Here is a 127,990-nt window from a genome sequence, read left to right on the forward strand (position 1 = left end):
GGAGCTGGCACAGCCACCCCAGGAGTGGTTGTCCCACTCAGAGGGTCCCGCTGACAGAGGTCACTGTCTCCTTGCAGTCTCTCTGGACACACTGGGTAGCTGCAGGGGCAAATCCCAGCGTGCCCTGTCCCATGGGATCCCATGTTGGAGCAGGGCTGAACCTGCGTTGTCCTGCAGAGCCTCATCCATGGCTATTCCTTGGTTAGCCCCAGTGATAGTTAAAGGGTTTTTAAATCTTAGGGATTTAGGTTTAACAGGAAAAATAAGCTTAGTAGGCCCTGGAAAATTAAATACCCTATGCACCAGAAGATCTTGTACTCACTAGAACTGCACCTGTGTATCTCGTACATGATAAATGATAGAATAGTTAGATGTGACGATTGTTTAGTAATTAAATATAATTACTCTTTAATCATTAGAATAATAATGAGAAACTGTGGTCAGGGACCTAAGAAAGATCACAAGAAACTCATGTCAATGTATATAATAGAACAATATAATTTTAATAATAAATATGTGAGTTATGTAACGATAGAATATAAAATACTTTCAGCTCGAAAGCCATGTTGGAGTCAGATTTGGGTCTGTACCCCTGACTCCCAGCGCTCTTAGTAAATCACCTGCATATAATCATATCCCGTGATTATGTGTGTTCCAGAACGCTAACACCCAGGCCAGCCAGGGTGCACTGGGCTGTGGGCAACCCCTGTTCCTGGGCATCCTGAGGGGCTGGAGCAGCCTGGAGGCAGCCTCAGCACAGGGGCCTTGGTCCTACATGGACCGAGATTTCCTTTGGTGCCACGTCCCCGCCCCAGACCACTGTCCTCAGCCTCAGCTAGCTCTCCTGCAGGGTGAGTAGGGCGAGTGGAAGCACCCTCTGCTGTACCCGGCTGGCCTTTGGAGAGTGCTTTGTGGGTCCTGAGGTCGCTGCTGATTCCAACGGCGAGGAAATGAGTAGAGACACTCGTTGGGGGCAAAAATCCCTCATCCAAGCCCTGGCACTCAGAGCAGCTGAGGAATGGAGTCACATCCAGGGGTGTCCCCAGGGCTCAGGACTGGGGCCAGGTCAGTGAAATCTCTTTATTGCTGATCTGGACGAGGCCATCGAGGGCACCCTCAGGCAGTTCCAGGTGAGCCCAGGCTGGGTGGGAGTGTGGCTGTGCTGGAGGGCAGGAAGCTCTGCAGAGGGATCTGGACAGGCTGGAGCCATGGGCCCAGGACAATGGGATGAGGTTCACCAAGGCCAAGGGCAAGGTCCTGTCCTGGGCTCACCACCACCCCAAATCCCTGGCCGTACCCTGCCCCTGATCCCCACAGCCTGTCCTGTTCCCTTCATCCCTGCATTGCCAGGGACTTTCTGGGACAAGGGTGCTCTGCTCTGGGGATGGAGGGAGGGCCAAGTGCCACCACTGGAGTGGGAACCACAACTCATCAGGTTTGTGTCCTTTCCGGTCAGGAACTGGTGAGACTCAGAGGCACAGAAAGTTTCTCTTCATGGCCAACAGACCATGGTTGAACAGGACACAATTTAATAAGAATCACGCTCTTCCGCGAGCTATGTGCAATGTCCCAGAAGAGTCTGATGAGTCCACCATCCACAAGTGATTTTCATGCTAGAATGAATTTCCGACAAACGTGGTTCTGTGATAGATATAAACACAGTTAGGTTCTTGTATCAGGATGCTCATCCTGAAGTGGGGGAAAAACAGCTCAAACAATTCCTGATTTGCAAAGCTGTCAGTGGTGGATGGAGAAGGGAGGTCAGGCTGCTTTTGGTGCTGAGGAAATGCTGAAATCAGCCTGACTCATTTCATCTCCTCCTGGCCTGGCTGATCTCCCCTCTTTCCCCTTACACCCATTGGCTTTTGTCTCCCACCAGGCCCCCGGTGAAGAGCCTGGCTCTGTGTTCTCCATCCCCTCCTTGCTGGCACTGCCAGGCTGGGATGAGGAGCCCCTCAGCCTTCCCTGCTCCGGGCTGGACAAGCCCAGCTCCCTCAGCCTCTGCTCACAGCCCAAGGGCTCCAGCCCCACCTTGGAGGCTCTTCCCTAAGCCTGCTCCAGCTGCCAGACATCTTTCCTGCCCTGGGGAACCCAACCCAGGCCACAGGGACCTGGATAATCCACATCCTTGATGTCCTGATCACTCAGCCCTGGCCCCTTGTCCCCATGTCAGGCTCTGGGGTGGATCCTGTGGAACATCCTTTGGTGGAGGCTGTGGCTCCAGGGGGACCGGGGGGATACCAGGGGACAGGGACCCCACTGGGCATGAACAGCATTGGACTTGTTGGGAGAAACTGTGAGGGGGAGCTGGGGTGGAATGACCAACCCAGTGACCTCACAGAGCCCACCTGGGACGTCACACAGCCCCTCTGGGATGTCACAGAGCCCCTCTGGGATGTCACACAGCCTCTCTGAGATGTCACAGCCCATTCTGTAATGTCACACAGCTGGTCTCTGATGTCACAGCCAACTCTGTGATGTCACAGTCTGCTCTGCAATTTCAAAGCTCTGTCCTGTGATGTCAAAGCCTGCTCTGCAATGTCACAGAGATGGCCTATGATGTCATAACTTCTTGATGGTCTCACATAAACCACTCTATGATGTCATGGACCATTCTGTCATAGATTACTCATGAGATGTCATAGCCCACTCTTTGACCTCATGTAACCAGATGATAAATTGTCTCCACCAGATGAGCTGACACCTGGAGCTTGTTCTCCAAATCCCAGGCCTATGGAAACCACACAATGCCCATTGTGGGAGAAGGGGAACTGGAAGTTCACCAGCCTCAGTGTCCTGCCAGCTCAGCCAAGCCCACAGGAACATTTGGGTCCACGACCACCAGAAACCACCAGAGAGACCCCCAGGACAGAAGAACACATGGGTAAAGGGGAGGGGAAATATGTTAATGATTCTGGGCAAATGATTATCAGATGTGTGTTTAGTCCAGCACAATCAATGAATATGTGTGCAAAATACAGAATATGAACAGAAACTTTCCTGTACCCAGCATGCTCGGCTTTGGGGGGAGCTATCCCCCGTGCATCCAGCTGAATAAAGAATGCTGCTTCTTAATGTTGCACTGGTGTTAAGGAGTTTTCTGTTTTACTGAATTTTTGGTAACACTCCCACTCCCAAGGAAAGCTCTGTCTGCTGCTGCTCACAACCAGAGAAGGGCTGGTGGCAGATGTGGGGGTCGGAGGCTGCCTGGGGCACAGTGACCATGAAATAATCAAGTTTTAAATGATCTGTGACAGAAGGAGGGGCAGCAACAAAACTTCCACACTGGAATTAGGAAGGGCAGCCTTGGGCCTATTTAGGTTGCAGATTTGGGGAGTACCAAATCAGGTACTGATTTTTTAAGGGAAACAGCCTTTAAAAATAAAGGGGTTCAGGAAGGATGGACACAGTTCCAGAAAGTAATCTTATGGGGGAAGGAGCAGCCTGTCCCAGTGTTGGAAAAGACGAGTTGGTGAGGAAATTTACTGTCCTGGCTGCCCATAGAGTTTTTGTGGTAATTCGGGGGGAAAAGGTACTGTCAACTTAGCAAGTGTTTAAGGGTGTTGTTAGGTCATTCAGAAAAAAAGGAATGAGATGAAAGCTCAATTAGAACTTAACCTGGCCACTTCTGTAAAAAGAACAAAAAATGTGTTTATAAAAAATATTATAGCAAACGGAAGGAGAAGGAGAAGTTCTACTCTTTATTGATTCAGTGGAGAATATAGTAACTGAAGATAAGGAAAAGGCCAAACTACTTAACACCTTGTTTGTCGCAATTTTCAACATATGAACAAGTTGTCCTCAGGACAAGAGTTCTCCTGAGCTGGTAGATGGGCACAGGGAGCAGAACAGCTCCCTGTAATCCAGGTGGAAGCAGCTGCTGACCTGCTGAGCCACTCAGATGCTCACAGGTGGATGGGATCAGATGGGATCCATCCTAGGGGGATGAGGGAGCTGGTGGATGAGCTCCCCAAGCTGCTCCCCATCATTTACCATCAGTCCTGGCTCACCAGGGAGGTCCCAGAGCACTGGAGGTGCCAGTGTGAGCCCCTCCCCAAGAAGGGCTGGAAGGAGGATCTGGGAAGCTCCAGGCCTGTCAGCCTGACCTCGGTGCCCAGCAAGGTTATGGAACAGATCACCTTGAGAGCCACCACAGGGCACCCACAGGATGGCCGAGGGGTCAGAGCCAGCCAGCGTGGATTTAAGAGGGGCAGGTCCTGCCTGAGCAACCTGATCTCCTTTTATAACCAGGTGACCCACCTGTGGATGTGGGAAAGGCTGTGGATGTTTCCATCTGGACTTCAGCAAAGCCTTGGACACTGTCTGTGACAGCATTCCCTGGAAAAGCTGCAGCCCATGGCTTGGGCAGGTTCCCTCCTGGCTGGGAGATGGAAGAGCTGGCTGGAGGCTGGGCCCAAAGAGGGGTGGGGATGGTGCTGCACCCAGCTGGTGTCCAGTCCCTGGTGCTGTCCCCAGGGATCTGTGTTGGGCCCAGTCCTGTTTAACATCTTCACCGATGATCTGGGTGAGGGGATCGAGCCCACCATCCCCAAATTTTCAGATGACACCAAGCTGGGTGTGAGTGTTGATCTAGTGGAGGGCAGGACAAGAAGACACAGCCTTCAGCTGCACCAGGGGAGGTTTGGGCTTGACAAGAGGAAGAAGTTATTCACAGAAAGGGTGAGTGGGCATTGGAATGGGCAGGCTAGGAGGGAGGTGGCAGAGTCACTGTCCCTCTCCAGTGGCACTCAGTGGCATATCTGGGTGACAAGGTGGTATTAGGGCATTGGTTGGACTTGATGATCCCAAAGGTCTTTTCCAGCCTATTTGATTCTGACATCCTGTGATGACTGGGACACTCTGGGGCCATTGTGACCCTGCAGGGCCTCGTGGAACTAAGAGGACCATGGTGACCCTGTGCAGCCCCATAGAACCAGGGCTCCATTGTGGTGCTCTGGGGCCAAATGAAACCAGGGAGTCCCCGTGACACTGGGTCCTGGTGGAACCACAGAGGCCATGCTGACACTGCGGGGCCTCGTGTGACCGAGGGGTTTCACCACTGTGACACTGCCAAACCAAGGAGATCATTGGGAGAGTCCGGGGCCCAGTGGAACCAAGGGGCCGTTCTGACACTGCGGGGCCTCATGGAACCAAGGGGACACTGTGACACTGCAGGACCTTGTGTAACCAAGGGGCCACTGTGACACTCTGGGGCTCAGGGATTTTGGAAGGCCGTTGTGACACTGTGTGGCCTCGTGGAAACAAGGAGTCCGTTGTGACACTGAGGGGACTTGTGGAAGCACAGAGAGCATTGTGACAGTGTGGGACCTCCTGTGACCATGGGGCCTTTGTGACACCCTGGGGCCCCCATGGAACCAAGGGGCCACTGTGAAACTGCGGCACTAAGGAGAACATTGTGACACTGTGAACCCCATGGAACCAAGGAAAACATTGTCACATTTTGGGGCCCCATGGAACCAAGGACAATTTTGCAGATGACACTAAGCTGGATGTGAGTGTTGACCTGTGGGAGGGTAGAAGGGCTCTGCACAGGGCCCTGGACAGGCTGGATCCAGGGCCCAAATCCAACAAGGTGAGGTTTAACAAGTCCAAGTGCCGGGTCCTGCACTTTGGCCACAACAACCCCTGCAGCGCTACAGGCTGGGGACAGAGGGGCTGGACAGCAGCCAGGCAGAAAGGGACCTGCAGGGACTGATGGACAGCAGGCTGGACATGAGCCAGCTGTGTGCCCAGGTGGCCAAGAAGGCCAATGGCTCCTGGCCTGGATCAGGAATGGTGTGGCCAGCAGGAGCAGAGCTGCTGTGCCAGCACTGATCTGCCCCAGCTCTGCACACAGACATTGCTGCTGCAGCTCCAGAGAAGGCAATAAAAGAGCATCTCTGCAGAAAACTCTGCTGGGAGATTCTTTAGTTTCTTGAAAGCCACCGAGAGCGCATTGACACAGTCTGCGGCTACAGGGAAGGTGGAGAAAAACAAAATGACAAATGGCGCAAAAATTACATTTATTGTGGACAATATTTAAAAAAGTAAAACACAGGAAAAAAAATCCCCACAACTAATTTGACAAGAAGTACTAAAGATGACTTTTGTTACAAGTGATTTCAAGAAATTGGCCAGCATTTTAATGTTTCTGAAAGTATTCAGTCACCAATGTCCACACTGCAGTCTTGAGATCCTGGTTCCTCAGGCTGTAGATGAGGGGGTTCAGGGCTGGAGGCACCACCGAGTACAGAACTGACAGGGCCAGATCCAGGGATGGGGAGGAGATGGAGGGGGGCTTCAGATAGGCAAACACTGCAGTGCTGACAAACAGGAAGACCACGGCCAGGTGAGGGAGGCAGGTGGAAAAGGCTTTGTGCCGTCCCTGCTCAGAGGGGATCCTCAGCACAGCCCTGAAGATCTGCACATAGGAGAAAACAATGAACACAAAACAACCAAATGCCAAACACACACTAACAGCAAGAAGCCCAAGTTCCCTGAGGTAGGATTTAGAGCAGGAGAGCTTGAGGATCTGTGGGATTTCACAGAAGAACTGGCCCAGGGCATTGCCATGGCACAGGGGCAGGGAAAATGTATTGGCTGTGTGCAGCAGAGCACTGAGAAAGGCACTGGCCCAGGCAGCTGCTGCCATGTGGGCACAAGCTCTGCTGCCCAGGAGGGTCCCGTAATGCAGGGGTTTGCAGATGGACACGTAGCGGTCGTAGCACATGATGGTCAAGAGGGAATACTCTGCTCCAGTAAAGAACAGAAAGAAGAAGATCTGAGCAGCACATCCTGTGTAGGAGATGTTCCTGGTGTCCCAGAGGGAATTGTGCATGGCTTTGGGGACAGTGGTGCAGATGGAGCCCAGGTCGCTGAGGGCCAGGTTGAGCAGGAAGAAGAACATGGGCGTGTGCAGGTGGTGGCCGCAGGCTACGGCGCTGATGATGAGGCTGTTGCCCAGGAGGGCAGCCAGGGAGATGCCCAGGAAGAGGCAGAAGTGCAGGAGCTGCAGCTGCCGCGTGTCTGCCAGTGCCAGCAGGAGGAAGTGGCTGATGGAGCTGCTGTTGGACATTTGCTGTGGCTGCACATGGGCACCTGTTCATGGAGAAAGGACAGGGACAAGTCAGGAGAGGCTGCTTGGAGCCAAACCTGGGCCATTCCCCGCAGACTGTCCTGCTGGGACTCACCCACCTTTGTTCCTGCTCTGGGAAAACCTTCACCCAGGTCCCTGCCTGAACTCCAGTTTTGCTGGCTGAATGTGCCAGGAGCAGCAAGGGCTGTGTGTGGGGGCTCTCGAGGAGCCATCCCTGCCCTGCTGCCCTGGGTTTGTGGCCCTGTGGCAGAGGGACAAGGCTGGATATTCAGGATTTGTCACAGAAGTTTCTCTTACTGCAGAAAAGCTTGCTAGCATCTGCACTCCCAGGTCTAAGGAATGGCAGGAGTTGATTTAAGGAATTGTTATCCTACCCACACAACATTCCTGGCTCTCTGAGGTCAGAAATCCCCAGCATTCCTGCTGCACTCAGAGTTTGCCACTGAGAGATGTGAGAGGCAAAGGATTCCCTGTGCCTGAGGGAAGCTGAGGGGCTGGATGGGTTTGTTCCCCCAGCACTGCTCTGCTCAGCCCCCTCTGCTTCCCTGAGCATCTCCCTGGGCCTGGACATCCCCTCCTGAGAGGTGCCTTGTCCCTGCCAGCGCTCACAGAGCCCATCCCACCCTGTGTGCCCTCGGCCCGGCCCTACAGAAACCTGCCTGTGTGCAGGGCCCTGGCTGGGGCAGGCTCTGTGTGCAGCTGGGCAAGGGCAGCTCAGGAGAGCCCTGCTGGGCCCTGCAGAGGTGATGCTGCTGCTGCCCAGGGCTGAGGAGTGGCTGAGGGCCCTTTGGGAGGCTCCCAGCAGAGACACTGACCACCCAAAGTCACAGTTCTGGAGTCCCTGTAAATGTTCAAACATTCCTTTGATGATCCTGTGTGTCCCTTTCAACCCAGAATGTTCTGTGATTCTGGGATTTCAATTCCTGTTCTGCTTCTCTCATCCCTCTGTTGTCTATAATCAAAAGAGAAAGAAAAGAACTCTTGCAACAGTGTTAGAGCAGTAAAAACCAGACCTTTATTGGAAGCTTCCAGGTAGCCCAGGGGCACACCCAGCCTCTGATTTCAACAATTCATTGAGGTTAATTAATTAGAATATTTAAGAAGAACATCCAATAGGAGATTCAGTTGCCCCAGTTACATAACCCAGGCTCAATCCACTGGAGTAGGTCCAAAGGCTTTTTTGCCTTCACATATTTTGTGACTGCTCACATTCTGGTCAAAACTTAAAATGCTCTTATTGCAGGCCTTCTTCCTCATAATAAGACTATACAGTATTTCAGGAGTATATTTAGACAGTCAACTTATTCTAGTAAAATCCAAGAGATAGGTAGAAAACACTAGAGACAGCTAAGGATTATAGTTATATAAGTACAAATTAGTAGTTTAATAGAGCTAATTGAGAGTTTAATAGAGTTATGTAAGGATTATAGATTTATAACTATATCATACCAATTTACAGACCTATGGATATATGAAAAATATATAAAAAGCAAAAATACTTTTTGTCATCACCCCAAATTTCCAACCTTCTCCAAGCAGGAAATTGAAAACACTCTCAGGAAATCTCATGATCATTACAGCAATCCCACACTTACCTTCTTCGGGAAGTGTCCTCCGGAGCTGTGCCCAGGCTGGTCTGGAGCTGGGAGCAGCCCTGCCCCAGCCAGCCCCTCTCAGCAGCAGCACCTGCCCTGCTCAGGGTGGCTCCTTCCCCCCACAGCTCCTGGCCAGCGCTGGGAGCAGCTCCAGGGCCGGCTGAGAGCTGTCCCTGGCAGGCAGCAGAGTCCCTGGCCCAGCACAGCGCCCTGGGCTGCAGGACCCTGCTCTGCAGGACAGCCCTGGGCACCCCTGGCTGCTCTGCACAGGAGATGAGCAGAGAATGCACTCACAGGGTCTGTGGGCATTGGCATGTTCCAGCTTTAGGAGATCTCTCCAGGAGCTGCAGCTGCATTGTCCTGCAGCCAGAGGTTCCTGTGCCAAGGGCTGGCAGTGATTCTGCCCCAGGCGCTTGTCAGCCCCTTCCCAGCCCTGACTGATTGAAGCTCTCTGTGCCTCTGTGCTGTGCCCGGGCTGGCTGCAGGCAGTGCCCCAGCCCTGCTGGGCTGGGAGAAGAGCTGCTCAGCAAGAGCAATGTGCTTTTGAAGCTCTGCTTGGTTACCAGGATCACCCTCTGTGCCAGGAGCCCAGCCCAGCAGCACAGACACAGCACAAGGACTTTAATGACCCTCTGGGGCTTTGTGCTCAGCCCTGAACATCAGGCCCTGAGAGGGAGCTGCAGAAACCTCTCCAGAGCTCCAAGTCAGAATCCAACTCCAAAGTTTCTTGGACTTTTAATGGGTCCCTCTGAGGGACACAACTGAGAAAGTGTCCCCAGGCCCCAGGCAGAGCAGAGAACTGGAGGCACTGATGCCAGGTGGGGACAAAGAGAAGCCAAGTCTTGGTGCCCTGGGGCACAGCAGGGTCTGTGCCACCAAGGGCTGTGAGGAGACACCTTGTCCTGAGGCCCTGGGGCCTCCTGGCACAGCCCCAGCCAGGCTGGGCACTGTCAGCCCCTGGTCCTGCCCTCAGCATCCCCCCATGCCCACATCCCAGTGGGGTCAAGGATCTGCTGGAAGGAGTCCCTGGGGAGCCTTGGTCAGGAATGGCCCTGGGGGCTCGTTCATGCTCCCAGGGACTGTAGGTTTTTCAAAGGACTTTGGCTTTTGCTTTTGCCTTGGAGTCTCTGACAGCTTTCTTCAATCATGGCCTCCAATATTCTGCCGTAATTAATCCCTGGAGAGGCTTTGTCAGTAACAACACTCAGTGGGGCCCATTAATTCTTCAAAGTACTTCAGTTATTTGAAGGTACTTAGTGTCTGCCTTTTGCTACAGACTCTGTGAGAGGTTTGTGCAATCATGGCCCCAATTATCTGCTTTAATGAGTTCCTTGAGAACTTTGTACTGACACTCAGTGGAGCTCATGAATACTTTGAGATTCTTAACTTTTGTAACGTACTTTGGATTTTCCTTTCCACATTGAGAGTTCTTTGTGCCATTTTCAGTCTCTGAGAGGTTTTTGTGCCATCCTGGCCTCCAGTTCTCTCCTCCAAGGACTTCATGAAGAGTCTGTGGTATAGATTGACCTTTGTGGGTCCCATTAATGCTTTAGACTCCAACGACTTTGGGGTTTTCCTCTGACTTTGACTCCGGGAAAGGTTTCTGCAATCTCCTCTCAGTCCTGAGGTTCCAGGGCTCAGCTCCAAATGCACCACGGGGCTCATTAGGATCAAGCAAGTCCTGACAAACCATTGCTCTGCATGCATTTCTCTCTGCTCTTGTGCAGTTTTTCAGGAAGTTTCTGTAGTGGTTTTGGTTCACCATTTTGATATTTCTCAGCCAATGCATCAACTATTTTGGTGTGTTCAGTGTTGGCTAATTACCAGTGCACTCACTAGAATATATTTACTCATTTCCTGCTATAAGATAGGATTGGGAGAAAGGCAAAGAAGGCTCAAAATATTAAAAGGGTATAAATAAAATTGTATTAACAATAACTAAAGAGGGAGTAATAAGAATTAGAGGAAAACTTTCAGAACACTTCCTCTCTCCATACAACCTGACAATGTAAAGAGACAACACATAAAATTTTCCATCACTTTACCACATCTAAAATAGTCTTTCTTCACTTCACTGAGGCAGAGAAGTTCTTCTTGTTAATGTTATGGAGACTTCTCCACAAGAAAACAGTTATCTCATGGCTTTTCATTTCCACAAATAGCAGCTGCCTGGAGAAATCTGCAATCATGAACTCCCTCCCATCTTTTCCCACCTTTTCCCACAGCTGTGCTTATGGGCCATGCCCAGTTATGGGATATTAGTTTCAAGATGAGCTGTTTAAGAGCAGAGGTTCTCTTCATCTCTTTCGGAAATCATCTTCATCTCTGGGAACAGAGATCTTCTTCTCTCCCTGAGGGCACAGGGTCTCATCACTGTTCTCCCTTTCTCTGTTCAAAATTCTCACAGGAGATCACAGCTACTTCGACATTTGCTTACTTTAGCATGGAGGCCTTTGCTGAAACAAGTCATCGCCTCATACTTTTCAATGCATTATATGGAAAAATAGAATCTGATCTATCAATGACATCCTTCTCCATAGCTTTAGCAGAGGATTCCAGCCCCAGGATTAAGGCATTTCGTCATCCCTCCCATCTGGGACTCAACTTCCCCTTCTCTGCCCTCGGTGTGTTCATGCTGCTCCTCTGTGTGCCTGCCCTGTGTCCTTTTCTCTCACTGGAGGGAGGATGGCAGCACTGGCAGAGTCAATATCTCCCGGGGCTGCAGATGGTTCCGAGAGCCTGGCCGGGCTCGGTGCTTGCGGCCGGAGCTGTTTTGCCATGGAGGTTTCTGCAGCGGCTGCGCTGGGGCTGTGTCAGGCTGGGCCGCGCTGGGGCAGGGCCAGGATCTCAGCAGCCAGGCCAGAGCCCAGCAGCAGCACGGCCGGGGCCGATGGCTTCTCCTGCCCTGCCCGCCGGCTGCGGGCGAAGCCCAAGGGCGGCAGAGCCTTGGCCAAGCCGGCCCGGCCCGGGGCTGCTCCTGGGGCCCGGCGGATCCTGGCCGGGCCCGGGCTGGCGGCGGGGCAGGGCTCGGCAGGGCCAGATGTCAGCACCCGCAGCCACGGCCCGGCCTCGGCCCCGCGGCCTCCCCTGCCCTGCCCGGCAGCCGATGGCGCCTGGCGGCTCCCTGGGAAGGGGCCCGGCCCCACGGCAGGAGCCACCCGGCCCCATGGCCGAGATGGGGCTGGGCCGGCCTCGGCACCTCTGTGGGGCCAGAAGGGAGAGAGACCCAGCCAGGCTTTCTCATCTCTAACTTGTCCATATGTAGTGGTCATGTGCCCAAGGGCTCAGAACCCCTCCTTGGGAGATATCTGGGCTCTCTCCAAGGTGTTTTCAAAAGAAAACATGCAGCTCATAGTCTAAGAAAAGCACCAGAGGACAGGGCCAGCCTGACCTGTCTGTCCTGGTTACTTTTGTCTGGGAAAAATCCTTGGATATTCAGAATTTGGGAGGCCAAATTCTAATTTTGGCCATGGCCCTTGGACATGAAGGCCAGTTCTTTTCCACAGGAATGAAGGAATAGTGTGCCAATGTTTCCAGGAGGAAAGAGAGGTGACCACCAGAGGCCAACCAGAGCTGTCAGATTTTTTTCTGAGAGATACCCTTGCATATAGGAATTTTTAGGGAGAATACCAGTTTTGGCAATGAGCATCTGAAATGAGGAACAGTTCTTTTCCACAGCAAGGAAAGCACAGAGCTCCACTGCTCCAGGAGCTGATGAGAGGCAGACCTTGGCATTCCAACATCAGCCACACCTGTCAGGTGGCCCCTGGCAGGCCAAGCCAGCCAGACCTGCTCCATGTTCCCTCGCTTCCATGGGGTCCCTTGCTTCCAGGAGGCCCTGACGTGTCACAATGCCCCCTTGGTGACACGAGGCCCTGAAGGATCCCAATGGTCTCCATGGTTCCATCAGGCCCCACAGAGTCATAATGGTCTCTGGGTCCCTGAAGCCCCGTGGTGTCACCATGGCCCCTTTGCGGTGGTGTGTCTTTAATTTGATTTTTGTTCAATATCTGTTTTCCCCCCCCCCATCCCTAATCTCCTCTTCTCCCCAGTTGTCAGTATTCCCTAGCTCTCCCCTAACCCCCTCATCTCCAAGTTGTCAATCCTCCCTTTCCCTGGAACCTTCCCTGTCATTCCTCCTAGCCCCCACCTCTGCTTCCAGAGAATTCCCTGTCTGTTTAGTGAGGCTCGAAACCCTATTGCTTATTTTGTGTTATTCCACTCCCCTGCTTCCCCTGACAGGTTTGTGATGGGTTAATTCTGCCCTAAACTCCTCCCCTGCTATTCCCTCATTGGTTGCTCTTCCTACACCCGTCTCCCTGAATTCTTCTATAAAAGCTCTGCTCCCGCTCCCGAGGGGGTCTTGGGGCTCACTGAATAAAACCATCCTGTTCATCCCCAAGTCCCGTGTCGCCTCCGTCTGTTGCCGCACCACCGACTGGGACTGCAGAGCTTCACAGGAGGAGCGGCCGCCCGTTCTCTTCCCTCTCGCCGCCCAGCACGGCACCGCTCGGGGTATCGCGGCGAGGGGAAGTGCATGCCGCGCAACAACACCCCTTGGTTCCATAGGCTCCAGTGGTGCCACAAGGATCCCCTTGGTTCCATGAGGTGCCCACAGTGTCACAGTGATCTCCATGGGAAGGAAAGCACTGAGCCCCAGTGTGGCAGGGGCAGCCAACAGAGGCCAAGGCCAGCCAGGCTTGATGGTACTGGCAGATTTTGGCTGGGAGCAACCCTTGGATATAGGGAATTTGGGAGGTTGGATCCCAGTTTCAGATATGGACACCTGGAGAAGGACAGTTTTTTCCACAGGAAAGAAAGCACAGAGCCCAAGTGTTTGAAAGGCAGAAGAAGAAAGAGGTGGCTCCTGGAAGTCTCAGGCAAACAGACCTGTTCTTCCAGACAGCTTTTTTCATGGAGGAATCCTTGCATACATGGAATTTGGGAGGAGGAATCTCAATTTTGACCAGGGACACTTTGAGAAGAAGGACAATTCTTTTCATTGGAATGAAAGCACAGAGCCCCAGTGTTTCAAAAGCAGATGAGAGGCAGCCCCCAAGAGGCGAAGGGCGCCCCGACCTGTCTGTCCTGGCAGCTTTCACTTGGGAGCAATCCTTGGATGCAGAGTTTTGGAGGAGGAATCCCAATTTTGGCCATGGCCCATGGAGGAGGAGAGTTCTCTCCCATAGGAAGGAGAGCCCAGAGCCCCAGGGCTTCAGGGCAGGTGAGAAGCAGCCCTCGACATGCCAAGGTGGCCAGGTGGTCCCCAGGAGGCCCAGCCAGCCAGACCTGGTCCGTGCTCCCTTGGTTTGGTGGTGATGCCTTGAGAGGCTGCCTAGAACAGAGCTAGGCAGTGTTAAAGGAATAAAGCAGGTATTTATTAAAAGGTCTTCAAGGGATACACCTTGGGCAGTACAAGAGCCTGGCCCTGGCTCCATCCTAGGTGGAGTCCAGGTCACGAGTTTTCACTGGGGCAAACAGGGAGATTTGATCTGGCAGGATGTGTAAAACAATCTTCTGTAATATCTACCTGTTCTCACACAGAGCACTTGGCTGCAGGGACACATTCCCATCGTTCCTGCCCAGGTTTCAGGATTCAAACACTGCTGTCCTTCCCAGGAGCTGTTCCTTCAGCTGCCTCGGGAGGCCTTTTGGCCTCTGGACCCACACTCCGGCTCCATTATTAGCACTGCTGGATCCAAACCCTTTATCTCCACCAACAGCAGTGATTTCAGGTGGATCTCCTTTTTTCCCCCAATTGTTTTAAACACTAGCAATATCAATAATTGTGCTACCCTGTCATGGGGTTGAATAATCCAATCTTGTTCGCTATCCTTTAACCAAATTACTTCATTTACCCCTTGATAATCTGCATCAGTTCCTCCTCCCATGACATGAGCACTTTGCAAGGCCAAGCTCCAGTGAGCAGTTATCAAACCAAAGTGTCCTGGAGGAATCTGGATTCCTGTTCCTGTATTGTTAACTCTCATTTGCTTCTGATTTATCCTGACTAATTCCAGTGGATGAAGGTCCAGCCCTGCAGCCTCTGGGCTGGCCCTGCCAGGGCCATCACACCAAGAACAATTTCCCAGGCAGTCCCAGTCTCACTGCCCAGGGCTGTATTTGCACACTGGGAGCAGCCGTGCACAGCCAGGGGGTTTCCATTTCCCCAGGGGCCATTGTTAAGGGCATGGAGCACATCTGGAGATGGGTTCTCCATGGGGACAGGTTCCCAGCACTCATTTTTAACTGCTCTTTTAACAACCCCTTCTCCGCCTCCTTGTCCTCGTCCTCCTCTTCGTCTTTCTCCTTCTTGTTCCCATCCTCGTCCTCATCCTCGTCCTCATCCTCATCCTCATCCTCATCCTCATCCTCATCCTCCTCCTCATCCTTGTCCTCCTCCTCCTCCTTTTCTTTATTCTCCTCCTTGTCCTCCTCCTCTTCCTGTTCATCTTCCTTCTCCTCCTCATCCTCCTCATCCTCCTCCTCCTTGTCCTCCTCATCTTCATTCTTTTCCTCATCCTCATCCTCCTCCTCTTCGTCCTCGTCCTCCTCATTCTTCTCCTCCTCCTCCTCATCCTCCTTGTCCTCATCCTCATCCTCCTCCTCCTCCTCCTCCTCCTCCTCCTCTGAGTGTGGTTCTCAGGATTCAATGACTCTAGGATTCCAGGAACCTGGAACTCTGGGATTCCATGGCTCTGTGACCCCATGGATGGATTCAGGACTGTCTCCAGGGCCACAAGGGAACGTTGGTGCCAGCGGGAGGGGCTGCAGTGCAGGGGCACCAAGAGCTGACAGGCAACTGCAGCTGCTGCTGCTGCTGCTGCTGCCGCTGCTGCTGCTGCTGCTGCTGCTGCTTGTGGGGGTGCTGCTGGCAGGGGCAGGGCCCTGGTGTGGCTGAGCGTTGCCATCTCATCCTGGGAGCTCCTGGAAGCTCAGGACAGAGCCAGGACTTCTCCCCAGGTTGGCACTGCACTTGAGGACAGACACAAAGAATGGAAAGTGCCCATGGAGTGGTTCCGAGCTGGTCTGTGGGAAGGATGAGGGAGGGAGGATGAATCCCCTGCCCAAGACTGCCAAGGGAACGCTTTGGGAGGGAAAGGAAGCCTTGACCTGACACTAAGTCCTTCAAGGACTCAGTTGCCCACGCTGAGCAGGATTTCATCAGGCTTTGTCTCATGACAGTGTCAGGGTCAGAAGTGGTGGGAGGAGCTGAAAAGCAGGGCCATGTATTCCCTCCCCCCAGCCCATTTGGGAACATTTGGGCAAGGTCTCCATTGTCTGCCTGCAGCCAGCTTGGGGGCCCTTCCTCTCCTCCTCCTGCTTGGGGGACTGGGCTTGGTTTCTTCTGCCATCTGCAATGCTGAGTTTCTCTCTCCTCAAACCTGGCTGCTCAGGTTTGTGTCCCTGTGTCTCGCACCTTCCTCCTCTTCCTCCTCACCACTTGCTCATGGAGCCTCTTTGGGCAGCTGGACTGGAACGGGCAGCAGCAAGCGAGCCCTGAGGAGCACCTCTGGCCTCCAGCCTTTCTGCAGGGCTGGCCAGAGCCTTCCTGCCAGGGGCGAGCCTCTTTCCTGTCTCTTCCCGAGGCAATATAGTCTGGATCTTGGCTCTGTCCTCCTTTCTTTCTCTTTCAGGGAAGGATCAGCCATGGCTGAAGGAATCTTCTGTAGGTACCTGGTGCTGATGGCCATTGTCAGCATCAACCAGCCCCCTGGAACGAATGGGATTTCTCCTGAGGATGATAAAGGAATTGTCCAGAGGATGAAGGAGCAGGAGGTGATCCTTTGGCAGCACCAGCTGCACTTGGAGGAGGAAATTGCAGACCTGGAAGCCAGACAGGAGTGTCTGGCATGGCCTCTGTGGGAACTGGAGGGAAAGATCCAATGGCACACATGCACAGTGGTTTGTGGGACATCACAGAGCGCTTTGTGACATCACATAGCTGTCACTGTGACATCACAAACAGCTATGTGACCTCACAGTTTCAGTGGGACATCACAGAGATGTCTGTGTGACATCACAGAGAGGCCAAAGGCCTTTCCCAAAGCACTGGGGCAGGTGAGGCAGGAGAGCTGGGAGCAGCTGCCTCAGCTCCTGAAGCCCTGACAGACCAAGGGGCTGCTTTGCCCAGCGCAGCTTCAGCCACTGCCCCCTTCTCACCATCCAAGGATCCTTGGTGAGCACTGCGAGGCCTCAGTCAGGCTCCACATTCTTTTGGCCTGTTTGGAACAAAAGTGTGTGAAAGGCCACCCTGCTGCCACAGGGCCCAGAGGCCAAAGGCCTGTCCCGCAGCCCTCGGGCAGCTGAAGTGGGAGGCAGGAGAGCTGGGAGCGGCTGCCCCAGTGCCTGAAGCCCAGCCAAGTTCCAGCGACTGCGTTCCCCAGCCCCACGCTGCCTGCACGGCTTCAGCTGCTGCCCCTCCTTACCAGTGAGGGATTATCCCTGAGCAAGAGGAGGGCCCTCAGAACCTGGCGGCGCATCTCTGTGCACTCACTCAGCAAGTGCCTCGACAAGAGATCCATGATGCTGTCACTGCATGCGCTCAAGTCCAGGCAATGCAGGACCTGAAAGGCACAGGGCAGTGACAGGGGACCCGGCCGGCAGGAGCCCAGAACCGCACAGGGCAGGGACCAGGCAGCAGCGCAGGGCGTGGGCACCGTCCCAGGCAGCTGCGGCTACGAGAGGGCAGAGAGCTGGGAGGCAGTGCCGGCCTTCAGACTCACCTCCACAAGGAATGCCAGGGCAGGGAAGTTCCAGTATGGCATCTCTTTGCTGAGAAACTCAAGGAGACAGCATAAGATGCTTTTGCACAAGCAGGTGGATTCATTGTGCATCTCTCTGCAAGGAGGAAAATGGCACTAAGATGTGGCAGCAGCTCTCTGGCCTCAGAGAGAAACAGACAACTTTCCAAGGCATGGCCTGAGAAGTCTGAGAAGATCAGAGGAAAGAATGAAAATCATTCTTATCTTAACATGCTGCACCTGGTATTGTGAACATAAGGAATATGTTACGGAGATTTGTCTACCAAAGGGTGTTTTCTTAATTAACTAATGGAGATAGTGATTAGACTAGAAAACCAATTAAATCTACCTATATCATAACTATCTATAAGAACAATGGGTTTCCTAATGAAGTTAATTATTGATCAGACTTCTGCAATACATGGAGTCAGTAATAATGATTACCCAGCTGGGGGCCTGCCCCTACGACACTATGACCCTGAGCCAGGGTGGGGGGAAGCCCCTCCCAGGACAGACTGACGCAGTTCTTGTCTTTACCCCCCACCCTGCAGGGGGACCTGGGCCCTTGGAGATGTGGCTGCTACTGGGCAGCCTCCTCTCCCAGCCTTTCCCAGTCTGCTTGGCCGTCCCTCGTGCCTCTGGCCCACAGCCACAGGGACTGAGTGGAATACCCCAGACACAGAGCACAAATGCCGGGAGCAATGGGGAGAAGGGGGTCTCACCTGGCCAGCAGACCCACGGCATAAATGTGCGTGTCAGCACAGTGCAGCGTGTCCCAGCCACGCTTGCGTTCCATTGACACCACCACATCCTCATAGTCCATTTGGCACAGCAGGGACTTCAGCGTCCTCACTGCAAACCTGAGTGCAGAGCAAAGCCCGGGTCACACTGGGAACCTGGCTTTGCTCTGAACTGGCTCCTGCCCTGGCTGTGTGGCAGGGACAGAAGGACTGGGATGGAACACTATTTGGGGCTAGTGGCAAGGCCGTGTTATTCCTGGCATCCCTTCCAGAAGGTATCGACCTCCTCTGGCATCTCTTTGGTGCTGAAGAACACTTGGAAGAGCAGATGCACAAATAACTGTGGGAAATGCACCATCACTATATCTGGGACACAGGACTCCTGGAGGATTTTCCATATCACCACAGTTGCCTGCAAAGGACAAAGCCCCCCAAGACAGCGCTCAGTGCTGAGGTGTTCGTGTGGCAGGGCCTGAGCACGGGAGGGAGAGGCCCAGAGAGACACAGGGGGAGCACCAGGCCTGGTGGCCCTGAAGCTGCCCCGAGGCCAGGTTTCGGCCCAGTGCCTGAGGCAGGGAGACGCCGTGGGGGAGGGAGGATGGAGAACTACTGGAGAGGTGACCTTGGGGCCAGCAAAGGCAGAAACTCACAGCCAGGACAAAGACACCCATTTTGTCCCCATCGGAGGTGCACGTGCTGTGCTCTGGCCAGCTCCCCAGCACATCCAGGAGTATCTGCTGTGCCAGCTCTGCAGTCCAGGGTGTGCACATGAAGCTCTTCCACATGGCCATGGCAGCTCTGTGGGGTTAGAGATCTGTCTCAGGGGATCTCAGACACAGCACCATGGCCTGGGCATCTCTAGGGGCCTGGGTTGACCACCGGCTCTGTCTTTTCCCACTGCCCCTCTCCAGCAGCAGCCAGACAGCCCAGCCCTGTGGGGACAGGCCCCTGAGGGGCAGCGAGGGAGCATGGCAGCAAGGTCGGGGCTGACATGCCAGGGCTGGCAAAGGGAGCAGCCAGAGGGCCCTGGGACTCTCTGTTGGTCAGACACCTGGGACAGGCTGTGCAGGCTGATGGGCTGGGGATCCCTGAGCCCTCTGGGCAGGTGGGCCCCGTACCTGTCACAGGATGGGGCCACACACAGAAGTGCCATTACTGCGTCATTTGGCTGCGCTTCTGTGAGATACAGCAGGGCGTTGTCCAGCCTATGCTCAGCAGAATCATTGGCCATGAGCCACTGGTGGATGTACCTCACCATGGCGGGCACCTGGAGAAGGCACAGGGAGACTTGGAAAGCTGCCAGAGGGAGCAGTGTTCCCAGTGTCCCCAGAGAAGTGTTTCCCTCCCCACCGCACTGCGATGGCCTCAAAGGCTCACAGGGCCCAGCACTTTGGCTTGGGAAGCCGTGTGACTCATGGGGGAATTGAAGCCTGGCCACAGCTGCCTACTTGCTCTGCTCTGGAAACACCCCTCTGCACAAGCAAATCCAGCAGGGCGGCACTGGTCTCATGTCCGAGGAGCTCTGAGTAGGCTCTGAGGCCAGGGCCCATGGCGCTGGTCTCTTCCTGCCGAATTCTCTTGATGAATTTGCAAACGAGCTGTAGGAGAAGGGCAAGAAGCCATGGAGTGCTGCAGGTGTGCTGCTGGGCTGAGCAGTGCCAGCAGGCCCAGCCCAGGTGGGGATGGCTGCAGGTACCTGCGCTGTTCTGCGGAAGCGGCCACGGGTGCGTTCCTGCTCTCGTGTGCGCTGCATGGCTGCACCTGGCAAAGAGCGAGCGCAGCCCGAGCTGAGGGGCTGCGGGAAAGGCCGGAGAACACAGCCCAGCCCTGCGCTGCCCAGGCAGGGACAGCCCCGGGATGCCCCAGGTGGATGGAGCATGGCCACTGTGGGGTGTCTGCCCTGTAGTAGATAGGGACAGGCGAACAGAAGATTTTGGGATGTGACAGAAAGAAAGACCCCCATCCCCCTCTCACCCTGCAACATGTTATCCATTACCCCAAAGAATGTAACCACACCTAACCCAGTAGTTTTCCACTCCTGACTAACCCTAGAGACCCTGCCAACCCCCCCCTGACGTAGCAGAGTCCCCCAAGACTATTTAAACCTATGAGATAAGATAATAAAGGCTTTTGACCGTCCACCACATTGGTGTCCTGCGTGTGTCGTTAGCCCGAGTGGCCCAGGGGAGACTGGGCTGCCGTGCTGTTCCTTAAAACCAGGTCGCCGTTGCCTCCCATGAAGGCAAGATATCTGGTGCTGAAACCCGGGAAAAATTCGCTCGGGCAGCGGGTGTCGCCTGGACAAGAGCAGCGGCCAGACCGGTGAAACCATGTTCTCGGCGAGGGAGACGTCCCAGGACCCGCGATCATCATGGATGCCATCGCCAGGGTCGTAAGTGAGGTTCATAAGCAATGGGGAATTGAGTGTAAGCCCAAAGACTTTTATCTTGCTATAGCAAGGCTGCTTGAGCTTGGGGCAATTGAACGCCCTGTGGAGGTTTTGCATCCAGAAATATGGGAAAAATGCACAGCCATGCTGGCCGAGGACACGAAATCCTCAGGCAGCAGCAAATGCCTTAAGGCATGGGGCAAAGTCGAGAAAGCCCTACGCAAAGCAATAGAAGAGCAAGAGACATGGAGCGCGGCGCGTACGTGTTTATTGGTTACACCCAAGCTAGGCGTAGGAGCGGCAACGCAAACCGCCCCTGAGGGTAATCCGCCCAGGAGCGGGGATCCGGGGGGGCCCAGCGCGTCACCCCCCTCCCCGGACCAGAGCCCAAATCCCCCCACAGAACCTTCCCAAAAATCCGCGGCTTCCCCGTCCGCCCCACCGCCGCCGGTCGGTGGCCCGCTGCCAGAAGTGCAGTGGCGCGCAGCGTTCTGTTGGCGGAGGCTGGCGGGGGAAGCCAGAGGTGCGGGAGCCGTGGCTCGGGAGGAGATCCTACCCACGCCACCTCCATACCCCTTTGAAAATGGCGCCAGCAGCCAAGGGGAGGGGCGGGGCGCGGGCAGTCTCGGCACGAAGAGCCCAGAGGCGCGGAGTTCTGCTAATGCGCGTGTGCGGGAGAAAGAGAAGGAGAGCAGCAGAGGGCTCGGAGCCAATTGGCAGCCGCACCTGACGCCGCTACCATGTAAGGGAGAAACCCCCCTCTGCAGGAGGCAGGGCGAGCCCGGGGGGCGGCAGCAGTGCCACCCCCGGGGGGAGGAGCGGGGTCGGAGCCGCGCAAAACGGCACCGAGCCCCAGAAGTTTGCTGGCATTCGACTTCCAACTCGGAGTCCGGCAGCAGCTCCGGCAGCTCAGAAGAGCTGACGGAAGCTGGCTAGGACTCTGAGATGGAGGAAACAGAGCCAACGCAATTTAAAACAAAACCGAGTAAAGCTTTAAGCCGCACCGAAAAGCAGCCACAATACGAACCAGCCTAGTTTACCGACTGGGGAGAAATAAAAATAGCCTGCGCTGAATGGTCCCCAGCCGGCATGGCAGCCCGCCGCGGCGCCTCCACCCCAAATACGCCCGAGAAGAGCCTGTTGGGGCTGCAGGAAGAAGGGGCACCTCACCAAAGACTGCAGGTCCCAGCCCCAGGGAAACAGGAGAGAGAAGGGGTGTGCGGGCCGCACTCAGCCTCCTCCCGCCGCGAACGCAAGGCAGCCCATCTATGCCAACCCCCAGTGAGATGGGGTGCCCTTATACCCCATACCCCCACAGGAGGCAGCCAGCTTCATACCCTCACCAGCAAATTTCGCAACACAGCCTGCGGTACCTTCGTACCCACTACCGCCGCAAGCAGCGCCTATGCCGCAGAGTCAGCAAGAGACGCCCCAGAACGGGACCCCTGGGTAGCCCTGGCCATGAAAATAGGAAAAGAGCCCCCGAAGGTGTGGGGGACGTGACACCTTTATGGCAGTCAGGACCCCCACGTCATAGGGCTTCAGTTTTAGGCAGACACAGGAGCAGACTGCTCAGTTTTTCCCCAAGCACTTTAGCCCCGACACTGGCAATGCAAAGAAGTCCCCCCAGTGAACGGAGTGAAAAAGCCGTCCCGAGCTTGGAAAAGCACCCAATTAGTAGCTATAACGCTTCATACAAAAAAAGAAAAAAACACAACCCACCCCAAAACCTTGCCCCCAAAAGTCACCAACACCCCGGCTAGCCATACAGATGCCTTCCAGATAAGCTGCACAGCCAAGTCCGATCCAAACCCAATCTTTCGTATACTAAAAGCTACCTTTCTAACCCTAAACGAAACCAAACCAAACCTGACTAACTCCTGTTGGCTTTGTTATGATGTTAAACCCCCTTTCTACGAAGGCATTGCTTTAGACACCCCCTTCAGTTACTCCACAGCCGATGCCCCCCACCAGTGCAGATGGGACACTCCCCGCAGAAGTATCACCCTGAGTTAAATCACAGGACAGGGCAAATGTTTTGGCAATGCAACTTTAGCAAAGCAAAAAAGCAACTTCTGCACTAAAGTTGTCAAGCCCACAGAAAGACCAATAAGTAGGTGGTCCCATCCGCATCTAGAATGTGGGTTTGCTAGTGATCCAGAGTGAGTCCTTGTGTGTTCCTTGCCAAATTTAATTACTCTATTGACTTCTGTGTCCAAGTTCTGATTGTTCCTAAGGTCCTGTACCACTCAGATAAAGAAGTGTACCACCTTTTCGAAGAACCTGACAAACTCCACAAAAGAGAAATAATCACAAGTATAACTATCGCAATGCTGCTCGGCCTGAGAGCAGCTAGCACAGCCACGAGTGTCTCAGCCATCGCAACCCAACAGCACGGACTCTCTCAGCTACAAATGACCATCAACGAAGACCTGTAGAAGATCAAGAAATCCATCTCCTATCTAGAAAAATCAGTCTCTTTGCTTTCAGAAATAATTTTACAGAATAAGCGAGGACTAGACCTCTTGTTCATGCAACAAGAAGGACTGTGTGCAGCTTTAAAAGAGGAATGCTGCTTTTATACAGATCATACAGGAGTCGTTAAAAACTCCATGGCAGAACTCCAAGATAGACTGGCTCAGAGAAAGAGAGACAGGGAAACCCAGCAGAGCTAGTTCGAATCTTGGTTCAATCAATCACCTTAGCTCACCACTTTAATTTCCGCCCTGGTAGGTCCATTGGCAATACTGCTTTTAGCTGTTACCATAAGACCATGCCTGCTAAACAAGCTAGTCTCGTTTGTTCAGGCCCGTCTAGAACGGGCGAACATTCTGTTCGTGGGCCAGCAACAAATGCTGTAAACCAAAAACTGCGAACACAGTCAGTTGCAAAAGCCTTCGAAACTCACCTTGCGAGAATTACTCAGGTTTACCAAACCCCTTTTTTCATTACCAAGTTACAAGTTTGTACCTCACTCCAGTGCCTATATCTACAACTACCTCATTTTATTTATAAAAAGGAGGGGAGAGATGTAGTAGATAGGGACAGACGAACGGAAGATTTCAGGATGTGACAGAAAGAAAGACCCCCATCCCCCTCTCACCCTGCAACATGTTATCCATTACCCCAAAGAATGTAACCACACCTAACCCAGTAGTTTTCCACTCCTGACTAACCCTAGAGACCCTGCCAACCCCCCCTGACGTAGCAGAGTCCCCCAAGACTATTTAAACCCATGAGATAATAAACGCTTTCGACCGTCCACCACATTGGTGTCCTGCGTGTGTCGTTAGCCCGAGTGGACCAGGGGAGACTGGGCTGCCGTGCTGTTCCTTGAAACCAGGTCGCCATTGCCTCCCATGAAGGCAACACTGTCCGGGCTGCTCTTCCGTCCTGTCCATGGACATGTCACCAGAGGATGGGATGGGATGGGATGGGATGGGGCCAAGCTGGCTGAAGGCACCGGCCTTGCGGCCTGGCTCTGCCACTCACCCTCCTGTGGTGGATGGAACAGCACCACCTCTTCAGTCTCCTGTGCTGGGGCAGCTGCAGGGTCGCCTTCTTCCTCCTCCATCCAGGTCAGCTTGGGCACTGTCAGGGCTCCCTGCCCCGTGTCACTGACTGGATTTCTGGCTATCCTCAGGAGAGATGCCTTGGAAAACTCTGGGGTACCAAGTCCCACGCTCTGCCCTCAAGGGTACCTGCAGAATTGAAGTCTCGGAAGGCCGCAGGCTACTGAGTCCTGTGGTCTGGCCTCGAGGTCAGCTGCAGGAACAATGCCTCAGGAAAGCTCCGGGTCGGACAGGAACGAGCGCGCTGTGCAGGGGCTCCTCACAGCACCGCTCTGTCCCGTCCTGTCCCTTCGCCTGCTCTGAGCACTGTGGCGTGCTCTTGCCACTTCCAGCTCCTATGTCAGCATGTGTCACAAAGGGCCCTTGGACGCCGGGCTCCATTCCATGCCGCATGTGTCACAAAGGGCCCTTGGACACCGGGCTCCATTCCATGCTGCATGTGTCACAAAGGGCCCTTGCACGCACTGCCCCCTGCGCTGGGGCTGCCCCCTGCCCACCCAAAGTGGCCCAGGTTGGAAGGAATCCCTGGCCTCAAGTGTCTGAGACAGCCCAACAGGATCTTTAGGAATGGCTCAGCCCATCAGCAAACGCTGCCCTGCTCTGCGGGCTCAGGGCAGCAGAAGGAGCCCCCAGGGCTGCCGACGCAGCCGCGCTGGGAAGGGCACAGGGCCTTCCACAGAAGCTGGCACGGCTTCCTCAGGACACGTCCTGGCTTGTGGCCATCCCAAACCCCTGGGTGTGACATGGACAAGGAACTGTGGGCCAGGGCAGGAATGCTGCTCTGAGCCCTGGGGCCCGGGGAGCACTGACACCAGCAGGTGAGGCAGAGTCCCTGCCCAAGCAGACCTGCCACCCCCGAAGCCCTGGCAGGGCTGGTGCCATCTCCTGCCCCAGAGACCTGTGCCCCTGGGGGGCTTCTGTGCCAGAGGGAGCCAAAGCCCAGGGGCACTGGGGACTGTGCTCCTGCCTGCAGGGGCTGTTGGCAGGAACACCTGGAGCAACTGCTGGCAACAATGAGTAGATGGCAAAATGGTTAACCCTGCCCCGGGATAGAGATCTAAATGGCCATTAGAGTACAGCTCTCCCCTCTTGTTCCCTGCAGCAGAATCAGGACCATGAACAAAAGCAGTCACAGATATTCTTTCTGGGCCCTATAAGCAAAGCTGTGCCAAACCACAGATGCTGCCTTCAAACAGACTCAAATTCCAGCCTAGACCTCTCACCTCCCGGACAACTCATTCTCCAACACACCTTCAACACCAACAGTTTGCAAACACCACACAGAAGCCCTCAACATCCCGCCAGGACCCTCAGCTGTCCCTGTTCCTGTCCCTGTCCCTGTCCCGGTCCCTGTCCCTGTCCCGGTCCCTGTCCCTGTCCCTGTCCTTGTCCCTGTCCCTGTCCTTGTCCCTGTCCCACCCTCCCACAGATGCCCTGGTTCCCTGATATGCCATGGGATGGCACTCAGGAGGATCTGCTCCAAGGCCTTCCCCGGCAGCAAGCTCAGGCTGCCAGGCCTATGGATCCTGGATCATCCTTCCCACTGAGCCTTCCATTGGCACGGCTCTTCCATTGGCACATCTGCGCTCAGCTGGGACTACTCCGCTCACCCAGGGCTCCTGGTAAAGGATGGAGAGCAGCCTGGAAAGCTCTTTCTCCAGCTCCCTCTGTGCTCTTGGGGAAGGTAGAACCTTCCACAGGAAAGCAACTGCTGCCACAAGGAGTGGGTGGCATCAGGCACCTCTGGGGAAGCCCCTCAGGAATGCTGTATCCTGAGGGAACACTGTTGGCCTTGACCTGTTGGAACCTGCAAAAGCTTCAAATCAGCTGCCTCAGCTTCCAGGGCCTCTCTTGGCCAGCATCCGGACGTGGATGCAGGACGGCTGCCAGGTACTGCTGGGACCCAGCGGGACAGGACTGGCTGTCTCATGCCCACGCAGCAGCCCTGACACAGCCAGGGCCATCCCGAGAGCAGACAGACGCTCACAGGCCAGCAGAGAGGAGCGAGGAGCCCTGGGCTCCTCTCAGGGTATCTCAGCTGGGCTCGCTCCACAACACGCCCCCATTGGAAGGCCTGCTGATGCCCAGCTGCCAGAAATGCCTACCTTGTGCTCTCCAAGATGCACAGGGAGAGCCAGTGAGCAGGGCACTTGGGAGGCAAACCTTCCAAGCCTTTTCTGAGGCCTGGCACACACCAAGATCAGCCAAGACTCTCCACCACACTGCCTGGCCAAAGGGGGACACTTGGATCTGCTTCACTGGGAGCTCTCTGGGAAGCACTTTACTTGAGAAGCAAGCCCCTGTCCTCCAAAGGCATTTCCCCAAATGTGCAGCTTTTCTGCTCAACACCAACACACCCTTAAGAAACGCTGGCAAGGCTGAAGGCCTTCATGTCCTTTCAGGACAGGCACTCCAGCTGTAGCTCCTATTCCCCCAAGTGCGTTTCCAGGTGGAGGTTCAGAGGTGCAGCCCCAGGCCCTCTACAAACACAAGCTGCTCACTGCCTCTTCACCTGCCCCAACTCCTGCCTGCACTCACGGCACCCAAACCAGGCTGTTCCCGACGAGACCTGTCTTGGTTTGAAAAGACAGGAGTCTGTGAAGGAAGGCAGAAGCCTCCCATGAAATTGAAAAGGTAAACCTCCTTGCTACCGAATTACCACAATTTCAAAATTAAAAGGCTCTCAGGCAAAGATATGGGAATGGGATTAACAATTCTTTACTAGGAAAAAAACTACAAAAAAAAAAATTTGTACAAACAAAACTACTAATAGAGTCAGAAACCTGACACGCTGAGGAGTCAGGGTACTGGTAATAGTCCAGTTAAATGATGGCTGCTCCTCCTAGAGTGACAGATGAAATGCTGCTGGAGCGGAGATCTGCAGAAGGGTTTAGTTTTCTCTGAGGTCTGGTGCTGGAGTGGATGGGCCTGGTCTTCCTCTGGGAATCCAGCAGGGAAGAAGCTGCTCCTCTGGGAATCCAGCAAAGAGGCTGTTGTGATGGCCAAAAAAATTGTATGCATGTAGGGAGCCTTGGCTCCTCCCTCTGGGTGGAGCATCTCACAATGGGATGATGTAACTTTACCAGTCATGCAGTGAGTCATTCAATGGTCCATAAACAGAAGATATCTCCCCCGAGGGAGACATTGTTCTCTGAAGAGATAAGAAAACTGCCAAACCTCCAACAGATGGCAATAGAATACATGCTTATCTTGCAAATCAGGACATTATCCACCCCTTATTCTATTTCCATCTGCATCACAATGAAATCTTACACCCAGTTCTCACTTAAGACCAGGTTTCTCTGTGGTACACAACCAGTTTCCCCATCTTTCTGCATTACCCACCAAGTGTAACCAGGTCCTTGAGAAAAAACAATCCCACGGATGGGTTTGTCTTTGCCTGTGGTGGGATTAATCCAAACAGTTTTCCCTAAAATACCTTTCATATGTACTACAGGGACCTTATCTCCATCTACTGTGTATAAGGGTTCTGACTGGGCAGGACCAGCTCGATTGATGGACCCTTGGGTGTTGACTATCCAGGTTGCTTTTGCCAGGTTAATTTCCCAGTTTCTAAATGTTCCCCCACCAAGTGCCTTTAGGGTAGTCTTAAGGAGTCCGTTGCACCGTTCAACTTTGCTGGCAGCTGGAGCATGATAGGGAATATGATATATCCATTCGATACCATGTTCTCTGGCCCAGGTGTTGATAAGGCTGTTCTTGAAATGGGTGCCATTGTCAGACTCAATTCTCTCAGGTGTGCCGCGTCTCCACAGGACTTGCTTTTCTATGCCTAAGATGGTGTTCCGGGCAGTGGCATGAGGTACAGGGAAAGTCTCCAGCCATCCAGTGGTGGCTTCTACCATGGTCAGCACGTAGCGCTTGCCTTGGTGTGTCTGGGGCAGTGTGATGTAGTCAATCTGCCAGACCTTCCCATAGCTGTACTTGGACCACCGCCCACCATACCAGAGGGGCTTTACCTGCTTCGCCTGTTTGATGGCAGCACAGTTCTCACAGTCATGGATATCCTGAGAAATATTGTCCATGGTTAGATCCACCCCTTGGTCTCGTGACCACTTGTAGGTGGCATCTCTGCCCTGATGGCCTGAGGCATCATGAGCGCATCGAGTCAGGAACAACTCCCCCTTATGGTGCCAATCTAAGTCTATCTTTGACACCTCTATTCCTGCTGCCTGATCTACCTGCTCGTTGTTTCGGTGCTCCTCATTAGCCCGACTTTTGGGGACATGGGCATCTACATGACGGACTTTCACCGTCAGCTTTTCCACCTGAGAGGCAATGTCTTTCCATATATCAGCAGCCCAGATTGGCTTTCCTCTACGTTGCCAGTTGGCCTTCCTCCACCTTCCCAGCCAGCCCCACAGAGCATTGGCTACCATCCATGAATCAGTATAAAGGTAGAGCTTTGGCCACTTCTCCCTTTCAGCAATATCCAGAGCCAGCTGAACGGCCTTGAGTTCAGCGAGTTGGCTTGATCCACCTTCTCCTCCGGTAGCTTGTGCAACTTGGCGTGTGGGGCTCCATACGGCTGCTTTCCACTTCCAGTTCATCCCTACAGTGTGACAGGAGCCGTCAGTGAAAAGAGCGTAGCAGGTCTCCTCTGCTGGTAGTTGGTTGTATGGTGGAGCTTCTTCAGCCCTTGCCACTTGTACCTGCTCCTCATCATCAGTGAGACCAAAGTTTTCACCTTCTGGCCAGTTCGTAATTATCTCCAAAATCCCAGGGCGATTCAGGTTTCCAATACGGGCGCGTTGAGTGATGAGGGCAATCCATTTACTCCATGTGGTGTCAGTGGCATGGTGGGTAGAGGGAACCTTTCCTTTGAACATCCACCCCAGCACCGGTAGTCGGGGTGCCAGGAGGAGTTGTGTTTCTGTGCCAATTACCTCCGAGGCAGCTTGAACTCCTTCAAATGCAGCCAAGATTTCCTTCTCTGTGGGAGTGTAGTTGGCTTCAGACCCTCTGTAACTTCGGCTCCAGAATCCCAGTGGTCGGCCTCGAGTCTCCCCAGGCACTTTCTGCCAAAGGCTCCAGGACAACCCATGGTTCCCGGCTGCAGAGTAGAGCACATTCTTGACCTCTGGTCCCGTTCTGACTGGGCCAAGGGCTACAGCATGAGCGATCTCCTGCTTGATCTGGGTGAAGGCTTGTTGCTGCTCAGGGCCCCAGTGGAAATCATTCTTCTTTCGGGTAACCAGATAAAGAGGGCTCACAATCTGGCTATACTCAGGAATGTGCATTCTCCAGAAACCAATGGCACCTAGGAAAGCTTGTGTTTCCTTTTTGCTGGTTGGTGGGGACATAGCCCTGATCTTGTTGATGACCTCAGTGGGAATCTGGCGCCGTCCATCTTGCCATTTCACTCCCAGGAACTGGATCTCTCGGGCAGGTCCCTTGACTTTGCTCTTCTTGATGGCAAAGCCAGCTTCTAGTAGTATCTGGATGATCCTCTCACCTTTCTCAAACACTTCTGCCGCTGTGCTCCCCCACACAATGATGTCATCAATGTATTGCAGGTGTTCTGGAGCCTCACCCTTTTCCAGTGCAGTCTGGATCAGTCCATGGCAGATGGTGGGGCTGTGTTTCCACCCCTGGGGCAGTCGGTTCCAGGTGTACTGCACGCCCCTCCAGGTGAAAGAGAACTGAGGCATGCATTCTGCTGCCAGAGGAATGGAGAAAAACGCATTAGCAATATCAATGGTGGCATACCACTTTGCTGCCTTGGACTCCAGCTCGTACTGGAGTTCCAGCATATCCGGTACAGCAGCAATCAGTGGCGGAGTCACTTCATTTAAGCCACGATAGTCCACAGTCAATCTCCATTCTTGGTCAGATTTGCGCACAGGCCAGATGGGGCTGTTGAAGGGTGAGTGGGTTTTGCTGACCACCCCTTGGCTCTCCAGCTCCCGAATCATTCTGTGGATGGGGATCACGGCATCTCGATCCGTCCGATACTGCCGGCGGTGCACTGTCGAGGTCGCAATTGGCACGCGTTGTTCTTCCACCCTTAGGAGTCCTACTGCAGAGGGGTTTCCTGACAGTCCAGGCAAGGCGTTCAATTGCTTAATGTCTTCTGCCTCTACAGCGGCTATTCCAAAAGCCCACCTGAGTCCCTTTGGGTCTTTGTAATAGCCGTTCCGGAGGAAGTCTATGCCTAGGATACACGGAGCATCTGGGCCAGTCACTATAGGATGTTTCTTCCACTCCTTCCCAGTCAGGCTCACCTCGGCTTCCACCAGAGTCAATTGTTGTGATCCCCCTGTCACACCAGCAATGGAAACAGGCTCTGCCCCCACATGTCCCGATGGTATCAGAGTACACTGTGCACCAGTATCAACTAAAGCATCATATCTTTGTGGCTCTGATGTGCCAGGCCATTGGATCCACACTGTCCAGAAGATCCGGTTTTCCCGTGCCTCTCCCTGGCTAGAGACAGGGCCCCTCTAACACTGGTTATCATTCCTTTCCTGGGCATACATACTAGAGGTCCCTTCAAGGGGGTCTGACAGATCGTACCCACAAGCTTGGTCACGGGAGGTTGAGGCTACCTTCACTTTGGTGGAACTCCCCTTGTTAGAGTTTCCCTCCTTAAGTTGACGGACCCGTGCTGCCAGGACAGAAGTGGGTTTCCCATCCCACCTCCCCATGTCTTCCCCATGGTCACGCAGGAAGAACCACAGATTAGCCCTTGGGGTGTACCCTCTCTCTCTAGCTGGGGATTGTTGGGCGTTGATTCTGGGGCCCGTGACTCTCACGGGTGCTGTATTAACCTTCCTTATCTCCTCCCTCATCTCCTCTTTAAACTCCTTAATCACAGCTGAGATATGAGCCTGCATTGGGCCATTAATCATACTCTCATAATTCCTAAGTTTGTTGGCAACAGAACCCACTGTCTCCTGGTGGGCGTCAGCATTGATTGTTGCAATGAAGGTGGTGTATTGAGATGGCCCAAGATTTGCCAGACTCCACAGCATTTGTCCCGTACACCTGACCTTGTCAGGGTCATTATTGTGTCGTCCATCCCTCCCAAAGAGTACCTCCAATGCTGCCACTTCCCTCAGCTGTTGGATCCCTTCCTCGAGGGTCTTCCAGCGCATTCTATGATGGTGCTCTTGCATTCTCTCTCTGTGGACAAACCTCTCCCTGACACTCATTAAGAGCCGCTCCCAGAGAGAAAGGGACCCTGGTTCCCTTACAAAAATCTGATTTATACCCGAGTCCTGGGTCAAGGGTCCCAAGTTCCTTGCCTCATCACCGTCCAGCTGCATGCCTGTACCCATAAGATCCCAAACCCGGAGTAACCAAGTAGCATAAGCCTCACGCCCTCATCGCACAATGTCTTTATGCAGATTACAAAGACTTTCGTACATCAGGGACTTGGTGATGATAGCAATCTCTGGCTCCCCTGTGGGTTGTGAGGTTCCTCCATTCCTGTCCCTATCTGCAGGGTGCTCTGCTTTCACCTTAGACTTCCTTGTTTCTACCGGGGCCACTGCTGCTGGCCGTGACTGCCTTTGTGGTTCAGCTGGAACCTGGACAGTTGTAACATCTGTGGGTTCCACAGCTGTACTATTAGACTGTCCCTCCTCAAGGCAAAGGGCCGGTTTCTCACCAGCTGGGGAAATGCACTCCTTCAGCATCTCTCGTATCTCCTTAACCAGAACCCTCACCCAATCTGGGCGGTTCATTTCTGAGGTGGGCTGTGGGGCAGGGTCATGCTCTGGAGCAGCAGCATCTCGAGTCTGTGGTGTAGCTGTGAGGGTAGTTATCCAGGTTAATCTTCCCTTATCTCTGAATGCTAAATATAACAGGACTATCAGCAACACCACCCATTGTATGGTATCATTAGCACTTAGAAAGGATCTTAACCCTTTGAGAACTGGTGGAGCAGACCCAAAAAGATGGTTAAAAGGTTGGGAGAAAGTTTGCCCAGGCGCTATTTCCTCGCAGTAGGTACCGTTATTAAAGTAACCCCAAAAACATACAGTTAACGTGTGATAGCTATGAATCCATGTACCTGCCTTCCAGAGGAAATTAAAGATCCATGAATTCCTCACCCAATTAACCCAGAAGCCAAACTTGATAACAGACACCGTAGCCTTAGTTATAGGACCCATTTTTAGATAAGGGTCTGCAAATGGGAAAAGTATAGCTACGATCACATGCCACCCAAACCAAGGTAAACTAGACCACATGGTGATGCTGAAGATGTTTTTACACGCAACAAAAAACCAAATTACTTAAGAACTGTTAATCCTTTTTCCCTCTCAATGCCCTCGAGCCCCACGTTGATGCGCCAAAATCTGTCTAAGTTCGACAAGACAGGAATCTGCGAAGGAGGGCTAAAGCCTCCTCTGCAATGGAGAAGGTAAACCCCCTCCCTCCGAATTACTAGGAGTTTTAAATCAAAAGACTCTCAGGCAAAGATATGGGAATGGGAGTAACAATTCTTTACTAGGAGAAAACTAGACAACAATTTAAAAAGGCAAATGCAATCGGTACAAACAAAACCAGTGAAAAAGTCCAGAACCTGAGGATTCGGGGTGCCAGTAGCAGTCCTGCTGGGACAATTGCTCCCCTTGCAGTGGTTGATGAATTGCAGCTGCAGTGGTGATCTTTTGAAGGGTATAGTTTTCCTCTGAAGATCTGGTGGCAGTGGGGACGGTCTTCCTCTGCGCCGGGGTTGCCTCCGAGCTCCGCCGCTGCCGCCTCCCCGGCTGTTTTGCTGCGAGATCCCGCGAAGAAGAGAGAGAGCGCTGCTTCTCTGGGAATCCCGCGAAGAGAGAGAGAGAGAGCTGCTTCTCTGGCAATCCCCCAAAGTAAAGAGCTGCTCTGTCCCCAAAAAGGTACCCCCTTATATCCAATAAAAGAGTGCTTGGCTTCCCCCTCTGGGTGGAACATCTCACAATAGGATGGTGTTATGTTACCAGCCCTGCATTGAATCAGTCAATGGCCCACTAACAAACCATTACCTCTTAGGAGCAAAACCAGTTCTTGGAAAAGATAACAAAACCTGCCCAACAGGTTTGCCTTCAACAGATGGCAAATAGAATACAAGCTTATCTTACAACCCAGGACAGATGGACAAATCCTGGCTTGGGGGAAAAACAAAGGGTGAGCACCTTGGTCCTGCTGCCCAAGTCCAGCTCGAGAAGTCACCACCCTGTTCACAGTTGGATGGGCCCAGACTCTGCTCATCTCCAGAGTCCCCCACTCCTCCAGGCTGCTGGGATCCCCCAGCTCCAGGATTGGCCATTGCTGCTCTCCCCACTCCGATGCCAATTGGAACCCCAAAACCAATGTCCCCCCCCAAACTGTTACCACTGCCCCAGCCAGTACAGAGATCGCTACAGGAACCCTTCACAAGTCTCCAAAGGGGCATCTGCGTCTCACCTTTGGGGCAATGCAAGATCCAAATATCCCTTTCCCTGCAAAAAAAACTCCCAGAAATCCCCCAATGGATTTGGGGTGAGCTCCCCCTCCCCACTTACCTACAGGATCTGGGGGAGTCAATGCTGCCCTGACCAGGGGAGCTGCAGACTCGGCAGAAGGGCAGGCAAACCGTGTGGATCTGCTGCGGTTCCTCCTCTTCCTCCTCCTGTTCCTGTTCCTTCTTTTCCCTAACCTCCTCCTCATCTCTCTCTCCTCTTCCTACTGCTCCTCCTCCCTGACCACCCCAAATCCCCCTTTCCTACCCACCTCTCCCCCATGGCTGCAGCACCAGCGTTTGGGTAGAGGGAACCTCCCATGAGCCCTCCAGGTATGGGCAGGGGGCTTGGGGACCCACCCAGTGCAGATCCATTCCCCCCTCCCAGAGCCTCACGGAAATCACTCCAGGGATCAAGCGATGGGGACACTAAGGGATCCCCATGGAACCACCCATTTTTGATCCCATCCCCACCCTTCCCTCCCCACTCCCATTGTTCCCCCAACCCAAAGACCCCTCCCAACTCAATCTGAGGGTCCCATTCCTCTCCTGGTCGGAATCCTCTTTTCTCCTGCTCTCCCACCCCTTCCCCATTGTGCCTCCAGCTCTACCTCTCACCCCTGGGCTTGGATTTGGGGATCCAGGCCCCTCCTGTTCAGTTTGGGGATCACATCCCCCCTTTCCCTCAATTCAGGCAGCTCCTGGCAGCTTTTTCCTGGGAGGAATCCCTGAGTTTTGGGATATTTAGGATGTAGCTTAGGAGGAGGACAGCTCTGTTGGGCTTTCCCCTCCCTGTTGTGGCCCCTCAGCTGTCCCCAACACCCTGGGGGTGTTGGGATTTCCCTCCTAGGGACAGGGATGTTCATCCCCTTCCAGGAGCCCAGTGCCCACCTGGGGCTCCAGGTCAGGGGTCCTTGAGCAGCTGCCCCAGAACCTCCACCAGGGTCTCCCAGCGCAGCCGGAGCCGCTCGGCCTGGGCTCCCCAAAGGCCTCAGCAAGGTCCAAGTCCTGCCCAGGAACCCTCAACTCCCTCAAACCCAGCATCCCCCACATCCCCTGCAAGTTCCTCCCATGGCACCAGCCATGGCCATGTCCCTACTTGTCACTGGCCATGTCCCACCATGTCCTCACCCATGGCTATCTCCCCACCATGTTTCCATCCCTGTCACTGTCCCCCATGTCTCCATCCATGCCTGTGTCTCCCCATGTCCCTAGGGAATGGCCCTGTCCCCCTCCATGTCCATGCGTGCCCATGTCACTCTCCATGTCTAATCCTTTTTCTCTTTTTGAGCCTGGTCTTATAAGCTCTCAGAGATAAGCATTATACCCTTGATAGCTCAGCTACCTCAGGTGGCATAAAACAAGCAGGATGGCTCATGTGACAGTGTTGGGAATAAAAAGTTTTAATAAAAGTCAAAAATGAAAAAGCTTTTTACAGAGAAAAGCCAAGTCAGGGCAAGAGGTTCTTGCTCTTGCTAAAACACTTCACAAAAGCAATTAACTTCTTTTGTTCTCTTCTTTTCTAGGGAATTGCTTAGGTGGGACTTTTTGGCTCCTGTCCAATTAGCTACCCTTAAGTTTGAGGTGAAGTCCACAAGGTCCTATAAGGTGTCTTTCAACCAAATTGAGGAGATAAACACCTGGCCTTTTGTCCTTTTTAAGGGAACAAAAGGTTAACTTGTTTACTCTGTCAACAGAGGGCACATTCTTACACGTGTCCCACCATGTCTATGTCCTACCATGACCACATCCACTAACTTAGTTCAATGTCTATTTTTACTTCAATATTGGATATTTTAAAGGGATAAAGAGAAATGAAAACAAAATCAAGGCCAAAAGAAAAAGACTTCCATGTCCATGCCGGCTGAGGATCCACGTGCTTGGGTGGAGGGAAGAACCTTTTTGGTGGAGTTTCTACCCCACTGTCTCCAAAATCTTGGTCTTTTCCCCAGTTTTTCCACCATCTGGCTGCAGAAGACACCCTTGGGCAATAGGAAATCAAAATCGTGGAATCCCTGAAGTTGGAAAAGACCTTGTCCTGGTTCAGAGCAAATTTGGGAGAGAACCTCCAAAGGGATTCCTCTGGAAAGCAGATTCAATTGGCTCCTCCCCCAGCCAGTTTGGTAAAAATACCTCCTTGGAGAAAAGTCGAAAAAACTGTTTTTTAAAGAATAAAACCTAAACAATATTAAACAATAAAACCTCTTGCTGCTCTAAAAGAGAGACAAACTCAGGAAGTCCCTCCGTGGGTTGTAGCTCAGCTCACTCAGTCTCTTATCAGTCCCTCCGGTGCTGGAAATGCCACAGTCCAGGCCTGGCCCGCTGGGCCACAGGTGTGAGCTGCCGGTGCTCTTCTGGGTGTTCAGGCCAGAGCAGGTTTAAACAGGTCCAAAGAAAAGGGAAAAACAGCCACAGTCCAGGGAACTTCTCTGCCACAGCTAGCTAAAACTAATTAACAGCAAAGGAGAGATCTGTACCTCTGTCTGTCCATCTGCAGACAACCCGGCCCAGGAGCAAGAATGTGGAGGAGTGAGTGCAGTTTCTGAAAACAAACTCTGCCCTTCTCTCCCTCCTTTGCTCTCGGAACAAGTCTTAAAGGTGCAAAAATTATAACTCACTATAAACAGAACAGACAACTGGAGATACAAGCATCATATAGTCAACCTAGGACATACCTCCAAGACCATTCAGTATTCCTTGATGCCACCAGAAGATAGGATTGAATGCAAAAGATTTTATGGAGTTGGAAGTCATTAAATCTGCTCTCCCCAAGGAATTCCCATTGTTGGTCTGTGCCCCAGTGGATGTTCCTGCCACTGGGTTTATCTAGGTGCCCAGAGGGAACGAGGAAGATGTGGAGCCTCCCAGTCAAGAGTCTTCCCAACACAGATAACCAGGCCCATAGATCACCAAGACTGCCCAATGAAGGTCACTGAGGATCATCCAACATGGATCCTCCCATAGGGAATGGAGCTGGGAGGAGCATAAGAAGCTCTTCCCACCTTTGGGGAACTCACAGGGCTTCCCCCCTTAGTGGCGCCTCCTTTGGTGTTTGATCAAGGCTGATCTCTGTGAGAAGCTCTTCCCACACTTCCCACACTCGTAGGGCCTCTCCCCGGTGTGGATGTGCCGGTGCTCGGTGAGGTGGGAGTTGTGCTTGAAGCCCTTCCCGCAGTCGGGGCAGCGGTAGGGCCTCTCCTCGGTGTGACTCTGCTGATGTACGAGGAGACTGGAGCTGATCTGAAACCTCTTCCCACACTGGGAACACTCGTAGGGCTTCTCCCCGCTGTGGATGCGCTGGTGCTTTCTCAGGTCTGAGTGCCACCCATAGCTCTTCCCACATTCCAAGCAGGTGTAGGGCCGTTCCCCAGTGTGGATCACCTGGTGCCGAATCAGGCCTGAGCTTTCCCTGAAACTCTTCCCACATTCCCCACACTTGTAGGGCTTTTCCCCAGTATGGATCTTTTTGTGTTCCGTAAGCTGGGAGTTGAGGCTGAAGCTCATCCCACACACCCCACACTCGTAGGGCTTTTCTCCAGTGTGGATCCTCTTGTGTCTCCTCAGGCCAGAGCTCTGCCTGAAGCTCTTCCCACATTCCCCGCACTCATAGGGTTTTTCCCCAGTGTGGATCCTCTGGTGTTGCATCAGGTAGCCCTTCTGGCTGAAGCTCATCCCACATTTACCACACTCATAAGGCCGATCCCCAGTGTGGATTACCGAGTGCTGTATCAGGCTGCTCCTCTGGCTGAAGCTCTTCCCACATTCCCCACACTCAAAGGGCTTTTCCCCAGTGTGGATCCTCTGATGTTGGATCAGAATGGAGTTCTGGCTGAAGCTCCTCCCACACTCCCCACACTCAAAGGGCCTCTCCCCGGTGTGGAATCTCTGGTGAAGTCTCAAAATGGAGCTCCACCTGAAACACTTTCCACATTCCTCACACTTGTAGGGCCGTTCCCCAGTGTGGATCACCTGGTGCTCGATCAGGTGGGAGCTCCGGCTGAAACCCTTCCCACATTCCAAGCACTTGTGGGGCTTCTCCCTGCCACGAGGCTTCTCCACCAGCTCTGAGCTCTGGCTGGATCTCTGCCCACCTTCCTGGCTCAGGGGGGCTCTTTCCTCCCTGCAGCTCCCTGGGCTGGGTTTGCTGCCACTCCTTGTGCGGGATCTCCAGGGCTTTTCCTCCTCCTCCATTTCCTCCATTTTCATTCCTCCCCGGGAATGAAAAATCCTGGTCTGGGGGAAAAAAAAAAGAACAGAGCATCTTGGACTGGGAGTTTCTCCTGTCCCCACTTCATCTCACCAAGTCATTGGGCATTGTGTGTCTATAAGAACCTCCAAAACACCAAGGTTCAGCATAAAAATCCTCAAAACTTTAAGACACAGATCAAAACCTCCCCAAACATCAAGATTCAGTAAAAAATTCCTCCAAAACATAAAGATTCAGCCCCTAAAAAAAATAAAGCACCAACATTTAACCCAATAAAGCTGAGAAATGCCGTGATTCACCCCTGTGAAAATCGTGGAACCCCTCAACAGTCACGTGCTGCATGTGGGGTGACAATGCTCCTGGGGCTGAGGGGAGGCTATAGATACAAGGAGGTATGGAACCTTGTGGTGATCCTTGTTTCTGCTCCTCCTCCTCCGGTGTCCCTATTCTTCCTCACACTCCTCTTCCTCCTCCTATTCCTCCTTCTCCTGCACAATCCCACCCTCTCCTGCCACCTGCATCCTTTGACCATTCTGTTCCTCAAACCTCCTTCTCCTTCCCTTCTCCTCCTGCCCCCAGGCCCAGCACCCACTGCCGGCTCCCTCTTCCCCCCAGCCCCACAGCATCCCAGCGCAGGGGCAGGGATGGAGCTGGGGCAGGTCGGGCTGGGGCAGCGCTGGGCTCTCGGCCGCTCCCGCCCGCACTCGGTCCCCACTGCAGCCGCTCCCGCCAGGACAGCGCGGGGGGGCCCGGCCTTGGCGCTGCCCCACTCCCACCTCCCCAAATTCCCCTCGCGGGGCCATGGGGCCGAGGGGGGGCGCAGGTGGGTCCAGGTGGGGAACGCGGGGAGCTGCGAGTCTGCCTGGCAACTGGTGAGTCATCAGCGCCGCGGGCTCTGATTGGCTGAGCTCGGCCCGAGCCCTGGGGCTGCAGCACAGAGGGGACACCCTGCTCCAGGGGGGATGTCCCACAAACGGGGGACCCCATGGAAGGAACCACAGGAAAGTGTCTTTACAAACAGATGCTCTAAAGCTGCTCGGAGATAGGGCCAGGCAACTTTTTTATGTAAGGAAGTGACAGGAGAAGACATCGGTTTCAGAAAATTTTATTAATTGATGACACAGACTGCTGCTCAGCCAAGGTCCTGCTCTATTCATGAACTTCCAGAAGAACAACAAAGACTTAACAGAGCCATTAATATCGTTTGCTATATGAAAGTGGGGTGCATATTAATGGTGTATGTAGTAGGTGGACTGGGATATCTGTAGCTCTCAAGTACTTCAGCCAATTAGGAAAGAGAGAGTGAGATGTGGCCAGGAGAATTAGGATGAAAAGGAGGGCTGTGTCCTTCAACAATTGGAGAGATCCCATGGGAAATGTCCCATGGCCTCTCCCAGTTTTAGAAATGAAATTACTTTTACAGTACTCCTCTGTATTCTTTGTGGACAGAATCGTCTGGTGATGTCAATTTTCCCGCACACCCTGGGGCTCATCCCGAATTCCTTCCACCCTCCGGGGCGGCGGGCAGGGAGTGCAGCTGAAGGTGCCTCACCCACTTTGGGTGATCGGCTCCCTTGGCTGGCAGTGGCACTGGGGATTGATTTGGGACCTGGGAGTGACCAGGAGACAGATGAGTGACACATCAGGGGGTCTGTGAAGAGTCAGCAGGGAGAGAGCACTGAAAATCTCATCAGTGAGTGCCCTGGGATCCTCGGGGAGTGAACATGGCAGGGCACCCATGGAGGGGAGAAAAGGGAAAGCCAGGGACGGTCCTGGCCAAAGTGATGATTATCCCAAAATGTCTCTGAAGGGTCCCCTGGGAGAATGTTGAGGTAGTTTGCATATTTCCCCAGAGGTAATTAAGGACATGGACACCCAAGGGGGGCAATAAGGGAAGGGGAGAAGGGATTTGGACAACAGGGGATGGATGGGGTTGGTGTGCTGGGAAGGGATCGGGTGAAGAGAAGTGTGCAGGAATATGGTTCAGGTAAGAAGCAGCAGGAGGAATCTATGTGGTAAGAAAAAGGATGATGGAAAAGAGGAGAAAGAGAAAAATACAGAGGACTGAAATGTTTTTCAGCAGGGTCTTATCCTCACATTTGCCAGCTGATCCAGATCCTTTCCATCCCCGGTTTCCAGGAGAGGAAAAGCAGGAGGTCAGGATGCCAGGGGTTTCTCTGCGCTGGCAGCGGCAGCACCGGGCGCAGAGGTGCGGCACCGGGAGCACGGGCTGGGGCCTGTGGGGAGCTGCGGGGCCGGGCCGGGGCTGTGGGGCAGCCGGGGCTCAGCGCCGGGCGCTGCCTGACCCCACCAGCCCCGGGCAGGGCCGGCAGTGGCCCCCGGCCCCCAGGAGGCTGCGGGACGCCCCGGCCGCTGCCCGGCCCCGGGGAGCTGCCGGCCCTGCCCGCCGGGGGGGCCGCCTTTGGACACTGCGGCAGGACAGGCACCGGCTCTGCCACACGGGCTGGGCAGGGACCCTGAGCACAACGGGGAACACAAAGGAACAGCTGGGAAATGCAGAGTGCACATGAAGGATCAGGATTTGCTGTTCAGGATTTCGTTTGGGTCCCTGCAGAAAGGAAAGGTTTTGCAGAAAGCTCAGCAGCTCTCAGAGGATGAGCACCCACAGGCAGTGACCGGGGCTGCAGGAGTGGCACAAGAAGCCCTGCAGCACTTGGGCACAAAGGCACAGCAGCTGAAGGCAAGAAGGGATGAGCAAAAGGCCAAGCTGAAGGCAAAGGCCACGGCAGAGTTCCCTCAGCCCCTGAGGGATCAACCCCAGGGCCCAAGGGGGCCCCAGCACCCAGGGCATGACGGGGTCGGCCACAAGCACCTGGCAGAGGCATTGCCCTCCTGGCCAGGGCAGAGCCCACCCAAACAGCCCCTGGGAAGGAGTCAGGGCTCCAGCTGCAGCCCACAAGGACACTGCAAGCACAGACAGCAGCACCCTCAGCAGGAGCAAGTCCACCCCTGCATGGACATGGATTGTCAGGGCTCTCTGAGCTCCCATCCCACCGAGGACCCACCACACTGGAGCCCTGCACAACATTCAGGCTGGGTCTGCATCCAGAGGAAGCCTCTCCTGATGGACACAGGGGCCTCTCCATCCACTCTGAATATTACACCTAAAGGGGGAAAATTGTAAAGGAGTGTTTTCATTATTAAGGGAATAAATGGGAAAGCTGAGCTGGTATCAATCATTTGTTCAATCACTATTAGGAGCTGTGGGGGATAGGTTTGAAATAAACTAATTTCTTTTTCTTCCTACTCTGATTGTAATTGACTAGGAAGGAATTTGATGGTGGCATTGTAATATTGTAAAAGGTGATACAGAGGCTATTGCTGCTGTACCTTTGTGTCAAATGTCTGGCAAGGCCTGTGCTGAAGGGAACCCAGAGGTGTGGGCAGCCCCAGGGAAAATTTGATGTGGAGCCTCTCCAAACTACTTGGAAGCAACCAGGACAAGTGGTGTCTAAAAGCAACACCCTGTTCCAGGGGAGGGAAGGAAGGGCTCACAGCCTGGTATGGAGTCCCTGCTAAAGGCAGGGCTCTTGGAGCCAGGGATGTCTCCCTACAGCACTCCTATCCTGCCAGTCAGGGAATCAGATGGCTCCAATGAGGAGGACAAGAACAAGTGGTAGACAAAGCCCCAGTGAAATGGCTGAATTTCCTGGCTAAAAATATCTTTTGAGTATTGGGGAAAAAAAAAAAAAACAAATGGTAAATGGTGGAGAAAAAGGTTAAATATTTGGGAAATACTGGGACTGAAGATTCCTGGTGAATTGACCCAGAGAGGCACTGGGCAATCTCAGAAGTAACATTTCCCTGGACCAAAAAGGAGCTGAGACAATTTTGAGGATAAATAGGGAATTACACAGCCTGGATTGAGGATTCTCTGTTCCAGCCAGAACATTGTAGGACTTTTTAACCTCAGACAGCCTCCATGCTGTGGTATAGACAGGAGAAAGAGAGCAAAACTTGAGAAAATGAACAACCAAAAATATTGATGCCTCAGCTCTGTCTCTTCCAGACTCAGAAAAGAAATTGGAATTGTAGCTGAATGTTCAACAGGGCCATGCCAAAGGAATCCTTGGGCCAAAATGTTTCACCCAGTGGCCACAGTGGCCTCATTGTCTGCAGAATTGTGCAGCCACAGCTTCAGCGGGGACCCAGGACCAAAACCTGATGACAACAGGATCTCCAACTGTTCCAGTCTGCCATCAAGTTCAAGCTTTGATAACCAAAAGAGCCTCGCAATGGATGAGCAGTGCTCGGTTATTACAGTGTGAAACTTGTTCAGTGGCACAGGAGGATTCAGAACTGAGGACAGGGGAAGGGTTTAACCCAGCCTCCTGTTTGAACAGCCCACAGAGGGGGTGGGAAGAAACCCAGCACTGCATTCAAGTGACACAGCTCCAGACCCAGCCTGGGGGAGATTCAGGAGACATTGCCTGGCCTGAGGCAGAAAATGTCTTTGTGGATGGCTCTTCAAGGGCAGCAGAAGGGAAAAGAGTTCCAAGACACGCTGTTATTGAGGAAAGGGTATCAGACAAAGCGCAGGTTACCCCCATGGTCAGCTCAACCGGCACAGCTGTGTGTGCTTGTAAGAGCCTGGCACTGAAATGCCCTGAGCAGGAAGGCTTCAATATCTTCTGGTGACACCATCTCACCTAACAGGGGGGCAAAAGCAATTCTGACTGCTCAGCAACCACTGGATCACTTACTAAGGCATTTCTAAAAGACATCATTCCAATAAAAGGGACTGTGGAAGCCATAGACTCAGAGAGCAGAACTAATTTTGCAGGAGAGTTCCTCCAGGGGGTTATGGCAGCTTTAGGAATACAAATGGGACCTCCAGAACCCCTGGCACCCCCAGAGCTCAGGCTGGGTACAAAGAATGAATGGGGATAAAAAGAAACACCTTTAGAAGCTGGGGATTAGATAGTAATAGTTTCAGCAAGTTTTAGAATGGATTTTCTCAGTGAAGATGGAGTCTCCAGCACCCTAACTTTTGGCTATTTATGGAGAAGGCACTGCCCATAACAGCTGAGGCTTCCAAAGTGGCTCAAAGTGCAGATGTCTGTTTAGAATGGTGAAGGACATAGGTATGATTCACTAGTAACTTTCAAATACCTGCTCTAAAGCTGGAGTTACTCAAAGAAGAGAGAACTACTTCAACACTTGTAAAGAAGCACCATTTTTTCCAAATCTAATTTTCACATGTAGCTGAATTTTTCAATAATTGTGTTTTTTATCATACTATGAGTGCAAAACAATATATAAGAAGTGTTTAAAAACAGATTGTTAACAGGAAAAAGTGATCAAAAGATCTATTTCCTCTTGTATTAACAATTGAAATATGACTGAAGAAGGGATCAACTCTGCAGTCCCCTGAACCAAACTCACAACTTCTTTAACAGCATGCTCAAAGTTTTCTATACTTCAATCTTTTCTAGAAAATTCACTTTCTTAATTTCTGCTGTTTCTGTAGCCCCAGACCCTGTATAGTTTATACCAGCTGCATTCTACAGAAGGGATACCCAACTGAGGATACAAATTGCCTGCTGAATGGCCTTCTCTGACTCCATGCTGTTACTTTTGGCCTCAGATGGCACAGAAAATGCTCTCCAGTTGACTTGCTTCCAAATGCCAAAAAACCCCAACCCCCAAACTTTTAAACATAAAACAGAAGGAAAGCTTAATTATTTGAGTTAAAATAGCACTGCAAAACAGTTATTCACAAATATAGCAATAAAAGTGTTATAAAAGATGTGCCTCCTGATACATAAAGATATCCTGAAGAATGATTTTGTATTGTTTATATACATTCAAATTTAGTTTTCATCTTTTTTACTGAAAACTGCGTTTTCATAGACAAACAGAATTTTTTCCTATAACTGGATATCTGCCTGGCAGACATAAATGTTTCTGTCAAACTCACCATTCTGCCATGGATATCAGAAGACATCTTGGAGTGACATGGACAGGGTTTTGCTTCCTTTATTAATGTTTCCATTCTTTGGTTCTCACATGACCTGTGTCATTTCTGTATTTAAATTCAGAAGCTCTTGCCAGAATACTCTTTCAACTTTGTTTGTAGTCACAATGCAAGTGGTCTGCAACTCTTGCTTTAATTTGGGACAGGATTTATTTCTTCTTGTAACTGAAGACTAATGGCAGACATCACCTTCCTCATTTCTCCTGAAGTAATGCCTCAATTCTCTGTCTGGGTTAGCTGGCTAAATTATTTCCTTTCTAAATAGTCAGGTTCTGCTCTGTATAGAGAACTGTGACTTTCAGTGCTTAATATAAGCAAGCACTGAGAGGAGGGATGTACTGAGAAGACTATTTTCTGCGAGATACATATAATATCCTTTCTGCTCCATGTGTTCCTGCTGCAGCCTCAGTTGTAGCTGCAGGTCCAGAGTTTGATAAGGATTTAAAAAATGTTGGTCACCACTTAGGGTCGATTAGACTAGCAATGTCCAGAGGTTTAGAAATTGCATCCTGTAGAAAAGGAGTTTTTCCTCAAAAGCCTGTAAAATGTACAGGGTCACATAGACCAGAAACCTCATCTTTCCCTTATGTCAAAATGGCTCCTAGCTAAATTTCTGGGACCCTCTATGCTAAAATAAGAGAGGTTTGTCAAAGTAAAGCTAATAGTGGCAAAATTCCTTAGCCCAACAAATCAATTGAAATGTCAAGTGCAAATTAAGGATCAGAAAGGAGAGAAAGAAAATAAGAGGTAAAAATAGTCTAACAGAGGGTCCTGACTTAATCATATCAACAGCTGAAGTTAAAAGGTTAGCAGAGGTTGATCTGACTGTTAATGTTTTCTCATCATTTTGTTTATGAGAAAGAAGAAGGGAAGAAGCCTTCCATCCCTGGTATCAGGTTAAGTTCCTCTGCTTGAGTGGAACAACTCAGTACTCCAAATATAAAAGCTCCAAAGAAGCTCACACAAGGATGTTTGTCTCGAACTGTAATTGGAGTAGATCCATTTGTTTGTGTAATTGCCACCATGGTGGAAATCTGTGCTTCTCTATTTGTGCAACTGCAAATATTTTCTAGGAATGAACCATCTGAATTTTAATATCCCATAGATTCAGTGCAATACAGCATATTACAATATCTTGACCTTTTCAGTGTTCCATAAATTGATTGTCTGGTTGTTCCTGTCCCTCCTCGTTTACAGGCCTGGAAACCTTAGAAGAAGAGGTAACATGGCTATCTCTGAGTCGTATCTTTTATATTTATCAGCATTTCCAGAATCACACTTCTAGTGTCTTGAAGGCTTGACAGAAGTTACATACTGTGTGCCTGAGGTGCAGTAGCATATAAAATCATGCCAGAAAAGGCAGGGATGAGTGCCACAGGCGGGCTCACAAAGTTCACCACAGGTGGTCCTGTTGAAGGTCACATTGGTTGACCAGCATTGTTATAAAATTGTGATCTCTCCAGTGAGTTATTCTGACAGCCAGATAAACCCCAGCTAAGTAAATATCATGGACAACCTTCAACCAACCAAATGTAACTGTTTAATTAATGTGCTTTTCCGAAGTAAATTAAAAAGCAGAGGGAAAAGGCTTCTGGTCTTTAAAGGATGCATAAAGCAGAAAATGAAAGATCTGAATATGAAAGGGAGAGAATCCTCTTAAAGCTGAGGATACAGTGGTAAGAAAAATTATTATTCATTTGCAGACATCACCTCAAACTGATGGACTAGTGAAAAGAAGATACAAATTTTAATAACAGCAAATGTTGGAGTAAGATGCAGAGAAAGAGCAATTGCCACTTTTTCATTGCTTGTCTTCCATCAAAGAAGGGAGAGGGGAAATTCACATTTGGTAGTGTTTATTACAATTATTATGCCCTCAAAAAAAAAGAAAAAAAAAAAAGCCGCCAACCCCACAATTATAGAACAAAACAGAAATGCTCTGAGGTGGCTCAAATTCTTCCTCTGAGACTAAACGCAGATATTTTTTCTCAAGATGCTTTTTCACTTCCAGATGTGCCTTCAGGTCCAACATGTGCCTTGAGGTAAATTCCTCTGCCTAGTGAGTGTGCAGCTGAAGAGGCTATTACTGTTTTGGTAGCTTCCTACAAGCATAGCTCAAGCCATCTCATCTGCCCCTTCCAGCAGCAGCAGAAAGAGGTGTTGGGGTGTTTTGTCTCAAGCGCTGAACAGAACAGGATGCAGATGACATGCATCACCTTTTGAAGTCTCACATCCAGTCTGGGGTAGGGGGAGTGCTGTGTGGCTGTGAGACAAACTACATAAGAGAGCCTGAAACGCAAAAAAAGACTTCAGTTCCTTTCTTCTCTGCATCGGGGCCATGATGAGTTCCATGACCGGGCTGGGACGGCGGGCGGGGCTGGCCTGTGATGCGCTCTGGGCTCTGTGACAGCACAGGGGCCGTGTCACAATGGGGGCAACTATAAAAGGCCCCAGGCTGGTGCCACTGCCCCAGTAGAGCCTCGGCAAGCGGTGAGTGCACAGCAGAGGGGAAAGGGGGCTGGAGGAGGGCTGGGACAGGAGCGCCGGTCCCCGGGGCTGCCCCGTCTCCAGGGCCCAGCGCCGGGCGCAGCGCCTTGCTGGGGGCGCGGGGCGTGCGGGGCAGCGGTGCAGCCTTGCCAGCTGCCGGGGGCCCTTTCCTTCCTGCCACCACATCCCTGCCGCTCCTGCCCCTCACTGTCTCCATTCCGGCCCCACTGAGCCCCTCCCGTGTGTCCTCCTGCAGACCATGGCTTTACTGTCACTGCTGTTTGTGCTTGTGCAAAGCCTGATCCAGTACCCCCAGCCAGCTGGGGATGGGCTGGATGAGGCCACGCGCCAGAGAATGCGGGAGCGTCAGGAGCTGCTGGACCGTGAGATGGCCCGGCTGATGCAGGAGCTGGAGCAGGGGCCCCTGCAGCAGCAGGATGAGGGCTGGGGAGCCATGCTCTTTGGTGCCCTGCAGCAGTGGCCATTCTGGGTTCTTGCTGGCATCCTGCTTCTCTTGGGCCTGTGGCTGGGCTGCAGGAGAAGGAGCTGTGAGGCCAGCAGCAGCAGCAAGGACCAGAGCTCCCGCAAGACCTTGGGAGATGAGAGAATAACTGAACAGGAAGAAGACACCGCTGATCCAGAGGAAGGTGAAGAAGACAGAGATATGACTCTGGAGGCAGAAAACAGCGGCACTGAAGATGACAGAGAAGGCAGTCCTGTGGCTGCAGATGATGGCAACAAGCATGATGCCATTGAAGACAATTATGATGTGAAGATGAAGGAGGACAGCGATGTCAACAGTGGCAATTATGATGTGAAGGAAGACAGCGATGTCGACAATGGCTATCACTTAAAGAAAGAAGGACAGAGTGATGGGGATATGCCAGGAGACACTACCACTGAAGGAAATGAAGAAGAACCTGGCAATGTTGCTGGAAATAAAGAAGATCTAGAGAAGCAAATAAAGAAAAAACTAAGGATGTACAGGTGGACCAAGACAAGGACACTGGAAAGGAAGAAGGAGAAGGAAATGAAGAAAAAAACAATAGTGTTACTATAAAGGCAGGCAAAAACACTGATGTAAATGAAGGTGAAGACAATGTAGATGGAACAGAAGAATACATGGATGTGAAGGTGCAGGAAAGCAGACGTGCCAATGACCAAAGAAGTAAAGACTGGACTGGGCAGGAAGATAGCAATCAATGTGGGAATGAAATTGCCCATAGTGGTTTTCCTGCACCTGAGGAAGTAAATAAGGATGTGATAGCAGAAGATGGCAATGATAGAAACAAGGATGAATAACAGGCTGATGTGAATGTGGAGGGAAACAAGAATAATGATAGACAAGAAGAGGAACAAGGTAATGTGGCTGCCAGTGAAAAAGGTGGCAGTGATGGTGGCAGGGAAGAAAATGCCAGTGGTGGAATTGAAAACAGAGAAGACACCCAAGATGCTGGGAATGAGAAGGACATCCTTTTAATGGATGGTATAGAGTGGCCTGTGGAGGACCTGGAGAGAGGCTGCTCAGTGACAGCTGAGCTGATGGAGAGCTTCACGTGTGTCTTTGTGTACAGCGTGAGCAATAGCTTTGATCCGGTGCCTCGAGTAGTAGGGTGGGCAGTGCCTTTGAGGGCTGGAGCCCCCATAAGTGGGATGGGGTGTACCGTGTGCTGGTCCCACTGAATCCCCCGCCAGGGCACACCTTCCACCTAGAGCCAAGCAGTGCAGGGCAGACGGCAGCAAGGACCTTCAGCGTCCATGTGGAGCTGGTGTGCACGTGTGAGAGCGAGCAGCTGGGTGAGAAGCTGTTGTGCCTCCTGCACCACTCGCAGGAGGAGCTGCGGCGGAAGCAGCAGCGCAGCCTCCTGGAGACACTCTGCACCGGCTCCTACCTGGATGTGGAGAAAACCTCCCGCTGGTTCTTCCAGATGGTGAGATGCTCGTGGCTGCATGTGCCTCAGTCATACTCATGGCACTTGGTGTTTCAGCCCTGCAGCCGGTCCTGCCAATTCCAGCTGAGCAGAGGCAAGAGGACCCTGTCGGTGGAGATGCTTTTTTGGGTGTGCCAAGGGGACTATGACATCTTTGTGGTCAACCAGCCCTTAGAGGCCCAGAAAGGCAACTCCGGTAACCTTGTGAGCAGTCAGCCCGCCAAGGCCAACATCGTCACAAGAACAGCATGGCCTGAGACATTCGCTGTGGCGGAGGCAAAATTCTTCCAGCACATTGCCAGGCAGATACCATGTAAGAGGTTGCACCTGAAATACCTGCAGCTCTTCACCTGCATGCTGAGCGGCACAGGTTTTTCCAACTCTAACTGGAAGACTCTGGTCATGCATGTGTTAAACATCTTACCGCCCGTCTACTGGCGCAGGAAGGAATTTCCACTGCGGCTGTGGGACATCATGGCATACATGCAGCTCTGCCTGAAATGGAAACACCTGGACCATTTTGTTCTAGGCAACGAGAAGCTTCCTGCAGAGATCAGCTTGCCACAAGCAATGCAAAAGGTTGAGCCACTCAACCTCTTTGAGTACCTGGCCCGAGATCCAGATGCCCACAGAAAGGCAATGGAGGCTTATGCTCAGCTGCACTTTCACCTCTGGATGATGCTCTCCAACACTGAGAAGAATTCCCTGCACAAAGCTCTGATGGAGAAGTTCGCAGCTGATTGCTGTGACGTCGACTCTTTGTGATTGTTGTATTTGTCCGCGGCAATCCTGAAGCTGCTTTCCTGCTCCTGTGAAAGGAAGATGCTGCAGCACATGGTTTTGTTGTGCAGACACTTCCATGAGTGGCCTTGCCCTTCACCTTCCATTTACAACAGTGCTGTTGCCTAAGTCAAGGAGGCAGAAACGGGCTCCACCTGCACATCCTTGCAGAAGAACAACAGTGAAGCTGATGGAGGTTGCTTGGAATACCTCGAAGACAGCAACCTAGCCTATTAGGGACTTAATGTAGTTATTTAGTGAGTTGTAGTTTTAATTAGACTTGTTTCTTAGCATTCATTCCAGAGGCCCTTTAGTGTTGGCAGTATATAACTATTTTGCAAAGCTACCCTTAGTGTAGAGAAATAGAGTTTAGACTAGATTAGTTTAAACCCTTAGTTTAGAGAATTACCCTTAGTTTAGAGAATTCCCCCAGTTGCTTGTCTGCTTTTAAACAATACTTGAATATCTATGTTTGAGAAACTAATAAAAGAAGTTAAGTTTTTCAAATTGCCTGAAATGCGTCATTCTTTGTACGTAACCCTCTATATCTTTGAGAATGTCCTTCCTATACCTCTATCTGAAATAGACTCTTTGCAAACAGAGATGTTGGATATATTAAGTATGCTGTCTCTTGAGCATTTCCATAGAAATGCTTGAAGTTTGAAGTGAAAATGCCCTGAAATGCCTGAAATTTTGCAGCAGAGTACTCTTGAATTTTTTTAGCAATCTTTGGAAAGATTGCTGAAGTTTTCTTTACACAGTCACTTTTACAACTCCTAGGGAACAATTTAGTCCTAAAAGATTGAGCTACCCTTCAGTAATAGCTGCCCTTCAGCAATATCTACATATATATGTGTGAAGAAATAATAAAAGAAGAAAAATTTCTCAAATTGCCTGAAATCTGTCCTTCTTTTTATTTGACCCACCATTTATAGCAGAAAACAAAACAGGTCCTGATAGAGGCAGCTAATTAAAGGAAGAAGAAGAAGCTTCAACTTCTGAGTAAAAAACTACAAATGAACACAGTGATAGTTACAGCATGGTCACACTGTCTAGGTGTGCTCTAACCCTTGAGCTGTAGTGCAGCAAATTTGAGTAAAGTAGCAGTGTCTTCCGAAAAACAATCTATTTTCCCTCCATATCCAAACTAAAGCTGTCAATGTACCTGCCATTAAAGCAGTTAGTCACTTACATGGCGCTGCAGGGTAAAACATTGCTTGATCTGCTCAAGTCCCCCAACTTTTTCTGTGGCATTTAAATCCTGAGAAGATATAAATAACCTATCTTTATCAATTTGGCTGATATTTAGCTTTGAGCAGCATACTAATTCATAGTAAGGAGCAAAGTGCAAGAAAAAACAATACAAACAGTAGAAATGAAAATAATATGCAGGAAAAGAAAGGCCAGTCATGAAGCAGGTGAGAGCAGCCACCCCACAGTTTCCTAAAGCCCACAAAGATTTGCTCTAGGTGGCCAATCAAGCTTTTTGGTTCTTTGGCATATCTCAATTCTTCCTTGCTTCAGGTACTCTGTACTTCTCACCTCCTTCCACCAAGGCAGAAATAGGCTGTAATAAGTACTGCAACCCAAATCCTCTCAGTCCCCAAGTATTAGTGAATTACTATCCAAAATAAAAAGGCTGCTTTAACCCCCAGCTTGCTCAATGACAGTGCCTTCAGTCTAAGGAGCAAGGTACACCCAGGAGGATTCACAGCAATGACACAAGGTTCAAATGTCGTCATGGGCAGTCAATCTTCGCTTTGTGCTCTGTGAAGCATGGCCAGTGGGCAGCGATTTAATCTCTTGAGTCACCCCTGGTTAAAAGTGCACTGGTTTCCTCTTCTTTCTTTGCCTTTCAAGGTCTTCCAAGCCAGAAGCAAGGCAGAAGCTCACAGAAATCTTGAGGTAAGAAGCAGTGTCCTTCCAAGGATTCTGACCTTGCTATGGCTCACATACGAAGCAAATCAGCCCTGCAAAATAGGACTTCTCTGCATTTTCCATGTGGATCAGAATATTCGAAAATAACTGGAAAGCTTGCTCTTTCAGAGTCATGCAGGGCTTAGGCAATTTTTTCCATTAATGTATATTGACACTACTTACCATTTCATTATCTGTTCTCCTTGTAAAATAAGTTGTGTAGCTCTGAATTTGATTTCTACTGCTTATGCTTATTATGGCAGCATGGTTATGTCACAGTGTTTCCAAGAGAAGAGATAATTGTAGAGAAAAATTTATGAGAACAATAGAAACTTCTAGGATGGACAAGCTCTCAGGCTCTGTTTCTTCAGTTCTGGAAATATTTATTATGATTACAGTGCATTAAAGACACAGAATTGTATGAGTATAGGGGAAAATACCCATAAGTACTTTTGTCACCATCTTTAAAAAGCCATTTAAAGTCATCACCATTCAACTCAAATTCTTTAAAATACTGGTTTACATATTTTAATTGTTGCTGGCAAGGAAAGTTTAGTGCTCATGATTTTTCTGTAAGGCTGCATCCTGACCACAGCTCATATAATCAATTTTCAGGCTCCTCATAATGTTTTCCTGAAGTATCCAAAGAAAATAAATGCACCTCATACAGAAATGATGTGAAATACAATCTGACATCAAAATGACCTGAGGTACTGTTGTTCCCTAGAAATGAAATAAAATTTAAAACAACATAAAATACTTAAAGTATAGAAATGTTTCTGTATCTGGCAGGGCAAAGTAGCACAACCATCCCAGGAGGCTTGTTCTCATTTTCATTATCACTACTGTATAGTCCACACTTCAGAAAAAATAGCTCTGTAAATTTTGGTTTTGTAGTTTTTAGCTTTAAACAATTCCAGAAAAATTGGGGGACAAAGTGGGGAGTGTTTATTTTTTATTCAGTCTTTTCAGTGGTTATTTTTCTCAGTCCATTATCCTACTGTGGCTACATTATGTTCTTATGCTCAAATTTCCAGATTTGACTACATGTATTTAAAAACAACAGCAGAGGATTTTTTTATTAAAAGCATTAAAAACAACCACTTGAACCATGAGCCATTTTACCCAGCTCTGATACTGAATTTCTTTCCTTTGTCAGCTCTATACATATGTCAGAGATTGAGGATTTTTCTTTTTATGCACAAACTCTGTACAGTAATTGCATCTTCTATGGAACATCAAATCTTTTAGCAAAAAGACCATCGTACTGAAGGAATACTTGGTTATATAACTGGGAGATATAATCCAGAATAAGTGCTTGGCCCATGCAATAGTGACTGATATCTCAACATGTCAGAGTAAATGATGGAATTTAATTGTTAAACTTTTTCAACATGGAAAAAAATACCACTGACAGTGATTGCTGTTGGTTTGATCTGTATCTTGGCAAACCCCCAGATTTTTAGTCAAGCAAAAACAAGAACAAAAAATTTAGTTTCCCCTGCAAATATTTAAGGATTTTTATTGCTCACAGAATACTGGAAAGTGACAACAAAAAAAAAGAGAGAAAAAGAAAAAAAGTGAGAGACACCTGCTTCTGTTAGTGACTCCTGCTTGCAAGTTTGTTACTCACACCATTGGAGGCAGGAGAGAATGAGCACCTGTCCCCAGGCTGAGGAACTTGTATGGCACTGCACAGTCCCTATCTCTGCACAGTGAGAAGGATGGCTGGGGCTGAAAAAAGCCCCATTCTATCTTTTTGAGGAAGAAAGGAAGGCAGCTGCAAGAGTTTTAGGAGTGGCTGACAGCTGAAAGTATGACTTGTGAAGATGCTCTTTGATGAATGTACAGCATACGTGGAGGAAAAATAAGAGTTTGCCAAGTGCAGACATCTTCTATTCTCTTATAGCTAAAGCTGCTTTGATCTCAACCTGACAAGCGATGTGTATATTATACCACTGAAACCACTTTAGTCTTTTCAACTCAATAAACAAATAGCCCAGGGACCTAAATGCGGGATGACCACGCTCCAGCACGGTGTGGGTGGAGGGAGGCAGAGATCTCTGAAGGTTGCTCTTGGGGAAAGAGGTTTATTGGGGGTGCAGGAAGGTCCGAGCCTCGTGCTCTCAGGCGTAGCATGTGGCCGGGTTTAAGAGGGCAGGGGAGGGGAGAGACAAAAGGAGGGTTTAGGAGAGGGGAAGCCCCAGGGGCGGAGGGAGAGGTTCTAAGAGGGGAGGAAGTTCTAAGAGAGGGGAGAGGTTCCAAGAGTGGGAAGAGGTTCCAAGCGGCCGCATGGCTTCTCGGAGCCCCCTTATCAGGGGCTCCTAGGTGGGCTGGGATAAGGCATGGGCCAATGGGGTTACAGACACTGATGTTTTAGGGGCAGGTACAGAGGTGCGGGATGAGCCACACATCTTCTGGGGGGTGAGATGGAACAGTCCATTTCACTCCAGGATTCATCCAAGGACAGAAGTGACATCCGGCTAGCTGGGAGAACTTTTCTCATCCTAGCTGTATTATTTATGAACAATCATATCTATCTATCATCTGCAACACTCTGAGTTGGATGCACTAGAGCAATACTATCAAGAGTTTCTCAGGAGCTCTAAGCAACAAAACAGCCTTTACTGGGAAATTTAGAAAAGCAGTGAAACTTTGGCAAACGTTTTAATATGGCATTCAATCAACAAAAAAAACTTCTCAAAGCATTGACTTGGCCCATTCAACTTCACAAACTCTGAGCCTGTTCAATTTTAAGTTAATCAATATTTGCAAGAGTACAGAAATAGAAGAGGTAAATACCAAAGGAGAGAACAATAAGATTACAGAGAAGCACACACTCAGCTACCAACTCCTGGATTCCAGCAATGTTCAGATGGAAATTCCAAGAGGAGGTAGAGTCAAGATGTGTGCTTGCCTTGTGGTCAGCCTTAAATACCCCTTGGTCTTCCTGGGCTCTTCCCCCAGGTGGGACTTGGGGTCATTTGGTCACTCAGGAGCTGGGCTGGGGCTCCAGAGGTGGCTGTGGAGCATTGCCTGTGCTGTGCCAGGGACTGGCAGACACTGCTGGGCTGGGATAGAGGCACTTGGGGATTGGGGTTCCAGGGCAGGGCAGGGCTGGGGTTCCAGGGCAGGGCAAGGCTGGACCTGCCCCTTCCTCCCCTACACATGAACTGTTTGCAGCCACCAATCTCCTCCAGTCTGTCACAACAGTCAATATTGGAGGTGAAATCCCAATATGGCCATTGCTATGGTCAGTTTCCATGGCAACCATCCCCAGCCCCTGTTGCTATGGTCAGTCCCTGGGCAGCTCCATGGAGACCCCATGCCAGGGGTGGTCGCCATGGACACCAGCTCAGGCCTGGAGCTCGTTGCCATGGCAACCATTGGCACTCCCATCCCCAGGGTCATGGATCCAGAACCACAGAATTGGCTGAGCTGGGAGGGACCCATCAGGATCCTCGAGTCCAACTGCTGGCCCTGCACAGGACACCCCAACACTGCCAGCCTGGGCCTGGCAGCGCTGTCCAAACGCTGCTGGAGCTCAGAGAGCCCTGGAGCTGTGACCCTTCCCTGGGGAGCCTGGACAGCCCCAGCAGCCTCTGGGCAAAAAGCTTTTCCTGAGATCCAACCTAAGCCTGCCTCGACTCGGCTGCAGCTGGTCCCTCCACTCCTGTCCCTGGGCACCAGAGTGAAGAGGTTCCCTCAGCCCCAGCCAGGGACCCACTCCCAAGGCTGCTGCCATGGCCACCAGGGCTGGCACCAGCTGGGATGCTCGGTTTCCACAGGCCGGGGTTCAGGAATGGCATTCCTCAATTTCCTGCTGCTGCTAAAACCGCCCTGCCATTTGCTGCCCTCCCACCTACCATAGAAAGCACAAAATGCAAAGATTCCAGGCTGGAATAAGAACAATTTACTGGCAACAGCAACAAGATAAGGAACAAACAGAAACAGAAAAAATATTGACAACAGAAGGGATAAGAAAAACTGGTTACAGGGAAAACTACATCACCATCAATTGTATCTTCCTGGCCACGTGTTTCCTCCTGCATGGAAAGGACACCCGTCTCCTCAGGGAAAGAGAGAGATTCCCTTTCCTACCCCTGGCAATGACCTGAGGTGGGAGTGAATGTAGTGACAGGGCCATGGCCAGACCCTCATGTCCTTCAATCCCACATCAGGCCATTGGTAGGGGCAGGAAAAGGGACAGGTGTCTTCCCAGCATGGATCACAGGGAACATGGATCACCAAGGCTCTTCCCAACATGGTCCTCCAATGGGGGATGAAGCTGGAGCAGTGCACAAAGTTCTTCCTGCAGCTGGAGAATTTTCAGGACTTCCCTTACTGGTGGCTCCGTTGGTGTCTGGTCAAGTCAGAGCTCCATGTGAAGCTCTTCCCACACTGGGGACACCCATAGGGCCTCTCCCCAGTGTGGATGCGTTGGTGGCTGACAAGGTTGCACTTGTGCTTGAAGCCCTTGCCACAGTCGGGGCAGAGGAAGCGCCTCTCCTCAGTGTGAATCCGCTCATGCAGGAGGAGATTTGAGCTGCTGTGAAACGTCTTCCCACAAGTGGGGCACATGTAGGGCCTCTCCCCAGTGTGGATGCGCTGGTGCCTGATGAGGTGGGAGTTGTGCTTGAAGCCCTTCCCGCAGTCAGGGCAGTGAAAGGGCCTCTCATCCGTGTGAATCTGCTGGTGTCTGAGGAGATCAGAGCTGCTGTGAAACCTCTTCTGACACTCGGGACACTCGTAGGGCCTCTTCCCAGTGTGGATGCATTGGTGGATGATGAGTTCAGAGCTCCACCTGAAACCCTTCCCACACTCGTAGGGCCTCTCCCCAGTGTGGATGTGTAAGTGCCTGAAAAGGTGGGATTTGCAGCTGAAGCCCTTCCCACACTCCCCACACTCATAGGGCCATTCCCCAGTGTGGATCATCAGGTGTTGTTTCAGATTGTTGCTCCTCCTGAAGCTCTTCCCACACTCCAAGCACTTGTAGGGCTTCTCCCCATCAGGAAGCTTCTCAGGGACCACCAGCTCTGAGCTCTGGCTGAAGCTCTGCCCACCTTCCTGGCCCAGAGTGGGTCTTTCCTCCTCAGAGCATCCTGGGCTGGGCTTGCAGACCCTCCTCCTGTGAGATCTCCAGGGATTTTCCTCCCTGTTGGATTCTTGCGCTGTGGAGTTGCTCAAAATGGCCTCTTCCATGAGGTTCTGCTGCAGGGATTTGTCCTTCCTGGTCTCCATCCTTAGTTCCTGCACTGCGGGAGGAAGGACAAGGAGAGGATGGGATTTGCCTCCATGCCACAGGGAAGGGCAAGGAGATCTCCCCAGAGTATCTCCAGCAGGAGGGCACCGGCAGCGGGGCTGTCCTGCAGCTGGGGGCCAGGCTGGGCTGGGAGATGGAGCAGGAGAGAGGGGGAAAGGGGCACTGACTTCCTCCTCACCTGCCTCGGTGTCCCAGGGCATCTTCCTCTTCCTCGCAATCTTCTTCTCCATCTGGAAAATATTTGGGTATGGGAAATCCTGTTTTGGGAGGAAAACAAGGGATGAGCACAGTGAGTTTTGTACTGGTTTGAAGGCAAACCAGGGGGAGAGTCTAAGCCAGAATGACAATTGAATAAGAAAATTAAGATCAAGGCAATGATACAGAAACACTGGTTTAAACTGACAGAGTTAGGATTTAACCTGACACCGCGTTTGGTAGCTGTCAGATGAAATGGTGGCTGCAGACTGGATGGAGTGATGAACGTGATTCTGTCAAAGCAGTGATCCTGTAGAAGGGTCTGGTCTTCTTCTGAAGGTCCAGTGGTGCTTATGGAGCTCTTGTCCTCTGGGAATCCAGTAGGCAAGGTGGTCGTGGTGTTGCAAATGGTGAGATTTTATCCAGGCAGGAATGCTTGGTTCCTCCCCCTGGGCGGAGCATCCCACAATGGGATGATGTAATTTTATCAGTGCTGCAGTGACACTCAATGGCCCATTAACAGAAGATGGACCCTGGAGGGCATTATCAGGGCTGAGCCATGGAAGAGATAAAGAACACTGCCCCACCTGTTGATAACAGTTTATGGAGATGGTGACTGAAAACACTTTTGGTTACATCTGACACTGAAACCTGAAACAGTGTGGCAATCCCTGCTCGGGGTGGGGGGTGAACACCCCCCCTTTACCCAAACTGGCTCAGGTGTAAAACCCCCACCCTGGGAAGGCCACGCACACAGGGGACAATGTCACACTTGCCCTGCTCCAGGGGAGATCTCTGTCCCTGTCACTCCCTTGCTCTCTCTTTTTCTTTCCATCTCTCTCTACCTCACATTTACTGTTCAATGAAATCCACTTTGGATTTGGTCTTGTTAGCACCTTAATTGGGGCAGAGGCATCTCTTTAACAATTTTATTATCCAGAATTGCAACATTATTTTGCACAGTGATTTCAGGGCTCTGTTGTCTGACCCCAAGTGCCTTTGACAACAGCATGGTTCCCTCCTCTGAGGAGTTTGTGGCTCTTTCTGGAGGAACACTTGGAAACTTGGATGCAGCTTCCTCTGAGTGACTTTTGGGAGAATTTATGAGGAAAATAGCTCTTGTGGGTGACCAGTTTAAAGAAAATATTTTGTTTTCCTTCTTTGAAAAGTCTGTTAAAATCACTGGAGGAAAGGGAACAAATGATACCAGTGAGACTGACAAGCATCATTCACCCCAAAGTGAGGAACACAAGGCTACTTAAATCCTACAAGAAGCCCAGCTCAAGTAGCTAAATTCCCAAATAACTCCTGAATTCATGGGCTTTGTGGGGAGAAGCATTATTTTCTTGGTCCCTGTCACTTTTGTAATAGCTACACAGACCTTTCCCTTCCTTTTATAATCTGTATTGGGCCAAATTTCCATGTTTTTTTTGGGTTTTTTTTTTTTTGGAACCTGCCAGCATCTGAGCTGGAGCTGTGTTGGAACTGATGGAATTTGGAGTTGCCACAGAATTGCTTCTGTTTTTGGTCTATTAATGTTTGGGATTTGTTTGTGTTTCCATCAGAAATGACTTGTGGGAAGAGCAAATCTTCCTCAAGGCATTTTATGGAGGGTTAAATTTGATTTCTGCTGAGTTTGTTTTGTCAAGTGCTCAGGTGATGCTCAAGGGGTCTCTGGTTTTGGTTTGGCCCTAATTTACTCCTGATTTGTCTTTATCACTTAAAAACACATGAAAAATGACTAAAAAGAGTATTGACCAGAGATGACAGAAGTCCCACCAGTTAAGAAGTATTTGAGGTGGAATTTACTGTTTGGGAACATATACTGGAGGATTTGTGGGTTCTTGGGGCATATCTGGTAGTATTCTCCATATCTTTGCACTCCAAAAGCCAAGGTGGATTGGTCTGTCACCTCAAAGTGACTAAATCCTACCTCAAAATGGCTGTTTCCCACCTCAGTCCCATGCCAAAATTGCTCAATTCCTCAGCCTCCAGGATGAGATGGGGTTGGAAGGCGATCGGGAGAAGTGAGATCCAAATTTGAGGTTGTGGGGTCCGGATTGTGCGGGGCTGGGTGGGTGTGATTTATTTTGATAATAAGTAAAACTATCAGAATTATTGATTTCTGTCCCATTCATTTTCTGTCAGTTCTGGTTTGCTTTTCAGAGTGCTGCCTTCTCAGCTGATTTTGTTTGTGTCCTCCTGTCCCAGACTGAAAAGCAAGATGTGTTCTATTTGCCATCTGTATGGCAGCTGTCCTGTGTTAAGTGGGCAGTTTTTCCTTATCTCTTTCACAATCAATCCTCCCTCAGAGGAGACATCTGCTGATAATGGGCTATTGAATGTCACTGCATGACTGGTAAGAACTGTAACATCCCATTGTGAGATGTTCAGCCCAGAGGGAGGAGCCAAGCATTCCTACCTGCATCTAGTCTGGAGATTCTGGCCCACCAACACAGCTTTTTCTGGGCTGGATTTCTCAGAGGAACAGCTGCCTCTTCCTCTTCAGAGGAAGACACCCTTTTCTACAGGATCACTTCTCTAACAGAAGCACAGCTGACACTCCTGCAGGACTGCAGCCACAATTCCAATTGTATTGTGGCCAATACCCTGTCCAAAAACGGTATCAGGTTATATTCTGACTCTGCCAGTGTTATTTCAGTTTACTGCATTGTTTATTTTATAGTTCTATTTTCTTCCCTAATAAAAAACAGTTATTCCTGCTCCCATATTTTTACCTGAGAGCCCCCTTTAATTTCAAATCTATGACAATTCTGAAAGAGTCTTCATTTTTCCATTTCAGGGGAGGCTCCTGCCCTCCTTAGCAGACACCTGTCATTCCAAACCAAAACACCTCCTTTCTCTCCTGCCTTCCTTTGCCTGCTCTGTTCCTCTCTCAGTGCCTCCTTTGACCCAGGGCAGCTCCCACCAAAGACCCTGCCCTGATTTAATTCCCAATCCATGAGCTACAACAACCATGGGTGAAGTTAGGGAGGTTGGCAGTGAAATGTCACTTTAAGATGTTGCTCCACTTGGCTTTTGACTTTTCCATAAGAGCTTTGCCTTCAAGGGCAGGAACATCTTTTCCTGGCTGGGAACTGAAATTCCAGCCCCTGGGAGTGTGTGCCATGGATCCCAGAGGGGCATTCCCGAGGCTCTCAGGGTGCTGCTCCTGCCGTGCCTCCCAAGGAGCTGTGCAGGACAGGGGACAAGGTGCAGCAGCTGTGTTGGTGCTGCAGTGCCACAACAACCCCTGGTTCCAGGAGTTTCCACACTGCCAACAGTGGTTCCTGGGTTCCATGATGCCCTGCTGTGTCCCCATGGATATTTGATGTCAGGAAGTCCTTCAGTGTCACAATGGCCACCTCGCTCCATGAGCTTCTGCAGTATCCAAATGGCCTCCTTGGATGGGCAGTGTCACCATGGACCATTGGCTCCATGCAGCCCCGCTGGGTCACCATGGACTCCTTGGTTCCATGAGCTTCTGGAGGTGTCTCTATGGTCTCCTTGGATCCACAGTGTCACAATGGACCACTGGATCCATGTGTCCCTGCTGTGTCACTGTGGCCCCTTGGTTCCATGGGACCCCAGGGTCACAATTGACTCCTTGCTTCCATTTCACACCCTCAGTGCCAAAATGGCCCCTTCGTTCCATGGGGAACACAAAAGATTTATAGAAACATTGAGCAAATCCTGCTTAACACAGCTGGGAATATCTGTTTGCACTCCAAAGAGAGGTTAAAGGTAAGGCTGGCACCAGCAGCTTCCATCTGCAACAGAGATCCAGGGAAAGGACAGGGACAGAGAATTCAGCTGGGAGACTCAGAGAATTCTGCTTCCAGTGATCATTTCTGGTCACACTGTCCCTTGTAGAAAGGTGACACCATTCCAGGCAGCCTGTACTGAGCAGGTGGTTCCTGAGTGGGGTTTGTTGTTTAGGAAACCTGCTCAGGCTTTTCCATTCTTTCTTTCCCCAGAGACAAACTTCTCCTGGGCCTGTGTGCAGGCAGAGCCCTGAGGAGAGCAGGTGGGACACGGTGCAATGGGCTGGGACGTGGAGCTGCAGAGCTCAGGGACAAGGTTCTGCTGCAGGGCACAGGGATGTCAGTGCCAGGTGGGCGATGTCAGACATGGTGAGGCTGGGGGTGCGGAGCAGCTTGTCCAAACAGGGTCAGCCCTCAGGGGGCTCATTCTTCTACATGCCCAGACCTCCTAAGGAGACAGTGAGCATCAAGATCACCTGGGGAATGCTTTTATCAGCTCTTCTCTGAACTGGAAACTAAGAATACTCACTTAATTAAAGAAAAATGTCATGAGGTGCACTTTGAAATCCTCCTCCTTACAAGAACTCAAAACTGACTCCAACCAGCTGCACAAGCCCTGGAGATTTGCAGACCATTGAAGGAAGACAAAGCTCCCCTGAGGGCTTTCTGTATTTTGATGATCCCCAACATGGATTTGGGACTCTGTCCAGGACCCTCAGGCACTGAGAGAAGGCTGAAGAAGTTGCTCAAGGAGTCAGAAGCAGAACTCCAAGTCCCTTGGAGCATCACTGGGCCCCACTGAGGGCAGGGACTGCCAAAGGCTCCCAGGGACTGGTGAGAGCAGATCCTTGAGGCCAGGATTGCAGGGAGACCAAGGCTCAGAGCAAGGAACTGCAATGCTGAGCAAGGCCTGGGCTGGCTGGGGGAAGCAGAAAGGCCAAGCCCTGAGCCCAGCCTGGCACAGCAGGGCCTGTCCCTCACGAGTGGCTTGGGGCTGTTTGTGGGGCAGGGGGATGTGAGGGGCAGCAAGGACAAATGTCAGAAACCTGTGTGACCCTGCAGATCATCATGGAACCAAGGGGCCAGTGTGACACTGTGGGAAGTTATGGAATCAAGGGGATCATTGTGGCACTGTTGGGCCCATGGAACCAAGGGGCCATTGTGACACTGTGGGGCCTCATGGAATCAAGGAGACCATTGAGAACTCAGAGACCCCAAGGAACCAAGGGTCCATGGTGACCTTGTGCAGCCACAGTGTCACAGAGGAGCCGTTGTGACACAGCGAGGACACACGGAGCCGAGGGGCCATTGTGACAGATCAGGGCTTCGTGGAACCACAAAGCCATTGTGACATTGCAAGGCCTCATGGAAGCATGGGGCCACTGTGACACTGCAGAAGCAAGGGGAACATTGTGACACTCCAGAGCCTCATGGAACCAAGGACACCATTGTGACACTGTGTGGTGCCAAGAAACCAAGGGAACATGGAACAGGTCTGGCTAGCTGGGCCTCCTGGGGAGCATCTGACAGGTCTGGCTGACCTTGGCATGTCGAGGGCTACTTCTCATCTGCCCCTGAAGCACTGGGGTGTAGGCCTGATTTTTTAAGATTTTCTAAAACCTTCTGAGTTTACATTCTTGTAGCAAAATTTCTCACACAACTTTCTGTAAATAACTTATTGCTTTGCATTCCTTCATAGAGGAGGAGAAATTTGATGGATGGTAGTTTTGTCCAGTGTCATTGGAGAGGTGGTACTTTCATCCTCCAATTCACTGTCACCTTTGGAAAACTATAAATGTTGGAGTCAGAAATAAACTTCCTTTATTTTACCATCACAAACGCAAAGGTGACTGTCATGTTTTCTCATGTCCCATAGTGACATTGGGGCTCTGGGCTTTCCTTCCTATGGGAGAGAACTATTCTTCTCCTCCAGGGGTCTATAGCCAAAACTGGAATTCCTCCTCCAAACTTCCTTATCTTGAAAGGATTGTTTATAGATGAAATATGCCAGGAGAGACAGATCTGGCTGCCTTGGCTACCCACAGGCCACCTCTTATTTGCCTTTCAAACAGTGGGACCATGTGCTTTTCTTTATTATGGGAAAAAAAACATCCATCTCAACCAGGTACCCATGGCCAAAATTGGGCATCTGCCTCCAGAATTCCCTATATCCAAGGATAGCTCCCTGACAGAAGCTGCCAGGACTGAGAAGTCTGGCTGGCCTTGACTTCCTGAGGGCTGGCACTCATGTGCCTCTGAAACACTGAGACTGTGCTTTCCTTCCTAATGAAAAGAATTCATCTTCCTGTCTAGGTGTCCACGGCTAAAACTGAGATTCCATCTCCAAAATGTCCTGTGTCCAAGGACAGCCCCTAGATGAAAGTTGTCAGGAGAGATAGGTCTGGCTGGCTTGGCCTAAGGCTGGCCACATCTCATCTTCTTCTAGAACACTTGGATTTTGTGCTTTTCTTTCCTATAGGAAAAAAAAATCCATCCTGAGCAGGTGTCCATGGCCAAAACTGGGATTCCACCTCCAAAACTCTGTACATCCATTGATTGCTCCCAGTGAAATCTGCCAGGACAGACAGATCTGGCTGCCCTTGGCCTCTTGGGGAAGCCTCTCATCTGCTTTCAAAACACTGGGGTCAGTGCTTTCCTTCCAATGAAAAAGAACCATCCTTCTTCTCAAGGTGTTCATAGTCAAAATTGAGATTCCTTCTCCCAAATTCCATATATCCAAGGATCTCTCACATGACAAAAACTGCCAGGACAAACAGGTCTGTCTGGCTTGGCCTCTCAAGAGCCACCTCTCTTCACTTCTGCCTTTGAAACACTGGGGCTCTGTCCTTTCCTTCCTATGGAAAAGAACTGTCCTTCTTATCTACGCAGAAATGGCTGAAACTGGGGTTCCACTTCCCAAATTCACTATATCCAAGGGTTGCTTTCAGACAAAAGCTACCAGGACAGAGAAGTCGGGCTGCCTTAGGCCTCTGATGGCCGCCATTTATCTGCCCCTCAGACACCGGTGTTCTGTGCTTTTCTTCCTATGGAAGAACCATCCTTCTACTACAGGTGTCCATGTCTGAAATTGGGATTCCACCTATAAAATTCCCTATATCCAAGGGTTGCTCCCAGTCAAAATCTGCCAGTACTGTCAAGTCTGGCTGGCCTTGGCCTCTGGTGGCTGCCCCTGCCACACTGGGGCTCGGTTCTTTCCGTCCCATGGAGATCACTGTGACACTGTGGGCACCTCATGGAACCAAGGGGATCATTGTGGTACCACTAGAGCCCATGGAACACTCTGGGGCCATGGTGACACCGCGGGGCTTCATGGGCCCAGAGACCATTATGACTCTATGGGGCCTGATGGAACCATGGAGACCATTCTGACCCTTCAGGGCCCCGTGTCACCAAGGGGGCATTGTGACACCTCAGAGTCTCCTGGAAGCAAGGTACCCCATGGAAGTGAGGGAACATAGAACAGGTCTGGCTGGCTTGGCCTCCCAGGGGCCACCTGACAGGTCTGGCTGATGTTGGAATGCCAAGGGCTGCTTCTCATCAGCTCCTGGAGCAAAGGGGCTATGTGCTTTCCTTGCTATAGAAAAGAACTGTCTGTGTTCAGATGCCCATTGCCAAAACTGGTTCTCTCCCTAAACAATTTCCTGTATGCAAGGGTATGTCTTAGGAAAGAACAGCCAGCTCTGGCTGCCCTTTCACTGTGGTGGTCACCTTTCATCTGTCCCTGAAACACTGGGGCTCTGTTCCTTCATTCCTGTGGAAAATAAATGGTCTTGTCCATGGTCCATGGCCAAAATTAGAATGTGGCCTCCTAAAGTCTGTATATCCAAGGATTGCTCCCAGACAAAAGTGGCCAGGACAGACAGGATGGGTTAGCCCCCTCCTCTGGTAATTTTCACAGACCATGAGCTTAATATTTTTATTAGAAAACACCTTGCAGAGGGCCCAGGGATCTCCCAATGAGAGGTTTTGGGGGCTTGGGCACATGACCACTACATATGGACAAGTTACAGAGGAGAAAGCCTGGCTGGGTCTCTGTCCCTTCTGGCCCCACAGAGGTGCCGAGGCCGGCCCAGCCCCGTCTTGGCCGTGGGGCCGGGCGGCTCCTGCCGTGGGGCCGGGCCCCTTCCCAGGGAGCCGCCAGGCGCCATCGGCTGCCGGGCAGAGCAGGGGAGGCCGCGGGGCCGAGGCCGGGCCATGGCTGCGGGTGCTGACATCTGGCCCTGCCGAGCCCTGCCCCGCCGCTAGCCCGGGCCCGGCCAGGATCCGCCGGGCCCCAGGAGCAGCCCCGGGCCGGGCCGGCTCGGCCAAGGCTCTGCCGCCCTTGGGCTTCACCCGCAGCCGGCGGGCAGGGCAGGAGAAGCCATCGGCCCCGGCCGTGCTGCTGCTGGGCTCTGGCCTGGCTGCTGAGATCCTGGCCCTGCCCCAGCGCGGCCCAGCCTGACACAGCCCCAGCGCAGCCGCTGCAGAAACCTCCATGGCAAAACAGCTCCGGCAGCAAGCACCGAGCCCGGCCGGGCTCACGGAACCATCTGCAGCCCCGGGAGATACTGACTCTGCCAGTGCTGCCATCCTCCCTCCCGTGAGAGAAAAGGACACAGGGCAGGCACACAGAGGAGCAACATGAACACACCGAGGGCAGGGAAGGGGAAGTTGAGTCCCAGATGGGAGGGATGAGGAGATGCCTTGATCTTGGGGTTGCAATCCTCTGCTAAAGCTGTGGAGAAGGATGTCATTGATACATCAGACTCTCTTTTTCCCTGTAAGGCATTGAAAACATAGAGAGATGACTTGTTTCAGCAAAGGCCTCCATGCTAAAGTAAGCAAATGTTGAAGTAGCTGTGATCCCATGAGAGGTTTGAACAGAGAAAGGGAGAACAGTGATGAGACCCTGTGCCCTCAGGGAGAGAAGACGACCTCTGTTCCCAAAGATGAAGATGATTTCAGAAAGAGATGAAGAGAACCGTTGCTCTTAAACAGCTCATTTCAAAATTAATACCCCATAAGCTGACAAGGGCCATAAGCACATCTGTGGGAAAAGGTGGGAGGGAGTTCATGATTGCAGATTTCTCCAGGCAGCTGCTATTTGTGGAAATGAAAAGCCATGAGATAACTGTTTTGTTGTGGAGAAGTCTCCATAACATTAACAAGAGGAACTTCTCTGCCTAAGTGCAGTGAAGAAAGACTATTTTAGAGGTGGTAAACTGACTGAAAATTTTAGGTTTTGTCTCTTTATATTGTCAGGTTGTATGGAGAGAGGAAGTGTTCTGAAAGTTTTGTTCTGATTCTTATTACACTTTCTTTAGTTATTGTTAATTCAATTTTATTTATAACCTTTTAAAATTTTGAAAACACTTTGCCTTTCTCCTAATCCTATCTCACAGCAGGAAATGAGTAAGTATATTCTAGTGAGTGCACTGGTAATTAGCCACCAATGAACCCACCACACTAATTGAAGCATTGGCTGAGAAATCTCAAAATGATGAACCAAAACCACTACAGAAACTTCCTGAAAAACTGCACAAGAGCAGAGAGAAATTGAGGCAGACCCATGGTTTGTCAGGACTTGCTTGATCCTAATGAGCCCAGTGGTGAATTTGGAGCTGAGTCCTGGAACCCCAGGGCCTGAGAGGAGATTCCACAAACCTTTCCCGGAGTCAAGGTCGAAGGAAAACCGCAAAGTGGTTGGAGTCTAAAGCATTAATGGGAACCACAAACGTCCATCTATACCACAGGCTCTTCATGGAGTCCTTGGAGGAAAGAACTGGAGGCCAGGATGGCACAAAAACCTCTCAGAGACTGAAAATGGCACAAAGAACTCTCACAGTGGAAAGGAAAATCCAAAGTACCTTGCAAAAGTTAAGAATCTCAAAGTATTTATGAGCCCCACTGAGTGTCAGTGCCAAGCTCTCAAGGGACTCATTAAAGCAGATAATTGGGGCCATGATTGCACAAACTTCTCACAGTCTGTAGCAAAAGGGGAACACCAAGTACCTTAATAAAACTGAAGTACCTTGAAGCATGAATGGGCCCCACTGTATGTTGTTTCTGAAAAAGCCTCTCCAGGGACTAATTAAAGCAGATAATTGGAGGCCATGATTGCACAAAGCTCTCAGAGACTCCAAGGCCAAAGGAAAAGGCAAAGTCCTTTGAAAAACCTGCAGTCCCTGGGATCATGAAGGAGCCCGCAGGGCCATTCCTGACCAAGGCTCCCCAGGGACTCCTTCCAGCAGATCCTTGAGGCCACTGGGATGTGGGCTCGGGGGGGATGCTGAGGGCAGGACCAGGGGCTGACAGTGCCCAGGCTGGCTGGGGCTGTGCCAGGAGGCCCCAGGGCCTCAGGACAAGGTGTCTCCTCACAGCCCTTGGTGGCACAGACCCTGCTGTGCCCCAGGGCACCAAGACTTGGCTTCTCTTTGTCCCCTCCTGTCATCAGTGCCTCCAGTTCTCTGCTCTGCCTGGGGCCTGGGGACACTTTCTCAGTCATGTCCCTCAGTGGGACCCATTAAAAGTCCAAGAAACTTTGGGGTTGGATTCTGACTTGGAGTTCTGGAGAGGTTTCTGCAGCTCCCTCTCAGGGCCTGATACTCAGGCCCTGAGCACAAAGCCCCAGAGGGTCATTAAAGTCCTTGTGCTGTGTTTGTGCTGCTGAGCTGGGCCGGGCTCCTGGCGCAGAGAGTGATCCTGGTAACCAAGCAGAGCTTCAAAAGCACATTTCTCTTGCTGAGCAGCTCTTCTGCCAGCCCAGCAGGGCTGGGGCACTGCCTGCAGCCACCCGGGCACAGCACAGAGGCACAGAGAGCTTCAATCAGTCAGGGCTGGGAAGGGGCTGAGAAGTGCCTGGGGCAGAATCACTGCCAGCCCTTGGCACAGGAACCTCTGGCTGCAGGACAATGCAGAGGCAGCTCCTGCAGTGATTTCCTAAAGCTGGAACAACCCAATGCCCACAAACCCTGTGAGTACATTCTCTGCTTGTCTCTTGTGCAGAGCAGCCAGGGGTGCCCAGGGCTGTCCTGCAGAGCAGGGTCCTGCAGCCCAGGGCGCTGTGCTGGGCCAGGGACTCTGCTGCCTGCCAGGGACAGCTCTCAGCCGGCCCTGGAGCTGCTCCCAGCGCTGGAGGCCAAAATCTGGGTGGTAGGAGACAGCTGGAAAGGGTTGGAAGTGTTCTCCTTGTGTGGTGTGATGAGGATGCTGCATTGTTCAGGACTGCTCCCAGCACGATACTTATCCCCAGAGCATTTCCAAGCAGATTATTCAGGGATCACAGCAAGGCAGGGGCTGCATAAATAGGAAAATTTGCCTTTTTTAATGTACTGCTATGTGTTGCCTGGATGTGAAATTTCTCTTACGTATTCATCTCTCAGTTCAGGTCGAAAAAAATAAAAAGGTTTTTTTCTCAGATCGGGATAAACAAGGCAGTGACAGAAATCAGCACAGGGCCCCTTAAAGGCAGCATCAGTGTCGCTTTCCCAGCCTCATCAGGGTTGTTCTGACATTGCCATCGGAACCGGCAGAGCCAGAGCTGCCCCTGGGCTGTGCCAGGTCTGGGAGGGGTCTGCAGGGCAGAGCTGAGCCCCCAGGGCTGGACTGGGCTCTTGCAGCTCTGGCAGGGCACAGCGCTGGGAACAGGGAAGCAGCTGCTGGCAGGGACAGCTCGGGGCACAAGACCCCGGGATAGGCAGTGAGGGGAAGTGCCCCCAAGCTGTGCTGGGATATTTAAAGTTCTCTCCAAACCCAGCTATTCCATGATTACTTTTATTACAGATCCCCATGCCAAGACAGGACATATGTCCAACAGCAGCTCCATCAGCCACTTCCTCCTGCTGGCACTGGCAGACACGCGGCAGCTGCAGCTCCTGCACTTCTGCCTCTTCCTGGGCATCTCCCTGGCTGCCCTCCTGGGCAACGGCCTCATCATCAGCGCCGTAGCCTGTGGCCACCACCTGCACACGCCCATGTTCTTCTTCCTGCTCAACCTGGCCCTCAGTGACCTGGGCTCCATCTGCACCACTGTCCCCAAAGCCATGCACAATTCCCTCTGGGACACCAGGAACATCTCCTACTCAGGATGTGCTGCACAGCTCCTTTTCTTTATTTTCTTCATCTCAGCAGAGTATTCCCTCCTGACCATCATGTGCTATGACCGCTACGTGTCCATCTGCAAACCCCTGCACTACGGGACCCTCCTGGGCAGCAGAGCTTGTGCCCACATGGCAGCAGCTGCCTGGGCCAGTGCCTTTCTCAATTCTCTGCTGCTCACAGCCAATACATTTTCCCTGCCCCTGTGCCATGGCAATGCCCTTGGCCAGTTCTTCTGTGAGGTGCCACCGATCCTCAAGCTCTCCTGCTCCAAATCTGACTTCAGGGAACGTGGGCTCATTGCATTTAGTTCCTGTTTAGGACTTGGATGTTTTGTGTTCATAGTTTTCTCCTATGTGCAGATCTTCAGGGCTGTGCTGAGGATCCCCTCTGAGCAGGGACGGCACAAAGCCTTTTCCACCTGCCTCCCTCACCTGGCTGTGGTCTCTCTGTTTGTCAGCACTGCAGTATTTGCCTACCTGAAACCCTCTTCCATCTCCTCTCGATCCATGGATCTTTCAGTGTCAGTTCTGTACTCGGTGGTGGCTCCAGCCCTGAACCCCCTCATCTACAGCCTGAGGAACCAGGAGCTCAAGGCTGCAGTGAGGAGACTGATGACTGGATGCTTTCACAAACATTAAACGGCTGGCCAATTTCTGCAAATCACTTGTAATAAAATTAATATTAGATACATCTTGCTGGTTTCATTTTGGAGGTCGTTTTTCCTTGTTTTACATATTAATGTTCTTAACAAATGTCATCGTCTGTGCCATTTCTGATTTTGTTTCTCTCCCCTTCCCTGTGGCCACAGACTGTGTCACTGAGGGGCTGCATCCTCTGTGGCTTTACAGGAACTAAAGGATCTCCCAGCAAAGTTTTCTGCAGAGATGTCCTTTTGTTGCCTTCTCTGGAGCTGCAGCAGCAATGTCTGTGTGCAGAGCTGGAGCAGATCAGTGCTGGCACAGCAGCTCTGCTCCTGCTGGCCACACCATTCCTGATCCAGGCCAGCAGCCATTGGCCTTCTTGGCCACCTGGGCACACTGCTGGCTCATGTCCAGCCTGCTGTCCATCAGCTCCTGCAGGTCCCTTTCTGCCTGGCTGCTCTCCAGCCACTCTGTCCCCAGCCTGTAGCACTGCATGGGTTGTTGTGGCCAAAGTGCAGGACCCGGCACTTGGACTTGTTAAACCTCACCTTGTTGGATTTGGTCCCTGGATCCAGCCTGTCCAGGGCCCTGTGCAGAGCCCTCCTACCCTCCAGCAGATCAACACTCCCAGACAACTTGGTGTCACCACGGTTCCATGAGTCCCCAGAGTGTCCCAATGGTCTCCATGATTCCATGAGGCCTCCCAGTGTCACAATGTCCCTTTGGTTCCATGGGACCCCTTGGTGTCACAAAGTCCCTTGAATCCTTGGGCCCTGCAGTGTCACAATGTCACCGTGATCCCCCAAGGCCCTGCAGTGTCACAGTGGATCCTTGGTTCCATGAGGTCTGGCAGGGCAGCAATGCTCTCCTTGTTCCCAGAGTGTCACAATGGCCTCTTGGTCCCAAGGGCCACCATGGTGTTAAATATGTTCCCTTAATTCTACAAGTCCTTGAGGAGCAGCACGGGCCCCTTGGTTCCATATATTTATAGATTGTATTAGAAGGTGCTGGGGATCAATATCAATTGGACATTGCTGATATCAATCAATAAACAGGAAAAGAAAACTTAACAGGACAAAATAATTCTCTCTGCATTGTTTTCAATATAGTATATTCACTTTGAATAAACTTCAGAAATCTGTCTAATTCACCACAGAGGAATTGAGGACATGAATTATTCCCATAGGTTTTTCTTGTTCAGGTATTTAGAACATATGTTTATGTGCCTTTTTCACGGAATTCCTGAACAGAGGAGCTCAAGAAAGAAGAGCCCTCTGGAGTAGTAAAATTCATCATCAACCTCCAAGTGGCTGAGGATGCATCCCCATCAGAGCAGGAATGAACAGAAATGGGCACAGCTTTGTGGCTGCCCCAGCTCTGGGATGGTGTTAGAGGGATGCCGCAGGAGACAAGACTCATGATATCATGATCATCAAGTCTCAGTTTATTGTGACAGATTACACAGTTTATATATGTTCGTTAATTAGCTCATACATATTGCAAAAGCCAAGCTCATGATTGGTTGCTATGTGACTTGTACTATTATCTTAAAACTATCTTTGTGAAAGATACATGCCTGTCTAGCTGGCCTTGCAGTTAGAACAGCTTAGTACTCCTTTGTTCTTCTCTATCTACTTCTACATACCAAGCAGTTTCAATATCCTGCTTTCTGCACACCATCTACTCTTCAGGGCCATGCGAACTTTGCAGCAGTCACGTAGCCCTCCCTATTTAGATTAATTTTACAGTATCATGTCCCTTGTCGTTCAACCATTCCTCTGTCAGGCTCTCTTCATCTGCCCCGTTTTCCTTTTGTACAAGAAGGTGTGCATTCAGCATTTTCTGCAAAAGCTGCTGCATCAAGCCTTGCAAGCAAGTAAACACACAGGGCAAAACAAGCAAAAGTATCACAATTATGCTTAGAACTATTATGCCATATTTGATAATGTCTCTTAACTATAGTCTGATCTCTAATCCTTTTAGCTATCTTTTTAAACCTAATCTATCTTCTACCTTTAACTGTTGAGTTAGCTCGGTCAATTTTCATATTTGCTTATGGATAGATGTAGAGTGATCAGATAAGTTCATACAGCACACTCCTTCAAATTCTTCACAACTATGACCTTGGGCTAGAAGAAGTAAATTAGTGGCAGCTGCTCTGTTTTGCAGAACTGCATGACAGATACTACTTATATTTGTGGCAAGCTCACTCAACATTTTAGATGGAATACTAATTTACCTTTTTGTCCAGTAGGCTAGGATTTTCAATTGTGTGAGAGCTTGCACTGAAGCAACTCGTGGGGTGAAAAATGAGGTTAGTATTACAGAAGTGCACCCCACTTCATATTTCTCATGTTTTTGATTGTTCTGTTTAACATGAAAGGAACAAACTTAATTCTAAATACAAACTATATTTATGATAAACTTAATGTTATGCTTTTGATTATCTAATTGATTGTCCCTCTTTTTCTTTTGCCATTGAAAAGCAATGGCAAAATGAACAGAAAAATCACAGGCATTACTAAAACTCATCAAAACTTAGCAAAAATGTCTATAACATAATTAAAAACACACTTATGAAAAAACTTAAAAGCTTACAATCTTCTGTGGGTGAAACACAAATCTTTGTACAATCCACTTTTGCTGTGCATCCTCTGATTTACTTGTGGAGAGATTAGTGTTCTCTTGAAATTGATAAGTTTAACATTCTTCAATGAAATCTATCCAGATTCTGCACCTGCTAAAACACAAACAAACTCAACACCCCCCACAGGGACTGGAGGGTCCTCTCTCAATTCTGTTTCCTAAAATTTGCATGAAGAAATGGAAATATCAACATCTTTATAATAAACATGAAAAAACATCAAGAACAAAACAATGCATATAGTAAAGAAACTAACAACAAAAAATCAATCAGATAATACACTATTAACATTACATATAAAATCACAGTTACCAAGTGCTACACTATCAAATTGTTATCCCAGAGTCTGCAGCAGCTGATAAACCTTAAAACAACAGAGATTTGGATAAAACATGTCCGGATCATGTTTCTCCAAAACTCCTTTTGAGGCTCAGCTGCCCTATATGGTCAAATTGTTAAGCCAAAGGGACTTGAATACTTTTTGATGCAGAAAACACCTGGGTCAATCACACCATCCACGTAGAGCCAGAGCTTGGCCAGAGCTCAAACTCTAATTGGAGGATATGTTTTAACACATTATAAAACAAAAGTCCTAGAAATAACAGTTATAAGTAAAAAACCTTATTATTAAAATTTTATCAAACTATTAAATAATTGAACCTGTTTAAAATCTCTTTCAAAACAAAAATTCTCTAAATACAACAAACCCTTTCTTCAGAAATCTGAAAATTTGAAGTCTGAAATTTTGAATTAAAATTTGGATGATGAATTTTTAAAGGAAGATGAATTGCAGCTGCATAAAAGATTGGATAAAGAAAACACATGAGTAGTTAAAAAATCAAAAACACAGGATCCTGAAAAAACATCTTGTAATCAATCACCTAAAGAGACAATAAAACATATGAAAACTGACTGTAAATACTATAACAACACCTTAATACCTTAATAATAATTCTTATCACAAAAATCAGACAACTCACATTTTATGATCAACCTATTAACAAGAAATGTTTAAAATAGTTTAAGACAATCCTTTTAAAGCACTCATATAACATTAGTAACAATCACTACTTATCGTTACTTACAAAAACTTAACAATCACTATTTATCTTATTATCTATAAAACTTAAAAATCACTATTACTTATATTATTATCTATAAAAACCCAAAGACGGAGATTACAAACTCAATACTAAAATTCCATCAGATGACATTTTCTCAACTCTTTGTTTGCAGAGACATTTTTGGTAATTAAATCATTACTAACATTTCTATCTTTATACAGTGATTTTTATCTATATCATATTTGAAATAACATTGATTCACATAATGTTCATCCTTCTTGGTATCTTGGAAAACACTCGGTCCTGCTGTACTTTTTCATTACGTCTTCTGACTCTTGTAAGAAATTGGGAAGATGCTGTTGAAATTTTTGCTGTAGTGTTGCGATCCCGCCACCGGCGGCGCTGCTGCTCTCGGCGTTGTCGCTGCCATGGCAACCAGGACTGTGCCGCCATCTCCGCCGCCATTGCTGGGCGCTGCGGGGCGATGAGGGGCGGCGCCGCCTCGCTCCCGTCCTTGTTGTGTCACCTTGTGGATGGGAGAAGAGACACCCCCGCCACGGCCGCGCCCCGCCTGCTCCGGCTCCAGCGCGGCTGAGCCCCAGGAACGCCCCTCTCCCCCCTTGCGCTGCTGCTCGGCAGCAAGGAGCCTTCCGTCTCTCGGCTGATGTCCGCTCCGCCCCGGGCTCGCCTCCGGCTCGGTGCTGGCCGGCCCCGCTCTGTCTGGCCCCGCGCCCGCTCCGTTCTACCTGATCCCCGTTCACACAAAGTGAATTTGGGATCCCAGTCCCGTTGCCATAAAGCAATTTGGATCTCAATTTCCAGCACCTCAATGCTACTAGTGTCTATGGGAGGTACAGGCATTTCAGAAGCAGAGATGGGAACGGGAAAATTTGTGAGAACCGGAGGGTTTGGCTCACTGGAGAGAAGCGAGGGTTTACATTCCTTATTTTTCTCCAGAGCTGTCCGTATCACTTCCACCGCCCTCTTTTCTGCCTGACACATTAACAATTCGTTATCAACCACACTCCAAAGTTTACTCATTTTCTTGCCCGGTTTATCCTCATCTAACACTAATTCCCACAACTTATCCCTATATCTTCTCCATTCTGAAAGTTCATGAACACTATGGGGGTTAATGAAAAAGCCGTAAGACTCAGCATGATGCAATAGCGAAGGGAGATCCTTATCTAAGTCAATCCCCCTAATCTGCCTTTTTCTAAGAGAAGCACTAAATAAATCATATGCTGCTTGCCTTTCCATGATTACGTCGGTACCGTTGCTGGCTCCTTCAGGCTTCGGCAGCACGTATCGGCTGAGCTCGCCGCTGCGGTCACTCAGGGCGCGGAGCAACGCGTTTCGGCTCTTTCGCCGTCCTTCCAGCTGCAGGACCCGAACCCCAACGCAGCACCTCTCTCGCCTTAGGCTCGGATCAGGTCCCTGCTTTCGGGAGCCAGTTGTTGGAGGGTGCCGCGGGGGACAAGACTCATGATATCATGATCATCAAGTCTCAGTTTATTGTAACAGATTACACAGTTTATATATGTTCGTTAATTAGCTCATACATATTGCAAAAGCCAAGCTCATGATTGGTTGCTACGTGACTTGTAATATTATCTTAAAAGTATCTTTGTGATCGATACTTGCCTGTCCAGCTGGCCTTGCAGTTAGAACAGCTTAGTACCCCTTTGTTCTCTATCTATTTCTACATACCAAGCAGTTTCAATATCCTGCTTTCTGCACACCATCTACTCTTCAGGGTCATGCAAACTTTGCAGCAGTCACGTAGCCCTCCCTATTTGGATTAATTTTACAGTATCATGTCCCCTGTTGTACAACCATTCCTCTGTCAGGCTCTCTTCACATCTCACCCCCCAGAAGATGTGTGGCTCATCCCGCACCTCTGTACCTGCCCCTAAAACATCAGTGTCTGTAACCCCATTGGCCCATGCCTTATCCCAGCCCACCTAGGAGCCCCTGGTAAGGGGGCTCCGAGAAGCCATGCGGCCGCTTGGAACCTCTTCCCGCTCTTGGAACTTCTCCCCTCTCTTAGAACTTCCTCCCCTCTTAGAACCTCTCCCTCCCCCCCTGGAGCTTCCCCTCTCATAAACCCTCCTTTTGTCTCTCCCCTCCCCTGCCCTCTTAAACCCGGCCACATGCTACGCCTGAGAGCACGAGGCTCGGACCTTCCTGCACCCCCAATAAACCTCTTTCCCCAAGAGCAACCTTCAGAGATCTCTGCCTCCCTCCACCCACACCGTGCTGGAGCGTGGTCATCCCGCATTTAGGTCCCTGGGCTATTTGTTTATTGAGTTGAAAAGACTAAAGTGGTTTCAGTGGTATAATATACACATCGCTTGTCAGGTTGAGATCAAAGCAGCTTTAGCTATAAGAGAATAGAAGATGTCTGCACTTGGCAAACTCTTATTTTTCCTCCACGTATGCTGTACATTCATCAAAGAGCATCTTCACAAGTCATACTTTCAGCTGTCAGCCACTCCTAAAACTCTTGCAGCTGCCTTCCTTTCTTCCTCAAAAAGATAGAATGGGGCTTTTTTCAGCCCCAGCCATCCTTCTCACTGTGCAGAGATAGGGACTGTGCAGTGCCATACAAGTTCCTCAGCCTGGGGACAGGTGCTCATTCTCTCCTGCCTCCAGTGGTGTGAGTAACAAACTTGCAAGCAGGAGACACTAACAGAAGCAGGTGTCTCTCACTTTTTTTCTTTTTCTCTCTTTTTTTTTTGTTGTCACTTTCCAGTATTCTGTGAGCAATAAAAATCCTTAAATATTTGCAGGGGAAACTAAATTTTTTGTTCTTGTTTTTGCTTGACTAAAAATCTGGGGGTTTGCCAAGATACAGATCAAACCAACAGCAATCACTGTCAGTGGTATTTTTTTCCATGTTGAAAAAGTTTAACAATTAAATTCCATCATTTACTCTGACATGTTGAGATATCAGTCACTATTGCATGGGCCAAGCACTTATTCTGGATTATATCTCCCAGTTATATAACCAAGTATTCCTTCAGTACGATGGTCTTTTTGCTAAAAGATTTGATGTTCCATAGAAGATGCAATTACTGTACAGAGTTTGTGCATAAAAAGAAAAATCCTCAATCTCTGACATATGTATAGAGCTGACAAAGGAAAGAAATTCAGTATCAGAGCTGGGTAAAATGGCTCATGGTTCAAGTGGTTGTTTTTAATGCTTTTAATAAAAAAATCCTCTGCTGTTGTTTTTAAATACATGTAGTCAAATCTGGAAATTTGAGCATAAGAACATAATGTAGCCACAGTAGGATAATGGACTGAAAAAAATAACCACTGAAAAGACTGAATAAAAAATAAACACTCCCCACTTTGTCCCCCAATTTTTCTGGAATTGTTTAAAGCTAAAAACTACAAAACCAAAATTTACAGAGCTATTTTTTCTGAAGTGTGGACTATACAGTAGTGATAATGAAAATGAGAACAAGCCTCCTGGGATGGTTGTGCTACTTTGCCCTGCCAGATACAGAAACATTTCTATACTTTAAGTATTTTATGTTGTTTTAAATTTTATTTCATTTCTAGGGAACAACAGTACCTCAGGTCATTTTGATGTCAGATTGTATTTCACATCATTTCTGTATGAGGTGCATTTATTTTCTTTGGATACTTCAGGAAAACATTATGAGGAGCCTGAAAATTGATTATATGAGCTGTGGTCAGGATGCAGCCTTACAGAAAAATCATGAGCACTAAACTTTCCTTGCCAGCAACAATTAAAATATGTAAACCAGTATTTTAAAGAATTTGAGTTGAATGGTGATGACTTTAAATGGCTTTTTAAAGATGGTGACAAAAGTACTTATGGGTATTTTCCCCTATACTCATACAATTCTGTGTCTTTAATGCACTGTAATCATAATAAATATTTCCAGAACTGAAGAAACAGAGCCTGAGAGCTTGTCCATCCTAGAAGTTTCTATTGTTCTCATAAATTTTTCTCTACAATTATCTCTTCTCTTGGAAACACTGTGACATAACCATGCTGCCATAATAAGCATAAGCAGTAGAAATCAAATTCAGAGCTACACAACTTATTTTACAAGGAGAACAGATAATGAAATGGTAAGTAGTGTCAATATACATTGTTAGGAAAATAAGGCCTTTTTGTTCATATAGAGTCTCTCATATTCACAGAATAGAGTTTTAATTAGAGTTTTTACTTGTCTGAACATGTTCTCATCTTGTCAGGCATTCCAGTGTCTATCTCATGCATTCCAGTGACTATCTCTCAAGGACGACTTCGTTACAAACTTTTTAGGGAGTTAAAACTGTTTTGAAAAAGCTGCTGCTAGGCACCCAAACACCTAAGCAAATAGATATGTTTCAAGGATAGTTCCGTTACAGACTTGGCAAAACATGTAAACGTGCCTAGAGATAACATTTCTTGTTTTTGAGGGAATTTCCAGGTCGCAGAGACAACCTTAAAGAAGACCACTGGCGCCACCAAGAGGCAGAGAACGACCACCTAACAACAGGGTGCGCCTGCGCAGAAGAGACACCGGAGCGTCACCAGAGCGTCACACATCCGGAAGAGACAACCCAATAAGTGGGGGGGAAACGGAGAGCTAGGCGCGGTAGTTGAAACGACTGCCGCCCAGCGCGCGCTGGTTTGCTTTCGCTTTCTGCTATTAATAAATCCTTTTAATTGGATTTGACAGCCTATTGTGCTCGTTTATAACAATTTGGTGCCGTGACTCGGATCGGGATCTGGGGAACCTCTCTCTGAGAGGGGCGCCACGATTCCGCTCCCTTGAGCGGACTCAGACCGGGGTTTTTACCCTCATCCCGACCGACGAACCTAAAAGCCTAGAGAGCGAAAGCAAAGAAAGGGAAGCGGGCCCAGGGTACCCCGTAATTTTTGTGCACAAAAGTCCGGACGAAGGCGCAGGACGCGTGAGTATAAAGGGGATCCGTTCGGGCGGGGTTCGGGATCCCGGAGTACGGCGAGTGTGTGTGTGTGTGAGAGGAGGACTGGCAGCCGGATTCTCCAAGCGAGTGTGGACCCTCAGTAGTGCGTTTTCCAGAGCCCGCGAGGGCCTGGGCCACGAACCAGGGGAAGCGATTGTGCTGTCGTGAGTGATTGAAGGTACTCCGGAGGACATGGGGCAGGGGAGAAGCAAGGATAAATCCCCCTCCCCGGTGGGGGTAAAACTTCCCCCAATTCCTAAGGAGAGTCCCTTAGGGTTTATGCTAAAAAATTGGGAGCACTTTCCAGGGGCACCTGAGAAGGATAAGGCAAAGATGATACACTATTGCATAGAAGTATGGGGAGGACAAGAGATTTCTAAAGGTGTGTTTTGGCCCATCTTTGGGTCCTCAGAGGACTGGGTAAAGCAACTGTTGAATGGTTGGGTACACGCTAAACAACCTTCTAACCTTGAGGAGAGTGCCTATGCCCAAGTCTGGATAGAAAAGCCGGAGGTGCTCGTGTTTAAACTCTCGGAGGTTTCAGGGGGAAAGAAAAAGAAGGGGCGAGCGGAAGAAGTAATTATTGCACCCCCGCCCTACATTCCCCCTGCACCAAATGCACCCCCTCCTCCTCCACAATCGGATGAGGAAGAATCAGACTCAGACTCTGATCAACCCTCAGGCTCGCGTGGTCCTCTTACCCGGAGTAAGACGCAAGGCAAACTATTTCCCTTAAGGGAAATGCCGATGGGGGGACCACAGCCGGGGATTGGATTTATTTCGGTGCCCTTAAGTTCGGGGGATGTTAGAGACTTTAAGAAGGAGATGGGAAATTTGCTAGAAGACCCCCTGGGTGTGGCAGAGCGGGTGGATCAATTTTTAGGTCCTAATATATACACTTGGGAGGAATTACAAGCTATACTTAATATTTTATTCACGGCCGAGGAAAAGAACATGATAAGAGTTGCTGGAATGCGAGCCTGGGATGCCCTACCCGCGCATGCCCAGCAGCCAGCCGACACCAAATGGCCTCTCCAGAATCCTAATTGGAATAACCAGGATGCGGCCCATAGAGCTAATATGCAGGACTTTCGAACCATATTAATTGATGGCATAAGAGAGTCCGTTCCTAGGGGCCAGAATATAAATAAAGCATTTAACGACCGACAAAAGAAGGATGAAACCCCCACTGAATGGTTAGAGAGGTTAAGGAAAAGTTTCCAGCTGTACTCGGGATTAGACCCGAATAACCCAATGGGACAGGCAATTCTCAAAGTCCAGTTTGTCTCTAAATCTTGGGATGATATCAGGAGGAAGATACAGAAAATGGATGATTGGCAGGATAGGGATTTAGCAGAATTATTGCGAGAGGCGCAGAAGGTTTATGTCCGCAGAGAGGATGAAAGTCAGAAGAGACAGGTGAAAATGATGGTTGCTGCAGTGAGGGAAAGCAGGTGGGTAGAGGAAGAACAAAAGAGAGTCACTCGGAAGGGGGGGGGTGACAAGGGAAAGGTAGGAGAAAGGGTATGCTATTATTGCGGTAAGAAGGGACATTTCAAGAGGGAGTGCAGGAGGAGGCTAAGGGACGAGGAGGAGTTCAAAATCGAATAGGGGAGTCAGGGGCTCTATTTTATGGGGACCAGGAAACATCAGAAAGAGCCCTTGATAAAATTGAAGGTGGGTCCCCAGGGCCAGGAAATAGATTTCCTGGTCGATACAGGGGCAGAAAGATCTACTATTCAATTTCTGCCTCAGGGCTGTAATTTGTCAAAACAGACAGCCACGGTAATAGGGGCTAAGGGGGAACCTTTTGAAGTACAAATTATTAAAGGGGTGGTGGTGGAATCGGGAACTAAAGTGGGGTTGGGTGACTTCCTATTAGTTCCTGAAGCAGATTACAATTTGTTAGGGAGAGACTTGATTGTCGAATTGGGAGTTCAAATTGAGGTGGTAGAGAAGGAATTAAAGATCAGACTTTGTTCCCTCCGTTTAGAAGATGAAGAGAAAATAAACCCCGAAGTGTGGTATAATCCAGGGACTGTGGGCAAATTAAATATAACCCCATTTACAGTGAAGATCAGAAATCCCGAAATCCCGGTAAGAATAAAACAGTATCCAATTTCACTAGAAGGGAGGAGAGGGTTAAAACCTGAGGTTGAAAGGCTGTTAAACCAAGGACTGCTAGAGCCTTGTATGTCGCCTTTTAACACCCCTATACTCCCGGTAAAAAAGGCAGACGGATCCTATCGGCTGGTGCACGACCTTAGGGAAATTAATAAGCGAACTGTAGCCCGATTCCCAGTAGTGGCAAATCCCTATACCCTTTTAAGCAAACTGGGACCTGAAAATGAGTGGTATAGTGTAATAGACCTGAAGGATGCCTTTTGGGCCTGCCCTCTGGACGAATCCAGTCGAGATTATTTTGCCTTTGAATGGGAAGATCCTGACACGGGGAGGCGACAGCAACTCAGGTGGGCGGTACTTCCACAAGGCTTTACGGAATCACCTAATTTATTCGGGCAAGCCCTGGAACAAATTTTGCAAGACTATAAAACAGACCCAGAGGTAAAGCTAGTTCAGTATGTGGATGATTTGTTAATAGCAGGTAAAGAAGAAGACAAAGTCCGGAAGGAAAGTATTAAACTATTGAATTTCCTGGGACTAAAAGGATTAAAAGTCTCTAAAGCAAAACTACAATTTGTGGAAGAAGAAGTTAGGTACCTAGGACATTATTTGAAAAAGGGAGAAAAGAGAATTGATCCAGATAGAGTACAAGCAATCCTATCTCTGCCTCTACCGCAAAGTAAACGACAAATTCGTCAGGTATTAGGACTTACAGGATATTGTAGGCAGTGGATTGAGAACTATAGCGGGAAGGCAAGATTTCTGTATCAAAAACTTACCCAAGATGGGCATCTCAAGTGGACAGAGGAGGAAAAATCTAAATTCCAAGAATTAAAAGAAACTCTGGTCCATGCTCCAGTCCTAAGCCTCCCAGATTTAAAGAGGCCCTTCTTTTTATTTGTTAATATCACAGATGGAGTAACATATGGAGTACTTACCCAGGACTGGGCGGGGAAAAAGAAAGCTATTGCATATCTGTCTAAAATCTTAGACCCTGTAAGCAGGGGATGGCCGGGCTGTTTACAAATAATTGCAGGCTGTGCGGAGTTAGTAGAAGAAGCAAGGAAGATCACCTTTAATGCCACTCTGAAGGTATTAACTCCACATAACATACGGAGTGTAATGCAACAAAAAGCAGACAAATGGATCTCCGATGCCAGGCTCCTAAAATATGAGGGGATTCTATTAGAAACCCCTAATTTCACTTTAGAAACCACCTCATTACAAAATCCAGCCTCCTTCCTCTTCGGAGAGCCCGAAACTGAATCACTGATACATGACTGTGTAATTACTACAGAAGAACAAACCAAAATTAGACCTGACCTGGAGGAAGAAGAATTAGAGACTGGGGAAAAATTGTTTGTTGATGGATCATCCAGAGTAGTTGAGGGTCAGAGGAGATCAGGATATGCCATAGTGGGGGGGCCTGATTTAAAGGTAATCGAATCTGGACCCCTAGACAAAACATGGTCAGCCCAAGCCTGCGAGATATACGCTATCCTAAGAGCCTTGGAACTATTAAAAGGAAAAGAGGGGACCATCTATACAGATTCTAAATATGGATACGGGGTGGTGCACACTTTTGGGAAATTATGGGAAGAGAGAGGCCTCGTAAATTCACAAGGAAAGGACTTAATCCATCAGAAACTAATAATAGCCCTCCTGAGGGCTTTGAGAGGCCCTACCAGGATAGCAGTGGTCCATTTAAAAGGGCATCAACGGGATGGCCGGGCTGTTTACAAATAATTGCAGGCTGTGCGGAGTTAGTAGAAGAAGCAAGGAAGATCACCTTTAATGCCACTCTGAAGGTATTAACTCCACATAACATACGGAGTGTAATGCAACAAAAAGCAGACAAATGGATCTCCGATGCCAGGCTCCTAAAATATGAGGGGATTCTATTAGAAACCCCTAATTTCACTTTAGAAACCACCTCATTACAAAATCCAGCCTCCTTCCTCTTCGGAGAGCCCGAAACTGAATCACTGATACATGACTGTGTAATTACTACAGAAGAACAAACCAAAATTAGACCTGACCTGGAGGAAGAAGAATTAGAGACTGGGGAAAAATTGTTTGTTGATGGATCATCCAGAGTAGTTGAGGGTCAGAGGAGATCAGGATATGCCATAGTGGGGGGGCCTGATTTAAAGGTAATCGAATCTGGACCCCTAGACAAAACATGGTCAGCCCAAGCCTGCGAGATATACGCTATCCTAAGAGCCTTGGAACTATTAAAAGGAAAAGAGGGGACCATCTATACAGATTCTAAATATGGATACGGGGTGGTGCACACTTTTGGGAAATTATGGGAAGAGAGAGGCCTCGTAAATTCACAAGGAAAGGACTTAATCCATCAGAAACTAATAATAGCCCTCCTGAGGGCTTTGAGAGGCCCTACCAGGATAGCAGTGGTCCATTTAAAAGGGCATCAACGGGGAATGGATTACCGGAGTAGGGGTAACAATGCGGCAGACTATGAGGCAAAGAAAGCTGCAATTATTAAGACATTAACCTTAAGTGAGGGAATTAAGAAGGACCTTGTAGATACCCCAAAGAACCCTGGGTCTACTACCCAGGATAAGCTTATATTTACAATAGAAGAACAGGAGAAGCTTACAAAATTGGGAATAAAAGAGGAATCAGGGAAATGGCTGTTAAAGGATGGGAGGGAGGTTTTACCTAGAGCCATAGCCCAGCGGATGCTTAGTAAATTACACCAGAGAACACACTGGGGCGCTCAGGGACTGGTGGATCACTTTGCCACCCATTATATGACAGTGGGCCTACATGACTTAGCGAAAGGGATTACTAGAAGCTGTCCAACCTGTCTACGAGTAAACAGAAGAAACCTAAGGAAACTACCCCTGGGTGGGAGGCCAGTGGCAAAGAGGCCCTTTTCAAATTTACAAGTAGACTTTACTGAGCTCCCCAAGATAGGGAGACTAAAATATCTTTTGGTTATAGTGGACCATTTAACACATTATGTAGAAGCAATCCCCACTGCCAGAGAAACAGCTCGGACAGTAACAAAAGCCTTGCTGGAAGAAATAATACCTAGATATGGGGTCCCAGAAATGATAGACTCTGATAAAGGCCCCCATTTCACTTCAAAAATAACACAGATGCTAGCAGAAGCTCTGGGCATAAAATGGGAACAACATACTCCCTGGCATCCACAGAGTTCGGGAAGGGTAGAAAGAATGAATGGGGAAATTAAGAAACAACTCACCAAATTAACACTAGAAACTAAATTATCCTGGATAAAATGTTTGCCGTTGGCATTATTAAATGTTCGAACTCAGCCACGAGCTGATATAGGACTATCCCCATTTGAAATGCTATATGGGATGCCCTATTCCCTAGAAAAAGTTCAAACCAATCCTAATATTACTGATCAAAGTATTAATAAATACTTAACCATTTTAATGAAATATAAAAAACAGTTATGGGAAAAAGGGATGTGGGCCCAAAGACCACCCCTAGATCTTGTGTTACACCAGGTACAACCCGGCGACTGGGTCCTCATCCGAAGCTGGAAGGAAGATTCAATCACCCCAAAGTGGGACGGACCATACCTGGTTTTAATCACCACTGACTCCGCAGTCCGTACAGCAGAGAAGGGATGGACTCATGCTAGCAGAATAAAGGGGCCAGTGGATCCAACTCGATTTCATACAGCTTCCAAAGAAGCGAGCTGGAAAATTGACGGGAAGCCGGGGGATTTAAAGCTAACAGTAAAGAGAACTTACAAATAATTTTCATGAGCTCTATCAGCTCTAAAGACATTTGGGTTGGAGATAACTGGGAACTGCAAGTACAACTAGTTGGAGAAACAAAACCTCCAGGATACTGTAAACGTCTAGAGGATTCAGCCCAGCAGCCCTTCTATCGGTTCATCCGACTTGAAAAAGAACAGAGACCTTGGGAAGGGGAGGGCCACGCTGAACATCAAAGTATTAGAGTAAGGTGTAGCTGGTTAGATTGTCGTTGTTACCCTTTTGCCTGTTTTTCCTGCAAAATCTGTAAAGGATTGTGGTGGGCTCACTGCAGAAAGGGGAGAGCTCCAAAAAGTGTATGTCAACGCTGCTGGCTGGAGCAGCGCAAATTGACATCTGAAGTACTAAATTACAAGGTTGCCACTCGGGAATTGACTAAAGGATCCCCTGAGTGGTGGGAAATTTTCGTAAAGGGAATAAACCCTGAATTCCACTGTTACCATTCCAACGAGCCCCTGGGTCCGTTCCTCACGGATATAGTCCAGGTTAAGTGTCGCAAATTAGTTAAAAAACTCAGGTGCGACACTCCACAGTTGAATACAAAAAATTGGATCTCCCGGAGATCAAAGTGGGAGAGAGGGAACGATCCCACCCCTGAAGAATATCTCTGCTGTCGGGAAGATGGCTTGCCCTGTAACTTGTAGCAACCAAGTTGACAGGCGAGACAGAGAGGTAGATAGTGGGGATGAGGGGCCCTCCCAAACCTTGAAAGAGAACGTAAATCATCATGAGTATGAGAATGGTGACAACGGAATGGGGGAAAATGGGAATGTAAAACTGAGCATGATAAGTAACATCCTCCCCTGCAGTGCGTATCACTCAATCCTATGGGTTTTTATGTTTGTATGGTTTCCCCTTCAGAGTGCTACAGTTAATTCACATGAACCCTTTAAATGGACCTTAAGCAGATGGGAGGATCACGATACCCGTCATATTTTACAAACAATAACGGGACCTGGAGCACCGAGCTTCAAAGTTGGGATCTGTGATTTAACTCGGAATTTAAAATGCGGGCGACTGTTAAACTTAACAAGCTTCTATATGTGCCCCGCTTCAAACCCAGGGAAGCAATACTGTAATTACCCCAAACATTATTACTGTGCCTATTGGGGCTGTGAAACAATAGCATCAGCGTGGGCTCCGGGTGGGGGATTAGACAAATATTTAAAGGTAGGACATGGACCAGTAGGATGTAAACGACCACGAGAGTGGCCTTGGACTGGAAAAAACTTACTTGGGAACTGCACCTTTCTTTACCTAAATGTCACTCAACCAAGCGATTCTGGGTGGTTAATAGGCAAAACATGGGGAGTTAGGCATTGGATAGAAGGACATGATCCGGGAAATCTGATTCAAATAAAAAAAGAAGTAGCGCCACACGACCCTAGCCCTATAGGCCCAAACCCAGTAATAAGCAATGACTTAAAAGAAAGTAATAAAGCCAGAGATAATGTTATAGACAAAGGTAATCAAGAACCTCAGTTATTAGTGCAGAAGTATACAACTTTATGGAAAATCATGCAAGCTACTTTTGGGGTTCTGAATCATACCCATCCTAACCTAACTAAAGGATGTTGGCTTTGCTATATGATAAATCCACCCTTTTATGAAGCTATTGGGATTACATCCGAGGCAAGGGAAATAAATGGTACAAATCCAAAAGAGTGTCTCTGGAAAAAAGAAAGAGATAATGTTCCAGGCATTACCTTGTCCCAAGTTAGTGGGCAAGGAAGATGCGTAGGAAAAGTTCCTGCAGATATGCGACACCTCTGCAACACAACAATGAGCATTAGCAGAACAGACAAGCCTTTTGATTGGCTTATGCCAGCAGTCAATACTAAATGGGTATGTCAACAACTTGGAGTTACACCCTGCCTATCGGTAAAAGCCTTTAATAATTCAGACTTCTGCATTCAAGTTCTAATAATCCCCAGAATCGTATACCACCCAAAAGAATACGTGTTAGAACATCAAAAGACCCCTGAACACTACTTGGTTAAGAGAGAACCACTTACAGCACTAACGGTAGCAATCTTACTCAGCATAGGAGGAGCGGGAGTCGGAACAGGGGTCGCCTCCCTGGTAAGTCAAACCCAAGGTATGAAAGCTCTGCGCACATCTGTAGATGAGGATCTAAGTAGAATAGATAAAGCCATAAGTGAACTAGTTAAATCAGTAAAATCCCTTTCTGAGGTAGTCCTCCAAAACCGAAGGGGATTAGATTTGTTGTTCTTACAGCAAGGGGGACTATGTGTTGCTTTACAAGAAGAATGTTGCGCTTATGTAGATCACACAGGTATTGTAAAAGACACGATGGCTGAGTTACGCAAACAAATAGAACAACGAAAAAGAGAAAGAGAATCCCAGCAAAGTTGGTATGAATCCTGGTTTACATATTCTCCCTGGCTGACCACTCTATTATCCACCCTTGCAGGACCAGTAATTTTACTAATTCTAATACTTACTTTTGGACCATGTATTCTTAGCAAACTTATTACACTAGTGAAAAATAGGTTAGAAGCTGCACATTTAATGATAGTAAGGCCAAAGTATGAGCCACTTAGCGAAGTAGAGACTGAAGAGTATTTGGAATTGAGCAAGAGAGAATTAGAACGCTTTAATGAACAAAAAGGAGGTTAAAATAAAAAGGGGGGATATTGTTAGGAAAATAAGGCCTTTTTGTTCATATAGAGTCTCTCATATTCACAGAATAGAGTTTTAATTAGAGTTTTTACTTGTCTGAACATGTTCTCATCTTGTCAGGCATTCCAGTGTCTATCTCATGCATTCCAGTGACTATCTCTCAAGGACGACTTCGTTACAAACTTTTTAGGGAGTTAAAACTGTTTTGAAAAAGCTGCTGCTAGGCACCCAAACACCTAAGCAAATAGATATGTTTCAAGGATAGTTCCGTTACAGACTTGGCAAAACATGTAAACGTGCCTAGAGATAACATTTCTTGTTTTTGAGGGAATTTCCAGGTCGCAGAGACAACCTTAAAGAAGACCACTGGCGCCACCAAGAGGCAGAGAACGACCACCTAACAACAGGGTGCGCCTGCGCAGAAGAGACACCGGAGCGTCACCAGAGCGTCACACATCCGGAAGAGACAACCCAATAAGTGGGGGGGAAACGGAGAGCTAGGCGCGGTAGTTGAAACGACTGCCGCCCAGCGCGCGCTGGTTTGCTTTCGCTTTCTGCTATTAATAAATCCTTTTAATTGGATTTGACAGCCTATTGTGCTCGTTTATAACATACATTAATGGAAAAAATTGCCTAAGCCCTGCATGACTCTGAAAGAGCAAGCTTTCCAGTTATTTTCGAATATTCTGATCCACATGGAAAATGCAGAGAAGTCCTATTTTGCAGGGCTGATTTGCTTCGTATGTGAGCCACAGCAAGGTCAGAATCCTTGGAAGGACACTGCTTCTTACCTCAAGATTTCTGTGAGCTTCTGCCTTGCTTCTGGCTTGGAAGACCTTGAAAGGCAAAGAAAGAAGAGGAAACCAGTGCACTTTTAACCAGGGGTGACTGAAGAGACTAAATCGCTGCCCACTGGCCATGCTTCACAGAGCACAAAGCGAAGATTGACTGCCCATGACGACATTTGAACCTTGTGTCATTGCTGTGAATCCTCCTGAGTGTACCTTGCTCCTTAGACTGAAGGCACTGTCATTGAGCAAGCTGGGGGTTAAAGCAGCCTTTTTATTTTGGATAGTAATTCACTAATACTTGGGGACTGAGAGGATTTGGGTTGCAGTACTTATTACAGCCTATTTCTGCCTTGGTGGAAGGAGGTGAGAAGTACAGAGTACCTGAAGCAAGGAAGAATTGAGATATGCCAAAGAACCAAAAAGCTTGATTGGCCACCTAGAGCAAATCTTTGTGGGCTTTAGGAAACTGTGGGGTGGCTGCTCTCACCTGCTTCATGACTGGCCTTTCTTTTCCTGCATATTATTTTCATTTCTACTGTTTGTATTGTTTTTTCTTGCACTTTGCTCCTTACTATGAATTAGTATGCTGCTCAAAGCTAAATATCAGCCAAATTGATAAAGATAGGTTATTTATATCTTCTCAGGATTTAAATGCCACAGAAAAAGTTGGGGGACTTGAGCAGATCAAGCAATGTTTTACCCTGCAGCGCCATGTAAGTGACTAACTGCTTTAATGGCAGGTACATTGACAGCTTTAGTTTGGATATGGAGGGAAAATAGATTGTTTTTCGGAAGACACTGCTACTTTACTCAAATTTGCTGCACTACAGCTCAAGGGTTAGAGCACACCTAGACAGTGTGACCATGCTGTAACTATCACTGTGTTCATTTGTAGTTTTTTTACTCAGAAGTTGAAGCTTCTTCTTCTTCCTTTAATTAGCTGCCTCTATCAGGACCTGTTTTGTTTTCTGCTATAAATGGTGGGTCAAATAAAAAGAAGGACAGATTTCAGGCAATTTGAGAAATTTTTCTTCTTTTATTATTTCTTCACACATATATATGTAGATATTGCTGAAGGGCAGCTATTACTGAAGGGTAGCTCAATCTTTTAGGACTAAATTGTTCCCTAGGAGTTGTAAAAGTGACTGTGTAAAGAAAACTTCAGCAATCTTTCCAAAGATTGCTAAAAAAATTCAAGAGTACTCTGCTGCAAAATTTCAGGCATTTCAGGTCATTTTCACTTCAAACTTCAAGCATTTCTATGGAAATGCTCAAGAGACAGCATACTTAATATATCCAACATCTCTGTTTGCAAAGAGTCTATTTCAGATAGAGGTATAGGAAGGACATTCTCAAAGATATAGAGGGTTACGTACAAAGAATGACGCATTTCAGGCAATTTGAAAAACTTAACTTCTTTTATTAGTTTCTCAAACATAGATATTCAAGTATTATTTAAAAGCAGACAAGCAACTAGGGGAATTCTCTAAACTAAGGGTAATTCTCTAAACTAAGGGTTTAAACTAATCTAGTCTAAACTCTATTTCTCTACACTAAGGGTAGCTTTGCAAAATAGTTATATACTGCCAACACTAAAGGGCCTCTGGAATGAATGCTAAGAAACAAGTCTAATTAAAACTACAACTCACTAAATAACTACATTAAGTCCCTAATAGGCTAGGTTGCTGTCTTCGAGGTATTCCAAGCAACCTCCATCAGCTTCACTGTTGTTCTTCTGCAAGGATGTGCAGGTGGAGCCCGTTTCTGCCTCCTTGACTTAGGCAACAGCACTGTTGCAAATGGAAGGTGAAGGGCAAGGCCACTCACGGAAGTGTCTGCACAACAAAACCATGTGCTGCACCATCTTCCTTTCACAGGAGCAGGAAAGCAGCTTCAGGATTGCCACGGACAAATACAACAATCACAAAGAGTCGACGTCACAGCAATCAGCTGCGAACTTCTCCATCAGAGCTTTGTGCAGGGAATTCTTCTCAGTGTTGGAGAGCATCATCCAGAGGCGAAAGTGCAGCTGAGCATAAGCCTCCATTGCCTTTCTGTGGGCATCTGGATCTCGGGCCAGGTACTCAAAGAGGTTGAGTGGCTCAACCTTTTGCATTGCTGGCGGCAAGCTGATCTCTGCAGGAAGCTTCTCGTTGCCTAGAACAAAATGGTCCAGGCGTTTCCATTTCAGGCAGAGCTGTATGTATGCCATGATGTCCCACAGCCGCAGTGGAAATTCCTTCCTGCGCCAGTAGACCGGCGGTAAGATGTTTAACACATGCATGACCAGAGTCTTCCAGTTAGAGTTGGAAAAACCTGTGCCGCTCAGCATGCAGGTGAAGAGCTGCAGGTATTTCAGGTGCAACCTCTTACATGGTATCTGCCTGGCAATGTGCTGGAAGAATTTTGCCTCCGCCACAGCGAATGTCTCAGGCCATGCTGTTCTTGTGAGGATGTTGGCCTTGGCGGGCTGACTGCTCACAAGGTTACCGGAGTTGCCTTTCTGGGCCTCTAAGGGCTGGTTGACCACAAAGATGTCATAGTCCCCTTGGCACACCCAAAAAAGCATCTCCACCGACAGGGTCCTCTTGCCTCTGCTCAGCTGGAATTGGCAGGACCGGCTGCAGGGCTGAAACACCAAGTGCCATGAGTATGACTGAGGCACATGCAGCCACGAGCATCTCACCATCTGGAAGAACCAGCGGGAGGTTTTCTCCACATCCAGGTAGGAGCCGATGCAGAGTGTCTCCAGGAGGCTGCGCTGCTGCTTCCGCCGCAGCTCCTCCTGCGAGTGGTGCAGGAGGCACAACAGCTTCTCGCCCAGCTGCTTGCTCTCACGCGTGCACACCAGCTCCACACGGACGCTGAAGGTCCTTGCTGCCGTCTGCCCTGCACTGCTTGGCTCTAGGTGGAAGGTGTGCCCTGGTGGGATTCAGTGGGACCAGCACATGGTACACCCCATCCCACTCATGGGGGCTCCAGCCCTCAAAGGCACTGCCCACCCCGATGGCTGCTTGAGGCACCGGATCAAAGCTATTGCTCACGCTGTACACAAAGACACACGTGAAGCTCTCCATCAGCTCAGCTGTCACTGAGCAGCCTCTCTCCAGGTCCTCCACAGGCCACTCTATACCATCCACTAAAAGGATGTCCTTCTCATTCCCAGCATCTTGGGTGTCTTCTCTGTTTTCAATTGCACCACTGGCATTTTCTTCCCTGCCACCATCACTGCCACCTTTTTCACTGGCAGCCACATTACCTTGTTCCTCTTCTTGTCTATCATTATTCTTGTTTCCCTCCACATTCACATCAGCCTGTTATTCATCCTTGTTTCTATCATTGCCATCTTCTGCTATCACATCCTTATTTACTTCCTCAGGTGCAGGAAAACCACTATGGGCAATTTCATTCCCACATTGATTGCTATCTTCCTGCCCAGTCCAGTCTTTACTTCTTTGGTCATTGGCACGTCTGCTTTCCTGCACCTTCACATCCATGTATTCTTCTGTTCCATCTACATTGTCTTCACCTTCATTTACATCAGTGTTTTTGCCTGCCTTTATAGTAACACTATTGTTTTTTTCTTCATTTCCTTCTCCTTCTTCCTTTCCAGTGTCCTTGTCTTGGTCCACCTGTACATCCTTGGTTTTTTCTTCATTTGCTTCTCTAGATCTTCTTTATTTCCAGCAACATTGCCAGGTTCTTCTTCATTTCCTTCAGTGGTAGTGTCTCCTGGCATATCCCCATCACTCTGTCCTTCTTTCTTTAAGTGATAGCCATTGTCGACATTGCTGTCTTCCTTCACATCATAACTGCCACTGTTGACATCGCTGTCCTCCTTCATCTTCACATCATAATTGTCTTCAGTGGCATCATCCTTGTTGCCATCATCTGCAGCCACAGGACTGCCCTCTCTGTCATCTTCAGTGCCGCTGTTTTCTGCCTCCAGAGTCATATCTCTGTCTTCTTCACCTTCCTCTGGATCAGCGGTGTCTTCTTCCTGTTCAGTTATTCTCTCATCTCCCAAGGTCTTGCAGGAGCTCTGGTCCTTGCTGCTGCTGCTCGCCTCACAGCTCCTTCTCCTGCAGCCCAGCCACAGGCCCAAGAAGAGCAGGATGCCAGCAAGAACCCAGAATGGCCACTGCTGCAGGGCACCAAAGAGCATGGCTCCCCAGCCCTCATCCTGCTGCTGCAGGGGCCCCTGCTCCAGCTCCTGCATCAGCCGGGCCATCTCACGGTCCAGCAGCTCCTGACGCTCCCGCATTCTCTGGTGCGTGGCCTCATCCAGCCCATCCCCAGCTGGCTGGGGGTACTGGATCAGGCTTTGCACAAGCACAAACAGCAGTGATAGTAAAGCCATGGTCTGCAGGAGGACACACAGGAGGGGTTCAGTGGGGCCGGAATAGAGACAGTGAGGGGCAGGAGCAGCAGGGATGTGGTGGCAGGAAGGAAAGGGCCCCTGGCAGCTGGCAAGGCTGCACCGCTGCCCCGCGCGCCCCGCGCCCCCAGCAAGGCGCTGCGCCCGGCGCTGGGCCCTGGAGACGGGGCAGCCCCGGGGACCGGCGCTCCTGTCCCAGCCCTCCTCCAGCCCCCTCTCCCCTCTGCTGTGTACTCACCGCTTGCCGAGGCTCTACTGGGGCAGCGGCACCGGCCTGGGGCCTTTTATAGTTGCCCCCATTGTGACACGGCCCCTGTGCTGTCACAGAGCCCAGAGCGCATCACAGGCCAGCCCCGCCCGCCGTCCCAGCCCGGTCATGGAACTCATCATGGCCCCGATGCAGAGAAGAAAGGAACTGAAGTCTTTTTTTGCGTTTCAGGCTCTCTTATGTAGTTTGTCTCACAGCCACACAGCACTCCCCCTACCCCAGACTGGATGTGAGACTTCAAAAGGTGATGCATGTCATCTGCATCCTGTTCTGTTCAGCGCTTGAGACAAAACACCTCAACACCTCTTTCTGCTGCTGCTGGAAGGGGCAGATGAGATGGCTTGAGCTATGCTTGTAGGAAGCTACCAAAACAGTAATAGCCTCTTCAGCTGCACACTCACTAGGCAGAGGAATTTACCTCAAGGCACATGTTGGACCTGAAGGCACATCTGGAAGTGAAAAAGCATCTTGAGAAAAAATATCTGCGTTTAGTCTCAGAGGAAGAATTTGAGCCACCTCAGAGCATTTCTGTTTTGTTCTATAATTTTGGGGTTGGCGGCTTTTTTTTTTTTTTTACTTTTTTTTGAGGGCATAATAATTGTAATAAATGCTACCAAATGTGAATTTCCCCTCTCCCTTCTTTGATGGAAGACAAGTAATGAAAAAGTGGCAATTGCTCTTTCTCTGCATCTTACTCCAACATTTGCTGTTATTAAAATTTGTATCTTCTTTTCACTAGTCCATCAGTTTGAGGTGATGTCTGCAAATGAATAATAATTTTTCTTACCACTGTATCCTCAGCTTTAAGAGGATTCTCTCCCTTTCATATTCAGATCTTTCATTTTCTGCTTTATGCATCCTTTAAAGACCAGAAGCCTTTTCCCTCTGCTTTTTAATTTACTTCGGAAAAGCACATTAATTAAACAGTTACATTTGGTTGGTTGAAGGTTGCCCATGATATTTATTTAGCTGGAGGTTTATCTGGCTGTCAGAATAACTCACTGGAGAGATCACAATTTTATAACAATGCTGGTCAACCAATGTGACCTTCAACAGGACCACCTGTGGCAAACCTTGTGAGCCCGCCTGTGGCACTCATCCCTGCCTTTTCTGGCATGATTTTATATGCTACTGCACCTCAGGCACACAGTATGTAACTTCTGTCAAGCCTTCAAGACACTAGAAGTGTGATTCTGGAAATGCTGATAAATATAAAAGATACGACTCAGAGATAGCCATGTTACCTCTTCTTCTAAGGTTTCCAGGCCTGTAAACGAGGGGGGACAGGAACAACCAGACAATCAATTTATGGAACACTGAAAAGGTCAAGATATTGTAATATGCTCTATTGCACTGAATCTATGGGATATTAAAATTCAGATGGTTCATTCCTAGAAAATATTTGCAGTTGCACAAATAGAGAAGCACAGATTTCCACCATGGTGGCAAATACACAAACAAATGGATCTACTCCAATTACAGTTCGAGACAAACATCCTTGTGTGAGCTTCTTTGGAGCTTTTATATTTGGAGTACTGAGTTGTTCCACTCAAGCAGAGGAACTTAACCTGATACCAGGGATGGAAGGCTTCTTCCCTTCTTCTTTCTCATAAACAAAATGATGAGAAAACATTAACAGTCAGATCAACCTCTGCTAACCTTTTAACTTCAGCTGTTGATATGATTAAGTCAGGAGCCTCTGTTAGACTATTTTTACCTCTTATTTTCTTTCTCTCCTTTCTGATCCTTAATTTGCACTTGACATTTCAATTGATTTGTTGGGCTAAGGAATTTTGCCACTATTAGCTTTACTTTGACAAACCTCTCTTATTTTAACATAGAGGGTCCCAGAAATTTAGCTAGGAGCCATTTTGACATAAGGGAAAGATCAGGTTTCTGGTCTATGTGACCCTGTACATTTTACAGGCTTTTGAGGAAAAACTCCTTTTCTACAGGATGCAATTTCTAAACCTCTGGACATTGCTAGTCTAATCGATCCTAAGTGGTGCCCAACATTTTTTAAATCCTTATCAAAATCTGGACCTGCAGCTACAACTGAGGCTGCAGCAGGAACACATGGAGCAGAAAGGGTATTATATGTATCTCGCAGAAAATCGTCTTCTCAGTACATCCCTCCTCTCAGTGCTTGCTTATATTAAGCACTGAAAGTCACAGTTCTCTATACACAGCAGAACCTGACTATTTAGAAAGGAAATAATTTAGCCAGCTAACCCAGACAGAGAATTGAGGCATTACTTCAGGAGAAATGAGGAAGGTGATGTCTGTCATTAGTCTTCAATTACAAGAAGAAATAAGTCCTGTCCCAAATTAAAGCAAGAGTTGCAGACCTCTTGCATTGCGACTACAAACAAAGTTGAAAGAGTATTCTGGCAAGAGCTTCTGAATTTAAATACAGAAATGACACAGGTCACGTGAGAACCAAAGAATGGAAACATTAATAAAGGAAGCAAAACCCTGTCCCTGTCACTCCAAGATGTCTTCTGATATCCATGGTGGAATGGTGAATTTGACAGAAATATTTATGTCTGCCAGGCAGATATCCAGTTATAGGAAAAAATTCTGTTTGTCTATGAAAACGCAGTTTTCAGTAAAAAAGATGAAAACTAATTTTGAATGTATATAAACAATACAAAATCATTCTTCAGGATATCTTTATGTATCAGGAGGCACATCTTTTATAACACTTTTATTCCTATATTTGTGAATAACTGTTTTGCAGTGCTATTTTAACTCAAATAATTAAGCTTTCCTTCTGTTTTATGTTTAAAAGTTTGGGGGTTGGGGTTTTTTGGCATTTGGAAGCAAGTCAACTGGAGAGCATTTTCTGTGCCATCTGAGGTCAAAAGTAACAGCATGGAGTCAGAGAAGGCCATTCAGCAGGCAATTTGTATCCTCAGTTGGGTATCCCTTCTGTAGAATGCAGCTGGTATAAACTGTACAGGGTCTGGGGCTACAGAAACAGCAGAAATTAAGAAAGTGAATTTTCTAGAAAAGCTTGAAGTATAGAAAACTTTGAGCATGCTGTTAAAGAAGTTGTGAGTTTGGTTCAGGGGACTGCAGAGTTGATCCCTTCTTCAGTCATATTTCAATTGTTAATACAAGAGGAAATAGATCTTTTGATCACTTTTTCCTGTTAATAATCTGTTTTTAAACACTTCTAATAGATTGTTTTGCACTCATAGTATGATAAAAACCACAATTCTTGAAAAATTCAGCTACATGTGAAAATTAGATTTGGAAAAAATGGTGCTTCTTTACAAGTGTTGAAGTAGTTCTCTCTTCTTTGAGTAACTCCAGCTTTAGAGCAGGTATTTGAAAGTTACTAGTGAATCGTACCTATGTCCTTCACCATTCTAAACAGACATCTGCACTTTGAGCCACTTTGGAAGCCTCAGCTGTTATGTGCAGTGCCTTCTCCATAAATAGCCAAAAGTTAGGGTGCTGGAGACTCCATCTTCATTGAGAAAATCCATTCTAAAACTTGCTGAAACTATTACTATCTAATCCCCAGCTTCTAAAGGTGTTTCTTTTTATCCCCATTCATTCTTTGTACCCAGCCTGAGCTCTGGGGGTGCCAGGGATTATGGAGGTCCCATTTGTATTCCTAAAGCTGCCATAACCCCCTAGAGGAACTCTCCTGCAAAATGAGTTCTGCTCTCTGAGTCTATGGCTTCCACAATCCCTTTTATTGGAATTATGTATTTTAGAAATGCCTTAGTAAGTGATCCAGTGGTTGCTGAGCAATCAGAATTGCTTTTGCCCCTCTGTTATGTGAGATGGTGTCACCAGAAGATATTGAAGCCTTCCTGCTCAGGGCATTTCAGTGCCAGGCTCTTACAAGCACACACAGCTGTGCTGGTTGAGCTGACCATGGGGGTAACCTGCGCTTTGTCTGATTCCCTTTCCTCAATAACAGCGTGTCTTGGAACTCTTTTCCCTTCTGCTGCCCTTGAAGAGCCATCCACAAAGACATTTTCTGCCTGAGGCCAGGCAATGTCTCCTGAATCTCCCCCAGGCTGGGTCTGGAGCTGTGTCCCTTGAATGCAGTGCTGGGTTTCTTCCCAGCCCCTCTGTGGGCTGTTCAAACAGGAGGCTGGGTTAAACCCTTCCCCTGTCCTCAGTTCTGAATCCTCCTGTGCCACTGAACAAGTTTCACACTGTAATAACCGAGCACTGCTCATCCATTGCGAGGCTCTTTTGCTTATCAAAGCTTGAACTTGATGGCAGACTGGAACAGTTGGAGATCCTGTTGTCATCAGGTTTTGGGCCTCAGTTCCCGTTGAAGCTGTGGCTGCACAATTCTGCAGACAATGAGGCCACTGTGGCCACTGGGTGAAACATTTTGGCCCAAGAATTCCTTTGGCATGGCCCTGTTTAACATTCCCCTACAATTCCAATTTCTTTTCTGAGTCTGGAAGCGCCACAGCTGAGGCATCAATATTTTTGGTTGTTCATTTTCTCAAGTTTTGCTCTCTTTCTCCTGTCCATACCACAGCATGGAGGCTGTCTGAGGTTAAAAAGTCCTACAGTGTTCTGGCTGGAACAGAGAATCCTCAATCCAGGCTGTGTAATTCCCTATTTATCCTCAAAATTGTCTCAGCTCCTTTTTGGTCCAGGGAAATGTTACTTCTGAGATTGCCCAGTGCCTCTCTGGGTCAATTCACCAGGAATCTTCAGTCCCAGTATTTCCCAAATATTTAACCTTTTTCTCCACCATTTGCCGTTTGTTTTTGTTTTTTTTTTCCCCAATACTCAAAAGATATTTTTAGCCAGGAAATTCAGCCATTTCACTGGGGCTTTGTCTACCACTTGTTCTTGTCCTCCTCATTGGAGACATCTGATTCCCTGACTGGCAGGATAGGAGTGCTGTAGGGAGACATCCCTGGCTCCAAAAGCCCTGCCTTTAGCAGGGACTCCATACCAGGCTGTGAGCCCTTCCTTCCCTCCCCTGGAACAGGGTGTTGCTTTTAGACACCACTTGTACTGGTTGCTTCAAACTAATTTGGAGAGGCTCCCCATCAAATTCTCCCCCTGGGGCTGCCCACACCTCTGGGTTCCCTTCAGCACAGGCCTTGCCAGACATTTGACCCAAAGGTACAGCAGCAATAGACTCTGTGTCACCTTTTACAATATTAAAATGCCACCATGAAATTCCTTCCTAGTCAATTACAATCAGAGTAGGAAGAAAAAGAAATTAGTTTATTTCAAACCTACCCCCCACAGCTCCTAACAGTGATTGAACAAGTGATACCAGCTCAACTTTCCCATTTATTCCCTTAATAATGAAAACATTCCTTTACAATTTTCCCCCCTTAGGTGTAAGATTCAGAGTGGATGGAGAGGCCCCTGTGTCCATCAGGAGAGGTGTGGAAAAAATGACGGGAGACAAGTCCATTCTATAATGTCAACAAGTCTCAGTTTATTTCAAGCACACATGTACAGTTATACCCGTTATAATGAAGCTCATGCATATTGCAAAATTTAGGCTCATAATTGGTGTACGAAAAACAGGTCAATCCCGCCTTTGGAGCTTTCTAAGCTTGCTTTGTTTTCCCTTACATTTATCTTTTTGCTGACTATTCTACTGTTGGGAACCAGCTTACCCAAGGACATAAGATATTATTGCTACATCTGCTATTGCTGCACTGTGCAATTTTCAGCTACTGCTTCACTAACTGCACGTAGTCATGTCCTTTCTCACAAAGCCATTCATCCACAAAACTCTCCATATTTCCCCCGTTTTTGTTTTGGACCATTAAGTTAGTTGTCCACATCTTTTGAACCATGCGTTCTACCAGCTTCTGAAGACAGTTAAACAGACAGGGCAAGATCAGCAAGAGTAGGAAAACAACAATCATTATTCCTACTGCATACATGATAAAAGTTCTTAGCCAAGGACCTATCCCTAAACTTTTAAGCCATTCTTCTATCCCCAGCCCATCTTCTTCTTTTAATTGATGAAGGCCCTGTTGTAGTTCTTTAATCTTAGCATATATTGATACAGAATGATCAGAGAGATTCATACAACACATTCCTTCAAATTCCTCACATCCATGTCCCTGGGCTAACAACAAAAAATCAATGGCTGCTCTGTTCTGTAGTACGGCATGATTTACACTTTGTGCATCCATAGCAAGCATAGCTAAAACCTCTGATGTTTTGTTAAGTTCATCTTTAGTCCAGCATCCCAATTATTCAGCTAACATCATAGCCTTTCTAGCAGCTCCTCCTGGTAACAGGGTTGCTACTATTACCTGTTTCAAAGTACTCCAAAATTGAGGTTGTCCAACCTGATCACATTCTAAGTCATGCACATCACGCCTCTTCCTTGTCTTCCCTAGCCTGTCCCATTGCATTAGCAATGATATATTAGGATGGAACAGCGCTAGTTTTCCTAGGTAACAGGGTCCCCCTTGTGGTTTTACCGGTATTCCATTCCAAGCTCTATCTCCACAGATCAAAAATACACCCTTTGGCAACCTTAAGGGTTTGTTTATCTTGGAACCATCACAGTTAGAATATAACTGCGATGCTACCCTACCTGAGTCCAATGAAGAGTCCAGAGAAGCCCATTTGTCTCTTGGGTTATTTACACTCTGCAAATTCAATGGAACAAAGCTAAACCATCCTCCTGTTGAAACATTCCCTAAACTAGCATTAGCACTTCCAAAGAGATCTAATTCCTCTGGTGGAGATTGCAATGTTTCTTTAAGTGACAGTACCAACAAACATTGCCTATAGCCATCTCGTTGATCTTCTGTGTAATCAATATTCTTGTCTGGCCCTTTCACCTTTGCAAAATTCTTGCAAAGCGTCTGATTTTTTATTAATCCACAAAATTCTTCTGGTCTCCAGACAGGAACACCTGTTAGGCAGATACGAAATGGATTTGTCACTCCTCCCAAGCTAAGGCATAGCGAACTTTGATTAGTCATGTTAGCCAAGGTTACTCAAATATTTTCTCTGGGCTGATTAAATTGTATTAGTCCATGACAAAGATTAGTCAAAAGAACAAGATAGATTATCCACCTTATCGCTCTCATGATTTCTTCTGCTTGCATTTTAATTTTAATGTCTGCACATATTTAATAAGCTTATCTAATTCTATGTCTGGATTTCCTACTACTGGTTTTCCTAAATAAGATCTTATAGATACCTTCACTTGCTTTTGACACCTTGTTGATAAAACTTTTGAATTTGCTTGCTTAATTAATCTATCACAAGCGTGTTCTGCTTCCCACCTATAAAAAGCTAATATCTTTTGTTCTGGTGCTTCAAATAACTGTAAAGCTATAGCAACTCCTAAGCCTGTGTCTCGTATTAAATCTCTCTGCCAAGAATCTCCTCGTTTTTGAAAGTCACAATGTTTACACCAAAAATGTCGTTTTAAAAATACTTGATTTTCCCAGTATGTTTTTCCACAACCCCCAAAAACAAAAGCAATCCAACTGTTACAATTAAAATTCCCACAACTAAGACACTCAGGATTCTTTGGTCCTGGAATATGAACAGTCTGTAAAGCCTCAATAGCTGTAACAATTGCCGTAAAAGTTAACTCTGAAGGCAAAAGTTGATCAATCACTGGGGAAAGTCCTCTTATCTCTTGAAGAATAGGTCCCACTGTGCGAATCAGCTTCTCTTTAATTCTCCTCTGGTCTTGATCCGTCAGGCGAGCTAAGAGACGACTCATCCAGAGCTGGTTTGGTCCACTTTGCTGGCACCCAGAGTGAACCTGTAGGGGTGGAAACACAAAGATATCCCCTTCCCCAATATAGGACCTTTGCTGGGTTCTGCCAAATACCTGTTTTAGGGTCCCTATACCTGACCCATACTTCTTTGCCCTTTTTGCTCATTTCTTTCTGTCCATAATGTACCATTGCAGGTGGTGCCTCTGAATCCCCAAATACACACAAATGATTAAGAACAAAGAGCACTTTCATTAACCTTTCCTGAACATCTCCAATCTCTCTATGTTTTTCCAGATAGCTCTTCAAAGTTCCATTTGCCCTTTCTACAATTGCTTGTCCAGTGGGAGAGTGTGCTATTCCTGTAATGTGCTTAATTCCCCATGATTTTAAAAATCTATTCACCCTGCCACCAATGTATGCAGGACCATTGTCTGTCTTGATCTGCTTTGGCACTCCCATTACTGCAAAACAACTACACAAATGACTTATAACATGTAATGCTTTTTCTCCAGCTTGAGCTGTTGCCCAGATGTATTTACTATATGTATCTATAGTAACATGAACATATTTCTAGCGACCAAAACTATTTACATGAGTAACATCCATCTGCCAGAGTTCATTAGATGAAAGACCTCGTGGGTTAACTCCCCATCCCATGTCATGACCCCCATTATGATGACTACAGATGGGACAAGCTCTCACTATAGCAGTGGCATCTGCATGGGATATTCCAAACTCCCGTTGTAACCCTTTTGCATTCTGATGAAACATAGAATGTGCCTCCCTAGTGAGTTTTTCCCCTGATAAAGGAGAAATTTGAGTCACTGTGATGAGCTTATCTGCCCGAGCATGACCCTCTCCTAAGCCAATTTTCCATTTGTGACTTCTTATATAGATGATAGCATAAGGATGTTTTCGGATTTTTACTGCTTTTTGAATTTGTATGAACAGTTCAAATAGTCTCTGATTCCGTACTTCCTTGATAGAGGCATCCTCTATTCTTTCTACAACACCAACTACATACAAGGAGTCTGTAACAATATTCAAAGGCCCCTTTGGGACTGTTAGAGCCCAAACCACAGCTGCTAACTCCAAGGTCTGAAGGGTCATTTGCAGTAAGGATTTCATGATTCCAGACTCCCTGCTCCTGCCATGTAATTGCTGCTGTTCTTGACCTCTTCCCTGAATCTGTGTATGCCATTATTGCACCAGGATTCGGTTCCTTTTCTCGCTGTGGCCGTACCATCCAACTCAATTTTCCAATCCACTGTAATGGAGGATTTTTAATACTTTCAGTTATGACAGCACCTCCTACTCCTAGCAGAGCTTCCTGCAGTTCTTCACTATTGGCCAAATACCATTGTAAAGAGTCCTTTTTCATAGGAATCTGTATTAGTTCAGGCTCTCGCCCATCAACCTGCAAAATTCTCTCATGACCCCGTTTTACCAAAGCTGCTAACAGTTCAATTTTTTGAATTAAAGTCTTTGTTTGCTGAAGTGGAGGGGTTTTTAGCCATTCTAACACCCTGATCTCCCCCGTTTTTGTTTCTAGTTGGGTTAAAGCCCCCAGCAAATGTTTTTCACCACACCATATAGTGAGATTAAGCGGGATTCCCAGTATTCGTCGATGTACACGACCCTGAACCACACAGTCTGTAATTTGCTGAAGAGTTCTTTTCTGCTGAGGATTAAGGGTCACTGGTGTTGTTGGGTCTGTGCCCTTCAATAAGGGTCTAAGAGAATCCAACAGTTCATTTGGAAGGCCCACTATAGGTTTAAGCCATTGTAAATCACCTAGTAATTTCTGAGCATCATTTAAAGTAACAATATGTGTTTTCAGTTGTAATTTTTGAGGCGTTACCAAGCTTTGAGACAATGTCCATCCCAGGTATTTCCAAGGAGGAGTTAACTGTATTTTCTCTGGGGCCACAACAAGCTTAAAACGTTCCAGCAAATTTTGTACATGCTTAACCTGTTGACTCGTAAATGATTTAGGTTGAGCAATCAAAATATCATCCATATAGTGATAAATAATAGCTTGTGGCCACTGTTGCCTCAATGGTTGTAATGCAGAATCTACGTAAAGTTGACATAAAGTAGGGCTGTTACGCATACCCTGAGGCAAAACCGTCCATTCAAATCTTTGATCTGGACCTTCTCTGTTCAGAGCTGGCAAAGTAAATGCAAAGCGCTTTGTATCCCTGTCATGCAAAGCTATTGTAAAAAAGCAATCTTTGAGATCTATTATCAATAGAGGCCATCCTTCAGGTAACATTGCTGGATTAGGCAGACCTGGCTGTAGTGCACCCATTGGCTCCATCTGTTTATTAACCTCCCGCAAGTCATGTAGCAAATGATATTTCCCTGACTTTTTCTTTATCACAAAGATAGGGGTATTCCAAGGACTCGTAGAAAATTTCAGATGCCCTTGTTGATATTGTTCAGTGACCAAGGCATGAGCATGTTGCAGACTTTCCCTTTTTAAAGGCCATTGCTTTACCCATATAGGCTCATTACTTTTCCAAGTTATGGGAATCGGGAAAGTCCAAGCAATGGATATTATCCCAAAGGGTGCTCATTTGTCAGGACAACCCCTAGCTGTGCAAAAATGTCTCACCCAATTAGGCATTGCTCCGTAGGTGGCAATTGAACAACAGAAAATATTGCCGTTATGACTTTACCATCTATTGAGACAGTAAGAGGTGGCGAGCGACTTGCAAGAGTTAAACCTCCAACCCCTGTTACTGCTGTAGCAGCTGGCTGTAAGGGCCAATGTGCAGGCCAACACTGTGGTGCAATAATACTTGAATCAGCACCTGTATCCAGCAAACCTGTAAGCATGCATTTTTGTCCCTTATACTCCAACAAAACCTCTTTTCTTGGCCTGTCATTCAGATCCAAAGTTAATAGAGTCAGACCTCCTGTAGATCCAAATCCATCTCCCCCACGGCTCACAGCCTTCTGTGAGGATACAGCCTTAGTAACTTGCTCCAGAGGAAACAATTGAGCAATCCTTAGTCCTTAGTTAATCCGAATATGAGGAAATGGAGTATGAACCATAATCATGATCTCGCCAGTATGGTCTGCATCAATGACACCAGGCAGCACAAACAATCCAAGCATAGAGGCCGACAATCTTCCCAATAACAAAGCTCCCATTGTCCTGCCCTCGATTATAACAGGTTCATTAAATCCAGTGGGGACCTTCTGCGGCTGTGGTGTCATTAAAGTCACTTCTACTGCGGCTGCCACGTCCATCCCAAGGCTCTCTCTTGTGGCTGGACGCAAGGTGTCCTGTTGGACAAGCTGGAGCAGCTATTTGTGTCGGAGCGCGGCTGCTCTTGTTCGTGCTGTTTCAGGCGTTTCCCGGTCTCCTCTTACAGGCAGCAATGTTATGAGTATCCGATTTGCACTTAGGACACCATACTCCAGCAGCAGAGCATTCTCGCCGAACGTGTCCTGTCCCTCCACATCGGAAACATCTCATACGGCCGCCGTAAAGACTTCCCTGGGTTGCTACTGACGCTTGGAGGGGTGCAAGAGCAGCTAACACCTGTGTCTGTGAAGCTTTTGCCTGCTCTTTTAACCCCTCCCCCAGCTCTTTAATAGCCTCAACTAAAAATGCCTGCTGCCCCATTGGTATAGTAGCCATCCTCTCTAATGCATCTTCTATAGTCCAATTAGCTCCTAATGTGTTTAGCATACTTCTTGTAGAAGCATTACAATTTTGCAAAGCACACTGCTTCAACAATAATCCACGCATAAACTCAGGCACTCCAGCTCTCTCTATTGCTGCCGCTGCCTTATCAATAAACGCTCCAGAAGTCTCATCCCTTCCTTGTTTAATTCCCATATATGCTGGCAAACCTCCCAGGTCTTTCACCTTATCTATAGCTCTTCGAGCTAGTTGCATTGCTTCTCGACACTTCTCAGGTCCTAGCATAGCTTGTGCCTCAGTGTGAAAATATGGTCCTAAGCCCATCAATTAATCTACAATTACTCCATGAAGAGGATCTCCAGGCTGTCTTTGTATAGCTACAGCTTCATTAACTTCTGCCTGCCAGTGTGCACCAAACAAAAGCCTCTGATGTGGCGAGAAAATAAGCTTAGCAAGACTTCTACAATCTCCTGGTAGCAATATATTAGTACTCCAAACATAATCCAATATCTGCCTAGCCGGTTCACTAGTAACTCCAAATTGACTCACTGTAGCTCGCAACTGTGACAACAATTTCCAATCTAACGGTGTAATCTGAGCTGTTAACCCTCCGCCTGCCTGTTGCTGAAAAATTACAGGACAAGCCAGTTCTGCTGCTAGTTCCAATGCCTGCCCATCTCCTTTGTCCAGCTCCTGTCTTGCCAAAGTCGCCCATACTTCCCTCCGTTCCCTGGCCAGAGCCTCCGTTAGGTCAGACTCTGCCCTAGGGATCGGCTTACTGACAGACAAACTTTGACAAACTGTCGATTTCTGTTCTGGGGGGGCTGGAGGAGCCGTAGGCTCACAACACGACTCTGTTTCCGTGTCCTCAGGCACGGGTCGCAATGGAGGTAACTCCACTGTAGACACAGCAGGTGGCATGGAAACACCAGGCAACCATTCCTCCCCACTATAACCTCTATTTTTCTCTAGTGCTGAAGTTCTCTGTTCAGAAGCTTTCTTTTCTGCCTGATGTTGTAATAACTCATTGTGAACTACCTTCCACAACTTTCCCAGATTTTTAGCTGTCTTATCATCATCTAAAACTTCCTCCCGCATTTTATCCCCGAACTTACACCACTCAGACAACTCATGTACTGTATGAGGATTTACAAAGAACCCCTTAGAATACCCATATGTTAATAACCCTGGCAGATCTTTATGCAAATCAATGCCTTTAATCTGCCTTTTCTGCAAGAATGCAGTAAGTAAATCATATGCTGCTTGCCTCTCCATACCTATATTGTCAGCGCTGTTGCAGCCCTCCGAGGTCGTCGGCAGCACGTATCGGCCAGGCTTGCCTCTGCAGTCACCTGGGGCACGGTGCACTCTATTTCAATTCAGCACTTTTGCCGTCCTGGCTGCATCATGACCCGAACCCTTTTTCGTCACTCCACCGTGGCGCCTATCACGTCGATCGGGTCACCATTTTGTGGAAAAAATGACGGGAGACAAGTCCATTCTATAATGTCAACAAGTCTCAGTTTATTCTAAGCACACATGTACAGTTACACCCATTATAATGAAGCTCATGCATATTGCAAAACTTAGGCTCATCAATGGTGTATTAAAAACAGGTCAACCCCGCCTTTGGAGCTTTCTAAGCTTGCTTTGTTTTCCCTTACATTTATCTTTTTGCTGAACATTCTACTGTTGGGAACCAGCTTACCCAAGGACATAAGATATTATTGCTACATCTGCTATTGCTGCACTGTGCAATTTTCAGCTACTGCTTCACTAACTGCACGTAGTCATGTCCTTTCTCACAAAGCCATTCATCCACAAAACTCTCCATATCCTAGAAGGAATTTGGGGAATTTCAGCAGGATTTTGGAGGAATTTAGAGGAATTTAGGAGGTTCCAACAGGGGTCTGGGGTCCTTCCCAGGGGATTGGGAGTGGATTTCTGGCTGGATTTCTGTTTCTTCCCCGGATTTCAGGCTTTTTCCCAAAATTTCCTGTTTTCCCAAGGATCTGTGGATTCTCCCCTGGATTTGGATCTCACTGTGGGGTAGAAGGGGAAGGTTTGGGAGATTCAGGGTGAATTCTGGGGGGGTTCCTGGGGGGGTTCCATGGCTTAAACCTATAGTGGGCCTTCCAAATGAACTGTTGGATTCTCTTAGACCCTTATTGAAGGGCACAGACCCAACAACACCAGTGACCCTTAATCCTCAGCAGAAAAGAACTCTTCAGCAAATTACAGACTGTGTGGTTCAGGGTCGTGTACATCGACGAATACTGGGAATCCCGCTTAATCTCACTATATGGTGTGGTGAAAAACATTTGCTGGGGGCTTTAACCCAACTAGAAACAAAAACGGGGGAGATCAGGGTGTTAGAATGGCTAAAAACCCCTCCACTTCAGCAAACAAAGACTTTAATTCAAAAAATTGAACTGTTAGCAGCTTTGGTAAAACGGGGTGTCTTGGTTAGACAAGACAGGAGTCTGTGAAAGAGGGCAAAGCCTCCTGTGCAATGGAGAACGGCAAACCCCCCTCCCTCTGAATTACCAGGATCTTTAAATTAAAAGGCTCTCAGGCAAAGATATGGGAGTGGGAGTAACAATTCTTTACTAGGAGAAAACTAGACAACAATTTAAAAAGGCAAATGCAATCGGTACAAACAAAACCAGTGAAAGAAAAAGTCTAGAACCTGAGGAATGCCAGTATCAGTTTTGCTGGGACAATTGCTTTCCCTTGCAATAGTTGATGAGTTGCAGCTGAAGTGGTGATCTTTAGAAGGGTATAATTTTCCTCTGAAGATCTGGTGGCAGTGGGGCCGGTCTTCCTCTGCGCCGGGGTTGCCTCCGAGCTCCGCCGCCGTCGGCTCAGCGCGCGCCGGCTGCTTCGCTGCGAGTGCCGCCCAAGAGAGAGAGAGCGAGAGCTGCTTTTCTGGGAATCCCGCGAAGAGAGAGAGAGAGCTGCTTCTCTCGGAGTCCCGCGAAGAAGAGAGAGAGCTGCTTCCCCCCTCTGGGTGGGACCCCTCACGGTGTTACATTTTTTCAGCCCTTCATTGAATCAGTCAATGGTGTATAAACAAACCATTGCCTCTACAGGACAAACCATTGTCTCTGAGAGAGATAACAAAAACCTGTCCAACTGGTTCGCCTTCGACAGATGGCAAATGGAATACAAGCTTATCTTACAACCCAGGACACGGGGTCATGAGAGAATTTTGCAGGTTGATGGGCGAGAGCCTGAACTAATACAGATTCCTATGAAAAAGGACTCTTTACAATGGTATTTGGCCAATAGTGAAGAACTGCAGGAAGCTCTGCTAGGAGTAGGAGGTGCTGTCATAACTGAAAGTATTAAAAATCCTCCATTACAGTGGATTGGAAAATTGAGTTGGATGGTATGGCCATTCCTGGTGCAATAATGGCATACACAGATTCAGGGAAGAGGTCAAGAACAGCAGCAATTACATGGCAGGAGCAGGGAGTCTGGAATCATGAAATCCTTACTGCAAATGACCCTTCAGACCTTGGAGTTAGCAGCTGTGGTTTGGGCTCTAACAGTCCCAAAGGGGCCTTTGAATATTGTTACAGACTCCTTGTATGTAGTTGGTGTTGTAGAAAGAATAGAGGATGCCTCTATCAAGGAAGTACGGAATCAGAGACTATTTGAACTGTTCATACAACTTCAAAAAGCAGTAAAAATCTGAAAACATCCTTATGCTATCATCTATATAAGAAGTCACAAATGGAAAATTGGCTTAGGAGAGGGTCATGCTCGGGCAGATAAGCTCATCACAGTGACTCAAATTTCTCCTTTATCAGGGGAAACACTCACTAGGGAGGCACATTCTATGTTTCATCAGAATGCAAAAGGGTTACAACGGGAGTTTGGAATATCCCATGCAGATGCCACTGCTATAGTTAGAGCTTGTCCCATCTGTAGTCATCATAATGGGGGTCATGACATGGGATGGGGAGTTAACCCACGAGGTCTTTCATCTAATGAACTCTGGCAGATGGATGTTACTCATGTAAATAGTTTTGGTCGCTAGAAATATGTTCATGTTACTATAGATACATATAGTAAATACATCTGGGCAACAGCTCAAGCTGGAGAAAAAGCATTACATGTTATAAGTCATTTGTGTAGTTGTTTTGCAGTAATGGGAGTGCCAAAGCAGATCAAGACAGACAATGGTCCTGCATACATTGGTGGCAGGGTGAATAGATTTTTAAAATCATGGGGAATTAAGCACATTACAGGAATAGCACACTCTCCCACTGGACAAGCAATTGTAGAAAGGGCAAATGGAACTTTGAAGAGCTATCTGGAAAAACATAGAGAGATTGGAGATGTTCAGGAAAGGTTAATGAAAGTGCTCTTTGTTCTTAATCATTTGTGTGTATTTGGGGATTCAGAGGCACCACCTGCAATGGTACATTATGGACAGAAAGAAATGAGCAAAAAGGGCAAAGAAGTATGGGTCAGGTATAGGGACCCTAAAACAGGTATTTGGCAGAACCCAGCAAAGGTCCTATATTGGGGAAGGGGATATCTTTGTGTTTCCACCCCTACAGGTTCACTCTGGGTGCCAGCAAAGTGGACCAAACCAGCTCTGGATGAGTCGTCTCTTAGCTCGCCTGACGGATCAAGACCAGAGGAGAATTAAAGAGAAGCTGATTCGCACAGTGGGACCTATTCTTCAAGAGATAAGAGGACTTTCCCCAGTGATTGATCAACTTTTGCCTTCAGAGTTAACTTTTACGGCAATTGTTACAGCTATTGAGGCTTTACAGACTGTTCATATTCCAGGACCAAAGAATCCTGAGTGTCTTAGTTGTGGGAATTTTAATTGTAACAGTTGGATTGCTTTTGTTTTTGGGGGTTGTGGAAAAACATACTGGGAAAATCAAGTATTTTTAAAACGACATTTTTGGTGTAAACATTGTGACTTTCAAAAACGAGGAGATTCTTGGCAGAGAGATTTAATACGAGACACAGGCTTAGGAGTTGCTATAGCTTTACAGTTATTTGAAGCACCAGAACAAAAGATATTAGCTTTTTATAGGTGGGAAGCAGAACACGCTTGTGATAGATTAATTAAGCAAGCAAATTCAAAAGTTTTATCAACAAGGTGTCAAAAGCAAGTGAAGGTATCTATAAGATCTTATTTAGGAAAACCAGTAGTAGGAAATCCAGACATAGAATTAGATAAGCTTATTAAATATGTGCAGACATTAAAATTAAAATGCAAGCAGAAGAAATCATGAGAGCGATAAGGTGGATAATCTATCTTGTTCTTTTGACTAATCTTTGTCATGGACTAATACAATTTAATCAGCCCAGAGAAAATATTTGGGTAACCTTGGCTAACATGACTAATCAAAGTTCGCTATGCCTTAGCTTGGGAGGAGTGACAAATCCATTTCGTACCTGCCTAACAGGTGTTCCTGTCTGGAGACCAGAAGAATTTTGTGGATTAATAAAAAATCAGACGCTTTGCAAGAATTTTGCAAAGGTGAAAGGGCCAGACAAGAATATTGATTACACAGAAGATCAACGAGATGGCTATAGGCAATGTTTGTTGGTACTGTCACTTAAAGAAACATTGCAATCTCCACCAGAGGAATTAGATCTCTTTGGAAGTGCTAATGCTAGTTTAGGGAATGTTTCAACAGGAGGATGGTTTAGCTTTGTTCCATTGAATTTGCAGAGTGTAAATAACCCAAGAGACAAATGGGCTTCTCTGGACTCTTCATTGGACTCAGGTAGGGTAGCATCGCAGTTATATTCTAACTGTGATGGTTCCAAGATAAACAAACCCTTAAGGTTGCCAAAGGGTGTATTTTTGATCTGTGGAGATAGAGCTTGGAATGGAATTCCGGTAAAACCACAAGGGGGACCCTGTTACCTAGGAAAACTAGCGCTGTTCCATCCTAATATATCATTGCTAATGCAATGGGACAGGCTAGGGAAGACAAGGAAGAGGCGTGATGTGCATGACTTAGAATGTGATCAGGTTGGACAACCTCAATTTTGGAGTACTTTGAAACAGGTAATAGTGGCAACCCTGTTACCAGGAGGAGCTGCTAGAAAGGCTATGATGTTAGCTGAATAATTGGGATGCTGGACTAAAGATGAACTTAACAAAACATCAGAGGTTTTAGCTATGCTTGCTATGGATGTACAAAGTGTAAATCATGCCGTACTACAGAACAGAGCAGCCATTGATTTTTTGTTGTTAGCCCAGGGACATGGATGTGAGGAATTTGAAGGAATGTGTTGTATGAATCTCTCTGATCATTCTGTATCAATACATGCTAAGATTAAAGAACTACAAAAGGGCCTTCATCAATTAAAAGAAGAAGATGGGCTGGGGATAGAAGAATGGCTTAAAAGTTTAGGGATAGGTCCTTGGCTAAGAACTTTTATCATGCATGCAGTAGGAATAATGATTGTTGTTTTCCTACTCTTGCTGATTTTGCCCTGCCTGTTTAACTGTCTTCAGAAGCTGGTGGAACGTATGGTTCAAAAGATGTGGACAACTAACTTAATGGTCCAAAACAAAAACGGGGGAAATGTGGAGAGTTTTGTGGATGAATGGCTTTGTGAGAAAGGACATGACTACGTGCAGTTAGTGAAGCAGTAGCTGAAAATTGCACAGTGCAGCAATAGCAGATGTAGCAATAATATCTTATGTCCTTGGGTAAGCTGGTTCCCAACAGTAGAATGTTCAGCAAAAAGATAAATGTAAGGGAAAACAAAGCAAGCTTAGAAAGCTCCAAAGGCGGGGTTGACCTGTTTTTCGTACACCAATGATGAGCTTAAATTTTGCAATATGCATGAGCTTCATTATAACGGGTATAACTGTACATGTGTGCTTGAAATAAACTGAGACTTGTTGACATTATAGAATGGACTTGTCTCCCGTCATTTTTTCCACACCTCTCCTGATGGACACAGGGGCCTCTCCATCCACTCTGAATCTTACACCTAAGGGGGGAAAATTGTAAAGGAATGTTTTCATTATTAAGGGAATAAATGGGAAAGTTGAGCTGGTATCACTTGTTCAATCACTGTTAGGAGCTGTGGGGGGTAGGTTTGAAATAAACTAATTTCTTTTTCTTCCTACTCTGATTGTAATTGACTAGGAAGGAATTTCATGGTGGCATTTTAATATTGTAAAAGGTGACACAGAGTCTATTGCTGCTGTACCTTTGGGTCAAATGTCTGGCAAGGCCTGTGCTGAAGGGAACCCAGAGGTGTGGGCAGCCCCAGGGGGAGAATTTGATGGGGAGCCTCTCCAAATTAGTTTGAAGCAACCAGTACAAGTGGTGTCTAAAAGCAACACCCTGTTCCAGGGGAGGGAAGGAAGGGCTCACAGCCTGGTATGGAGTCCCTGCTAAAGGCAGGGCTTTTGAAGCCAGGGATGTCTCCCTACAGCACTCCTATCCTGCCAGTCAGGGAATCAGATGTCTCCAATGAGGAGGACAAGAACAAGTGGTAGACAAAGCCCCAGTGAAATGGCTGAATTTCCTGGCTAAAAATATCTTTTGAGTATTGGGGAAAAAAAAAAAAAAAACAAACGGCAAATGGTGGAGAAAAAGGTTAAATATTTGGGAAATACTGGGACTGAAGATTCCTGGTGAATTGACCCAGAGAGGCACTGGGCAATCTCAGAAGTAACATTTCCCTGGACCAAAAAGGAGCTGAGACAATTTTGAGGATAAATAGGGAATTACACAGCCTGGATTGAGGATTCTCTGTTCCAGCCAGAACACTGTAGGACTTTTTAACCTCAGACAGCCTCCATGCTGTGGTATGGACAGGAGAAAGAGAGCAAAACTTGAGAAAATGAACAACCAAAAATATTGATGCCTCAGCTGTGGCGCTTCCAGACTCAGAAAAGAAATTGGAATTGTAGGGGAATGTTAAACAGGGCCATGCCAAAGGAATTCTTGGGCCAAAATGTTTCACCCAGTGGCCACAGTGGCCTCATTGTCTGCAGAATTGTGCAGCCACAGCTTCAAAGGGAACTGAGGCCCAAAACCTGATGACAACAGGATCTCCAACTGTTCCAGTCTGCCATCAAGTTCAAGCTTTGATAAGCAAAAGAGCCTCGCAATGGATGAGCAGTGCTCGGTTATTACAGTGTGAAACTTGTTCAGTGGCACAGGAGGATTCAGAACTGAGGACAGGGGAAGGGTTTAACCCAGCCTCCTGTTTGAACAGCCCACAGAGGGGCTGGGAAGAAACCCAGCACTGCATTCAAGGGACACAGCTCCAGACCCAGCCTGGGGGAGATTCAGGAGACATTGCCCGGCCTGAGGCAGAAAATGTGTTTCTGGATGGCTCTTCAAGGGCAGCAGAAGGGAACAGAGTTCCAAGACACGCTGTTATTGAGGAAAGGGAATCAGACAAAGCGCAGGTTACCCCCATGGTCAGCTCAACCAGCACAGCTGTGTGTGCTTGTAAGAGCCTGGCACTGAAATGCCCTGAGCAGGAAGGCTTCAATATCTTCTGGTGACACCATCTCACATAACAGAGGGGCAAAAGCAATTCTGATTGCTCAGCAACCACTGGATCACTTACTAAGGCATTTCTAAAATACATAATTCCAATAAAAGGGATTGTGGAAGCCATAGACTCAGAGAGCAGAACTCATTTTGCAGGAGAGTTCCTCTAGGGGGTTATGGCAGCTTTAGGAATACAAATGGGACCTCCATAATCCCTGGCACCCCCAGAGCTCAGGCTGGGTACAAAGAATGAATGGGGATAAAAAGAAACACCTTTAGAAGCTGGGGATTAGATAGTAATAGTTTCAGCAAGTTTTAGAATGGATTTTCTCAGTGAAGATGGAGTCTCCAGCACCCTAACTTTTGGCTATTTATGGAGAAGGCACTGCACACAACAGCTGAGGCTTCCAAAGTGGCTCAAAGTGCAGATGTCTGTTTAGAATGGTGAAGGACATAGGTACGATTCACTAGTAACTTTCAAATACCTGCTCTAAAGCTGGAGTTACTCAAAGAAGAGAGAACTACTTCAACACTTGTAAAGAAGCACCATTTTTTCCAAATCTAATTTTCACATGTAGCTGAATTTTTCAAGAATTGTGGTTTTTATCATACTATGAGTGCAAAACAATCTATTAGAAGTGTTTAAAAACAGATTATTAACAGGAAAAAGTGATCAAAAGATCTATTTCCTCTTGTATTAACAATTGAAATATGACTGAAGAAGGGATCAACTCTGCAGTCCCCTGAACCAAACTCACAACTTCTTTAACAGCATGCTCAAAGTTTTCTATACTTCAAGCTTTTCTAGAAAATTCACTTTCTTAATTTCTGCTGTTTCTGTAGCCCCAGACCCTGTATAGTTTATACCAGCTGCATTCTACAGAAGGGATACCCAACTGAGGATACAAATTGCCTGCTGAATGGCCTTCTCTGACTCCATGCTGTTACTTTTGACCTCAGATGGCACAGAAAATGCTCTCCAGTTGACTTGCTTCCAAATGCCAAAAAACCCCAACCCCCAAACTTTTAAACATAAAACAGAAGGAAAGCTTAATTATTTGAGTTAAAATAGCACTGCAAAACAGTTATTCACAAATATAGGAATAAAAGTGTTATAAAAGATGTGCCTCCTGATACATAAAGATATCCTGAAGAATGATTTTGTATTGTTTATATACATTCAAAATTAGTTTTCATCTTTTTTACTGAAAACTGCGTTTTCATAGACAAACAGAATTTTTTCCTATAACTGGATATCTGCCTGGCAGACATAAATGTTTCTGTCAAATTCACCATTCCACCATGGATATCAGAAGACATCTTGGAGTGACAGGGACAGGGTTTTGCTTCCTTTATTAATGTTTCCATTCTTTGGTTCTCACGTGACCTGTGTCATTTCTGTATTTAAATTCAGAAGCTCTTGCCAGAATACTCTTTCAACTTTGTTTGTAGTCGCAATGCAAGAGGTCTGCAACTCTTGCTTTAATTTGGGACAGGACTTATTTCTTCTTGTAATTGAAGACTAATGACAGACATCACCTTCCTCATTTCTCCTGAAGTAATGCCTCAATTCTCTGTCTGGGTTAGCTGGCTAAATTATTTCCTTTCTAAATAGTCAGGTTCTGCTGTGTATAGAGAACTGTGACTTTCAGTGCTTAATATAAGCAAGCACTGAGAGGAGGGATGTACTGAGAAGACGATTTTCTGCGAGATACATATAATACCCTTTCTGCTCCATGTGTTCCTGCTGCAGCCTCAGTTGTAGCTGCAGGTCCAGATTTTGATAAGGATTTAAAAAATGTTGGGCACCACTTAGGATCGATTAGACTAGCAATGTCCAGAGGTTTAGAAATTGCATCCTGTAGAAAAGGAGTTTTTCCTCAAAAGCCTGTAAAATGTACAGGGTCACATAGACCAGAAACCTGATCTTTCCCTTATGTCAAAATGGCTCCTAGCTAAATTTCTGGGACCCTCTATGTTAAAATAAGAGAGGTTTGTCAAAGTAAAGCTAATAGTGGCAAAATTCCTTAGCCCAACAAATCAATTGAAATGTCAAGTGCAAATTAAGGATCAGAAAGGAGAGAAAGAAAATAAGAGGTAAAAATAGTCTAACAGAGGCTCCTGACTTAATCATATCAACAGCTGAAGTTAAAAGGTTAGCAGAGGTTGATCTGACTGTTAATGTTTTCTCATCATTTTGTTTATGAGAAAGAAGAAGGGAAGAAGCCTTCCATCCCTGGTATCAGGTTAAGTTCCTCTGCTTGAGTGGAACAACTCAGTACTCCAAATATAAAAGCTCCAAAGAAGCTCACACAAGGATGTTTGTCTCGAACTGTAATTGGAGTAGATCCATTTGTTTGTGTATTTGCCACCATGGTGGAAATCTGTGCTTCTCTATTTGTGCAACTGCAAATATTTTCTAGGAATGAACCATCTGAATTTTAATATCCCATAGATTCAGTGCAATAGAGCATATTACAATATCTTGACCTTTTCAGTGTTCCATAAATTGATTGTCTGGTTGTTCCTGTCCCCCCTCGTTTACAGGCCTGGAAACCTTAGAAGAAGAGGTAACATGGCTATCTCTGAGTCGTATCTTTTATATTTATCAGCATTTCCAGAATCACACTTCTAGTGTCTTGAAGGCTTGACAGAAGTTACATACTGTGTGCCTGAGGTGCAGTAGCATATAAAATCATGCCAGAAAAGGCAGGGATGAGTGCCACAGGCGGGCTCACAAGGTTTGCCACAGGTGGTCCTGTTGAAGGTCACATTGGTTGACCAGCATTGTTATAAAATTGTGATCTCTCCAGTGAGTTATTCTGACAGCCAGATAAACCTCCAGCTAAATAAATATCATGGGCAACCTTCAACCAACCAAATGTAACTGTTTAATTAATGTGCTTTTCCGAAGTAAATTAAAAAGCAGAGGGAAAAGGCTTCTGGTCTTTAAAGGATGCATAAAGCAGAAAATGAAAGATCTGAATATGAAAGGGAGAGAATCCTCTTAAAGCTGAGGATACAGTGGTAAGAAAAATTATTATTCATTTGCAGACATCACCTCAAACTGATGGACTAGTGAAAAGAAGATACAAATTTTAATAACAGCAAATGTTGGAGTAAGATGCAGAGAAAGAGCAATTGCCACTTTTTCATTACTTGTCTTCCATCAAAGAAGGGAGAGGGGAAATTCACATTTGGTAGCATTTATTACAATTATTATGCCCTCAAAAAAAAGTAAAAAAAAAAAAAAAGCCGCCAACCCCAAAATTATAGAACAAAACAGAAATGCTCTGAGGTGGCTCAAATTCTTCCTCTGAGACTAAACGCAGATATTTTTTCTCAAGATGCTTTTTCACTTCCAGATGTGCCTTCAGGTCCAACATGTGCCTTGAGGTAAATTCCTCTGCCTAGTGAGTGTGCAGCTGAAGAGGCTATTACTGTTTTGGTAGCTTCCTACAAGCATAGCTCAAGCCATCTCATCTGCCCCTTCCAGCAGCAGCAGAAAGAGGTGTTGAGGTGTTTTGTCTCAAGCGCTGAACAGAACAGGATGCAGATGACATGCATCACCTTTTGAAGTCTCACATCCAGTCTGGGGTAGGGGGAGTGCTGTGTGGCTGTGAGACAAACTACATAAGAGAGCCTGAAACGCAAAAAAAGACTTCAGTTCCTTTCTTCTCTGCATCGGGGCCATGATGAGTTCCATGACCGGGCTGGGACGGCGGGCGGGGCTGGCCTGTGATGCGCTCTGGGCTCTGTGACAGCACAGGGGCCGTGTCACAATGGGGGCAACTATAAAAGGCCCCAGGCCGGTGCCGCTGCCCCAGTAGAGCCTCGGCAAGCGGTGAGTACACAGCAGAGGGGAGAGGGGGCTGGAGGAGGGCTGGGACAGGAGCGCCGGTCCCCGGGGCTGCCCCGTCTCCAGGGCCCAGCGCCGGGCGCAGCGCCTTGCTGGGGGCGCGGGGCGCGCGGGGCAGCGGTGCAGCCTTGCCAGCTGCCAGGGGCCCTTTCCTTCCTGCCACCACATCCCTGCTGCTCCTGCCCCTCACTGTCTCTATTCCGGCCCCACTGAACCCCTCCTGTGTGTCCTCCTGCAGACCATGGCTTTACTATCACTGCTGTTTGTGCTTGTGCAAAGCCTGATCCAGTACCCCCAGCCAGCTGGGGATGGGCTGGATGAGGCCACGCACCAGAGAATGCGGGAGCGTCAGGAGCTGCTGGACCGTGAGATGGCCCGGCTGATGCAGGAGCTGGAGCAGGGGCCCCTGCAGCAGCAGGATGAGGGCTGGGGAGCCATGCTCTTTGGTGCCCTGCAGCAGTGGCCATTCTGGGTTCTTGCTGGCATCCTGCTCTTCTTGGGCCTGTGGCTGGGCTGCAGGAGAAGGAGCTGTGAGGCGAGCAGCAGCAGCAAGGACCAGAGCTCCTGCAAGACCTTGGGAGATGAGAGAATAACTGAACAGGAAGAAGACACCGCTGATCCAGAGGAAGGTGAAGAAGACAGAGATATGACTCTGGAGGCAGAAAACAGCGGCACTGAAGATGACAGAGAGGGCAGTCCTGTGGCTGCAGATGATGGCAACAAGGATGATGCCACTGAAGACAATTATGATGTGAAGATGAAGGAGGACAGCGATGTCAACAGTGGCAGTTATGATGTGAAGGAAGACAGCAATGTCGACAATGGCTATCACTTAAAGAAAGAAGGACAGAGTGATGGGGATATGCCAGGAGACACTACCACTGAAGGAAATGAAGAAGAACCTGGCAATGTTGCTGGAAATAAAGAAGATCTAGAGAAGCAAATGAAGAAAAAACCAAGGATGTACAGGTGGACCAAGACAAGGACACTGGAAAGGAAGAAGGAGAAGGAAATGAAGAAAAAAACAATAGTGTTACTATAAAGGCAGGCAAAAACACTGATGTAAATGAAGGTGAAGACAATGTAGATGGAACAGAAGAATACATGGATGTGAAGGTGCAGGAAAGCAGACGTGCCAATGACCAAAGAAGTAAAGACTGGACTGGGCAGGAAGATAGCAATCAATGTGGGAATGAAATTGCCCATAGTGGTTTTCCTGCACCTGAGGAAGTAAATAAGGATGTGATAGCAGAAGATGGCAATGATAGAAACAAGGATGAATAACAGGCTGATGTGAATGTGGAGGGAAACAAGAATAATGATAGACAAGAAGAGGAACAAGGTAATGTGGCTGCCAGTGAAAAAGGTGGCAGTGATGGTGGCAGGGAAGAAAATGCCAGTGGTGCAATTGAAAACAGAGAAGACACCCAAGATGCTGGGAATGAGAAGGACATCCTTTTAGTGGATGGTATAGAGTGGCCTGTGGAGGACCTGGAGAGAGGCTGCTCAGTGACAGCTGAGCTGATGGAGAGCTTCACGCGTGTCTTTGTGTACAGCGTGAGCAATAGCTTTGATCCGGTGCCTCAAGCAGCCATCGGGGTGGGCAGTGCCTTTGAGGGCTGGAGCCCTCATGAGTGGGATGGGGTGTACCGTGTGCTGGTCCCACTGAATCCCACCAGGGCACACCTTCCACCTAGAGCCAAGCAGTGCAGGGCAGACGGCAGCAAGGACCTTCAGCGTCCGTGTGGAGCTGGTGTGCACGCGTGAGAGCAAGCAGCTGGGCGAGAAGCTGTTGTGCCTCCTGCACCGCTCGCAGGAGGAGCTGCGGCGGAAGCAGCAGCGCAGCCTCCTGGAGACACTCTGCACCGGCTCCTACCTGGATGTGGAGAAAACCTCCCGCTGGTTCTTCCAGATGGTGAGATGCTCGTGGCTGCATGTGCCTCAGTCATACTCATGGCACTTGGTGTTTCAGCCCTGCAGCCGGTCCTGCCAATTCCAGCTGAGCAGAGGCAAGAGAACCCTGTCGGTGGAGATGCTTTTTTGGGTGTGCCAAGGGGACTATGACATCTTTGTGGTCAACCAGCCCTTAGAGGCCCAGAAAGGCAACTCCGGTAACCTTGTGAGCAGTCAGCCCGCCAAGGCCAACATCCTCACAAGAACAGCATGGCCTGAGACATTCGCTGTGGCGGAGGCAAAATTCTTCCAGCACATTGCCAGGCAGATACCATGTAAGAGGTTGCACCTGAAATACCTGCAGCTCTTCACCTGCATGCTGAGCGGCACAGGTTTTTCCACCTCTAACTGGAAGACTCTAGTCATGCATGTGTTAAACATCTTACCACCGGTCTACTGGCGCAGGAAGGAATTTCCACTGCGGCTGTAGGACATCATGGCATACATGCAGCTCTGCCTGAAATGGAAACGCCTGGACCATTTTGTTCTAGGCAACGAGAAGCTTCCTGCAGAGATCAGCTTGCCGCCAGCAATGCAAAAGGTTGAGCCATTCAACCTCTTTGAGTACCTGGCCCGAGATCCGGATGCCCACAGAAAGGCAATGGAGGCTTATGCTCAGCTGCACTTTCGCCTCTGGATGATGCTCTCCAACACTGAGAAGAATTCCCTGCACAAAGCTCTGATGGAGAAGTTCGCAGCCGATTGCAGCGACGTCGACTCTTTGTGATTGTTGTATTTGTCCGTGGCAATCCTGAAGCTGCTTTCCTGCTCCTGTGAAAGGAAGATGGTGCATCACATGGTTTTGTTGTGCAGACACTTCCATGAGTGGCCTTGCCCTTCACCTTCCATTTGCAACAGTGCTGTTGCCTAAGTCAAGGAGGCAGAAACTGGCTCCACCTGCACATCCTCGCAGAAGAACAGTGAAGCTGATGGAGGTTGCTTGGAATACCTCGAAGACAGCAACCTAGCCTATTAGGGACTTAATGTAGTTATTTAGTGAGTTGTAGTTTTAATTAGACTTGTTTCTTAGCATTCATTCCAAAGGCCCTTTAGTGTTGGCAGTATTGCAATTGAGTTTGATTATTTGCAATTGAGATTGATTAATTGAGTTTGCTATTTTGCAAAGCTACCCTTAGTGTAGAGAAATAGAGTTTAGACTAGATTAGTTTAAACCCTTAGTTTAGAGAATTACCCTTAGTTTAGAGAATTCCCCTAGTTGCTTGTCTGCTTTTAAATAATACTTGAATATCTATGTTTGAGAAACTAATAAAAGAAGTTAAGTTTCTCAAATTGCCTGAAATGTGTCATTCTTTGTACGTAAGCCTCTATATCTTTGAGAATGTCCTTCCTATACCTCTATCTGAAATAGACTCTTTGCAAACAGAGATGTTGGATATATTAAGTATGCTGTCTCTTGAGCATTTCCATAGAAATGCTTGAAGTTTGAAGTTAAAATGCCCTGAAATGCCTGAAATTTTGTAGCAGAGTACTCCTGAACTTTTTTAGCAATCTTTGGAAAGATTGCTAAAGTTTTCTTTACACAGTCACTTTTACACACTCCTAGGGAACAATTTAGTCCTAAAAGATTGAGCTACCCTTCAGTAATAGCTGCCCTTCAGCAATATCTACATATATATGTGTGAAGAAATAATAAAAGGAGAAAAATTTCTCAAATTGCCTGAAATCTGTCTTTCTTTTTATTTGACCCACCATTTATAGCAGAAAACAAAACCGGTCCTGATAGATGCAGCTAATTAAAGGAAGAAGAAGAAGCTTCAACTTCTGAGTAAAAAACTACAAATGAACACAGTGATAGTTACAGCATGGTCACACTGTCTAGGTGTGCTCTAACCCTTGAGCTGTAGTGTAGCAAATTTGAGTAAAGTAGCAGTGTCTTCCAAAAAACAATCTATTTTCCCTCCATATCCAAACTAAAGCTGTCAATGTACCTGCCATTAAAGCAGTTAGTCACTTACATGGGGCTGCAGGGTAAAACATTGCTTGATCTGCTCAAGTCCCCCAACTTTTTTCTGTGGCATTTTAATCCTGAGAAGATATAAATAACCTATCTTTATCAATTTGGCTGATATTTAGCTTTGAGCAGTGTCACCCAGATTGCTGATTTTGGCCGGCTCAAGTATGTGCATGTCACGGTGGACACGTTCTCCTCTGCAATGTGGGCTTCCGCTCACACTGGAGAAAAGGCCCGCGATGTCATTGCCCACTGGAGGCAGGCCTTTGCCGTTCTAGGCATGTCTTCTGCTGTGAAAACCGACAATGGTCCTGCTTACGCATCGCAGCAGGTGCGGCAGTTCCTGCAGTTGTGGGGGGTGTCACACAAGTTTGGCATCGCCCACTCTCCAACTGGCCAAGCTATTGTAGAACATGCTCATGGTACTCTGAAGCGGGTTCGTCAAAAACAAAAAAGGGGAATGCAGGGTGAGACCCCACACAGTCGGTTGGAGAAAGCATTGTACACCATCAATCATCTTACGGTGCAGCAGAATTCAAATAACCCTGTCATTTTAAATCATCATCTCTTGTTGCAGGCTTCAGACGAGGCACATCAGCCTCGAGCAAAAGTTCGAGTGCGGAATTTAGTCACCAAACAATGGGAAGGTCCCTATGACCTTATCGCTTTGGGGCGCGGGTATGCTTGTGTATCCACAGATACTGGGGTGCGCTGGGTACCTTCGAAGTGTGTTCGTCCTGATCTGAAACCGCAGAGACAGAACCCGATCAACGGGCAACATGGAAACCGTGACCAAACTGAAAGGCATCCAATGGATGGATCGTTGAGTGATGACTCAGTTGAGGATGATGGCGGGTGATCACTCTGACGATTCCTCCGTGAATGGACATTGAACCTTATTTATTTATCTATTTATTATTTATTTTTCTTTCTTTTCTTTTAAACTAAAAAGGGTGAGATGTCACCCTGATTCTTAAGACTTCCTAAAGCCTTCTGAGTTTACATTCCTTTGGAGAACGTTCCCACACAATTTCTGTAAACAACGTATTGTTTACATTCTTTTATGGGGGTGGAGAGCACTTGATGTACTGGTGGTTTGTCCAATGTCTTTGGAGAGGTGGCCCGTTCACTCTCCAATCCAATGTCACCCTTGGGAAGGTATAAAAGACAGAGTCAGATAATAAACGTTCCTTTTTTACCTTGCAAGCAGCAGGTGGTCCGCGTGGTGCTTTCACGTGTCCCACAGCGACATGTGGGCATTGGGATGTTCCAGCTTTAGGAGATCTCTCCAGGAGCTGCAGCTGCATTGTCCTGCAGCCAGAGGTTCCTGTGCCAAGGGCTGGCAGTGATTCTGCCCCAGACACTTCTCAGCCCCTTCCCAGCCCTGACTGATTGATGCCCTCTGTGCCTCTGTGCTGTGCCCGGGCTGGCTGCAGGCAGTGCCCCAGCCCTGCTGGGCTGGGAGAAGAGCTGCTCAGCAAGAGAAATGTGCTTTTGAAGCTCTCCTTGGTTACCAGCATCACCCTCTGTGCCAGGAGCCCAGCCCAGCTCAGCAGCACAGACACAGCACAAGGACTTTAATGACCCTCTGGGGCATTGTGCTCAGGCCCTGAACATCAGGCCCTGAGAGGGAGCTGCAGAAACCTCTGCAGAACTCCAAGTCAGAATCCAACTCCAAAGTTTCTTGGACTTTTAATGGGTCCCACTGAGGGACACGACTGAGAAAGTGTCCCCAGGCCCCAGGCAGAGCAGAGAACTGGAGGCACTGATGCCAGGTGGGGACAAAGAGAAGCCAAGTCTTGGTGCCCTGGGGCACAGCAGGGTCTGTGCCACCAAGGGCTGTGAGGAGACACCTTGTCCTGAGGCCCTGGGGCCTCCTGGCACAGCCCCAGCCAGGCTGGGCACTGTCAGCCCCTGCTCCTGCCCTCAGCATCCCCCCCTAGCCCACATCCCAGTGGCCTCAAGGATCTGCTGGAAGGAGTCCCTGGGGAGCCTTGGTCAGGAATGGCCCTGGGGGCTCCTTCATGCTCCCAGGGACTGCAGGTTTTTCAAAGGACTTTGGCTTTGGCTTTTGCCTTGTAGTCTCTGAGAGCTTTCTGCAATCATGGCCTCCAATATTCTGCTGTAATTAGTCCCTGGAGAGGCTTTGTCAGGAACAACACTCAGTGGGGCCCATTAATGCTTCAAGGTACTTCAGTTATTTTAATGTACTTGGTGTTTCCCTTTTGATACCAACTCTGTGAGAGGTTTGTGCAATCATGGCCCAAATTATCTGATTTAATGAGTTACTTGAGAACTTTTTACTGACACTTTGAGAAACTCAAGGTTTTTAAAATACTTTGGATTCTCCTTTCCACCCTGAGTGTATCTGAGAGGTTTTTGTGCCATCCTGGCCTCCAGTTCTCTCCTCCAAGGAGTCCATAAAGAGCCTGTGTTGGGTATGGACCTCAGTGGGTTCCATTAATGCCTTGAGACACATTTGGGTGTTTCCTCTTGACTCTGACTCCTGGAAAGTTTTGTACAATCTCCTCTCAGGCCCCAAGATTCCAGGCCTCAGCTCCAAATGCACCATGGGGCTCATTAGGATCAAGCAAGTCCTGACAAACCATGGCTCTGCCTAGATTTCCCTCTGCTCTAGTGCAGTTCATCGGAAAGTTTCTGTAGTGGTTTTAGTTTTTCAATTTGAGGTTTCTTGGCCAATGTATTAATTAGTGTGGCAGGTTCAGTGTTGCTTGATTACCAGTGCACACACTAGAATATACTTACTAATTTCCTGCTCTGAGATGGGATTAGGAAAAAAGGCAAAGTAGGCTCAGAAGTTTAAAAGAAAAGTTTAAACTTCTAAAGAAAAGTTTATTAACAGTAACTAAAAGAAAGAGTAATAACAATCAGAACAAAACTTTCAGAACACTTCCCATCTCCATAAAACCTGACAATGTAAAGAGACCAAATGTAAAATTTTCTGTCAGCTAACAGGGAGAAAAGTTCCTCTTATTAATGTTATGGAAACTTATCCACAATGAAACAGTTATCTCATGGATTTTCATTTCCATGAATAGCAGCTGCCCAGAAAAATCTGCAATTGTGAAGTCCCTCCCATTTTTTCACAGCTTTTCCCACAGCTGTGTTTATAGCCCATGTTAACTTATGGGATATTAGGTTAAAGATGAGCTGTTTAAGAGCAAAAGTTCTTTTCATCTATTTCTGAAGTCATCTTCATTTCTGGGAACAGAGGTCATCTCTCCCTGAGGGCACAGGCTCTCATCAGTTTTCTCTATTTTTCTCTGTTCAAACTTCTCATGGGATCACAGCTACTGCAACATTTGCTCAATTGAGCATGGAGGCCTTTGCTGAAATAAGTCATCTCCCCATACTTTTCAATGCATTATAGGGAAAAAGAGAGTCTGATGTATCAATGACATCCTTCTCCACAGCTTTACCAGAGGATTTCAGCCCCAAGATGATGGCATCTCCTCATCCCTCCCATCTGGGACTCAACTTCCTCTTCCGTGCCCTCGGTGTGTTCATGCTGCTCCTCTGTGTGCCTGCCCTGTGTCCTTTTCTCTCACTGGAGGGAGGATGGCAGCACTGGCAGAGTCAATATCTCCCCTTGGCCTGCAGATGGTTACACAACCCTGGCCAGACTCAGTGGCCAATTCTAATTTTGGCCATGGTCTCTGGACATGAAGACCAGTTCTTTTCCATAAGAATGAAGGAACAGAGCTCCACTGTTTTAGGGGCAGATCAGAGGTGACCACAAGAGAACAAGGCCAGCCAGAGCTGCCAGATCCTGTTCTTAGAGATACCTTTGAATACAGGAAATATTTTAGGCAGAATGTCAGTTTTGGCAATGGGCATCTGAAAAGACAGATGGTTCTTTTCCATACAAATGAGAGCATGGAGCCCCAGTGCTCCAGGAGCTAAAGAGAGGCAGCCCTTGACATCCAAAAATCAGCCAGACCTGTCAGGTGGCCCCTGGCAGGCCAAGCCAGCCAGACCTGGTCCATGTTCCCTCGCTTCCATGGGGTCCCACAGTGTCCCAATGGTCCCTTGCTTCCAGGAGGCCCTGAGGTGTCACAATGCCCCCTTGGTGACACCAGGCCCTGAAGGGTTGGAATGGTCTCCATGGTTCCATCAGGCCCCACAGAGTCATAATGGTCTCTGGGTCCATGAAGCCCCGCGGTGTCACCATGGCCCCTTGGTTCCATGGGCTCCAGTGGTGCCACAATGATCCCCTTGGTTCCATGAGGTGCCCACAGTGTCACAGTCATCTCCATGGGAAGGAAAGAACCGAGCCCCAGTGTGGCAGGGGCAGCCACCAGAGGCCAAGGCCAGCCAGACTTGATGGTACTGGCTGATTTTGGTTGGGTGCAACCCTTGGATATAGGGAATTTTAGAGGTGGAATCCCAATTTCAGACATGGACATCCAGAGTAGAAGGACGGTTCTTTTCCAAAGGAAGAAAAGCATGGAACACTGGTGTTTCAGGGGCAGATGAAAGGTGGCCACCAGAGGCCCAGTCTAGCCAGACCTCTCTGAAAGCAACCCTTGGACATAGGGAATTTGGGAGTTTGTATTCCAGTTTCGCCCATTCCTGCATAAACAAGGATGGTTCTTTTCCATAGGAAGGAAAGCACAGAGCCCCAGTGTTTCAAAGGCAAAGAAGAAAGACGTCACTCCTGGGAGGCTCAGCCAAACAGACCTGTTCTTCCTGGCAGCTTTTGTCATGGAGAAACCCTTGGCAATATGGAATTTGGGAAGAGGAATCTCAGTTTTGACCATGAACACCTTAAGAAGTATGGTTCTTTTTCATTGGAAGGAAAGCACCACGCCCCAGTGTTTTGAAAGCAGACGAGAAGCAGTTCTCAAGAGGCCAAGGGTACCCAGACCTGTCTGTCCTGGCAGCTTTCACTTGGGAGCAATTCCTTGGATATACAGAGTTTTGGAGGAGGAATCCCAATTTTGGCCATTGGTGCCTGGTCAAGATGAGCGGTTTTTTTCCTATAGGAAGAAAAAGTACAAAAATCCAAATGTTCTGGAAGAAGATGAGAGGTGGCCACCCTTAGGCCAAGCCAGCCAGACCTGTCTCTCCCTGCACTTTTTGTCTAGGGTATATCTTTGGACACAGGAAATTTTGGAGGTGGAATCTCAATTTTGGCCATGGTTGCTGGGACAGGAAGATGAATTATTTTCATTAGGAAGAAAAGCACAGAGCTCCATGTTTCAGAGGCAGATGAGTGCCAGCCCTCAGGAAGCCAAGGCCAGCCAGACTTGTCAGTCCTGGCATCTTCTGAGAGATATCCTTGGATATAGGGATTTCTGGAGGCAGATGCCGCATTGTGGCCACGGGTGCATAGTTGAGATGGGTGGTTTTTCACATAAGTAAGAAATACACATGGTCCCAGTGTTTGAAACGCAGATGAGAGGTGGCCACTGGGTGGTCAAGGCAGCCAGAGCTGTTTCTCCTGGCAGATTTCATCTGGGAACAATCCTTGCAATATAAGAAAATTTGGAGAACAAATCCCGGTTTTGGCCTCTGGAAGAGCAGGACAGTTCTCTCCCATAGGAAGGAAAGCCCAGAGCCCAGTGCTTCAGGGGCAGATGAGAAGCAGCCCTCGACATGCCAAGGTCAGCCAGACCTGTCAGGTGGTCCCCAGGAGGCCCAGCCAGCCAGGCCTGTTCCATGTGCCCTTGGTTCCATGGGACCCCACAGTGTCACAATGGTATCCTTGGTTCCATCAGGCCCTGGAGTGTCACAATGTTCCCCTTGCTTCTGCAGTGTCACAATGGCCCCGTGCTTCCATGAGGCCCTGAAGTGTCACAATGGCTTTGTGGTTCCACAAAGCCCTGATGTGTCACAATGGCCCCTCGGCTCCATGTGCCCTCGCTGTGTCACAACGGCTCCTCTGTGACACTGCGGCTGCACAAGGTCACCATGGACCCTTGGTTCCTTGGGGTCTGAGTTCCACAATGGTCTCCTTGATTCCATGAGGCAGCACAGTGTCGTCATGGCCCCTTGGTTCCATGAGGTTCTGCAGTGTCACCGTGGTGTCCTTAGACCTGGACTGTCACAGCTGACCTGTGGCAATCACATATCCTCTGAGCAGAGAGAGCTCTCCCAGAATTTTCCTGGGAAGCTGTGAGAAGCTGTGAGAAAGCTCAGAGGAAAGAATGAGAAACAATTCTTATCTTCACTTGCTGCACCTGTTGTGCACATGTGGAACGTATTATGGAGATTTGTTTACCAAAGGGTGATTTCTAAATTGGTCAATGGTAACGGTGTTCGGATTTCAATTAACCATTCTGGTCTGTCTGTATCTGTAGCAGTCAGAGGCCCTGCAAGGCCTCCCTGGTGATCAGTTACCTGAGATAAGAAATCCTGAGTCATGACTGGACCAAAGAAGCCCCTCTTCTGCATTTGGACCCTTGTTATCTCTCTGTAAGACCATGCGTCACACTCACCCTGACCCTGGCAACTGCACAATTTCCAACACTCCTGTACCCATTTCTGCCCAGTTCTGCAGAAGAGCTGTCACTGTCCCTTTGGCAGGAGCTGCCAATAAAGACACCACAGTGGAACCGCATACAGCCTTCTCTCTCTCTCATCTCTGCATCTGCTGAGGCAATTAGCGAGCAAAGAGCTGAAATCACTAAGAGCTGAATTCACCAAAGAGCTGAAATCACTCCAGAGCTGCTCGCTAAGTTTGCCCCTGGCTGGGAGCCTGCTGAGGGATCTGGACAGGCTGAGCCCATCAGCCCAGTGCTATCCGGGACACCCACGGCAGCCAGGGTTGGAAGAACCCCTGGGACCCCAGGTTGCATTACGTGGCCACCCAAAGGGAGCACTGGCATCCTGGCACCCCTGAGAGCAGCATTCCTCATGAATTGTTACTGTCTAGGCTGGCTATGACCACTTGAGGGTAACTGCTCCATTATAGAAGAAGTTATCTGAAGAGGTGTCCGATGAACCTGCACATCGCCGTCTGGGACGAGGTTCTCAGGAGCTGGATGGCAGACCACCCACCCAGCAGTTCCTTGACCCACATTGGGCTGAAGAAGTGTAAGTTTAAAATAGTGGTTTTTGCACACTTTTATCTTGAGTCACTTTTCGGTTTTTTCTTTTTCTTTTTTTTTTTCTTTTTACTGCTGGGGGAGAAAAGGGAACAATACTGAAATGGGATCAAAATCTAGTAAATTAAAAGTATCCCATAATGAGAGAGACTTATATTTACAAATCCTAGAAATCCTATCTGCTAACAGCTTTTCTTTCTCTAAAGGTAATCTTTCAAAAACTAACTTGAAAAAAAATATAGAATAGATTATTTCCCAGTTTCCAGATACTAACACACACACTATTGGTTTAGGTTCTTTTTGGGACATAGTAGGGAAAAGAATATACGCTTTCCAAACTAATGAAAACTTTTCTGTAACTAAGTTTCTACCTCTATTTCACTCAATTACTAAAGCAGTGGAAAAGACAAATTCTCTGCAGCTTCCCTCTGCTGAAGAAATCCCACCCTTATCTTTCTCAACAGACACTGTCCCTTCAAATGCTGATTTGCCAGATAACATTCCTCTCTCAGTCCCCGGGACAGGGAACACGGAAATTGTCCCACCCCACCCACCCGCGGGGTCCGTGGAGCCCACCCATCCCCCGGCTCCCCCTCGGCCGCGGCAGGCGCGGATTCCGCTCCCGGTCCCGCAACACGCGGCGCGCTGCGCGCCCCGTGCCCCGCTCAGTGCTCGGCTGTAACTGCGTCGGTTTCCATCGGGAACGCCCTGCCTCACTCCAAAACCTCCGCGCAGCCACCGTGACTGCCCCAGCCCTGCAGCCGTGCCTCCCGGCCCTGCTGCGGCTCTTCCCAGCCCGCTCCCACCCCTGCCCGCCCAGCCCCGCCGGGATGGCAGCAGCTCCCCCAGCCCCGCCGCCTCCTCTGCCCCGCTCCTCCCGTGCCCTCTCCCCAAGCGCTGCACCCACCCACCCACCCTCAGCGCCCCCCGAACGGCACCTCCGAGACCCCCACGGGGGCACCCCGCTTCCCCACGCACCTCAGCCCTTCGCAGGCTGTGCCACAGCGGCGCTGCTATCGCCGCTCCACTGCTGCCTCCCTCTAGCCAAGCCCAGCCAGCTGCCCCCTCGCACTCTGTCCAGCCCCCACACCCCTGCAAACCCTTGTCCAACACGCTAAAAAAGCGCAGTGCACCTCCTGCTCTCTCTCACTCCTCGTTTGAGCACAGTGAGTCTGATTCTGACACAGAGGACATTGATCCATGGGCTCTAATCAAAATGGAAGCGACTCGGGAAGGGGATTGGGAACTAGCTCAGAGAATTTCTGCCTTCCCAGCAATTTATATAAAGGGGAAAAGAGGTGGGGCCACCACTAAAACAACGTGGGAACCTAACACAAATAAAGAACTGATACAACTATTAAATATAGCCAAAGAACATGGTAGAAGTTGACATATTTTCAGAAATTTCCTGGAAGCTTTCTTTTCAGCACATATTTTGGTACCTCACGACTTTAAAAACATTTCCCACTGCCTTCTTTCCCTGGCAGAATATATGCTATTGGAAAGGCATTGGAAAAGACAATTAAAAACATTTCAGAGACTTATACTCAAGATGCAAATGGGCCAGATTTTACAGTCGAACAGCTGGCTGGAGAAGGGGATTTACAGAAACCCTGTGAGCTGTGAGAACCCCAGCCTTGGTCAGGGGTCTTGTGTGGTGGTAAAGTCTCTCCTCCAACCCGTGCTTCCAAATGAAAACTCCGCAGCCTCTTGTTGTTCAGTCTCAAGGCAGTTTATTGCGAGTT

General features: G+C 48.3%; 4 protein-coding genes across 4 annotated transcripts; 2 read left to right on the forward strand and 2 right to left on the reverse strand.

The window, feature by feature from the left end:
• Window positions 1-35,224: 35,224 nt before the first annotated feature.
• Window positions 35,225-61,983, reverse strand: LOC144248565 (uncharacterized). The gene is made up of 4 exons (XM_077790664.1): window positions 61,957-61,983; window positions 55,250-55,971; window positions 49,527-49,529; window positions 35,225-37,623 (listed from the first exon to the last, which is right to left on the reverse strand). Exons 1-4 carry the CDS (start codon window positions 61,981-61,983, stop codon window positions 36,615-36,617), a joined length of 1,761 nt encoding a protein of 586 aa, XP_077646790.1. The 3' UTR covers window positions 35,225-36,614.
• Window positions 45,820-48,972, forward strand: LOC144248564 (uncharacterized). Its single transcript, XM_077790663.1, is given in 5 exon segments — window positions 45,820-45,831; window positions 46,533-46,753; window positions 46,835-47,158; window positions 47,221-47,885; window positions 47,888-48,972. Coding segments are annotated over 5 exon segments (2,307 nt in total).
• Window positions 61,984-67,864: 5,881 nt separating the features above from the next.
• On the forward strand, window positions 67,865-68,864 carry LOC144248566 (olfactory receptor 14J1-like). The gene has a single exon (XM_077790665.1). The coding sequence runs from the start codon at window positions 67,890-67,892 to the stop codon at window positions 68,862-68,864; it is 975 nt and encodes a 324-aa protein (XP_077646791.1). The 5' UTR covers window positions 67,865-67,889.
• A 16,287-nt stretch (window positions 68,865-85,151) lies between these two features.
• Window positions 85,152-100,333, reverse strand: LOC144248567 (uncharacterized). Its single transcript, XM_077790666.1, is given in 8 exon segments — window positions 85,152-85,203; window positions 86,869-86,913; window positions 88,794-89,798; window positions 89,800-90,543; window positions 90,606-90,868; window positions 90,998-91,231; window positions 99,157-99,267; window positions 100,199-100,333. Coding segments are annotated over 8 exon segments (2,589 nt in total).
• Window positions 100,334-127,990: the final 27,657 nt, after the last annotated feature.

The sequence above is a fragment of the Lonchura striata genome, unplaced genomic scaffold (assembly GCF_046129695.1).
Source record: "Lonchura striata isolate bLonStr1 unplaced genomic scaffold, bLonStr1.mat Scaffold_181, whole genome shotgun sequence".
Lineage (NCBI taxonomy): Eukaryota > Metazoa > Chordata > Aves > Passeriformes > Estrildidae > Lonchura > Lonchura striata.

What these genes read in the sequence shown, in the direction of transcription:
- LOC144248565 (XM_077790664.1), bottom strand. Translation starts at nt 61,983, where the DNA reads ATGACAGTCACCTTTGCGTTTGTGATG. An exon ending in TCACCTTTGCGTTTGTGATG is followed by an intron (nt 55,972 to 61,956) that starts GTAAAATAAAGG and finishes ACTCTGGGCCAG; the next exon opens with GAAGGTGGGCAGAGCTTCAG.
- LOC144248566 (XM_077790665.1), top strand. Translation starts at nt 67,890, where the DNA reads ATGATTACTTTTATTACAGATCCCCATGCCAAGACAGGACATATGTCC.